Source organism: Eumetopias jubatus, unplaced genomic scaffold (assembly GCF_037043125.1).
Source record: "Eumetopias jubatus isolate StellerSeaLion01/CBP00866 unplaced genomic scaffold, mEumJub1_p1.0 scaffold_1, whole genome shotgun sequence".
In the NCBI taxonomy this organism is placed as follows: domain Eukaryota; kingdom Metazoa; phylum Chordata; class Mammalia; order Carnivora; family Otariidae; genus Eumetopias; species Eumetopias jubatus.
In genome coordinates, this window is record NW_028274807.1 from 57,241,968 (window position 1) to 57,386,146 (window position 144,179).

The 144,179-nt window shown below is 42.2% G+C and overlaps 1 protein-coding gene and 1 long non-coding RNA gene across 2 annotated transcripts; one reads left to right on the top strand and one right to left on the bottom strand.

The window, feature by feature from the left end:
* The first annotated feature begins 392 nt into the window (after positions 1–392).
* Positions 393–43,798, top strand: PLCXD2 (phosphatidylinositol specific phospholipase C X domain containing 2). The gene is made up of 4 exons (XM_028110484.2): positions 393–656; positions 30,191–30,651; positions 35,667–35,908; positions 43,188–43,798. Exons 1-4 carry the CDS (start codon positions 494–496, stop codon positions 43,345–43,347), a joined length of 1,026 nt encoding a protein of 341 aa, XP_027966285.1. The 5' UTR covers positions 393–493; the 3' UTR covers positions 43,348–43,798.
* LOC114214698 (uncharacterized) lies at positions 29,035–61,483 on the bottom strand. The gene is made up of 3 exons (XR_003610474.2): positions 61,192–61,483; positions 56,929–57,052; positions 29,035–30,630 (listed from the first exon to the last, which is right to left on the bottom strand). It is a non-coding gene; the product is annotated as an uncharacterized LOC114214698 (long non-coding RNA).
* Positions 61,484–144,179: the final 82,696 nt, after the last annotated feature.

Genomic DNA, 144,179 nt, shown 5'->3' on the forward strand with positions numbered 1-144,179 from the left:
GGAGTAGTAGGCAGGCCCAGCCTCTGTGCCAGCCCAGTGACACACTTTGAGGCATAAATCTGGCCGGTGATGTTGCGTCCGGGCGCTCACGTGTGTATAGACCCACCGGCTTGTCCGTACGCCGTGTGGGCACCTGTCGTGTGAGTGGCTCCGGGCGTGGCGGCTCGTCGGACGTTCAGTTTCTGTAAGATTTATCTCCAGGGGCCTACCTAACCCCGGCTCCAGAGGAGAACCTAAGAAGTTTAACGGAGCCGGGTCTGAGCAGATTAAGGCAGTGGAAGAGCGGCTGCGCCGGAGAGGGTGGGGACTGCGGGTGCTGGGGGGTGGGGGGGCGGGTGGGTAGGGAACCACCTATTCGCCCGGTCTCCCAGGCAGAAAGGTCTTTTGGCAAGACTGGCTTGACAAAGATGGCCCTGGAATGTCTCGAGTCCGGGCCGTGATGATCAGTGAGTGAGTGGCACCGGGCTGAGCCTGGGCAAACTGTCCAAGAGGAATGCTAGCACTTAGGAAGGTGAGGAGGAAACTCAGGATGGGGACCATCTGCTCCCCCAACCCCAGCGGGACAAAGACATCATCGGAGGTCTGCAATGCCGACTGGATGGCCTCGCTCCCCCCTCACCTCCACAACGTCCCCCTTTCCAATCTGGCAATCCCAGGTACTCTTCCATTCCTCCTTGTGCCCACTGTGTTTGCTTCTGCCATTTTAGTGTTCTTATTATTAATGGATTGGGTTGCTTTTCTGTTGTGCTGAGAAAATAATTGTCAGTGACCTTACTAAACCTTTTTATTTCCAACCAAAAACTTAACACTGAAGCAGCTGCTGTAAACAGATTTAAGTACACTGCCTCATTGGCAAAGGGGACTCGGGAGCATGGAAGCACCATTTTTTGTTTGTTTGCGTCTTTTTGTTTTGTTTTGTTTTGTTTTGTTTTGTTTTTACTTGGTAGCCTCATTCTAAGAATGTTACAGTCTTAATGTTGGAACCAGGCCATGTGAGGGGTGCATGTACCTGAATCGCTGAAAGGAAAAAGGAGAGATCAAGAGTAATGAATAAAAAGTCATTAACAATTTTAGATCTGGGTCAAAATTAAAACTGAAAGTATTTTCTTTCTCATTCATCTGACCTTGCATGTAGGAAAAACAAACAAACAAAGATTATCATTAGAGAACAGGTTCAGAACCAGGACTGAGTATAAAGACACATATTTTCGCTGTTGGAAAAGCCAGAAATGGAGAATGCAAATGCTCATCAGAGGTCACAGGCAGTCATTAGGTGTGATGAGGTGGTGTTTGAAGATTTGTCTATATATACACAGGTGTCTGCCTGACTGATCTAGAACCGAAGCATTGAAAAGCACTTCTGCTCCAGCCATGGTTTCTCTCCTGGGGGTTTTATGCCTTGGTATCACTCGCATTAAATTTGTTAAATGTGTCCTCTTCGTTCCGCTCAAAAGCTGGTTAAAGCATGGTTTCTAGGGAGGGACTTTGGACTACAGTGATCCAAGATCACTTGATCGGCCGTGCTGGGTAAAGTCCCAGATGCCTGTACTTGAAAAGCACCCCTAGGAGCAGGGGATGGACGACTGCTAATGTTTTCTCTCAACTGGAGATAGAACAATTGCTCTTCGCCCCTAGCCTACCAGACAAACTTGCAAGCATCCCTGGGAGCAGTCTGATTTTTTTTGCATGACCTCATGCAACCCAGATCTTTGCTTTCTATGCATGAGGAAGAGCAGCACTGGCTTCAGATGCAGCCTTTTCCTTCCTCACCTCTTCTTTTGGAGGTCATCCAGGTGCATTGTCGTCATGGGCTCTTGCTACTTTTGAGCAAGGAGAGGGCTGCTACATCTCTTGATAGTTACGATCACTTGTGTTTTATCAGCCATTGACTATAGTTCCTTGGGAAATGCCAGATGGTCATGCTTCAGAACAGGTCTTTTCCATGTTTAATCGACGCCTGGGGAGTCATCACTGAAATGATGCACAGGCTTCTTTTAACATTAGTCATTTGTCTTCAGGCTTTCCGGTGGAATTGTTTGGTCAGGTGGTATGGCAGGTAGTGTGTGTTTGCAAACAGCATGGCATCTTAGGCAGGCCCTAAATGACTTTGTCATTCAGGACATGGCCGGGGTAGGTTGGGGCTTCCTCCTTCCTGTTGTACTTTGGATGGACAGATCACACCACAGCCCCAGCTCTGCCAGTGGCTTGGCTGGGTGCTCTGACACCGTGACTCCAGAAAGGAGCTGGGCATTTGTTCTGCAATCTATAGGGTATCTCACAGTTACTAGAATTGCCAGGGGAAGGGGGCAAACAGCCAGAGCCTGCTGCTATGACTGGAAATGCTATGATGAGGCAGTATGGAGGACATAGGAATTTGTTCACCCTGCTTTGTGAGGTTTGGTCCTTCTAGGCAGAAAACAAAAAAAAAAAAAAAAGGAAGGAAGAAAGAAAGAAAAAGAAAAAATGACCTTGACTCCTCAACATGCTGAATTCACTTCTGTGAATGTCCTTTTCCCAGCCGTGGAAGGGGCATGAGCATATGTATATATGAGTTCAACACAGGAAAATCACATGTAAGTGCTAGCCATTTATGGACCCCTCACCAACCCGACCCCCCCCCCCAGTTTCCTTTCCCATCCCTCAAGCTTAATATTCCCTAGCTAATGGCTAGCACTCAAGTTCTGCCAAGCCTTGCGGAGAAATTCTGAAATACAGAAGGCATTCAGGACATGGAATCCATCATCTTCCTCTCCCATTTCCCCTCCACCTCTTCCCCTTCGTGATCACCTTCAGCGTAATAGTTCTTATTTACTAAGTGCTAACCTCACTAGCCACTGGCGAACACTACCTCAAATCTCTACACCTCCAAGACAGCTACTAACATCCTCATTTTGGAAATTAGAAAATTCTTGTCCAGAGAGGTTGAGTAATTTTTTTAAGATCACACAAATAGTAAATAACAGAACTAACATTTAAGCCCCTATCTAGCTGGCTCCAAAACCCATGCACTATCCCTGTGCCCCTCAGGGGGCCTTGGGGAGTGCAGAGCAGCTGTGTGTGTGTGTGTGTGTGTGTGTGTGTGTGTGTCCATCCGTCCTAGGGGAGGGGGTGGTAGTCTCTAACCAAAAAGCAGTTTTTACAGTCTGTCCTCTGTGGCAAATGAAATAATTTTTAAGATTAGGTGGTCTTTATCTGAGTGATTATGTATCACTGTGAAGAGATAGATAGACAGATATATATGTGTACATATTATATATCTGAGTAGTATATATATTTACATGTTTACAATTATATATGTATATATGTGATATATATGTGTATATCTCTGTATATACACATATCCCTGTTTATAACTGGAACGCAGGAAGTTTTAAATTCAGATTTATCGCTTAGACATTTGTGTGATGTTTATGCACATGTATGTGCTCCCGTGTGCCAACCGGTGATGTAGGGTGTCTGTCAGATTGTGTCACATCTGTCAGGGTGAGGATGGGGTGGCACTGACCTGGGAAAGGTCAGAGACAAAGCAGGGGTTCTGGCAAGAATAGTGGACTGGGATGAAGTAAACTACATCAGATTTGAGTGCATCTGCTGCTTTTGCCTAAGTCATGATGGGAGAGAACAGGTGTGGATGTGTACGTCTCAACAAAGCCATGATGTATTATTTTACTTATACAACTGTTAAGAACACCTGTTAATGATCAGCATCGCCCAAACATATTGAAATATCCTGGAGAAGAACCCCAGAACAAATCTCATTGCCAACCGTTTAGAATGATTGGAGACCCCAAGGGTAAAGGGTCTGGAAATTGCAAAAGTCAGGTTTTTAAATTAAAGCTTTAAACTCTACAAACATTTTCACTGACGTTAGTGAAAGCATGATATTCTTTATGGACAAATGGACTGATAGAAAAAATGTTTTCTATAACGTGTATAGTTGCCAATGAATTCTTTTTCTATAGTTTAGTGTATTTCTTTTCTTGTCCTTTTTTTTTAGATTTTTTTAAAATCATGCTTTTTCCCTTTATATTGAAGGTAAGCTGTTTAGTCTGTTGGAGAGAGCCTTGAACTTAAGAAAGTTGATATTGTTGATTCTGGCTGTGTGATATTGAAGAAGCATCTGAATTGCTCAGGACTTAGTTTCCTCATTTGTAATTAAGATGTTGGATTAAATGAAATACAGAGTCTTTTCTAAATTAAAAATTCTTTAATTGGAGGCTTTTTTATAAATGCCCATTCTTTGTCCAAACGTGAAAAGAGATAGAAGAATGAGTCATTTTAGGTCTAAAAGCCCTTTCTTTTATGCCCCTTTAGAACAAGAAATTATTTTTGGCATGTGCAAACAAGTACTCACAACTGCCAGGATGAAGCAGGGTCCTCTCACTTTAGCATCCTAAAAGGAACTGTAGAATAATTAGTCTAAATTAACTGACCCTGAGTACATTTTAAGAAACGTCCATGCTCAGGCCTGGGGGAGACCCAAGGATGAATCAGGCATCAACCTTAGTATAAAGGAGCTTACAATTTAGTTTTATATATACAAATTACCATATATAGTTCAAAATAATTGGGGTAAATATTAAAACAAAGATATAAAGGTGTGATGGAAGCACAGAGAATAGAAAGATTAATTCCCGTTAGTTCCTACTTCTCAGATTAGGAACTACTTTGTTGAAAAAACATGGCATTTGACTCAAGATTTGAAGAATGGTCAAAATTTCAAGGGATGTGACTAGGCAGGTGGTCTGGGTTGGAAGGGGACTTTCCTGATGAAATAAACCAGTTAAGTTCAGGGATGAGGGTAGATGGGAAATGGTTGGAGGACTTTCTCTCCTGCCTCTCAGTAATGCTTTGTTAATACCTTTATCATAGCACTTCTGAACACATTGTTATTTTTGGCTGTCTATCATCCATATTGTCTATGAACAATTTGCATGCAGAGAGTATGTCTTATTTCTCTTTATAATCCTAGGTCCTAGTACACGGTAGCAGCTTGGTCATTGGAGACAAGTGGATGATTGAATGCAAGGGACCCGGAGAGTAAGGATGCTGGAGAGTGGCTCGCTTGCAGCCACCATCGTGTTTGATTGTGGTCAGAGCTAAACTGAATGGATTGATTAGGTTTACCTGGCGAAAAAGCTGTATGAAGCCACCTGAACATTTTCCAGCCATCTCTTATTCCTTCTGCATAGTATTCCCTTTAGATAAGCTTTAGATAAGGCTCATCACTGAGCCCCATTGGAAGTGAAAATTCTGAGGCAGAGCAAAATGGTCAGGAGAGTCAGAAGCAGAATTCTGGTGTAACTTGTGTCCTAGGAACAATTCTTTCACCCTGCATCCTTTCTGCCTTCTCTCTTCCCTTGTCAAATGGGAGCTTCTCATGTTTCCTGCCTGGCCTCAGCCCCAGCCTGCTCTCATTTCTTGTTCCCCTCTTCACCTTCCTTCCACTGACCTGGCCTCTCCCTTTCCAGTGTCAACCCTCGCCCCCATGCTCCTCAGTGCTCTCCAATTCCCAGACCCTTCTCATCTTCCTGAGGATCATCGCCTTCTTTTTTGCCTTTCCGAATTCTATGCCTGTCCCACGCAGTTCCACCTTTGACCACCTGGTGAGTTCTGTAGCTCTTCTCACTTCCCACATGTGCGTCATGCAGACGACCAGATTATTACAGGGGCAAGACGAAGGGTCGTTACTCTAATTATGCTTTTGGAAGTTGGATTAGGTCTGATGCATCCAAAAGAGATTTGGGGATCCAAAGGGGCATAACATACATTGTGGAACAAGAAGTCCAGGTTGGCTCCACTTTGAGGATAGCATGAGCTATGAGTTGGCCCTAGAAAGAAACCCATCCCCCTACAGGATTTGCGGCTGTGGAAAACCAAGGACAAGGCTGAGTCTACCAGGGCTGACCCAATCAAGAAAAACAATCTTATGGAACCAAAATGGACTCTTGGGTGGGAATACGTTTTGTTTTTGTTTTTTGTTTTTTGTTTTTTTGTTTTTTTTTAATCTGGGTGGTCATGGTGAGGAATAAAAAGAGCCTATGACTTTGGTGTTCTTATTAGTAGGTCTTTCTTCTAAGGAGGCTCATCAATTCCTTAGATTTCCCTACCAGTGCCCCCCAATCACACAAAAGCCACAAGGAATTCAGGAATCACTCATGTCTTCAAGAAGCAGAACGAATCATGGATTGGTTTAGAGCGTTAACGCTAGAGCCACTCTGTCTGGATTTGAACTTCACCTCTGTTCCTGATGACTCTGTGACCTTGGGCAGGTTTCTTACTCTCTGTGCTACAGTGTCCTTCTCTGTAAAACAGAGACAATAATGGCACTACATCATTTAGTTAGTGTGACAAATTAATTCATATAGCATGCTTAGAACAGTTTCTATCACAAAATGATGTCATTAAAAATTGATTATGATGGATTTATTAAAAACCTACACCTGGAATGGACAACCAAGAAGAAGTGTAAGATTAGTCCATCCCTTCAGGTAAGGCACAGTCTAGTTAAGGAGCTGACCTTCCAATTAAGCCATGTGGCTCAGTGCTCTCTGTCTGATCAGATCAGGATAACCTGAATGGTCATCCCCTCAGGGGAGCTTAGAGTTAAGGGAAGGATACATGGAGGGTTGCCCGGGGCGTGAGTACCAAGGGAGACTTAAGGGCAGTATGAGGGCAGCTGATCAAGAGAGCCAGAAGAACCTCTTTAGCTACTTACTCTGTCCCCCATCCCAAATTCAGCTGTCAAACTTTGTCATCCTCAGCCATCCAAAGCCTTTGGGGAAAATGCAACTCTGTGACAGGGCCATCCTGTTAACTTTGCTCCTTCTCTCCTCATTTCCCCACCACCTGCCCTCCTAACCCAGTACTTGCGTTCCCAGCTCAAGAGTAGGGATGTTAGGAAATGCTTTCCTTTGAATAGATCTTTATACATACTTTATAACTCTTTCCCCAGCCATTGGAATAGCCTCACAATCCCTCCAAACATACATATCACCCCCTACACACACACTAACACACACGCTACCCATCACGCAACACACACACTGAGCTATGGCCTCAGGAGAGCCTAAATTTTCATGCCTGTTGCTGTTTTCCCTTGATAAAGATCTTCCAAAACATGCCTACGGACATCTCAAATCCTAGGAGCCTGCCACCTTCACCTGCACGCTGCTGTTTCAGATGTGCTTCTGAAGCTGACAGTTGGCTTCTGTCCCATGATTTGAGCTGACTACCCCCTCACCCCCACCCGTACCCCGCCAGGGGACAGGTTGGCTCCAGTCTCCCCCACCCAGCCCCTAAGAGCTTCCAAGTGCAGGCAGCTAGAAGTAACTGTTAGAGAAATGCTTTGCCTTTGTGAAAAGCTTGAACCTCTTCACAAATGCTGAGTAACCCTAATTAGAGTTTCAAACCCGGCCTGCAGAGGAAGGATTATTTATAGACATTGTGGTAGGTGGGTGTGTTTGTGTGTGTGAAAGGATTTGAACACCCATCAAGAACCAAATTAAGGTAGAGGAGCACTGTGACGGCGCTGGTTTGAGTAGTTACACGCCTGGTGGAGCCAGGGCCCTTCACTTCTCACAGCTCTGGGAATTCAGATTATATTGCTGAGCGCCCATAAGGATCAAACAGTCCCTGGGAGGATTACATTAGTAGGGTCTCTAGTAGCTCCAAGGTAACCTGGGTTTGGCCACAGAGGCCAGCATTGCTCCAAGAGGGTGTGTAGGTGGTGCCAGGAAGTGTCCGCGGTCTACCTTGGATTCATGGTCTACGAAGCCGCTGGAATTTTCTAGGAGAATAACAGGTGGGGTTTTTTTGTTTTTTGTTTTTTTAATTTACAATTATTCTAGAACTATTGGCTGTAAGGTTCTTTTTTTTCCCAGAGAATATTCTGTTGCTATTTTTTTTCCTCTGTACAGACCTGACGGTATCAAAGGGAGAACCAGGAAGCATTTGTACCCTGTACTGCTAATGTGTCGGAGTGCACAGCAGTCTGCGTAATGGTGGAACTGAACGATTCCTAGACACTGTCAGACTGAGATGAATATTTTATAAACATATGATTTGAAGGCTTCTGTGCTGAAAGCAATATTCTTATAAAGTATAACTGAAACCAGGTGAAAAAATGTCAAAGAGATAAAGGTGAAGACAGCATCCCTCCTTCCTGAACTTTGAGTTCAGGTCACTGTCCTGGCAGGAGGCGCCCCTATGGATCTTCAAAGCTCTTTAACCTTTTGCTTCTTTTGGTTTTCACTGCCTAGATTAAAAAAAAAAAAAATGTATTCATTTAAAGGAAAATTGGGTATTCAAAGGATATTTTTAGAGCACCTTTTGTGCCAGGTACTGTGTTAGATGAGGTGAACATGGAGAAAAGAGTCTTCTCCCTGCTCTTCATGAAGTTATGATCTTAAAACAGAAGCTAAAATTCAAACACTGTGGAGAAGAATGCATAGGATACTGTAATACTCAGAAAGCCAACTCCCAATTCCATTACTGGAAGGAGGCGGGAAGCCTGGTAGATTGAGCTTTCAAGAGGAGCTTGGGTTGAATCATAAAGAGCAAATAGTAAATAGGTGTTACAGGTAGAGGGAAGGTTATCACAATGCAGAGGTACCAAGGAGGAGCGAGGAGTGAGAGATTAGAGTGACCTTGAGAAAAGCCAAGCAGTCTGGTATGGTCAGAACATAGATTTCATTTAAACAGAGATGAGACTGGCAAAGTAGGCTAATGAGTCTTACGTGCCATGCTAAGATTAAACTTTAAACATTATCCCAGGGCAAACAGCAGCTGTTGAAAGACTTGGTCAGGAATGGGTGAAAAGCCCCCAGATAACTGCATAAGGGTGAAGAGAAGCAAAATGGCACATCAGTTATTAGGAATGCTGAGGGGTAATATGAGAAACTCTTTCTTTCATTTCTATTTAATACATATGTATTGATTTCCTCTTATATGCCAGGCCCTCTCCTAGACACGGTGATGATCATTACACACAGTTCCTGCCTTCAAAGAGCGTACAATCTAGTTGGAGAAATGGACTTTTTTCCTTAAGATTTTATTTATTTGAGAGCGAGAGAGCATGTGAGCACAAGTGGGGGGAGGGGCAGAGGGACAAGCAGACTCTCCACTGAGTGGGGAGCCCAATATGGGGCCGATCTCAGGCCTTCAAGATCATGACCTGAGCCACCCAGGCTTTCCAGAGAAATGGACATTTAATCAAGTAGTTATATTGTATGTGATGAGTAACTGCTCTTTAAAAACAAAACGAAACAAGTAGTTATAACACAATATACTATGTAGAATGATTGGGGAGGCAGAAGCTGCCACTGGAAGAAGTATATGGCATGGGCATCTTTAACAAGACTTGGGAGTCCAGGGAAGCCTCCTGGAGGAAGTGATGAATAGACTGCACTGGGAAGGATACATAGGAATTAGCCCTGAGATTGAGAGTGTTCTAGGGGAGGAAATAACGTGGAGAGAGAGAGAAAGAGAGAAGAGAGAAAATGGCCCACTTAACAAACCAAAATTGTTCACAGTAGTTGTACTGTAGGTTTTCAGGAGGGGAGGGGCAAGGAGTAAGGTGGCAAAGTACAGGGAGGTCTAACAAGCCATGTTAAAGTCATTTAGCTTTACCTCAACGGTGGTGGGAAGGACGTTAAGCAGGTGAATGACAAGGGGTCAGCCCTATGTTTTGGAAAGACGGCTCTGGCTGCAGTCCACAAAGTATATTGGAACTGGCAGTACTGGAGCCAACTGGAGCCGTTAGTTGGTTGATGAGACCATCCCGGTGGGAGGAGATGCTGACCTGAGAAGGAGAGTGACAGTGTGGACGAAGGAAAGGGGAAGACACAGGAGATATATCAGAGGAAGTATCGACAGGACTTGAGGGTGAAAATAGGGATACAGGGGAAGAAGCAGGTTAGGGGGTGGCAGAAGGAAGCAGAAGGGCGGAGTTTGGGGCACGCCAAGTTTGAGGGACCTGTGGGACTTATCAGAATTGGGAGAAGGGCATAGACAGCGCTCAGGGGAAATCATTTCAGAGCTCAGTCTTACTTTTCACAATTTGCCCAACCCCGGACCCTCACCCACATCTACTATTATATCCAATATAAGAAGATTTGAGTTTGAAATCAGTGTCTTTATTCTTTTTATATATATATTTTTTAGGTTTCAGTTAAACTTTTACTTTGTTCAGGAACTCTGCCCAAAACTTCTAGTCCCAGATAAGTGACTCTCAGAAGCTCATCTAGTGTTGGCTTGTTCTGCATGAATTCTCTCATGTCTTGTTTAATGATTTCTTCAACTATATTGGCAGTTTGGGGTGGGAGTTGAGGTTAGCTCTGTGCACTATAGCACAGACCAGCTGTGAAATGGAAACGTTTAGTGACGTTACCACGCCGTCAAATACCACATATTTCGCGCACTCACATCCTGCGGTACACCAAAAGGCTAAATAAAAGCAGGAGAATTTTGTAGTAGAATATTTAATGTAATATAAGTTTTTCTTCTACCCTAAACATTTTCCTGTTTTCCCCTAAACTTTTGTATTATTCTTATTTTTGTGTTAAAAACTGAAAAGTTGTTAAAGAGAACGTGATTATTTTGGAACTGAGAAAGCTTATCAGGGGATGACCAAGTGCCCTTTGTGAGGTGTTACTTTACCAAAAATGATGCCATCTGTTCAGAGACGAAGCAGAGTGATAAGGAGCAAAACAGAGAAAGAATTTCTTATTAATGAATTACCTATACAATCTCTTACTTTGGGATGGGGAGCAGAGTGTCCCGGACATTTGAGGAAGAGAAAGTCTTTCAAAAGAAAATAGATGCCCATCCATCTGTAGAGGGCTTTAAAATGCCTCCCAGACATGGAATTGAAACCCCTCTGACTCACATAAATCCTAGGATGTTGGGGCCGATTCAGAGAATATCTGGGGCAGTGGAATTCTCATGGTGCCCTGCAAGAGCCCGGGTGAGGCTTGGTGCCCCTCAGGATTCCTCCTCCTGGCCAGAAGTGGGGACTGTTGGGGCAGACCTTGAACCAGAGAAGCTCTGCTTGTATTTGTTTTACATATAAATACCTCATCTGACAACATTCCAGGTCTGAAAAGCACCATGAAAAGCTTGGATTTACTCCAGCTGTCTAGCTCATCCAGCCAGCTGGGGAGTAGACCAGGAGTAGCTCTCTGGATTCCCAGGCTAATGTTAGTCCTCAGACAGTGGGATGCCTCTTGGCTTCTCAGCCCATAAAGATAAGTTGATCAGCATCCTCTGCTTTCCAGTGTTCTGCCTCACCCAGTGGCTTTGTTGCATTGTGAAAAATTCCAAATTCAGTAGGCACTTGATTAAAAATTAAATGGACCACGTGGCCCTCTCAGATTTTGTGGGCAGTTTGACCGTTGTTATTAATACTCTCCCACACGCCCTGTGGAAAATAATCCAGTCGGATAGGTGAAGTTTTTCCCTTTGGGCTGACAGGGTTTAAAGACGTTCTTCTTTGGTTTGGGAATCTGCTAAATGGTCTTCAGATCTCGAGCCTGGGACTCGTGTTGGCTAGATTCTGTAGATCCTAAAGATGCCTCAGCCTTTTCTGCATTTGTCGGCATGGAGTCACATTCCCTACAAATGCTGCATTTTTCCCAAGGACCTAGTTCAGGTGTGTGAAATGGGAGACCCCAAGGAGATGTTTTTAGAAAATAATTTACACAGGCATGAATTGCAGGAAATCTACTCTTTAGGACTTAACCTTTTAAATTGTTCGATGCGATGTTTTATTATAGCTGCTCCTTTCATCATTCTTTCTGTCTTATTTTTGTCCTGTGTGTTTCCTGACATATTCCTCTTCGTTGAACCAAATAACTCAAGCTAGAAGGATAGATGGAGATAAATGGAACTGGGGGATACAGGTGCTGGGGGTGAGGAGGTGCAGACTGTGAACTCTGCCTGTTTCAAGAAGATGGATGGACCAAAGAGAAGTTTGGGAAAGGATCAGAGGACCTTGGCTTACCTGCCCTAGAAACTCTCTAAACATCTGTTTATTCAAGCAGTCATGCTTGCATTTATTCTAGATGCGTGTATTCAGTGCCTACGATATGCCAGAAACTTAGGAACTGTAGGGATACTCACAGTCAGGTGTCCGTGACAGATACGGAGATAATTGCCTGAAGGTGTCCCAGGTTCATCAAGTTCAAGAGGCCGGGGATGCACAAAGTGAAAAGTACTTACATCTACTTGGTGGAGTCAGGTGAGCTCACAGGCAGATGATTTGTGACCTGGGTCACATACAGGTAATGAAAACAAAAAGGCAAGGGGCAATGAGTTTGTTCCCAAGGAGTGTGAGGGTTTTCTGTTTCTGTCTTCTTTTAAGCAAATCTTTTGCTATATCCAATAATCATAAGGCCCACTTCTTTTTTTTTAATATTTTATTTATTTGACAGAGAGAAACACAGAGAGAGAGAGGGAACACAAGCAGGGGGAGTGGGAGAGGGAGAAGCAGGCTTCCAGCTGAGCAGGGAGCCCGATGCGGGGCTCGATCCCAGGACCCTGGGATCATGACCTGAGCCGAAGGCAGACGCTTAACATCTGAGCCACCCAGGTGCCCCAAGGCCCACTTCTTATATGTAACTTTGCAAATGAGATTGTTCTCAGTTCAGGCCACAGACCTATTTTAGCATGCAAAATGACAGTCTGCTCAAATCCCATTTATTGTAATATTCATAGAGATGAAATACCTGATCCGTAACACAAGATGTTTTCTACAAAAACTGCCCTAAACATTTCCATCATTTAAAGACGCATGTTAATTTTTATGTCTGTTCTTAAAATGCTTTATTGTGTCTCGATTTTTAATGTTTATATACAGGAGAAACAGTATAGAGAAGTAGTTCAGAGTACAGGTTCTGTTTTAGCATACCGAGGATCAGATCCTAATTACTCATCACGTGACCTTGAATAAACAGTTTAACCTCTCTGTCCCTTAGTTTTCTGCTCTGTAAAGTGGAAATAATGACAGCACCTGCTTCACGAGTACAGGGTTAGAGGAAACACGGTCTATATATGTGCCCTTACTCTTGACACCAACTGCCAGTTTTGGGGTCCTCAAGATCAGCCTTAGTTTTGCTAGATAATTTGCTGGAAGGAGTGACAGAACTCACTGAAAGCTGTTATACTCACAGTTCCTGTTTATTACGGCTAAAGGCTACAGGTTAAAACTGGCCAATGAAGAGGTACACAAGGCAGAGTCCAGGAGAGTTCCAAACGTGAAGCTTCCAGCTGTCCTGTGGCTTGTGGACGGTGCTCATCTCCCGGTACCGAGGGGCGGCAGTACACACAAAATACTGCTAACCAGGGAAGCGCATCTGAGCCTTGGTATCCAGAGTCCTCATTGAGGCTCCACATGGCTGACCTCAGTATCCAGCCCCTCCAAGGTCAAGGGTGTATCCACATGACTCAAAGCCATCACTGTAAATCTCATCCTTAGACGTTCTGATGTGACCCCAAAGTCCCCAGGTGAACAAAGATACTCTTATCAGGCAAGCTATTGCAAGGATTTGAGAGATTACCTCCCAGGGCCAAGGAAAAAGACCAGCCCTCTGGTTGGTCGAGGTTAACCTCTCCTTGGGCAAGGTTAAATTCTTTACTACACAACAAAGTTGTTTAAGAATTGTATAAGATAAAACATGCATTGTGCTTAGAATATTGCTTAGCACGAAACAAGCATAAATTTTCAATATGTAGCTATGGTTATTAACAGTCCTTTTTGATGGCCAAATATATATCTAGCACCATATTAGATACCATAGGATATCTTTAAAAGTTTAACGAGATATAGTTTGTGATCTTGTAGGAGAGATACCGAGATTCAAATAAAGCAAATAAAAGCAGAAGGCGGTGAATGCCACAGTAAAGACTGTGCTTGGGACCTGGGAAGGGAAGCGATTCCTTGCAGATGGGGGTTAAGGAACAGCTGCCCTGGAAGACACCTGGGAGCTGGTCTGAGGATGGATAGGATTTTGATATGGGGTGGAGGGGCATTTCAGACACAGGGAACCAAATGGATGAAATCGGAGATGGGAAAGCAAGGGCCCTCATGGCTCCCTGTACAGGTGACAGGAGAAAGCCATGGAAGAGGACTGGGAGGACGGACGGAGGGCAGATGAGAGAGGTTTTCAGTGTGGTGCGGAGCACTTCCTGCTTTATCTTGTAGGCTGGAGGGAGCCAGTGACAACTTGGGAACCAAAGAAAACCCTGAAAGAAAATCTGCCGTCTCTCTTTACGACTCCAGTCTTTGCACATGCTCTTTCCTCTACTGTCACAGCCTCCCTCCCAACAGTCCCCACTGCACTTGGCCCAAGACAACTCATCCTGTGAGAAACAATTCAGTACCACGCCTGTGCATGCCTCCCTTACGGAACATACTGTATGCCGTTGGGACTGTTTACCTGTCTCCCCACTACACACAGCAGTGTTTGGTCACCTCTGTATAGTCAGTGTCTGGTTCAGAGTAAGAACCTTGTGCAACAAAAGGAGGGAGCCGAAGAGAGAAATGTGGAATCCTGAAATATCTACAGAGAATTTAAGCATAAAGAGCAGATATTTCTAGTTAATTTCAGGAGAAAGTAGGACATAGAGAAAGGAACGATGTAAGACAAAATCTTATAATTGCATTGCAAAGTTCTCAGAAGGTGTCCCAAGGCTTTATAAAATAAGATAATCATAATAATAGAAGAAGAGCTTACTTATATAACACTTATAAAGCACTTACTAGGTGGCTGATACTGCTCTGCCTGATTTATGTAAACCTGCCTGGTTAAGCTTTGCAACCCAGTGATAGAATACTATAACCTCCATTTTACAGACGAAGAAACTGAAGTACAGAGAAGTTAAGCAAATTGCAACAAAAATCCTGGTAACAATACTAGATTGTAAAAACTGATCTTACCAAATTCATTTAAGTGCACTTGAATAAAAGACATCTGTAGAGTTGGAAATTGACCAGTGTTGGGCTGTGCTTCAGTTCCTTTTGTTGGTTGTAATAAAGTACTTTTCTTTTCATCTGAGGCATTTGCTTCCATGCCAGAACTGTAATGCCTGAGCACCCATGAGGATGGTTGTGTTTGAAACACTGCCCGGTAACCTGTTCCAGCTGAACAAGTCACGTTGTTTTTTTTTTTTTTTTCCAAGACCAAACATGTAGGAGGCTTTTTATTGACTCAGAACAGAAGCAGCACAGTGGTTTAAGTGGTCTGTGTAGTAATCGCCCAGCGAGGATCCAGCCGAGAAAAGATCTTTCTGCCTTGATACCAAAAGATCAGAATAGGCTTTTAGCAGGCGTGTAAGCTTGTCAGGACGCTCATCTTTCAGAGTGGGGTGTGTTTTCGTTCACTTTCCCTGCTGTGCGTAATGTACCAATTCCCTTTAAACCTGTCATTTCATGTAATTTAGACTGCTACTTCTTGTCTTTCCCCTCCTACTTTTTCCCTTTCCTCTGTCGGAGTACCTGGCTTCATCCTTCATTTACAGAAAAGAGGGGAAAAAAACCCTTGTTCCTGAAGGGACCTAGCTGAGGAGCTTCCCAGGATCTCGACCATTCTGCAGTTTGTCAAATGAATCTTAAAATAACCCTGCCCTGTGAAAAATGTCAACTGAGCGAGGTGATTACGCCGGTGTTTTTTCAAAGCCCCCCCAATAAATTTCATAAAAATGTCAGACAAAGCAATCAAACACCAGCCTTTGGAGTGAAGGGAGCTGTCACGTAAATGCTAAACAAGAAGTGAGCTACTGGCGAGTGCGTTAAATCAACGTGCAGACCTTCCCCTAGCCAACCATAAGGTGGCCCTCGAGAAAATGAGAACTTGAACCTGTGTGAAGGGCCAAGAATTTCTCCAGCAATTTCACAAAATTCTCAGATGAGCCAAAGATAAATAAAAGACCACCCCTCGGTCTTAGAGTGATTTGCTTTTTGCAAATATGATGAGTTAAATTTATAAGCACATTTTCTGCTTAAGTATGGTAAATATGAAAGAAATGTATCTTATTTCTTTACAATGATGAATAATTATAAAAGGTCATAAACTCCTTTCACGAACTGTTAATAAGTTGGACTCATCCGATTCTTAACATAGAAGAGACCCACCTTCCTAAATTTGCAGATGGAGCAACCGACCTCCAGTGTGAATTTACAATCTAACCAGAGTAGAACCGGCTATGGGATTCAAGGCTCTGAGCTGAGGAACTATAAAGAAAATGTTTCCTCAACTGAGAGAAGGTTAGAGTGCCCTCATGTGTCCCTACATAGAAATTATTCATGTCTTTACAAAATACAAAATCACTTTAATCTCTCCATCAAGTTCCTGCATTGGGATGAGGGCAGGCATTTAGCTCTAAAAACAAACCCTGTGATCACCACATGTTAGGAAGTAAATATACAATGCATTTGACTTGTTTCATTATTAAGCATATAGAAGCAACTGTATCCGTAGAGTGGTTTTGTGTGGATTCTGGTCTGACACACCTGGATTTTTGTCCCAGGCCACTTGAGATCTTTGTAACCCTGAACTAGTTGCAAAACCAGTCTGTACCTCAGTTCCTCATCTGTAAAATGCAGGTAATCACTGCTGCAGGATCATGGCAGAGATCCACCATGATCATGGCAGAGATCCAAAGAGATCTTGTATGCAAAGTGCCCAGCTGGACATTGGGTACATGATAAACACTCAGAAAATTGAAGTTGTTGTTGTTTTCAGACATGAGCCCTCACCAGGGATCACTGGCGAGTTCATGATGAAGGAATGGAATGCAAACGCTGGCAAGGTCAACAGAATGTCTTTGGGATGCTTTTAGCTCTTGGATAAAGAGGTTCCCATGGGGGGGGGGGCAAGCAGAGGGAAAGGAGAGATCATTTTTAAAGAAATATGTACTGAATATATGATTCCTCCAAAATAAATTCTTCCTTCAGATGGAGAAATTTAAATGGAGATAGGCCAAATGGCTTTCCCACAGATGGAATTTATTTCAGCGATAACACCTGGTCCCTGGCACCCAGAGTCCAGTAATCAAAGAAAAAGTCTCTATTCTGAAAAAAAAAAAAAAAAGTTGAAAACCGGATCCTATTTATGTCATTGATCCAGTTCTTTTAGAAGTCTTTATTTTCTGAGAGGGTAATCATATTAAAATCAATAAGAGCAGAGGTGAAAAACGATAGCTGGGTGAATTCATCCTCTGATTTTAATTTGCCTCTTTATTTGATGAAACAAGCTATCTCAGCGTAAGTGTTGAGCAGAATTGCAGTAAATCAAGTCCTTGTGCCCCTAATGAGCAAAGGTTCCCTCCTCCCCTGAGTAATTCTCACAGCCATCCTTTCCATATACGTGGGAGCAAGGTATCATTATGTGCAATACAAGGAACCTTGACCTTTAAATGTTGGTGGAAACGCGGAGTCGGCGATTCTGTCTGTATCTTCCACTAGCTTATTGGAGAATTGAGAGGAACAGTCTAATAGTGTGTGAGCGAGCGGGGAAGGTGGTGGGGTGAAGGAACTCATCACCTGTGCCTCGATCTTTTTGTCCTTACATCACGGGGGAGGGGGGAGGAGAAGAAAGATTAGGTCGGACTTTAAGTACTTTTCCTAGATGCCATTAGCACTGGGAAGTCTGCATAGATTATCGTGGGGCGAGAAACAGATAAAAGGCTGCTTAGAGTTTGCAAGCCTCGCCCCGGGGGTCGCTCATCCTTTCTGAGAATCTGTTGCCTTTAAATAAGGCAAATACGGCATATGAAGCCAAGCCATTTATTATTTATGGAAAGTTCATCAAGCTCACCTATGGCTGTGGAGGAACAGAATGGAAGCCTGTGAGCCTCAGCAGCGCCCCGGCACTCTCAGCAGCACCTGCTCAGCGGGAAACGGCCCACTCCGCCCCAGCGTGCAGCCCTTGGGGCTGCAGAATGCTGCGCTCTACACAATTGAAGTGCTATTCTGGGCAGTGTCAGGCTGGAGCTTGACTCTCTTTGTGATTGTAAATCTTCAGTCAACTCATGAAAAGATATCCCCTGCCTCACACTTGAAAGTCTCCTATTTGTGTGGATTAACTGAACAATATATGGTGTGGTTGCTCCAGTTACCTCCAGTAGCGTTTGTGAAACTCGCTGTTCCTGGTGTTTGTCTCCTTTTCTGTGTTGTGCTTTTCTTTATACGTTGTTTTTCTCCTTAGGGTGGCCCTAAAATCTATATATCTTGCTTAAGGATGGTTATTATTGCTAGCCCTGTGGTAGGGTTTGAATTCCAGCATACTAAGAAAAAGATTTTTCAAGAAATAAAAGATTTATTTAGTTATTTATTTTAGAGAGAGAGCGTGCGCCGGCATGGGGGTGGGCGGGGAGAGGGGCAGAGGGAGAGGGAGACTTAAGCAGACTCTATGCGAGGCCGGACTCAGGGCTCGATTTCACGATCCTAGGATCACGACCCTGAGATCACAACCTGGAGATCACAACCTGAGCTGAAACCGAGTTCAGCGTTTAACCAACTGCACCACCCAGGTGCCCCCATAAAGGGATGTTTTTGAAGTCCATCTCAATCAGAGAGAAGCCTCCCCTCATACTTTTCCACCTTCTCCCCACTTTATGTGGCACCACCCCACTCCCCAGCCCGGTGTGCCCCTGCCCGCAGACTCTGGCCCAGGCACAGGTGAGACACAAGGCCAGGAGCCACAGTCCAGCAGGGACAGCCCTGCTGTGATGGGGCCCGTGAGCCGGGCTGGATGGAGACGCGCTTTGCTTCGGACAGGTTAATAGTGTGGCACCCCTTCACTGTCACTTGAACCATACTGATTTGTGATGTAGAGAGAAATGCAGAAATGAGACCGTACCACACCTTTGAAAACCCCACGCAAGGTTTGTTTCCTCCGCTGGGTCTCTCCTAAGCCCTGCAGCCCCTGTGATTCCCTCTTTCTTTCCCCCTCTGATTCCCAGCCTTCCTCCCAACACCCCCCCCCCCCTTTCCTCAGCAGAGCACTTCAGGTCGCTCCAGCTTCTGCCTACAAGCCTGCACACCTCAGCCTCACTTAATACTGCTTCAAGTGTGTCCAAAGCCATTAATGCCAAAGATGAATATTTCAGCTGTGCTTAGCAAACAAAAGATACCACAGTTACCAGGATTCGCTCTGCTTAGAAGAGAGTGTGTATTAAAAAGGACTTTTTTCTTATCACATGTTCATATTCAAGATAAAGAGTGGCCTATGTGCATTAAAAAGAGCTCTTTTTTCCCCCCCATCTTGCCTATTTTGTAAGAAATCACTGGTGAAAACCTGTGTCAGCTGGCACCAAATATGGGGTTTATCCACTGTCCCTTGTGGACGGGTCCCTTTAGCTCCTGCTCTGCCAGTGCGCCCCTCCATGTGACTATCCCTGAAAGCCCACAGTCCTGGCAGAGCTGGCTGTCATGAGTCAGGAAGATGCCAGAGAAGGAGAGGAAGTGGCCTCCAGGGAAAGTCAGAGCTGAACAATAGGGGATCTGGAGTCCACTTGAGCCAATGATCTCTGAAGGGCCAGAGGTGTCCCTCATATTTCTTGTCACCCTGAGTCTGAGAGTGGACGCCAGTGCTAAGGGAGTGAGTAGTTCCTAAAGAGCCCTTCTTCCTAAACATGGCCTTGCTGATACGTTCCATAGGCATACTGAGGTGTAGGCTTTTAGTCATTTCTGAAATTAAGCAGTGGTCTCCCCAAACCTTAGAAAAATACCCAAAGTCTTTTATCAAATGATCTTGAGTGGGAATGCTTTTGAGTACCTTCAATTTAGTATATTTGAAAATTTTTTGAATTTCTTAAAAAAATCGCAGGTCCACTAAAATGTAAACACTTTTGAGTGAGATAATGTGTTTGAGGACCTAAACCTCATTTTTAGCTCATTTTCTGAGAAATACTGTTGGAAGATTTTTTTTTTAATAGAAATTCTATGAAGACAGAGTTGTCTGGGCTCCAGGTAAATCGAGGCATAAAATCCTTTTATTTTCTCAGAAAAATTCAACCCTTTAAAATGGCTTAACAAGTCACCAGGCTGTCATCTCTAAAACCCAAAGACAGGCGGACAGTTATCAGGAGGTATGGTTCAGCTGGGCCTCTGATCCCAGTTGCTGATCCCAGTTCCATTTAGGATCTGTTCTCTCTTCTTTTCCTTCTAAGGAGATGCTAGAAAATTAGTCTCTTTCATTGGTGTAAACACTTAACACCTTTTCTCTTTATTAAAGTATGGTACTACTTCTCTTCTGCTGTTTGCACTGACCATTTTTGGATCTATCCGAGCCTATATTCCTGCCTAGAAACCTTCTGGTCATATGAATGACCTAGCTCTATTAAGATAGAGTGTAAGCAAGGTGTGGTCCTTTGTGTTTGGGTACCTTTAATATCCTTTTGTTGTTGTTTTTAGATGGGGAAGAGTCTTCATTGCAGCTAAGATCTTCTTAACTTGCCCTGAGCATTTTTTTAGTGTCTGTATTTTACGTTAATTTGGAAAAATAAATTTGACATTCCAGGCCATTTTATGCAGCATCAGCTCCAGTGGGTAACTGGCAAGACGACTGCATCTGTTTTCTTGCAAGCTGCCTGCATTACTCTGGCCTCTTAATAATCAGGGAAAGAATATGTAAATTACAAATCATGTGACCCAAAGTTCAAACTGAGATAAAATAGGCAAGCCCTAATTGAACAGAGTTCAAAACACTCTGACTGTTCCTACTAGGCAATGCACACACGTTCAGTATATGTTTTAAGAGCAAGCTTGCAATGAACCAGACTATCTTAGGTGTTGGTAGAAATAATATGATTAAGTCCTGATAAAAATCTGGAGTTTACATGGAGTTTAGATGGCTCCTTACAAAATGAGCTCAAAATAATAGTTGTCTTTAAAAGAAATTTTGCAGATGGGACGCCTGGGTGGCTCAGTCGTTAAGCGTCTGCCTTCGGCTCAGGTCATGATCCCAGGGTCTTGGGATGGATCCCCGCCTCGAGCCCTGCCTCAGGCTCCCTGCTTGGCGGGAGAGCCTGCTTCTCCCTCTCCCACTCCCCCTGCTTGTGTTCCCTCTCTCGCTGTGTCTCTCTCTGTCAAAAAATAAATAAAATCTTAAAAAAAATAAAGAAATATAAGAAATTTTGCAGAATAATCATTTTATCTATATGAAGCTCTCTGTTGATATTAGTAAACATACTTCCTGTGACATTGTGGCTTTTTTTCAATTCTTTAAAACACACTTTTCCAAGTAAATGCATGCATTTTTTTCCCTCCTGAATAAGAATTTTTCTCTGGATTTCATCTCAGGCGGGCCAGTTTTAATGTCAACATATTCCTACAAACATGCACAAAATGCTTTGGTAACGGAGAGACATTGGTTCCAAACACTCCTGTAATATCCCTACTATGAAGGCTCGCTATCTAAACATTTGCCATAACAACTTGTAAATTTGTTTTACCTGAAATTCACTAGTCAAAAATCTCATCATAGTGAATTCAGCCATGTGGTCTATCAAACACCTTTAAGTAGCAGTACATCCAGAAGAGAAGATGGAGAATATTTTGTATCCACAGCTCAGTGGCTCTCCCAGCAGGCTTGAGTTATGTGTAAGGGCTCTCAACTTCCCATGTTAGTGAGTGAAAACGTCTTCTCAAACAGTGAAAAGCCTGTGAATAAAATAGGTGAACCCAAGAGGCCTGAAAAGTAGGAGGTGATAAAGCGTGTTGAGAGAGGCAAACTAACATCAACTCAGCCGTGCTCATGTCCCTAGGAGCTATGCACCAATATTTTCAAATGTGTAAGAAAATGCAGAAAAGCTTCTGAAAGTGTTGTTGATTCTAGTATTTGGTGTTTAAAATATATTATGGGAAGATTCTTTTGTTGGATGGTTATATAAGTGTTTGAGTGTTTTAGTGATATTTGTGAACACTGGTGGGTTGGGAAAGCATGGCTGTTTTTTCCATTTCAAATAATGGACTATAGGCTTTTGCTCTCCAAAAATGTGGTAACATGTTTTTAGAGAGAGGTTGGATTTGATTTTCTGTAACTGTTTTTGTGTAGAAATCTCTTGAGGATGTGTAATTTGATGATGTTAAAAACAGAAAGTTCAAGAATAGGCTTGGAACTTTCTTCTACTTTCAATTATATAGTCAGTGTATTTATTTACTCCTGACTTATTGACATTCCTGAGTTATTGACTCGAGATAATTCATTATTTTATGTTTAGTGTCAATTTATATTTAAACTGTAAATACTGTGATCTGAACTTGCTCTTTTTGATGTTGGCTTTGATGTTGATAACCTAAGTTGAACTGCTAATTTCATTTTTCCCATTCAGCTGCCGCAGCAGGTCACTGAATATAAATCTTTAATGAGGTTTCGTGACATTGTTTAAAAACCAGATAATATCATCCAAATGGAAGATGACACAAATTCCTTAATAGTGATATAATAAAGTGATGATATGTTTGAACCTCTGTTGGCCAGGGACTCTTCCAAGGGCTTACCGGAGTTAATCATTTCATCTTAATCACAAACAGTTGATGTTGGTATGGTTGTGATCCCCATTTTACAAAGGAGGAAACTGAGGCACATCATTTCAGTCACATAGCTAGTAAGCAGTAGAGCCAGGATCATGAACTTAGGCAGCCTGGCACCAGAGCCCATGCTCTTACCCACTGTGGGAACTCTCCATTTAGCTCATTCGGTGCTCTGGTAATTCATTAAGTTAGGTGTCAGGACTCAACATTCTTCTTGCTAAATTGGCATCTGATAAACATCAAGTCTGGGTCCTTTGCGGCAGAGGAGGCAGACAAATGACTTGTTGGCCCTGGAGATGCCTAGTGGGAATATTTAAAAAATAACTGGAGGGGCACCTGGGTGGCTCAGTTGGTTAAGCGACTGCCTTCGGCTCAGGTCATGATCCTGGAGTCCTGGGATCGAGTCCCACATCGGGCTCCCTGCTTAGCAGGGAGTCTGCTTCTCCCTCTGACCCTCAGCCCTCTCATTATCTCTCTCTCTGTGTCATTCTCTCTCTCTCAAAAATAAATAAAATTAAAAAAAAAATAAAATAACTGGAGGGGCACCTGGGTGGCTCAGTTGGTTAAGCCTCTGCCTTTGGCTCGGGTCACGATCCCAGTCGAGACTTGTCAGGCTCCCTGCTCCATGGGGAGTCTGCTTCTGCCTCCCCCTGCTCTTGCACTCTTGTGCTCACTTTCTCTCTCTCTCTCTCTCTCTCTCTGTCTCTCTCTCTCTCTCTCCCTCTCAAATAAATAAAATCCTTAAAAGATAACTGGAAAAGAGGGAATTGAGTTGGTTCCCAACTCACTGGTGTTCTGGCAGCAGGGAAGAGAACCTTCCAGTACTGGGGCAACTTATGAATGGGTGTCCAGTGAGAAGCAGTTGCTGGAGGCATTGAGAGACACGCTGGTTCAGGATAAAAAAGAGGTGCAGGTGGGTGGGGGAGATGGCTTAACTGGGTGATGGAGATTAAGGAGGGCCTTGTGATGAGCACTGCGTGTTACATGTAAGCGTTGAATCCACTATATTGTACACCTGAAATTAATATTACACTATATATTAACTAAAATTTAAATAAAAACTTGAAACAAACACAAAAGAGGTGTAGGGCCAGAGGTCCAGCCCAGACAAGTCAGATGTCCATTTGGCTACTGGAGAGTTCAGTGTAGAGTGATATTTCTCAGCATTTTGTTTTTTTTATCACTAAGGAGTCTTTTTAGCTGTTTCTACCCTGCCCACCACCGCCCCCCCACGCACAACGATACTGCAATACCACAGATACACTGTGCACCTGTTTATGTACCGTGTATGTGTATCCGTGCTTTATACGTAAAAGGAGAAGGAATTTTTTCATCCCCCAAGAACTGATTTCTGTCCCCCGGGGGGCAGTGTCACCCCACTGAGAAGGCATAGGCTAGGGGGCACAGGAGGCACTGAATGGTGTTCAAGTGAACACGGCGTAGGAGTGTGGGTTTCAGTGAACCAGGATGGAGGGGGCTAGTGGGCTTCAAAGTCAGAAGGGCTCACCAAAGGCAGAGTAGTATCTAAGGAGGGGGTAGGGGGTGGAGAAAAGAGATTTTCTTAAATATGTGAGGTCAGAACTTTTTGACGTGGGCTCACCATCCCCACTTCCCCATTGCCACCCAGAGATGTGAGAAGGAGTTTCTCTTTCTCCTATTATTCACATAACTCCTGTCTTCCCTCCGTGGCTGAAAGTGTGTCACCATGTAATCTGAAATGCCACTGTGTTTTAATGAAATGTTCATTTCAGGGTGTGTGTTTTGAATTTCCTGTTTTATTTAGAGACCACGTTCCCGTTCCCAAGAAGCTTGCTTTAAATTCTTTTTAATTAAGTGAGTTCAGAAAAAAATGGCTCCTACTCCAAATTGCAAGAACTAGGTAGTGAAAATACTGTAACTAAAAACTGCTGTGTGCTCACTTGAGAGCTCCTAGTTCCCATAATAACAAACCTCAGAAGGAATCAAGTAGCAACTGCTGTTCCAGATAAAGAGCAAACTGGTTGTCCCTGGTCCTCAGAAGGCCAGCTCATTTTCTTGTACCTGGTCTCTTCGATAATCTTGGAATCTAATGCTATGTAGGAGGAAAAACATTGAGCACACATCTTGCTGACCTCTTCCCATTCAAATCTCTTTCCTCATGATTTTGCTACCACAATGACTTTATTCTGACCTCTGTAACACAGCCCATATCTCAAGGGCCCTTATTAACCTTAAATAACCTCATTTAATCACTTACTAGAAAGCATGATAAAGAAAGGAAGTTCTCCCAATATTTTTCTTCTTCACAAAGAAGCAATGGTTATTCAGTTGGTCAAAAGGCAGGAAGCATGAATTCCTGGAATGAAAGAAATGGTGAAGATATGGGAAAGGCAGTCCACCAGATTATTATTTGAAGATTTGAAAGTACTAGAAGATCCATCAGAGTAGGTGATCCCAGAAGTCAGAGAGCTTGTTGGGAAAGGATGATCTTCTATTTAGGCAGCAGGTGTCAAGCCTGGGTGCCCAATAGAATCACCTGGGAGCTTTTCAAGTCTTCCAGTCTCAACTCCCACCCCAGAGAGAATCTGACTCTCTGGGCTTGGCTGGGGTCTTGGGCACTGGTGGTTTTAAAAGCTCCCCGAGAGGTTTCTGATGTGCACTCAAGATTGAGAATCACTGCTTCAGATTACAAAGTGCTTTCTCACATATTATCGAGGGTTTTGTACACCTAAAAAGAGGAAAAGGAAACGTTTGCAATGCCTGTTGACTATATAAGGAGGAGGAAGGGAAACAGTAGTAATTGTGAAAATGAAAGGATTGCAGAAAAATAAGCTTCCAGAAATTGGAGGAAAAGCCCTCACCCTTGTAGGGCTAAAATTAGGGATGCTGGCTATCCATTGAGTGTAGAACATGAAAGAGGAGCTTGTGTGGCCATACTTCCTGCTCTGTATGGACTGTTCTTGAGATGACAACAAAATTCCCTTCCCAGAGTCTGAAAACAGTCATCTAATATTTGATGTCTATTAGTCCCTAAAACCTTATTGAGTCCACTCTATAAATGAGAAATATTGGAGAAAACAAGAAAAACATTTGTTGAGAGTCAAAAAGTATGTTAGAAAATATCATGTTAATATTTCCATGTCCATTTTGGAATGTGCACATGATCTGCGTGTATAGACAGAAAATGTGCCTCCACTGTGATCCTAACAGCTTTCAAATTGTTCTAATTAATAATTCTGCAGATGAAAGTGGCAATTAACAACCTTGGTTATAGCTGGAGGAGAAGTAGAGCCAATCCTGGGCTCTCAGGCTGGGGGGAAATAGAAGTCAAGTCACAGTGAGGCAGAAGAAAAGTAAGTTGTGATCAGGATATCAAATTTTAAGATTTTGGAAGTGGATGATGACAAAGCTTAGGCTGCGACCAAGAGAGTGAGTGGCAGCTACTGTCAACAAAGTAAAGGCTAAGCTACCATCTCCCTGTCAACCAGTAGATGAAGAGGGAGAGTACTTGAAGTGCAGAAAAGAAAATCTTCCAGACCCTAAATATTTAAGGTCAGGAGTCCCAATTAATGACCCCTCCTCATTCTAGTTTCCAACTCACAGAGAATGGCTCATAATAACAAAAACCATAGTTCAGCACTTCCTACATGTCGGCATTGTCCTAAGCACCTTGAACACTGGTTTTGTGACAAGAGACACTATTAGGCCCATTTCACAGATGAGGAAATAGATGTAGGGTAAGCAATTTGCCCAATATGGGCTGTAAATGCTGGGGAGAAGTTGTAGACAGGGTTAGGGTGAGAGAATACTTTATGGAAAGTTAAGTTCAGCTGAAGAAGTGAACAAAATCCAGGAGGAGGCCTGCCTACCAGTGTGTCCTGCACACCAACAGATGCCAGGCTTTGTGTGGAGACCTGGTGAGAGATGAGTCTAAAATAACACACTGGGGCCATATTGAAGAGTTCTGAACACCAGTGCTCAGCGTTGGAACCTGATCTGGGAGGGAGGAAGGATGAAAAAAATGACATAATTAGCACTGTATCTTGAAATGATTAACTTTCGAATATGAACAAATTGGAGAGAAGCTGGAGTGAAAGGGATTACAGTAGGGTCCTTTTGGTCCTGATTATATGACAGATAATGAACATATGAACAGGGGGGTGTCGGCTGAAGGTTAGAGGAAGAGACAGGTTTGATAAATGTTGCAAAACTCAAATGCAAAATTTTGGTAACTGGGTGGATGAAGAGTATGGGTGGGGGAAGGGGGGCAGAATGTAAAGAGAATCCAAGCTTTCAAGTTCAAGTCACTGCACGATTGGCAGGAATTCAGAAGAGTCACTTTGTGGGGTAGGTAAGAGGGACAGCATGAGTAGGTGGACTCTGGGAAATCTGTAATCTGCTGTGTGAGCAGGTCATCAAGGTGGGAGACCTCAGCAGGAAGTTGAAAACAAATCTGGAACTTAGAGGAGTCTGAGCTTGAAGTGAAGCTTTTGGTGTCATCCGCATGAAGGTGCTACGGTAAACCTGGGGAGCAGATGAAATCTCTGGAAGGGGGAAAAGGAAGCAAATAGAGAACAGATCCTTGGGAAATATTTAAATTTGGGGGCAAGGAAGAAGAGGAGCCAGCAAAGGAGACAGGGGGAGAGGTTAGCAGAAGGATAGGAATGTCTAGAAGTATGTATCACAGAACACAAGGGGATGGAAGGTTCCAGAAGAAAAAGCTGACTTAGCAAACCCTCAGAGAAACTCAGAAAAATTAAGCCATTAGGAGTTGTCAGTTGAAAGGTTATAAGGATCTGGAGGAGCCATAGGCTAGGAGGCGGCCTCGGGTGGGAAGGAGGGGGTAGAGCATAAGAGGCAAAGCAGGGCTGCGCTACCTTTGAAGAGTTTGAGGGTGAGGAAGAAAGGGAAGACACAGTGGCTGGAAGGGCTAAGACATGTGAGGGAAGGTGTTTTGTCTGGTTCTTCAGTGAAAGGGCACCTGTTAAATCTATTTTAGAGATAAAGGAGCCACAGAGAGGGGTGAGTGAAGACGCATAGATACTGCCAGGTGGTAAAGCAAAAATAAGGAAGCAGCAAAAATATTTCCGTGGCAGAAAGCACAGCAGAATGAGGTCCTAAACTTCTTCAATCCTTATCATAAAACTCATCGGCGGGAGCAGCTCATGGAGCTGTCCTCCCTGACTCCCACGCAGCAATTCTCACAGAAATAGGGCAAGGGCCAGTTAAGAGGTTTTCCCTCCTCCTCTGGTGGAATGCATGAATGTAATGCATGCATCCCAGGGCGGAGGGGAGAGGTAGCTCTCACTATCTACAGTCTTAAAAAGTAAAATAACTTCCATCGACTCTAGGGAGAAGAAGAAATTTTGCTAATGAATTTGGGCTGGAAAATACTAGGATTTTCTTTGTATATGTACTATTAGCAGATTGCATAATTTGTAATTATGTGCAGGAGAAGGGAGGGCATTTTTATCCCACGTTTTGGGAAAAAGAAAGAGTTAAATGCACTCAGGCACTCAGGCCTGAATGTCACTTCACTCACTCTGTATGAGGCAAAAGCTTCCCAGAAAAAGAAAAAAAAAAAAAGGTAGAAAAGCAAAAATACTGATAGTGGTTAACAAGTAACGTTAAGTAGGCTTTGACTGCTGTAGGTAGGCCTGGGTAGGACAATGCTGTAAAACATTCTGCAAACAATCGGCTCCATTGTCCTGTCCTTTCCTGTCAAGGTGGTGGCACTGGACACAGGACATCAGAAAGGAAAAGAGGAAGCAGAGAAGGAAACGGAGAGGCAGAGACTGAGTGTTCCTCGGGAATGGGCACAACCTCCCTCTTCTGGGGGATGGCTGGGCACCACGCCTGCCCCTGTGTATCCAGAAATGGTCCCTGGGGCCCCATCGCTGTCACATTGCTGCACAGCCCTGGGGCATGGAGAAGAGCTTGGGAGGTTGTTAGCACATCTCCCTCCGGAGATGAGACTGGGCTCGGCACCAACAAGAAAATACCAGAGGGGATTGTCTCTTCTCCATGCCTGGATAATGGCTATTCCCTGAGACCCAGGGAAGAATTAAATTCAACGTGGGCCTTGGGTGCACTTTATCACACACTCCATCCTGAACAGCTGGGCTGCTAGGATAATTTAAAAAGAAGAGAGAACTGGCTGTTCATAATAAGTCTCTCAATGAGGAGGTAGAAAGATTTCCCATTTCTGTACAAGCCAAAGGAAGCAGAGCATTAGGCAAGTATCCTCTGAGTCTCATTAACAGAGACAACAAATACGGAAAATCCAGGGGGATTTGCTCCACATTTCTATTAGTAATGGCAATTTTTTTTTTTTACCTGAAATATGCTAGTAATTTTCTCGCGTGCAGAATTGACTTTGCCTAAGGATTAATAAATATGCTTTTTCTTCATAGTTACTAAGTATCCTCCATGTTCTAGAGACTACAAACAAAACATCACTGGTCGCCTTCTTTTTTTCTTCTTTTGCTTTATTTCTGAGAAGATAAGATAGTAAAGCCATCCCAGACGGATTTATTTTAAAGAACATGGAAATAATATGTATTTAAAATTGGGTCAAAAGAATAGATAATAGCCAGCTAGTATGAATTAAAAATTTGGTTCTAAAATGGGCAGTAATGGTTAAGAACGAAGCTGGTAGGGTCAGAAGAAGGGCAGTTTCCTCCTCGATTTATGCGGGATCCCCAGGGTCAGAGTCAGTCCCAGAGCTAAGCACGTGATAATGGGTGCCGCTACATAGAAACCAATGACTGGTGAAAGATACTTGTTAAAGATCATTTTCACCTTGAGTAACTACTGAAGTGTTTTTCTCACCATAGTTAGAACTGTGTCTCTTGTGGTCTCTCAGACTTCGTAACAATAAGATCATCTCAGTGTCTGGGTGGATAACTACCTTCTTTTCTTTCAGGCGGAGGAAAGGAATGTACATTTGCCCATTTAAGAGCAGATTTGGCTTATTAAGATATGTGTCCAGAAAGAAGGCCATCTGTGTAAGCTGTGTTGGGCTTTTAAAAATGATGACCTGACTTGTCAAGAAGTCATTCCAACTGACTCAGGTTTTCACGATAGTAAAATAGTGTTTGTACAATAGCATAAAAAATAGTATACAAAATAGCAGTGTTTGTTTTTTTTTTAAATCTGCCTTTCCTAGAACGTAAATGCCTGTCCCAGAATTCGACTGCACGAATAAAGCGGATATGGTGGCATCAAGTGTTCTCCCGTAAGAGGCACTTAGGCAACCTCCAGGTTGTCTTCTTATGAATATTCTTCAGCAAACATCTTTGTTTTCCCACCATTAATGTATTTCCTCAGAAGAGCTTTCCGTGAAATGAAATCACTAGATCAAGTGGTATGAATATTTTAAAGCTCCTCTTTCCAAACCCGTTTCTAAGGAGCTTTCCAAAAGGGTATTTATTAATTCACCTTACACTAGTCATATGTGAGAATTAGAGCTGTATTCCAGACTTACTGAGCTGCTAATAAGACCACATTACTTTTATTTGCGCTTCTTTCTAGTCTAGCGAGTTTGAAAACTTTTTCAAGAATTCGCTGACATTTTCGTGTGTATATTTGCTAATTGTTTGCTGCTTCCTGATGGGCGGGTTTATCCTTCCCAGCGCCAGTCTCACCTGCTTTCCCCATGTTTGTTGCTCCGCACAGGCTCCCATGATTCGTTCAGCTACTGGGTAGATGAGAAGTCCCCAGTGGGGCCCGACCAAACTGCAGCCATCAAACGCCTGGCCAGGATCTCCTTGGTGAAGAAGCTCATGAAAAAATGGTCTGTGACGCAGAACCTGACGTTCCGGGAGCAACTGGAAGCTGGCATCCGCTACTTCGACCTGCGTGTGTCTTCCAAACCCGGGGATGCCGACCAGGAGATCTACTTCATTCACGGACTTTTTGGCATCAAGGTCTGGGACGGGCTGATGGAGATTGACTCATTTCTCACCCAACACCCCCAAGAGATTGTCTTCCTAGATTTCAACCACTTCTACGCCATGGATGAGGCCCACCACAAACGCCTGGTTCTCCGGATCCAGGAGGCCTTTGGAAACAAGCTGTGCTCCGCCTGCCGTGTGGAGAGCATGACGCTGCGAGCCCTGTGGGAGAAGAAGTGCCAGGTGAGAGGAGACAGACCCGCTTACAAGGGCAAGGGCAAGGGCAAGGGCAAGGGCAACAACGGAACTCTGCCACCTTTTCTGTCTCAGCGGCTGGAAGCTCCTTGCAGCTCACCGCAGGGCTCTTAGGCTAGAAGGCAAAGATTATTTGGAGTGTTAAACAGACACACCTGAGTCCTGGGCTCTTGGATAGCTTCAGACTCTAGGATATGCACACCAGTTCCTGGGCACCGGTGAACTGGGATTAACACCTGCCGAATAGTTACAATTGGTTGGGCAGCCTGTTGGAAGCATCTGAATTGACTTGGAGTGGCCTGGCCAGAACCAGCCCAAGGCAACTTTGTGAAATTGGACCAGTTGGTGATTGCCATTTTTTTCTGATCTCCCATAGAATCCTTTCTCAGGCTCCTACTTCCCCTCAGGGATAGGTGGGCCCATCCTGCCTTGAACTCAATGTCAGATAATCCCTGCAGGGGCTGACAAAAGCATGTAAGTGATTCATCTCAGAGGTGTTAACATTTTAAATCTTAACAGATTTGGGGGCCTGGCCTGAGAGATTGAAGGAGGATCCAGGCCGGAGAGCATTTCCAGGTCCCCTAAGCTTAGAAGAGCCCCCAAACGGAGGCCTTGAGGGATATACTCAAGAAAAGGAACATGGGCCTCAGATACATGCTGCTCTGATCCCACAGGATGAAAGACTGTGGGAGAGGGGAGCTTCAGGAAAGGTCAGCCTCCAATTTAGACTCGCTTTAAAAAAAGAAAGAAAGCAAGTCCCTTTTTTTATTCATAGTTGCTCACTTACTCAAAGATACATTAACCAAAGCATCTTAAAGAGGCATCTATTTTTGAACTTGGGGAAGAGCTTTCAATTAAAAATCAATTAAAGATTATTCACTTGCAAATATTCATTGAGCACCAAGTGTGTGTCAAGCACCGGTCCAAGCACTTGGGATAAATTAGTAAATAAAACAAAGATCCTTGCCTTCATGGAGCTTTCATTCAGGTCTAAGAAATAGATCATAGATAATTGCCATAATAAATACGATACATAAAATGCTAGAAAGTGATATGAGCGATGAAAACAGAAAGGTAAGCGTGGTTAGGAAGAACCAGCGTTCTTTGGGTCGGAGGGTTGGTCTCAGTTTTAAATAGGTTGATGAGGGTAGACGTTCGAAGGAGTTAATGGAGTAAATCGTGTGGCTGTTGGGGAAGAGCTTTCCCAGCTGAGGAACCCGCCAGTGCCTGGTTCTGTTTGAGCCGAAGCAGGGGCCGTGGGGCTGGAGAGCAGAGCGGCGGGAGGAGGTCAGAGGTCATGGGTGATGCGGTGGGAACTCAGGCTTTCACTCTGAGCGAGGAAGGTTCTGGGAGGGTTCTGAGTACGCGGTGCTGTGTCCTGAATTACACGGTCATAGGATATCCTTGGCTGCTAGGAAGAAAGCAGGGGAGGAGGGCAGGGAAAGGAGGGGAGCCAGTGAGGAGTACTAGTGGGAAAAGTGGTCCGATGTGGGATCTATCAGAACTTAGAGCCAACGGGGTTTTCCAATGGATGGGATTCGGGGCATAAAAGAAACCGGCTCCAGGGATGACTCCCAGGTTTGGCCTGAGTAACTGGAAACCCCAGGTGGTTTTGCACACCTCTGAAAGGGCTAATGCCTTTGACACCACAGAGGCTAACGAGTTAGCTGTCGGTATCTGTTAAAATTTAAGCCACTTTTCCTCACTAAAACTTTGTAAATGATGTTTTGCCAAATATTTATCACACCTCTGCCCCTAACCTGGATTGATATCTTTTCAGACTCACAGGTCTAATTTGGAGATTTTTTTTTCTCAGTGGAGTCTCTCTTACAATATGAGATAATAGTAATAACAAGGGCACCTTAACAGCTAACCTTTACTGAGCCTTTACACTGTGTTAGGTACCCGGATTAGCACATTTAATCCTCTCCACAACACTATGAGATAGGTGTTTTGTTATTATCCTCATTTTACCAATGAGTAAACTGAGGCATGGAGAGACGAAGCGACTTACCCGAGAGAACATTCCTAGTGAGTGGCAAGAGCCAAATTGAGTCATAGGCTGTTTGGCTCCGTAGAGCTCCCACAGCTTCTGATGCTACCCCAGGGCTGTCCCCTCATCTTGGTGGTTTTCACAACTAGGAGCAGAGATTATGCTAATAAAAACACCTTCTCCTTGTTCGTGAGCCCTTATTATCAGAGGGTCTCAGAGGTTTCACAGAACGGAATAAAGGGCTGGAGATCTGTAAGAGGGCTTTTGAATGTGCGATTCAGGTAAGGTTAAATCTCAGTACAGCTAAGTTTGACAATCAGATATCTGTTATAAATACAGTTTTATAATTTTGCGCACAGATAGTGTCCTGAATGGACTTGCCACAGTGCATACCAAATTGTTCGGAAGTCTGCAGGAGTAACAGGTGTCTTCAGGAATAATGATGAGGGGGGACAGTGAATTTCTAGCAGCAGAGTGATGAGCTATCCTTGTTTTTAAGTATGGACTGATCTGTGTCTTCCAACTACAGCTACTCTGAAAATTATGAAGGAAAGACACTGTGATGACCTGTCAGAAAAAGGGAGTGTCATCCATTTGCTCTTCTTGCTTTCCCCAAGTTTTCCCTACCATGTCTCTTCTTAAAAGCTAAACAGACCTCACAGTCATCAGTGATCTACCCCCTGCTGGGGGCAGGGCCCTCCTGGTGGTTACACTTTAAATATTCATTATGTAATGAGCTGCCTTGCGTGGAACCCCCTGAGTATTTTATCACTACAGTTTCATAGCAAGAAGTGTACTACCATTCAGTCAAATTTCATTTACTCAACAATTACATCACAGCTCACCGACAGTTGTGCATCGCAGTTATGGGTTTGGAGGTACAATGAATTAGAAGATTTCATCTACGGTTTGGCAGTGTTTTGAATCTTAATGAGAAGGGAGGAGTCCATAACACTCATAAAATACAAAACAACCCCTACACAACTGCAAGATAAAACTGCCTCAAATGTACTATATGAAGGAAGGGGTTTGTAAGCAATCAGTTGAAAAATAGCACATAGCATAAATCTATAGTCCAGGAGCCCCCAGGAAAGGACCCATCAGAATAAGAGGAAGTCAGTCGAGGAATAATTTTCAAAAGAAAGTAGATTTCAAATCTGAGTCTCCAGAGAGAAACTGAACATAAATTGCTGAGCTGGAGGGGAGAGTTGAATTTCAGAGAAAAATATAGCAGAGTGAGGTAGGGCAGGTGCAAAACACAGGCCCTAGGGCAAGAGTGACTGCCCCTAGAATCCCATGGAATAACAGTTGGTTTGCTGGACCAACATCCTCGTGTGACCAGAAATTCTCCTTCTAACCCTTATGGTCAGACTGCGCAGGCGCTTGAGGAAAGGCCTAGAGCCCCTTTTGTACAATGTGTCCTATTTGCACCTTTTCTAGGGCAGAGTAAAGAACAGCACTGCCACTGCTCGGGGCCCCAGCAGCTCTGAAAGCCTGCCCTGACAGGGAAGGATCACACAGCCTCCCGCCTCTGCCACCGTCCATTCCACAAGACAGCTTGCCTCCCTTTCGGAGGCAGGAGACCCCGGGCTCCCAGCTAGCCAATTACCCCGCCGGCAGGGAATCCTCCCAATCTCCCCGACAATCTGCTTACTCTGAGCCTGTGATTAACCTCATTAACACACGTGTTTACCACGGGCATCCTTAGCAGTCAGTCAGACATTACTCAACACCATTAAAAACAACAAGATAACTATTTACCTGTTGGGTGCATCCAGCCTGACGCGCCCAAGCTCCGGGCCCGCAGGAGCAGTTTGTCATGCACCTTAGTCATGAGCGCAACACACTGGAGACCAGACACACATTCAGAGCCCTGCTCCTCAGGTGCCTGGAGCATTATGCTCTCAGGCCAGCTATCTGAGGATTGCAGTCCAGGGAGTGTAAACACGCTGGACATTCCTTCAGGAAGAGATTACTGGTGCTTGGAAGCAGGGAAAGTATACTACTTCTAGAAACCGAAGCAGCAGAGCCCTGAATTGGGACAATCAAAATAGCAACTCCCCATCCCTCGGCTGCCTGTCAGAAACTAATTAATGCTGTGGCTATGGCTTACTAATTATTTTCAAAATCACCACCAGCCCCGAGAGGTCCCACTGGAGACCCATCGCCTTCTGGAAGTCTGCCCTGCCTGGAGTAGCGCCCTCCCACCCCCTCCTAGGAAGGGTTATTCATTCAGTCAGCTTGGCTCGCGTGATTGAAACTCAGGGTACTCCCAGATTAGTGCAAGGTGTTGGTCTCAAACCCAGGAGCGTCAGTCTCCTGAGCGTAGGACTCATACCATGTAGACAACTCTGAGCCCCAGGGAGCCACAGGGCTCTCCCCAAGGGGAGGGGCATGGGTAGGATTGAAGCAGTCTGTGAATTTGGATGGGAAAAATCTACATATTTATTACCTCTCACGTCTAACTGAAAATTCATATATCCACAGTATCGGCCCTACCTGTGATTTCGTCACCATAGAAATTACAGGTATTTCCATATCACATTTCAGTTATTTGAAATACCATTTACTCATCATTAACTCAAAATGATGGAACTTATTAGACTTAAAACAAAATACTTTTATTTAATGTATTTATTATGAAGCATGTACACTCATTTATTACAAATTTAATAATATATTGATAGCTATATTTTGGTCTCATTGATTTCCTTTGTAATCCTATTTTATTTTATACATTCATTTAAAATGCAGTCTGAGAAGGGGTTTGGGATTTTACCATACTTGCAGAGGTGTTCACGATAAAAATAAAGAATTTTCAAGTTCAGACATACACAAGTGCTTAAATCTTTGCTTACTGATTTCTCTAAATATACATATACATAAAATTCTTGAATTTCTACATGCTTATACTTGTTTGCCTTTGATCCTAGCAATCAGGGCAAAGCCAAGGAATTAACATTCAGCTAATTCATCAGTTGTTCTCCTTTTTCTGTTTTGAATGTTTCAGGTTCTTATTTTCTATCACTGTCCCTTCTACAAGCAATACCCCTTCCTGTGGCCTGGAAAGAAGATCCCAGCGCCCTGGGCAAACACCACAAGTGTGAGCAAACTCATCCTCTTCTTGGAGACCACTCTGAGTGAGCGGGCCCCGCGCGGCTCCTTCCATGTCTCTCAAGCGATTCTCACCCCCAGAGTGAAAACCATTGCCCGAGGCCTGGTTGGTGGCCTCAAGAATACTCTGGTTCATAGGTAAGAATTTGCTTCTACCCCACAAGTAAGGTTTATGGTTTGTTTTTTGTTTTTTTTAAAGATTTTATTTATTTATTTGAGGGAGAGAGTGAGAAGAGAGAGAGAGCACATGAGAGGGAAGAGGGTCAGAGGGAGAAGCAGATTCCCGGCTGAGCAGGGAGCCCGATGCGGGACTCGATCCTGGGACTCCAGGATCATGACCTGAGCCGAAGGCAGTCGCTTAACCAACTGAGCCACCCAGGTGCCCTATTTGTTTTTTAAAGAAAACTTATCTTGATTCTCTTCTGAATAAACAGCAGTAAAATCATATAGTTTGAAGATTTTAGGATAACAAAACAAAAAAACCTTATATTTGAAAAAGCTGTGCATTTGAGGCGGTTTGCATTAAACGTGGCCAAAGGGCCTCTAAATACTTTGTTAAAATATCTAGTAGACCGTAAGTATTCTCTGAACTTTGATGCTCAGGCAAAGCGCTTTAAGCCAATGGCAGTGTGTTCACTTCTGGTGTGTGATCACATCCCATACTTGCCCCCGCCTTTCAGCTGGCCCAAGTACTCACTCATTTAAAAAGCATTAAATGAGAAGAGCTGTGCCAGGTGCTAGGGATTCAGAGGTGACCTGCAAAGGTTTGTCCCTTCCATAGCGATGTTGAGTCCTGAGAAGCAGCTTCGGATGGTACCTGCAGCACCATAGTTTAACACACTTCCTCAGAGCAGAATGGATTCTGACTGCACCATTAGGCAGGAGAAGCTCCAGATATTTTATATTCGATGATATTCTTTATCAAGGACACCACAAATGATAGATGTCATCAAGAAAAAGCGTGACTTGCATATCTGTACACATATGTGTGCATGCCTGTCGATGTGGCTAAAGGGAATATTATCAGTACACTTGGAGAACAGGGCATCCTCCCAATCCAAGCTGAGGAAACGAATATGTTCGGATAACAAGGGCTATTTACAGGACTCGCTTCGGTTCCTGAGTTCCAGGTGGTAAGTACCAGTATTTAGGTAGTGAAAGATTCTTCCAAAAATGTGTCTCTGCCTATCTGGTTCTGAGTTTGGATAGCATCACTCCAGATAACAGGAGTGCATCTGGCAAGAGTTCAGATAGCAAGAAGCACCTGAACTTTTATTTCCTGGTGAAAACTCCTGCTTATCTTGGCCATAAACAAAACCAGAAACCCTTACTGTGGGGCTCGACTCAGTTCTGACTGAATTACTTATGTTGAACTTGGAAAAGAGAATGTCATAAAGCAGTGCTGTAGCTCGGAAAGGTCCAGAATGACAAACTTCCTTGTTTTCTATGTTCATGTAACACACCATTTTCCTCATGTGGTTGGCAAACTTGTAGATTATTATTCACTTATTCATTCATTCATTCAACAAAAAAGATTGAGTACTTAGGAGGAGCTAGGTCTAAAGATACAAGGGAAACAATAGAGTCTGTCCTCATGGAACTTAAGTCAGTCAGGAAAAATAAACATGTACATTTCTGTAAAGCAGTATGAAAATAACATAATAAAGTCTGTGCAGAGAGTTGTACTAATAAAGGAGAGAGTATTTAAAAATCAGGATAAGTTATATCTGTATACTGTATTTAGAATATAAATTACCCTCTTGCAGACGATTTCATTTGATTCTTAAATCAAGCCAGCCTCCAGGTCTAGAGCGCATTATTGCCCCCATTTCAGCTGGGACTCAGTAAGGTTAAGCGACCCAGACCCACATAGCTGGTAAGAGTCAATAATATGCTCTAACTCTGGACTTCTGACTGTTGTGCTGTTGCCCTTTTCCATATTCACCACTGACTTGAATATAGCGTATTTCATCGCTCCGCTCCTTTCTGCTCCACTGACCTGTAATTGTCTTACTGGTCCCTGAATCTGGTCAGATCTTCCTGGTTACAGCTGTGAACCCACAAAGTCACAATGCTTTTCATACCTGTAAATTCCTAGAACTTTAATCTGGCTGTAAAGGAAGCACAAAGCTTTCACTTAGTGATAATGATGGCGGCATGTGCCCAAAGCGAAGGGATCCTAGCATGCCAGAGCCCTCGCTGGTGGCAAGCGGATGTCTCAAGGCTGGAGAGATACTTGGGCCTCTCCACTCTGCTGGTCTCAAGAATATTACAGGGATGCAGCATGCATTCCTAGGCCTCCACATCCACTGAAGGGAGAAACAAAGTCAAGAGTTTGTTCCCAAACACCAGCAGGATGAGTGGCTGTCGTTTCCTCTGGGCAATTGAACAAGCGTAGGAGAGAAGCATTTCTAACACCCAAGAGCTCTGTCCTAACTGAAGTACAAGGGGTACTCTCAGACTGGTTCCTGAGCACTGGTTACCAGCTTAACCAAGAGGAAAAAGATCAGATAGGTATATTTTCCCACAGTTGTAGAGGTGATTTTTTTTTTTCAGCAGGAAGTTAACCTAACTCTTAGGTGAAACTTTGGACCTAAGATCTTGTTTGCTTTGGTTCATCACCCTGAAAGGAAGCCATGGAAAAGAGCCATTCTGACTGAATTTCTATGGTAGATTTCCCTAGATTCTTAGAAACCTCCCACTGAAATCAAATGAAAGCAAGATTTGCCTAAGTTCCAGGACAGATTTGCCTAAGTTCAAGGAACAACCATGGAGCCATAGAAGGGGACACAGACTGAAGTCAGAAGCCTGAGACTGAAGCCTGATCTGATCCCTGTTATGGGCTGAATTCTGTTCCCTGGAAATTCGTATGTTGAAGCCCTAGGCCCCAGTATCTCAGGATGTAGCCATTGGAGATTGGGTCTTTAAAGAGGTGACTAAGTTAAAATGAGGCCATTAGGGTTGGCCCTAATCCAGTCAGACTGGTGTCCTTATAAAAGGAGGAAATTTGGACATGCAAAGAGACCCCAGGGTTGTGTGTGCTCAGAGAAAAGGTGACATGAGGACACAGCAAGAAGGCAGCCATCTACCAGCCAAGGAGAGAAACCTCAGAAGAACCCAAACCTGCCAACATCTCGATCTTGGACTCCCAGTCTTAGAACTGTGAGAAAATACATTTTTGTTGTTGAAGTCACCCAGTCTGGCATTTTCTATGGCAGCCCTAGCACACCAATGTAGTCTCTTAACAGGGTGGCCTGGTCAAATTTCCTGAGCTCTCTGAGCTGTCTCTTTCCCGCCTCTTAAAGGATTAATATGACTGCACAAAACTGTAGAGTCTTAGCATGAAAATGCCTACCACAGTGACTGGCACAAAATAGGCACGCCATCTCTGTCTGTAAAGAAACCCAAGAACACAGAGGGTCAGGCTGCTTCTCAGTCGGCTTCAAAGGCAAAGGGAAGTTTCAAACCGACTGCTCTGCTTATGGGACCTGGTGCTTCACAGGCCTGTTGGCAATATCTGGCTCAGCCGTCTGCACTCATCTCTCCTTGCTAAAGGCCAGGAGTTAAGAAAATAAAGCGGCTTCTCCTCACAGGGAGTTCTACATTTTCCTGTCCTTGTACGTAATCCTGGTTATTTGATCCTTGCCTTGAGGAAGGTTGATACGTGCAACCTGAAGCTGACATAGAGCTCTTTGTCACCGGAGACCGCAGGTGGATGCCTTTCCCACATTTCTCTGCTCAGGCTCCAAGGATCCCCTGGAGTTGCTACCAAGCCTTTAGTTCTCATTTCCCCATGATGACCAGAAGATGGCGCCAACATTTCATACCTAAACACTGACTAGGGGATTTTTTTTTTTTTCTTTTAAGAAAGCTCTGCACCCAATGTGGGGCTTGAACTCATGACCCTGAGATCAAGAGTCATCATTGCTCTACTGACTGAACTACCCAGGTGCCCCCTGGCTAGTGGATTTTAAAAAAGAAGTATTGGGGCACCCAGGTGGCAGTCAGTTGAGTGTCTGACTCTTGGTTTTGGCTCACATTGTCGTCTTAGGGTTGTGATCTCAGGTCGTGGGATGGAGCCCCTAGTGGGGCTCTGCGCTCAGCTCAGAGTCTGCTTGAGATTCTCTCTGCCCCCCAGTCTGTGTGTGCGTGCGTGTGTGTGTGTGTGTGTGTGTGTGTCTAAAATAAATAAATCTTTAAAAAATAAAGTAAAAGAAAAAGAAGTCTTGAATGGGTCAGGCTCAGGACTATAGCGGCCTTCTTGTGGGCCACTGTATTCCAGGTCTCTATCGCCAAGGGAAGACTACTTGTGGCACTTCGTTCTTGGCCTTCAGCTATCTCTACCCTACACTCTAGCATGTATGATTTCTTCTCTCGTGCCAAACACTCACATAGTGCTTGCTATATCCCAGGCAAAGCTAAGCACTTCACCTATATTACCTTATTTAATTCCCCCTCCCCAAAATCTACATGAGATAAGTAGTAGTTTTATGCCCATTTTACAGGGGGAGAGACTGAGGCAGGAAGAAATTGAATAAGTTAAGGTCAAATTGAGGTTATTAAATCTTTGGGAGACCCGGTTAAAAATGGACTTACTCCTGTGATGGCAGCTTATTAAATCCTAATTAACCTACTAACATAAAAATGCAAATTGGTTTATGAGATGCGTTTTATAGCCCATGGCCAGTTCTTGAGTCCACTGAGTGAGAGGAGTGCCCCAGGACTGATCATTGTTTTCGTGAGAAGAGGCAAAGAAATGCTAGCAAGGCCTGGACAGGGTCATCTAGGAGATTGAGAGGTCAGGGTGTATGCTCAAAGCGGGGGGCAGCTTGGAAAGAGAAGATGACAACCAAGGAGATCGTCACCAGAGGAAGAGAAAGGGGGCCCTCAAGATAAAAGTGTTTTTATTTTTGACCCCCTGGAGCAAATCCTTCCTAAAAAGTCTCCAGTCCCAGGATGGCTGGGTGATTCGGTTGGTTAAGTGTCTGCCTTTGGCTCAGGTCATGATCCCAGGGTTCTGGGATCGAGCCCTGCATCGGGCTCCCTGCTCGGCGGGGAGCCAGCTTCTCCCTCTGCCTCTGCTCCCCACCTCCCCACCCCTGCTCTTGCTCGCGGTCTCTCAAATAAATAAATAAAATCTTAAAAAAAAATCTCATCCCTTAACCAAATCATAAGCTATGGGTTGTGTCTTCCTTAACGTCTCCCTGGATGCCAGACTGTGCAGTACACTTCACTTCGCCCTCGCCTCTACCCTCCATGGTATTTACATTTCCTGCTAATACAGAAGGTATCACATTAAATTGTTGTCATTTGTTGATGTCACTAAATGATGAGCTGCTTCGGGCAAAACATTTCTGGATATCACATGGAAAATCCTTGAATTGTAAAGTGTGACCAACCGACTGTGTTTGTGAGACCACTGAGTAAGCAGTGGTCCATTAAGAAGCTACTCATACTTCTGGAATGCTATATCCATATGGGAGAAGTGAACCCCACCCCTCCTGCTTCATACCATATATAAAAATTAGCTTGAGATAGATTTTGGATCTAACAGGAAAGCTAAAGCCATATGCTTAAAGAAGAAAACAGGAAGACATTTTTGTGACTTGGGACTAAGCAAAAGTTTCCTAGATAGATCACAGAAATTATAAAAAAAAAAAAAAGAATTTAAGGAATTGAGCTCACCAAAATATGCCATTAATAAAGTTAGTAGACAAGCTATAAGCAAGGTTAAAATATCAAAAAGCATATCCAAGAAAAGACTAGTGTCTAGAATATATAAATAATTTCTACAACTCAACAATTAAAAGAAAGAGAAAAAAAAGAATGGGTAAAAATTGAGCAGGTACTTTCCGAAGCAGACATACAAATGGCCAATAAGTACATTACAAACGGCTCAGCCTTATTAGTCATCAGAAGAATGCAAATTAAAACACTTAGATATCTTTACATACCCACTAGAATGGCTAAAATTAAGAAGACTGTGCCAAATTTTGGAGAGGCTCTGAAGCAACCAGGACTCTTACACTTTGTTGATGGGATTATATAATGGAACAACCTCTTTGGGAAAAGATCTGGAAGTTTCTTATAAAACTAAATGTAAGCCTACCATGTAGTAAAGGAATTTTAGTCCTTGATATTTATCCAAAAGAAATGAAAATAAATGTCCACAAAAAGACTTAGATAAGAATGCCCATAACAGTTTTAGCCATAATATCCAAAAATGAGCAATATCCCATTTATTCATGAGTAAGAAAATGGATAAACAAACTACAGTATATTCATGCAGTGAAACAGTACGGTGATTAAAATGAAGAACAAGCTGCTGATGTATGCAACAACATGGATGGATTCCAAAACCATAATGCTGAGTGAAAGAACCTCACACAAAAGAATACATACTGCATGAACTCACATGAAGTTCTAGAACAGGCAAATGTTTTTTTTAAAGACTTTATTTGACAGAGAGAGACACAGTGAAAGAGGGAACACAAGCAGGGGGAGTGGGAGAGGGAGAAGCAGGCTTCCCGCAGAGCAGAGAGCCCGATGTAGGGCTCGATCCCAGGACCCTGGGATCATGACCTGAGCCAAAGGCAGGTGCTTAACGACTGAACCACCCAGGTGCCCCCTAGAACAGGCAAATTTAATCAGTGGTAGAAAAAAAAATGAGGATAATTGTTGCCCCTGGGAGGATGCAGGCAGGGATTGATGGGGAAGGTACATGCAGGAACCTTCCGGGGTGCTGGTAATGTTCTGTCCCTTGATAATGGGTGTACATTACGTACATACATTTGTCCCAACTCAACTAGTGTACACTTAAGATTTGCCCATTTTATTGGATGCGAGTTTATGTCAAAAGAAAAATTAAAACAAATATTGAGTCCTGGATAATGATATGCATACTAGGGTATTTGGGGCATGTGTATAGCTGTTTGCCATTGGAATTTGTCAAAAATATAAGATATTTTGATAGAAGGATAGCGTGTTGGGTGGATGGACAGCTATGTGGCAAGCACGTACTATAAAATGTTAGTGGTAGAAGCTAGGTGGTGCATGCACTGCCCGTAAATTTCTTTCAGCATTGCAATATGTTTGAAAATTTTCGTGATAAAAAAAATTAGAGAACCTACCAATAATTAAGCTCTCAATCTTAGTGTTTCAAGGTCCTACTGACATGGTTATCTCTTTGGTGCTTGAGGCAGATAATCTCCTCTTCCAGAGCAGAAACCCTGAAAGTGTAGTTCTCTGTTGGAATAGACATCACTTCATCCTTGAAAGAGATCTACAACTCCAACGGACGAACTGTGGGGGACTAGTGCTTTTATTGGCGTACTTTTGTTACACGAATGGAAATGTCTTGTTTCCATTTCTGGAAGAGTCCTTTTCAACTCTGCTCTCTGTCCTGTCTTCTGTGTAGGAATCTTCCTGCCATCCTGGACTGGGTGAAGACTCAGAAGCCCGGAGCCATGGGTGTCAACATCATCACATCTGACTTCGTGGACCTGGTGGACTTCGCCACGACTGTCATTGAATTGAATGACCTCCTCCAGGAGGACAGAGCTTTGGCTAAATGCTGATTTGGTTTTTATTTCAATGTTGACTTTGTTGATCCAGGCCAGAGTTCTGAAGGGTTTCCTGTTAGGACAGCCCCTGGGCAGTGATGGGGAAGGAGGAGGAGGGCAGTTTCCCCTCTTCATAGGGCCATTTGGATAAAATTACAGAGCTTTTAATTGCATTTTTCCCAAATGAGACTTCTAAAAAAACCTGAAGTCCAAGGGAAGAAGCATGTTTCATGTGATCAAAGTTAGGGTCTCCCCAGTGGCTCATGATGTGGAATGTAACGTGGAAAGGGGGTCTCCAGCTTCCTTCGAGTGTCTCCGAATTGGCCCGGTTTCCGGCTGTCTGCCAGGATGTTGTATGCGAGCCAGTGAGAAGACTGAACCAGAAACGCATTCTTAGGCAAAAGAATGGCTCATGGCAGGTGTGGAAGGCCCCGTGGGTGGCTCTAACATCAACCTGGGGCTTTGAGGGAGAAAAGGGCCAGGCACCACTTCTCTCTGGCATGTCGAATGTCACCACTTCTTCCCTGAAAGAGTAAGACTTCTTGATCACCAGACCATTCCAGCCACAAGCTGTTCTTGCATAGCTGCTGCTTGGGAACTGGGCACCTGCGTTCTTTGGATAAACCGTGCATATTGCCTGTGGTATCAGAAATGTGTTTCCCAGTTGTAAAACATTGATTCCTTTCCATTTCTATTGGCCCCTTCTTAAAACTGAAAGGAACAATGGTGGGGGATCTTTTCAGTGTGGGGCCCAACAGGAAATAGATATGCATGTTTGCTGCATGCCGCGCATGCCGCATTTCTTTGGTTTTAATCCTGTAAGCTTTTCCCAAAATGGCTGCCAGGTAACCTCCTGCATCATTTTGGCAAAGTCCTCTTTAGAATGGGATCTTCAAGCCAGATCTTGGAATTGCATTTCATTGCTGCCTGCTGAGGACCCAGGTCTGTGCTGTGTCGCGTAAGGTATAACGCTACCGGAAGGCACCTTATCGTGGCACTGGGGAGGCAGCCGCGGGATGCATGGGCAAGTGCAATGGATTTAAGGAGGAAGCTCCGAGTGGGTTTGGAGCTGTTCTGTAACTTCTTGAAAACCAGACTACCTCGGGAACATTCAGGATGACTTGCGTGTCATCATCAAGTGAATGAGACCCAGTGCTGGAACGTTTCCAGTTTGCATCTCGATTGTTCTACTTTCTGCAGGTTGTTTTGGGCCTGCTAATCACCCCTGCAGGAGGGCTGTGAAACTCAAGAGGGGATTTTGGGTTTTGTTTTGTTTTTTTAATTGGTAAGAGGTACTTATCTAGAAAGAGCCCTCTTGTGTTTTTATTTATTTATTTATCCATTTATTTATTTATAGATTAAGTATCTTCAGTGCGTCTTACCTCAAGAGCACTCACAAAGGCGCTTCCTGAACTTTTCTCACCCAGGCCCAACGCCGCCCTGATCTTCAACAGGCCGGTGCGTTTCAGGACTGTGAATGACCTCTGACTGGGCCAGGAATGTTCCCAGCTCCCCCAGGCCTGTCGGGACAGTGTGCATTGCGTGGGTGTGGTCCAGAGCTGAGAAGCCCCTGGCAGGCCACGCAGAGGGCAAGAGGATGCAATGGGTCATGAAGAACTCTCAGTTCTTGAGGGAGAATCTCTAGTAGAAGGTCAGAAAGGAAGGATCTGGAAAGAAAACGGGGCATGTGAGTGTGTACGCGCCGATGCCCCTCAGAACTGTCTGAGGATCCCTAAGGAAATGTCAGCCTCTGGATTCTTAAGGCAGATAAACATGGACTCCTGGACAGATGTGTGTGTGTGTGTGTGTGTGTGTGTGTGTGTGTGTGTGTGTGTGTGTGTGTGTGGATCATTAGGCCACCTCCCAGCGGCTCGCCATTCCTCCCCTGCCAGTGCTCAGGCTGTGCAGCGGTGGGCACCTGGGGTGAGCTGCCAAAAGCACACGCGCACGCCCAGCTCGTGCTCTTCCAGCCTCTCTGTAAAGTTGGTTCATCCCTGACCTTTAGCTCCCACGGCTGGAGGGGGATCACAAGACAAATGCCTCTGGGAAAATCTGGCTTAACTTTTCCTGTTCTTGCATTTGAAACCCCCCTCCAAGAGGTTTCTGGGATTGTGCTGTCCATTTTTTAGGGCCTTCTCTGGAAAAGAGTAAGAAAGGAAGTGCCCTCGCTTTCTCAGTTGTTCCTCAATTCTGCTATTAAACCCCAGTGACAAGCTCTGAAATCCCTGGCCTACCCTCAGGGTTTTGTGTCATTATTGTTTCATTTTGGTCTTATTTTTAACTCTTGGTCCATTGCTAGGGACTAGATCGGCTCCCCTCTTTTAACCCTTTGTTACTTGGCAAAGAGATCAGGAGGCAAGAGGAGAATTATTCCTGCTCTCTTTTATTTGAGCCTCATCTTTGTCCAGGTGCTCGGTGCTATGAGGCCCGGTGCATTGGCAGGTATCTACACAGGACGCCAGTGACACCCAAGGGCTGCTGACTGTTCCGTGAAATGTTTACTTGACTTTTTCCTTTAGTTTTAAAAGATATAATTGCACTTCACTTGGGTTGTAACATTTAAGTGCATCTCAGTGTTCGCCTGGTAAGAGAAAAGTCATCAAGCATGACCCAGAAGCACAGAAAACGGTCCCAAGGTCATGGGCACGGAGCCTTGCTCTATGTGGCAAGTGCAGGTGCTCACTCCTTCTTACTGCTCTGGGTTGCCAGCCTGGCTTGCCTTCTGAAATTCTGCACAGGCGTTCTGGGAGATGGGAGGAAGATTATTTGCAGTTCGCCCTTGATAAACACCCTTGAATTGGCAGAATCTCTGCTCCAAGAAAAAGTTGTTCAGCATATCGCAAAGGACGGATGCATTCTGCTCTTGGACCTAAGGCCAAGCAGGAGACTCTGTGATGGGACAGAGGGAGAATAAACTTTAGGTCTATGACTCATTCTCCAACTGCCAACAATAAAAATGGTTGACCCAACCGCATCATTTATTCTCACAGGATCAAACAAGGCTATCGTGCTTACTCAGAATTCACTTCAAGATCAACTAAAAAGCTACTTGACTGAGCCAAAGAGGCCTTTAGTTTCATAGGATTTGGGCCATAGTTCTTCTGAAATGTAGGCTGAGTTTTTCATGAATTCTCTGGACCATTCACCACATTTCCATGGCTTTGTGGCAAAGGGGACAATCACAGGTTTCTGTTAGATTAGAGCACTGTTTAAAGGCTTGAACTTGGAGCCTATTAGAGGTACCACTGTGGTTTCATGGGCCCACAAGATACTCTTAGGGTTGGAGAGAGAAGTCAAGATGGAACTGATGGAAGGGATGATAAATGATGGTGGATTAAATTTTAAATTAATGGCAGACCAGAGAGGATCATGCCAAAAACTATTACGTATATGCTGTATGAGACCGCTAATAATTAAGTTTAGTCATTTCCTCAGCACTGAGTCCAGACCCCTGAATTCTTGAGAAGAGTTAAGCCACAGTCCGAACCCAGGATTTTTATATAAACTCAAAGAAAACACAAGATCTGAGCCCAGGTCATGATCAATCTTAAGAGTCCTAGTTCTTCTTTCATGCCCTCACGTTCACATCACAAAGTGGATGTTTCTGGTCAAGAAGATGATATGGTGGAGCATTCTGGAATGAAATGCAGTTTCGTGGTGGGTCAGGATTTTGTTTCTGAATCCTGCCATAAGAAAGTGTCCTCCAAAGAGACATGATTACAACCTGGCAAGAAAGCTTAGTGCTAAGCTAATGGTGGAGAAGCAGAAGTTGTTACAACTGAAATGAAATGGTTTCTTTTCATGGAAGCACTAGGGCTACACAAAATCAGGCCATCTTACCGAATGAGTTCGTGCCCCGGGTGCAGTTTTTGTAATGTTCTCTGTTGGCCGACTGCAGTTTTTTACTGGGAGGTTCTGGGAAATGGAACAGGCTAACGAGTGGGGCACAACCATGAGACTTCTCTCTCGTGGCTTTGCAGCTAAGTGACCCTGTGCTACATCTGCCTTGGTTTCTTAATCTGGAATAAAGATGTTGTCTGCTACTTTAGTGATGTTCTGCACACCTTGGTGGACTAGCTTCCCAAAATATCAGGCTCCTGATGATTAAAGTAAATGCCTCATACTCAGGGGGGTACCCAGTTCCGGTAATTCTTCCTTGTGTGGCATGTGTGAAGAAATGCCATTTGGGTTCATTGCTCAAAAGTGTGGTGTGGGATGAGGGAACTGGCGCCTTTAGTAATCCACAGAACGAGATGCGTGTAGCTGCATGAAATCAGCCGATGCCCACTTGAGTTCCTGGGAGGTGGGCTTTCCCAAGTGCATGCTAAACAGTCATGTTACGCCACAAGGGAATGAATAGAAACTGATAACATCAAATGTCCTGACAGGAAGTTTGTTCTGTATGGCACAGAACGTGGTTGTCCCTCAAAATTCTACCACCTTTCCAGTCTTCCTTGGCCCTCTGCCTCAGATGGCTTCCTAGTATTTGCCATCATCACTTTGTCACTCACAAATGTTACCTTGGATACACAGGAGTGAACTGGTTGGGGGATAAGTGATTTAGCTGGAAATGGACCCTAATTCCAAGTGATCATGAACAGCTCTTTACTACCTACTACCCCAGGAGATGTATGACCGCCTTATCTTCTGGCTTCCCTGGCTTCCTACTAGAAATACTGACAATGGCCATTGATGTTGTTGAAATAGCAGTCTTAAAACACTATAAAAATATTCTAAGAGAACTCTTTCGATCCTGCAGTGGATATAGTGTTCTAGTCTTTTCTCCAATGAAACTTATTCTTAGGGTTTTTCAGACTCCTTTCTAAGCTACATAGTTTGGATACAATATTTTTCTTCTCTTCACTGGGAACTCAATTCCACAGTCTATTGAGATAACCTCATCAGTAGTCAAGAGGCATTTTCCATCTCATTCCTTCTGATCTCCACAGAAGACCACTTTCTTCTCTTGTCTCCTGGCCATCCTTTATCATCTGCCGATTACTATAAATAACAATGCTGGCAAAACTTACACAAAAAGGCACAACGTTTTCAATGATGCCCAAATGCACTCTTACCACCAAGGTTATTGCTCTGTACTGTCCCAAAGGCATAATTCTGCCCCCCCACCCCCCACCGCCACACACAGAATCTGATTGGAACCCAGAACTCGGGGCCAGTGCTTCATTCAAATAGCAGGAGCTTGCTCACAAGCTTGTAGCCCAATGAGAAGCATAGCACTTTGAAGTCAAACAGGCCTTCAGTCGCTTTGTATATTTGCAGTTTTATATTTGCTATTAGTTTATAGCACTAATAACACTGTGGTCATGAATCTATAGTATCAATATGATAAATATTAGAACATATTCTAGACACAGTGGTACCTTGCTGCTATTATACTTCCTAATTTATGCCCCAGTGTTAATAAGTATCACATACAGATTGTGTATGCATTGTTTGTACTGGATATATGCCAACTATAATCAGCACTTAGAAAATACAGAGATTATCATAGTGAAAATACGTCTTGGTCAATTCAGATGATATATTAATCTGATAAATACTCTATTAGATATTGTTTGTCCTCTAGGCTTGTTTTATATTACAATGCATGCTGTTTGCTAAGTTAAGTAAAAACATAATAATAATAAATTGTACCAATTTTAAGGTTAGAGTTAAAATTTTACATATATGCTGCTTGGTACTCTGAAATGTATTTTGTGGCTTAATTATCTTATTCACACACATTTCACTTGGCTTTTCCCCCCTAGGAAGTCATTATTCAAATATTTCTCTCCTTCTTATAAACTGGATCATACTGCTTAATTCAGCCTAAAACATTGTAAAGCCAGATTACCTCATTTTAACTGTGAAAAAAAATTTAATAGATATGACATGATGTCTGTTCTTGTATTTTATTTGAACTACCTAAATAGGCCTAAGCCCAATAATAAATATAAAACTTCAGCAGGCACTTTTCCTTGATTCTATGTGCATTTTATTATCGGCCCACTTCTAATTTTTTTAAAGGCTATAGGCTCAGCGTCAATAAGATGACTTATCATACGATATTGGGTGAGGAATCCATGGGAATTGGCTGACCATGCCCGCAGTCCCCAAGATGAGCATGAAATGTGCGCACAGCCTTGTCACCCATGCCTTTCTGAGCTTCACCCCCCAACACTTCAGCTGTTTCTCGTAGGCTTGGGCCAGGTCCTCCTGGCCTCCATATTCTCACCCAACCACCATCTCCAGCCCATGTTACTCTGAGCGACTGCCAAATGCCCGGAGATAGAACAAGGCAGAGATTATGTGTTTGTCCGCACACAGAGTCAATAATGAGAGGGTGTCCAGGCCCTGTTGGCAACAAAGATTCCAATATTTTCCTCATTCTTAATTCTTTTTAGTAGAATAGCAGAGCCCACTTAATTTCAGTGAATTTCTCTTTTTGCCTTCTGCTTTACAAAAATAATGGGTTGAGGTGAAAGTCCTGTGTATGAATTTAGTAGAGATGAAATTAATTCCATGTTATTCATTTCATATAGTTGAATGTTACAACAGCTAATTAGGGATAATCACATGTAGCAATTGAAGAACAAGGTAAAAGTCAGATTTTTCACCTGTATTTTAGTTAGTGTCTAGTAAATCTACCATACTATCCTCTGGTTGGCTTTCATATGCACCATGTTCAGTTATTCCCATTTGGTTTTAATAAAAAATTACATGATGAAGATAAGGCTGGGTCTAAACATAAGCAAAGAGGGTTTAAAACCTGCATGGGGTAATTGCAAAGACTCCACTGGCCTGCCTCAATTTCTGAACATACACTTGGGTTGAGACATTGCTCTATGAGAATGGAGCTGGTACACCGTGTACAAATGAAGATTTCATTTTGTAGCTGGGTTCTGAACATTCTATTTAGCACAGAAACTATGGCAACAGGCATTTCAGAGATGCACAGCCCTGTGTTTCTATCCCAACTCTAGCACGTCCTGGCTACGTAACTTTAGGCAAACTAACATCTCTAAATATATAGGATATAGGACTAATCATACCTCCTCTGATGGGTTGTTGAGAAGTCCACATAAGAAACTATACAGAAAGCATTTTAGCCCAGAGCTTGGCACCCAGGAAATTCTCAAGAGTAGTTTTATTAGTCTTAGTTTGGGGGTGGAGACTTTACACCCACCCCCTCCCAGTGGGGTTCATGCCCCTGGTGGTATGCCAGATGATGTGAGGTGGAAGGTGGTCACAGCCTTGAATAGCATTCGTGTCATTAATCACTTAATCATTCTGATTAGTAGAGAGGACAGTCTCAGCTTAGTGATGAAACCCCTCTAACCCTTGTTTACCTAGCTTAAATTTTTAAAAAGGCAATAGCCTCCATCTAACATTTAATATCATTTTGTTTGCATTGTATTTATTTTATGGTTACCTTCTCTTTATGGCAAGTGATACTGGGTTTTTCAACAGTGATATAAAATTTCCTTTCAAAGTAAATTAAAAAAAAAATCCACTGTGAAGCTATGGGAATGACCTTTGTTTACGATCCTTTCCAAGTTGAAAAAAAAAACTGCCGCACACTTGAGTCAGCCGCACACTTTGGTTAAGAACTGGGTTTGGCTGTGTTCTTTCCAAACATCCTTAACTAAATAAATAAGTATATAAACAAACTGCTATTTGAGATAGAAAATCCCCTCTTTTTTCGCAAGGATACTCTCCATGTCTCCTGTAGAAGTCTGTGCCCCGACCACCCTCTTTCCCAGCCGTCCTGTGCAGCAGTTTAAATGGGCAGGAGAGAGGTGCCCAGTCACCCAGTCCCACTGACGGCCACGCCTGGGGTTTCACACAATGCAGAGAGCAAACCCTGCTTCTTTGACTTGGGAAGTGAGTCCTCTTCTGTGAATCCCTGAGGTTAGGATGCCTGGATGCTCCAGATTTTTGTTGTGTGTGTGTGTGTGTGTGTGTTTTTTTTTTCCTTCCCCCAAAGGAATTCTTCTTGATCAGCAGTATGTTTCTTTGTTTATCCCTCTGCAGATCTGCTCACTGGGACTGAAGGAGTGTTATTATTTTTGAGACTTGAAACCTTTCATTCTCAGAGAGGGTAGAAGGTTGTAAGGGAGGGACAGTGGCCAAAGCCCATGTGCCTCAAACCTCACCCAGAATGGCCTGGGCAAGTGCCAGTTAAACAAAAGTGCTAGTCAGACTGGGCTGTTTGCACAGCTGGGCAGCGTTTTTGGAGAGCATGGGTGGGGAAGGGGGACACAGGGGTGTCAGCCTCCATCCAGTAGCATCATGCAACTGGGAGAAGCCTGAGGCAAGCAGATGCCTTCAATCTAAGGGGCCTGGTGTCTAAAGAATGGGACTTATCCTGTGGAGAAAGGCCCTGAGAAGCAGAGCTCTCATTGCAAAAGGGGTCACTGAAAGCTATTCTTTGTTTAACCTGAGAACTTCTCTGCCTTGTGGCCTGAAGACTTTCCTGCCTCCATCCTTAATGGGCATTTGCTCAACCTGGGCCCAGCAGTCTCATTTCTAGGCCTCCATGAAGTATCAGTGGACCTGGAGGAAGACATTAGATCGCCTTTTGCAAAAGCTTCCCCCCTCCCCAACAACCTTGCGGGTCTAGAACTAACTTGCCACACATCAGAGGGGTCAGTGGACTAACTCAGTGGGACCAGAATGCCCTGACATCACACAAAAAATTTTGGAAGTATGTGCACTTCTTTCTAGTAGAGGACCCGTAGCTCTCCTCAGATTCTCAGAGGAAACTATGATCCTAAGAAATTTACATACCACTGTCTTTCAGTACCCGTGAGAATGAATGATCATTTAAAGGTTGTTAAGCAAGCAACGATGGCTGACATAGGCCTTGGTCTTTCCTATTTAAAAAAAATGAACTAAACTAAGAATCATATGAATTTGTTGATTATGGATGCTGTCTTTCAAGAGGTAAAGTTGGATAAAAGAAGATAAAAAGGAACAGATTAAGCAAGTCCAAAGGCCCCTAAGGGATAGTTAGGTGGGCTTTAGCATGAGAGGGCAGTGGGAGATGGGAGAAACCAGACACACTGGCAGACATGGAGGGGTGGCTGGGTGCCCTGCACAAGTCTGAACACCACATTTCAGAGGGAGGTGGACAAATTGGAGCCTTTCAAGAGAAAGACAGCTAGGAGGGTGAAGGGTCTAGAAGTAATGTCACCTGAGAAACTAGGGATGTTGAGTTTAGAAAAGACCGAGAAAAGGGTGATGGGGATATCTTCAAGTATTTTCAAATTGTTAGACGACTGAGATATTAGAATCTTATAAATTTAGATGTGGAAGGACCAAAGAGCTTTTGTCCAGGTGCTAATGTTACAGGAAAGAAAACTGAAAGCCAGAGAGAAAAGACTGGCCCAAGGCAGAGCTGGGACTAGAGCCTGGTTTCTGAGTCTCCACCCAGCGTCCTTCCCCAACATTTGCAACTGCCTCCTAGAGTGCCTGATATGCAGAGAAGAACTAGGACCCATGAGCTGCCATTTCAAGAAGGTAGAGCTTGGCTCAGTAAAAAACATTCCTACCGGAGATCATGAGCTCATCATCAGGCAGAGTATTTCTGAGAGAGTGTGCATTAGTGCATTAGTTTCCTATAGCTGCTATAATGAGTCACCACAAGCTTAGTGGCTTACAACAGCACACATTTGTTACCTTTTAAGTCTAGAGTCAGAGGTCTAAAATGGGCCAGCCCAGGGCAGCATTCCTTCTGGAGGTTCTAGAGGAAAATTCATTTCCTTGCCCTTTCAGCTTCTAGAAGCTATTCCTTGGCCAGTGGCCCCTTCCTGCATCTTCAAAGTCGGCAGCATCTTTAATCTCTCTCTGACTCCACTTCTGTCTCCATGTCTCCTTTGATTCTAGCATCTTACAAGGACCCCTATGATATACTGGGCCCACCTGGATATTCCAGGATAATCTCCCATCTCAAAATTCATAACTTGATCCCATCTACGAAATCCCCCTTACCATGTAAGGTGACACATCCACAGGTTCTAAGGATTTGGACATGGACATCTTTGGGTGCTCTTCAGCCTACCACGGAGTACTACAGAAAGTGCATTGACATTGGTACAGTTTTAGAACAGTGAGTTCAAATCCTGATTGAAGCACCTACTCATTGCATGACTATTACCCCTTTGAGCTTCTCTTCCCTCACCGATAAAATAAGTAGGAAATTTCAAGGTTACTATGAGGATTTATGCATATACATCTATATGTCTGTGTCTATAGATGTATATAGAGATATATAAACGCCTGGTATATAGTGCACATTCAGTAAGAGGCAGCCAGATTTGTTCAAGAAATTTCCAGATGATTTCTCACCAGACAGGAATTCAATAGAAGAAATTCTATTACATGAGAGATTGGCTAAAGTGACCTCCAAATTCCCTTCTGGGATTGCTACAAGAAAAAGAAGTGAAATAAAAAGATTTTCCTCCCATATATACTAGTCTGCTTCACGGATCTGGTTGCAAGGTCACTGCTTTTCTGGATAGTCAATAGCTAACAGATCTGCTTTCTGCCCCCGCGGTGCTATCAGGCTTGAACAGGACTGAGAGCCTGGTCTGGTCTACAGTGATTGGCCAGACCAGGCAGCTGAGACCAGCGCAGGCTCCCTCCTTCATATCTGTCAACATACCTGACTGCGAGCAAGTCACAGCCCGTGACCGCTGTCTGCAGGGGCCAGGGAAAGCAAGAAAGCAAATGGAGGGGAACACCTTGATTTGGTGCTTGAGGAAAAGTGAAAGCCTGTGTTGATGCTTCTTACCACCGTCCCAAACTCTTCAGCAAGGATTGGAACAGTCGTGGGCCACCACTGCTGAGTCAAGAAGGAATTCGAGAGAAGAATCCAGATTCTAAAGCAGCAATCAAGGTAGGCAATCTGTCTGGTCATGGGCCTTTCTCTCAAGATCACAATACATTAAGCACTCTACCCAGCCTTGTAGCCAGGGTGTCTCTGATGACGGCCTACGGAAGGAGATGTATGTTAGTTGTGGGCGCGTGTCGAGAGAATTCAATCATTTGTCCACCAACATATTCTGCAAAATGGGCTGTTATTTTTTTTCCGTTCTTGCTCCCCTTTGAAAATCGTCATTGTTCCTCTACATATTTCAAAGGTTTAGAAAGTTTTCTATCTTTCATTATAAAAATCGTATGTGTGATTTCTTGAAGTTCTTCCATTAGTCCTGGCTCTTCAAACATAACTTTGTTCCAGAATTTTGTTTGCATGAATTCTTGATACTTCCAAGATATAGCATGACAGTTGGCATTATAATTCTGAGGAACACACTGTCCAGAAAACTGTCAAATTCAAAATGATAGGCTCTCCTAGGAAGCCATGTGCATTTTTCTGCTCTGGAACCTAAGGAGTTAAAGGTCTTGAAATTGCTGGAGCAGAATCAAGCCTATTTACCTAAGCTTATCACCCAGGGCAGCCAGGTCAATCATTTACTGATGAAAGGCTGTTTCCCAACTTTGACAGAAGACCACTAGAGCCCATGCCTGACTGTCTCTATAGAACGGACACAAGGCGATGTGGAAGGCACTGATCTCTGTGGCAAGAGCCCGTATTCTCTTCTGACCAGACACATTTTTCTCCTACCCAGAGTTGTAAATGCCACAGGGTCCTTCCCTAGCTCAACAACAAATAAACATGAACAAGACTCAGGCACAAACTAAATACCTGATGTCACCTCCCGCATGAGAGCTTGGGGCTTTGAAGAAGCTTCCCCTACTTCTGGAGGTCTATAGGGAAGAAAAAAACTCGAGAACAAGTTATTAAGTGATTCTCTAGGGGGAGTAAGATTATTAAGTAATCACCAAAAAACATGGACTTTTTCCCCTTCAAGTCTACACATTCCAGAAATATGTCCTTTTTAATAAACATGGTCCACTCTGCTTTAGGTCTGAATCCAACTCTTCCAGAAAGGTTGTCATACTGTCATCCTATATACTTGTCAGGTCTATGCAATGGCTTGGAGCTCTTATCATTGTTAGAAGCCCTGGTGATAGAGAAGCCCTATTTTTCTGAACTCCCTTTAGGGAAGGGATTGGGCCATTTATTCAACAAGGTAATGTTGGCACTATTTTGTCAATCATTTATGGAATTGAAGTGTATCCCCTTTAGTGTGGTTTGTGGCCAGAATTTTTATGTGGCTCAGGCAGTTAACTCGATGCAGGAATGGAGGCCATTGAGGAGGGTAGCACAGACACAAATCCCATGTGTGATTTTGGGTGAGTCTGTGGCTAACTCCCAGGAATGTGGGGAAGAATTACAGAAACTGATACATTTCTGAGAAGATATTAACTCTGTAAAATGTTAAGTGTGCGTCTGGCTGGTTTCCAGAGAATGTTCATAGATAATGCATGTGAAGGGGGAGGCTTAGAGGGGGGTGGGGAGTGTGTCAGAACATTCCAATGCATCGGCCAGATTTACCCACAATACCTTAGGCAGCCTTAGGAACAGATAGGTCTTATCTATCCTTTCTGCATAGCATCCGGCTTAAGCCAAAACCCTGGTGGCCCTTGAGAGTATATCCAGCTTTTCTTCCCATTTCAGGCATATTGGATATTAGGTGGGGGGAAGTTACTCTTGAGATTGACTAAACGAGATAATATTATTCCTTTTACAAGTTAGGAAGTTAGAACCCAGAAGTTAATTAATTTGCCCGAGTTTACTCAGAGGCTGGGCCCGGATTCTACCAAATTCTGCCTCATTTCCAATCCAGTGTTTTTCCCAAGTGGTCATGGAGTTAAGCACAAGTGGGAACATAAATTGTGGTGTGTGTGGGCGTTGGGGGGGGTCACTGACGAAAGCAAGGCTGACTACTGGAGTCAGCGGTTCTCCACCTGCCCTTTGATGTGCCATGCCCGAGGCCAGCTGGGTACCACTATAACCAGAACACCAGCGCTGATGAGACAGGACCTTCTTGGAGGGGAAGGAAGGGGGAGGAACAGGCGGAGAGCAAGCGAACTCTTCCCAGTCCTAGTAGTGACGGTGCCTGGAGTCTTCCCAGTCCTGGATATTTCTTAAGTAAACCCAGGGAATTTTCAGGCTAGATCTCCACCCCTTTCTATTCCAGAGAATCAAATTCATGAGCCCCAACTTAATAAGTACGACATTTGAACTATGACACCATTCCAATCCTTCTCCAGGAACTAAGAAAATTAATTACAATTTCACTTCACCGCAGCTCATATCCACTCATCTAAATCCCGGGGATTTGGGCAGAAAGAGCCTTAAAGCAGGAGGAACCTTCAGCAATCTATCATATCAAGGCTCCTGGTAACTGCAACCCAAAGAGACCCATGTGAGCCTGGAATCCAAATGGCTTGTTGGTGTCATTCAAGCAGTAAATGCATAAGGTCTTCCTTTCCTACCAACCTCCATTTCACTTTTGTTCGGATACACCCTAAAAATTCCATTAGCTGTCTGGCAGAAATTCCAAAGCAGCCACAATGCCTGAGCATTTACAAGATCAAGATAAAGAAATGCCACCGTGAGATGTGGTTGGCTAAACATCTTTGAACAGAGAATTTCTTCTTTATACTGACCCACCTCATACATACCTCAGTGTGTGATAGCAAAGGCATTACAAATAGGGATCGCGTTGCCAAGTCCACTGAATAGGTGCCATGTTCTGAGACAGCTGACCCCGCATGAACTGTACTCACATGCTATCATTTTTGTGACCTAAAACATTAGGATAAAGAGAAAAATTTGGAGCTGAAATACATGGACTCATAACAATTCACCTTTATCCAGTGCCTCTGACAACCAGGAAATGAACTACTGCCTTTTTTATCTACATTTTTAAAAAATTTAATCCTTATAATAAACTTACACAATTTGCTCAATTCACACATATTGGATAGCTGGTAAGGTGAAGTGAAATTTAAACTGGGGTCTGTCTGGCCAAAGCCCATGTTCTTTAGCACTCTGTTTTGGGAAAAATACCCAACGGTATCTATGTTATTTGTATTCCAAGTGTAAAAGAGTATGGAGTCCTTTCTAAATTATTAGCTTGGATCCTCAGAATATATATTTATGACTCCCTCCCCCAGGTTTTCTTGATCCTATGCAGGCATAAAACCCAGTATCAGAGTAGTTTTCCTCTCCTCCAGGAAAGTAACAAGAAAACACACACACACACACACACACACACACACACACACACACACACCACACCCCTCACCCTCAGGTCAGCATTTTGATCCCTTTCTGAAATTGCAAAAGAAAATCGTCCTCTTCTTCTGGTCAACAAACATTGTTTTGTTGAGTTATTTGATTTTAATGTAACAGAGAGACAAATTTTTCATTTATTGTACCAGGACCTTTTATTTCCACAGTCCAATCTCTCTCTCTGAGCAAGGGAAATACGTCAAAACTCCCCATATGGTTTTCTTTCATCTTCCTCACAGCCCCGTAAGGGTGGTGTCATGTTCAGACACATCCTTTCACATAAGGAACCCGACACTCAATAAAGGCGAGTGCCCTTCTCAATGTCACTCAGCTCACAAGTCCCATAGGTCTCGCGACTCCAAATTCTTTGCTCTTTTTTCCTAATACACAAGCAGTTTTCTGGATTCTTCGGGCTCACAGATGGTGGGAATGGGACAATAAAAGCCATTTTCAGAAATTAAAAATGCCAACTGACTAGAAAGCCTGTTCTCGGGCTACAGAGACCAACTCAAATGTTGATTGCTTTGCTTTTGGCTGAGATTCTATCAGGTCAGTGTGGTAATGTTGTTACTCTAATTAGATTTTCACTGAGTAGTGGAAATGAAGATACTAATGGATACTTAATAAAATCTGCCCTAAAGGCAAAAGCCAGTTCAACCCATGTGCCCATAAGCAAAGTTAAGAGATCAAAGGAATTCTTGCTATGCAAAAGGTCAGAAACCACTGGTTGCAGGCCTATGGGATGGTATATACCATATGTAAGTAGGGGGTCTCTTGATATAGACCTGTTCCTGTCTTGGTTAACTCTCTGACCAGATGGTGTCTTGTGGTCAAGCAAGAAAACCTAAGGAACTCTTCCTACAGATTGGGTATCTGTCATGAGTGGTGTCCCAATACTTCTAGAAGCCAGCTAAAGTTACAACAGGCATTCTTGTGCCCTATGAATTTCATTTCAGTCCTAAGATGTTCTGAGGAGGCAGGGAGCCCTTCATCAGTTGTGCATCTGTGGGGACCAAATGTTTTTATTCCTAATGCTTCACTAGGAACTTCTCTTGGCTGGCCAGCTAAGTCTCCATCCCATGTGACAGTCTTGTTATATGCGTCCTTGCTTTGGGGTTAATGTGTATTTTCATTGCATTTTTTGGCCCCATCTCCGTGCCCTCAGAGGCTCTAAGGGTCTTGGTGCAGGAGGACCCATCCACTTTGGGCAGTGAGCGAAGAGAATGAAACTTCTGCCTTGCCCCACACCAACTTGTTCCCCTCCTCTCGACAGTTCCAAGGTCAAGTTTCCCTTGGGAGCAGTTAGGGAACTGAAGGTCACAAAGAGCTGGCAATGCACCGTGCCTTGGAGGGTTTCCCAGAAAGCAAAATGAAAATGAGATTGTTTTCACATAAGACTTCTGTATTTGGAGGACAGGATTCAAACCGTTTGAATCTGCAGTTTCACTGTGCACTTAGGTAACCCCCACGAAGTTTAGTTGTTTTTCTTTTCCTAAAGCCAAAACAATATCAAAAATACTTCCTGCAGAGAACTCTAACTAGGCAGAATTTTTTTTTGTCATCGCTGAGCTGATATTTTCGAGGATTCATATCTTAAGATAAGCCTTATATGATGTGTTTAGCTGGGGCTCTTGTGTCTTTCTGTGTAGTGATGGCTGGCCATGGGCCTGCCTTGTTGTAATCTCATTAGATGTCACAGTGCACCCAGCTGAAAACTTGTGGTTAGTAAGTGAGCAGGTTGCAAAAAAAGAAAACCCAGAGGCCAAGCAAAGATGTTGCAGTGAAGGAGCAGATGGTAGGTTCTCTATGACCTGAAGAAAACCAGTACCTCCATCCTCAAAAAATATACCTTCAAGTTCAAATATATGTATTCCACAAAACTGAGCTTTATTTCCTGAGTAGGAATCCTGAATATAGGCAAGAACCAATGGCTAAACCTCCCAATATCTGACTGTTCTCTACCAAAATTCATTTCGTCTGGTTTCTCTTTGCAAGATGGAAAAGCCCTTGGCAAGAGGTATTATTATAGAATATAGTTGTGTTGGTAACTTAGAGTCCCACCAATAAAACATAAAACATAGCCCGACAGAGGCACCCTGGTCCTGACTCCACCATTATCTTGCTCTGTGGGTTGGTGCCAACTTTTAAACTTCTTGGTGGTGACTCAGTTTTGATTCTTTACTCTCTGCATCTTCACTGTGAATAACCACAAACATTCATTGATGGGGTCATCCTCAGTTCTGCTGTTGTCACTTATTTTTTCCGAGAAACATGTTAGACACAGTTTTTCAAAGAAGATTAAATAATCTTGAAGGTTTTTAATTTATCTAGTGAGCCAAACCACAGCTTCCTTAGAGTCCCTTGTTTGGGTCTGTGTCTGTGTATGTGTGCGCACATACTTTTAATTATTTGTACAATACTCTGGGGGCGCCTGGGTGACTCAGTCGGTTAAGCATCCGACGCTTGATTCCAGCTCAAGTCATGATCTCAGGGTCCTGAGATTGAGCCCTGCGTTGGGCTCCGTGCTGGACGTGGAGCCTTCTTAAGGTTCTCTCTCTCCCTCTCCCTCTGACCTTCCCCTTGCTCCTGCCTTTGCACAAGTGCACGCACGCGTGTTTTCTCACTCTAAAAAAAAAACAACAATATTTTGTACAGTACTCTGAAGATTATAAGTTCTCAATAAATATTCACTGATGATAATAAATTAGTAGTTGACTGTAAATTTAGTAGAGAAAGTGATAAAAAAAAAAAGACTTTGTCATTGCCAGGGATGACTAAAGAAAAGAAGGAGAAGTATTAACCTGTGGTGTGGTGGGCATGGTGCTTTGAAAATTACTTACTCTCTGGCGGTCCAGTAACAGAATGGCCCAACAGAGTGAAGACTGGTTTGGTCCAATTGTGCTATTGCTGCATGCTGGCTATGCAACACGGAGCAAATCACTTCAGCTCTCTTGGTCTCAATTGCTTTTTTAAACAATGGAGGCGAGGGGATGGGTGTGTATGATATTTTTATGGTCTCCTCTAGTTTTAATATTCTGTCTTTTATGAAAAACTAGAGAAGATCAACAGTTCTTTTAAAAAGAAAATACACAAATGGTTGTTATCTCTCTTGAGCCACTTTCGCTATCTCTTAGGTAAATGAACTGTGGGAATAAGAAACTACTAAAAAGATCTCAAGAATGAAAGTCCGAGGCTGTTATAAGATTGGAGAAGGTGGGCATCGATCTTTTCTAGAGAAGGAGCCCACGCCGCTGGAAAATGGAAGCAACCGCTTCTGAGTTCTGTCCAGCGCCAACCGTGGCAGTGACACTCAGCTTTGCCACCCCTGTGTATCACTAATGGGAGCTCCAGCAAGCTGGCAGTCAGGACTATTATCCTCCCTTTATAAATAAACAAAAGCCCTTAAAGGTGACGTGACTTGCCCAAGGTTATAGAAACCTGGCAGTGTGTCAGATGGAACTGTATGTGTTGGTGACATTATAAGCAAAAGGCGGAAGAGTGAGGGACAGATCTGCACCTCCTCTTAAGTTCACAAAACAATGGTCAAGGGCTCTGGAAGAGCTGCAAGTTTGCTTTGGATCCTGAGACCATTCGTGTCCTCCTGCCCCTCCCTGAGCTGCCTCCCAGCTACCCTGACCAGGGTTACTCACCTAGGTGGTTGCTCACTGGGTGCTGGTGCTCATGTCCCTTCTTGTAAGCTTCATGAAAGGCTATTTGTAATGAAGAGAAGGCACAACAAGGAAGAAGAACGATGCATCAAAGATCTTCCCTGAGGGCTTGAATTCAAAAGACAGTTTTCTTGGGAGAGACTCTGGTTTCCCTTTTATATTCTGCAGAAATGAATGGTCATCAGGATGACTGACAGAATTATGATGTTCCATTCCAACGTGGATAATTTTTATTTTTCACCTCTGGGGTTATTTCACTCCTCTCTGCTCTACTTCTCCCACAAAAAAGGAAAGTATAATGCTTGCTCACTGTGACAATGAGAAAGCAGCCCAGGGCAGTGCCATTCAAAGGAAACTGCTAATCCCACCAAGCACCCAAGGCAGGACTGGAAGTGCTAGTAAGAAAGTGTGTATCATCACGGCCCACGCGGGTCTACTTATCACTTCGGACCCATGCCCAGGGAGCTCTGAGGCCCTGCAGAACCATATTCACAAGTCATGGCTAGGAACTTCTGGCCCCACAAGAAAAGCATTGAAAGAAATGAAGCAACAATGGTCTCATGTCTTGGCAGCATTCACAGGTTGCATCACTTTGCTATCCATTTTTTTTTTTTTTTTGGTCCCTTTTTAAAGATGAGAGAGGGAAAGACAATATTAGTTACTATCACCCAGGGATCTCTGGTAATTTTTGGAGTGATGGGGAACATCATGAATTCCATAAGAATAGACTGATTTCCTGGCAGGTTCCTCAAGTGACTTTTCACATTTCTCCATTTGTATGTCACTGAGTTTTCATACTTCTCCGTTTTAACTCTATTTCCAATATCTAATTGGCTTCTTCTCAGGTAGTCTCTTGGGGAAAGGGATGGGTAACACAGTAATGCATAGTTGATACTGTCCACAGTCAGTCCAAATCATACTGGCTAGGCTCACTTTTCAGAAGCCACAAAGCAAGCAACCAACCACCAAAATTCACCATTGGGTTGCCCACCAAATACGTACAGTTAAGGCAGGTTAGGAAGAAAATAAGCTTATGATTCAACAGTATACCAACCCTTAATGAGGGCAGAGAACCAAAATGGCCCATGATTCCAAGAAACATTATCAATGTCAAATGTAGCTCAAAAACAGACCTCAGTGTACTCCCATGGTACAATCTCATACATTCTCTAATGCTGATAACCAAGTGACCAAGCACCAGTTAGTCCTGTCACAGCTCCTTCTATAGAGTCCGTGAACACACTGTCACTTCTTGAACTGAACTGAATTCCCAATATTGGACTGGATTCTCCAGCCCTGTCAGTCTTCTAGTAGGAGAAAAAGTGTTTCAGGAGCAATATAAAGCCCTGTTTTCCTACTTTCCAAAAGCCATTTGGCCATTCATACATCTACCCTTATTCCTCACTCAGCACACAGTGAAGGGAGTCAGAGTCCATAAGTATTCTATCTGTGCCCATCACTCTGCCAGACAGTGAAGGCAAGGAGGGGCTTATCCAATAGAGACTTTCCAGAAAATGAAGAGACTCTTCCTAATAATCCCATATTTTTACTGCCCACTAGTCTGAAAGGCAAAGAGGCAGCATTTTCAACAGAGGAGATGAGATTTTCATGCTATAAATCTTCAGGCATTTGGGGGCACCAAGTGTTTTTTTTTTTAAGATTTTATTTATTCATTTGAGACAGAGAGAGAGAGAGAGAAAGAGAATGAGCAGGGGAGAGACAGAGGGAGAAGCAGTTTCCCCGCTGAGCCAGGAACCCGATGTGGGGCTCGATCCCAGGACCCTGGGATCATGACCTGAGCTGAAGGCAGACGCTTAACCATCTGAGCCACCCAGGCGCCCCGGCACCAAGTGTTTTGATGTAATTGCAGTAAACCTAAAATAATTTGCAAGTTGTGTGTGTGTGTGCAATGCATGGAAAGAATTTTAATATGAGAAAGACATCAGATCAGTTTTGCAGAAAGAAAAATCTTTAAACTATTCCTGGATGTAGCTTACACAAAATCTAGGTACTTGTTTAATTTCTGGAATTAATTAGCAAATGTTTGTCCAAAACATGGGCTTAAAAGACTTCTATTGCTAGCATAGCCCTTCTCTAAAATTGCTGCAACGCATTTTGATCATTTTTAGAAAAGGCACACTACAAGAAGCTTTGGCATGTAAAACATTCTTCTGAGATGTCTACATGAATCTCAGGGTCAGTTAATTATATTGAACTTCATATGTCTTCAAGTAACTCGTGGCATGCCAAATTTACATCTCATAACTATCTTATTTTACATGATTTCTTAAGTAAGATTAACCAATGAAATTTGAGTAAACTGATCAACGGATGCAATGGCTGAAGCATTATTTGGTTACACTGTGTGCTTAGCCCAGTCTCCAGACATATTTTTTTCTCCTATTCTGCAGACAGACTCTCTGACCATGTCTAGTTATGCTCAGTCTTTGGCTGTTCTCCTAAAGGGATTATCTGAGGGTCACGATTTTTCCTCTTTGAATGACTATCTGACATAATTCCCACTGGGATACTGCTATTTTTCATATCAGCTTATATCGGAAGTTATTGATTCCCACTTGCCCCAAGCCAAGGTCATAACAGCATGTTGGAATCAAATATTTTCTATTGTTCCAACACAGATACAATAAAAAGACATTTATAGAGTGCCTAATATATGCTTGACACTCTGCTAAGTGCTCAAGATACAGAAATGAGTAGCTCACGGTTTTGCCCAGAGGAAGACCAACATCTTGTAGAGTAGATGAAGCAACAAGGAGCCAACGCATCATCGTGTGAGACTATAAGGGCAGTGACAACGGAACACAGCACAGAAAAGTTCTAGATGGATGCTCAAGAAGACCTCCAGAGAAGCTGAGGTCCAAGTGCTATTTTAAAGAAAGGGAAATTAGAATTTGCACCCTTCCTTTTCAAGAATTCAGACTTTAAAGGGCAAGCTGCTGCCTTTTCGAAATTTGCCTAACTATCCTAAGAAGGAGAAAATACAAGAGTTAAGATAGTTGTGGTGGCCATGACTAAGGAGGATTTGATCCCCTGGAGAAGGAAGGTAGCAGGAGGGTTCAGAGAGATCCTTCTAATTGAAAAGGCAGGAACAGGAAGAATTAAAACCTCACCCTGAAATAGAGCCAGTGCCTCATTCACATTCCTTGAACTTGGAGCTTTAATTTAGAATCGTTCTCTGCAGCCCAGACCTCACATGCTCTCCCAAACCCCGGGGACCTTTGCCTGGTGAACTGTCTTGTTATACATCTGATCTCTAGTCAGTTATGACTTGAATTTTATTTACCCTGGGAGCAACCTTAAACAGAAACAAAGAACAAAACACTGGAGAAATAGCAGAGAAGTCTTCTGATGTCAGCAGCTGGTACCAGTTTGGAAGCTCAAGGTTAAAGGGTAGGGATGACCCACCCACACCCATCCCAACAGCCTCCATCACCATCCGAACTCCAAGTCCAACTTTAGCACCGCTCAGCTGAAGCAGGAGGTAAGCTGGAAGGGTAAGCTTAGTAGCTGGAAATCCTTCTCAGTTTTCTTAAGTTGGCTTAAGTAAATCTTTAGTGTGTCAGTGAAAATTTTCACCATCTTAAACAGTGCACCTGCTTCCCGAAGTTGGGCCAACATGTCGTGGAGCTGTCTGATACTTTTTAGAAACTCAGATTGTAAGTCACACTCCTAATGGATCAACTCACATGTTGGTTTCATTCTTTCACCCACTGAAAGAAAGAATATATGTAAGAGTTAATTAGGATAGATTTGACTACATAAATACTTAAAACTCCTTTTACAAACACCATATGGAAAGGTAACAATAGATATGGTGAACAGGAAAGTATATTTGCAACATAAATAACAGGCAAATTTTGCTATCCCTGAAGAGAACTTGCAAATCCATCCCAACTAGAGGCAATATCCCAGTAGAAAGCTGAGCAGAAAATGAACTGACAGTTCTCAAAAGAAAGATAATTGACCTATAATCACTTAAAGAGCTGTTTAGCCACACTAAAAATGAAATAAAGGCAAATTTGAATGGTGAGATAACATCTCCTTTTTATGAGATTGGCAAAATTTGGGTAACACCAGGCATCGGTGAGCAGGTGGGAAACAGGTGCTTTCACACACAGAGATGATACAAATGCGAAATGCTGCAACCTCCTTTCTTAAGGGCAGCTGTCAAACCACATAAAAATGTCTCACAGTGGGTAATTTCTGACTTAGCAAATTCACTGCTAGGACTTGCTGTTAGACAATAATAGAAGAGGGCATTAAAAATTTCCCATACTACACATATATCTAGGTAAGGCTTGTTTTATACCTGCAAATTTTGCCAAGGGCGGATGGAAGCCACACAGAGGCATGCGCATGCACAAGGCTACTGGGCCGCAATCTCATAGGATGAGCTCCATCTCGCTGCCGGGGTTCAGAGCTTGAACTCTGTCACCAATAGATCCGTGATTACATCTATGTCTACCAGTTACAAGCTGTGTGACCTGGGTGAGTCATTTGACCTCTGTAAGCCTCAGTTATCTCATCTTTAGCAACGAGGACAATACTACCACCTGTGTTTTAGGATCGAGCCGAATTGGGTGAGAGTATGAAAGTGACGCTCTCGGCACACCGCTTGCAGAATAACCACCGCCACCGAGCCTCTTGATCCAATGCGGCCAGCTTCTGTGCAAAATGACAAACTAGACAGACCCAAGGTTTTACTTCTTCATCTTCCCAAGACCTTATCAAAAAAAAAGCATGTTTTGGGGCGCCTGGGTGGCTCAGTCAGTTTAGCATCTGCCTTCGGCTCAGGTCATGATCCCGGGGTCCTGGCATTGAGTCCCGCATGGGGCTCCCTGCTCGGCAGGGAGCCTGCTTCACTCTCTCCCTCCCTCACCCCCTGCTTTCTCTCTATCTCAAGTAAATAAATAAAATCTTTAAAGAAAATAAAAACGTGTTTTAGGGGCTCCTGGGTGGCTCAGTCGTTAAGCGTCTGCCTTCGGCTCAGGTCATAATCCCAGGGTGCTGGGATCGAGCCCCGCATCGGGCTCCCTGATCCGCGGGAAGCCTGCTTCTCCCTCTCCCACTCCCCCTGCTTGTGTTCCCTCTCTCGCTGTGTCTCTCTCTGTCAAATAAATAAATAAAATCTTTTTTAAAAAAAAGCATGTTTAAAAAAAATAAACTCAGAGAAGACATTACCAAAAAAAAAGAACAATCTAAATACATTTTCCTTAGTGATTAAAATTATTACTGTTATAAAAAAATGGATAGTCTGGGGAAAACCATGTTGAAGTTTTTTTCAAAACTTAGAGCAAAATGACATTGGTGGAAATGTAAGGTAAAAGGTAATTAAATAGTAATAACAAAAATTAGATAGCCAACATATACTAAGAACACTTGAATATGTGCCAGGCACTGATTTATACCTTTTCCATGCATTATTTCGATCAGTCCTCCCAGAAAATCTGTGAGGTAGCTAGTAATATCATTCCCTCTCTTTACAATGGGAGAGATGAAGAAGGCCGTAAGCAATTAAGAACTTTCCCCTAGGTCACAGCTAGTATGTAGTGCATTTAGGATTTGCACAGAGCCAGGGTCACTGTGCTGGATTGTCTGTCACTTTGGCATGTCTGCTGCCCCTGCTGAGGACCTCTCTGCATCACAAAGAAGCAGGACCTGCATCTCCCAGACTGTCCTCCCCCCAGGGTTTCAGGTTAGAGCCTGCAGGGGGTATCTGTAATTTGGAAGGCGGGATAGTAGAGGCGTTGTTCCCCAGAGCAGTGGTCATCAGACACACAGGTGGAAGATGCCTACGAGGTCTAAAGCAGCTGCAAGGTGAACATCACTGCTGGGATTGCACACTGAGCTAGTCAGTAACAGTTCAAGAAACTTGCCCTCTTCCGGCCTTTGCAATGTTTGTTCCTTATGTTAAAACATTTCCTACTGAAAACACACAGAAAGACTTTTGTTTTCCTGATCAAACTCTGACTGATTCAGGCTCAAAACACTGAGACCCAATCCAGGAAGTCCCATATCTAACTAATAGGTGTCCCAGAAACAGCACAGAAAATTGAAGGGGAAAAAAATAGCCAAAAGCAGAATCTTAGTGCTCAGACGTCACAATGCTTAGGTTAAAAGAGCTCATGCAGAGCAAAATGAATTTAAAAACAAACAAAAAACCCCCAGTGAAACAAGCAAACAAAAACCCAAAACAACTAAGCAACCTGTCATATTTTAGAATGCCAAAGATTAAAGGAATAAAAGAACTTTCAGAGAGGAAAAAAAGGAACATACAAGACTGTGAATTACACCAGCTTCTGACCTCTCACAACATCGCCGGATGGTGCTCGAAGGTGTTGGGGAAATGCCTTCAAAGATCTGAGAGGACATGATTTCAACCCAAAATTCTGCACCTAGCCCAACTATAAATGCAAGGTTAGAGTAAAATATAGACATTTTTGGTAGGTAAAGTAAGGATTGCAAAATTTTAACTTCCATGCACGACTTTTTTAAACAAGGACGGAATCCTAGTTCACTTAATAAACTTTCTGTAGAATGCAAGATGATGTATAATCACTTTAATTCTATGGATTTATTGCCATGAGTATTAAAAAATATATAGCAGAACAAGCTTGCACATTCACGTATATTGTTTAGAACAAAAGTTTTGGAGGTACTTAGAAAAAAAAGAAATAGGGGCACCTGGGTGGCTCAGCTGGTTTAGCGGCTGCCTTCGGCCCAGGTCATGATCTCAGGGTCCTGGGATCGAGCCCCACGTCGGGCTCCCTGCTCCACAGAGAGCCTGCTTCTCCCTCTCCCTCTGCCTGCCACTCTGCCTATCTGTACTCTCTGTCTCTCTGTCAAATAAATAAAATCTTAAAAAAAGAAAAAGAAAAAAAGAAATAGTATTTGAATATGGCAAGATTGTAAAGAGAGGACATGAATGACTGAAGTTTGGGAAACACTTGGCTAAAGTAAATGACAATATATTACCTCTTCCAAATATATTTCCATTTTAAAAGAAGAGACTTAAAAGACACTGCAGAGGCCAAAGCAGGAACTCATCGGCCACAGCAAGGCCAGGACAGAGGAGCTCCAGAACTGTGGTTTGTCACCCGCCCCGAAGACAGCCCCATTTCCTTTGCTTAGGCTCCATATTCCTCGCCCTCCCCATGGAAGCCTCTGTTTTGGCTTTCCCAGAAAGGGTCTCCGGCAGAGAAGAAAGTGTGAGGACCCAGGTGAACTGAGGGCTCTCAATTGCCTACAAGTTCCATTTCTCATGATAAAGTAGTGCATGAGCAACCTGGCTCATACCAACACCTTTATTTTTCCTTCCTCCTATTTCTATTATTTTTTTATCTTGTTGGTTTATGTCTTTCTGTGTAATTTCAAATCTTATTTGGAATGAGGAAGAGTTTATCTAAATAACATTAATGACATAAGCTCACTAACCTGTGGGCACACGGATACACTGGAATTTCTGGTCCTAAATTGCTGGAATTAACCTCGTAGTCAGGGTTCTTGGTTCCACAGACAGACGCTAACTCTGCTTTAAGGAGGAAAGGAATTTATTGGAAGGCTGTCACATAGTTGACAGAATGGGTAGGAAGTCTGGAGAGCAACACAGGAGGAGACGAGGCCGGTAAGACAGAGCCAAGATGGCATCACAGAACAGTCCAGAGGCTGTCACACCCACCCGCTATGGATCCACTGGCCACAGCTGGACGCCCCCCTCCCTCAGGGGCACTGGCCATCATCTGGGAAGGCCTCCCGCACATCTGCATTCTTCAGCCAAGCTTGAAGTCTCTGGCAGATGCAGCTGGTGGCCTGAACTGCCAGGGAACCAGGGGAGGAAACAGCGGGCCCTCCGGGCTTAGGTCTCTTTATCAGGATTCCCTGCAATAGGAAGACAGGGTAGGCAAGAATAACAAAAGCCCACTTCGCTTGGTGACTTTGTGGGGCCCTAACTGAGCAGCCATGTGTCTCTTTATGCTCACCTCACTTCCCTGGTTACATTGAGCAGTTGACAAAACAGAATGTTGGTGTTAAGAGTAATTACATTAACATAATATCTATTTCCTTTTCTTTCAAAGTCAGGATTCAAACATGAGTTTCTCATTTAAAATTTTGGAGTCTTTTTATTTGTACTTCTAAATAAACTTGGACAAGGCTGAGGAGTATTTCCTGTCAAATTCTATTGAGACATAAGTTTCAGATTACCTGTGAGTCTTTTTCATTTACAAGAAAAATCCCTTTTGAGGATAAGTTCAAAGAGACTAAATTTTCTAATGTAATTAACCACCGACAATGTTAGATGCTTATTTCATGAATTCTTGAGAGAGATTTTAAACTGTGATAGTGCAAAACCACTGACCTGCTTAACTTGAGAACCAAGTAGATGTCTCTAGTAAATTCTGGAAAAAAGAAAAATCAGTGGGGAAACAAAGACATCTATTTTAGTGGTGTATGAAAAATGATGTAGGTGCATATATAAAGTAATTAATATCAACTATGGGTTGATACTCTGCACCCAATTATATTCACAAGCAAGATTTCTGTTTTACTGGATCTGACTCTACACCGAGTGATTACAGGAACATTCCCCAGGTTTGTTTTAATCTCCTTTACATTTTATGTCCTGGAGGGTGGTGGTGTTCAATTTAATTTGTCAACCTATGTTAATTTTACAAGAATCCAGATCAAACTGCTGTGTAAACAAGGAGTGCCTTGCAGAGTTTTCTGGTGATTAAGCTGGAGAAGTCACAGCTGAACCCAAAAATACGCTGCCAGGGGTGATTTTTCATTTTTCTCCCTATAATTTTAATGGCTCCAATGAAAGAGCTGCTTTTCTTTAACAATAGTATCTTTGTTAAAAGTCCTTTAAAGAACTCTTCCACTACACTGAAACAGTCTAATTAAACCACTCATATAACAAAGATACCAGCAGTTGCTAAATCCAAAAACTATAATTCCATCTCACGGCAGAAATTTTTAAAGGTGATTTTTTTTTTTCAACATTTAGCTCGATTCCCAGTTTAGGGGACTCCTGTCCATTCGGCATTTCTTTGCAGAGATACATCATTCATCTATGAGACTTACTACAATGGGATATTATTTTCCTCAACAGAGGTTGTTATTGAAACTGCAGATTATCAAGGCAGCTGTCCGATTAAGTTTTTATAAAAGATTAGGGGCTTATATGAGCACCCAACAGCTGCACCAGTGAGGATAAAACTGGGGTTCCTAAATCGTATGCTTCTTGGTATATGCAATGAAATGATATATTCTTTACCCATGCCGCAAAATACTCATATTTAAAGGAAAAATCAAATTAGGAACAAAACCTCATTCATCTGAGAGCAAAACACTGTGTGAACAAAAATGAAGAATAAACAGAAATATATAAAACGTTGCCCTCCTCTGGAGGAGTCTACCATGGTCTCAGGTGGCATGATGAAAAATTTCAAAGCACTAAATAAAATTAAAGATTTAAGGAAAAGTTTGGGGCATTGAAGAAATTCTGCGAGTTAGTGCATGAGTCAGTACTGAAGAATATGGATATCTGCTATGGAATCTCACAGGCAAGAGCACTTCGGGGCCAGAGGTTAAAGCAGACAGTTGATGTCATTTATCAATGAAGACCTCTGAGAAAAGTCATCAGGATTGTCTGAAGTGTACTGTGTTAAAGTTGAAAGTGACCCAGGAGAACATCTCCTCCTCCAGTGGTCCCTAAACTTAACTGTTGACAAAAATCAGATGAGAAACCTCCTAGAAATAAAAGAAATAAATCAAAATAAAAAAAAAATTTTAAAATAAACAAATTTAAAAATAAAATAAATAAACAAACTATATGGTGCTTTCCTCAGCCCTATTGAACATATATGCCAAGGATTATGTGAACCTTCTTTTATTAAATTTTAAATAATGTTTAACTGACTCAGAAGGCCCAAGAAACTGTATTTTTGCCCCAGGTGATTATTTTCAACCGGAAGTTTGAGAAAAACTCTTCTAAGTTAACTTTGTGAACTCAGAAAAAAAAAACATTACACAAGTACTAAATGTGAAAAACAAAAACAAAACAAACCAGATGGGAACAAAGATGCGTGTGTGTGTGTGTGTGTGTGTGTGTGTATGTGTGTGTGTGTGTGAGTGTGTGTGTGTGTGTGTGTGTGTGTGTGTGTGTGTGATCACCTTCAGGCGGAGCAGGGAGAGGAAATGTGTGTAAGGTCCAGGGCCGAAGAGCTATGGCCCAGTGTCTTTCTTGTAATTGACCCTCAAGAAATACCTGGTACTGGCTGAATTAAAAATTAAGCAAAGAGGGGCATCTGGGTGGCTCAGTAGGTTGAGCGTCTGATTCTTGATTTCGGCTCAGGTTATGATCTCAAGGTTGTGAGATGAAGCCCTGTGTTGGCTCTGCGCTGAGTGTAAAGCCTGTTTGAGTTTCTCTTCCTCCCCTCTCCCTCTCCCTCTGCCTCCCTCTCTCTCCCTTGCCCTCTGCCCTCTCTCTGCCCCCCTCATTCTCCCTCTCTCTAAAAAAAAAAGAAAAGAATAAAAATAAAATAAAGAAAATGAAGCAAAAACAAAACAGGTTGTAACCCTCAGTGATGACCTATTTATTATCACCTTACATTCAATTCATTTGTAAAGTCTCTGTTGGGGACACAGGCATGCACCTTAAAGAGTCTCTTGTGGATTGTGTAGCAAGACTGAGTGAAAACACTCAGTACCTGGGAAAAATGTAAACACCAGGGAGGTAAAGAGATTTGAAGTAGAGAGTTGAAGTTTAAGAAAAGGAGACTCCAGGCTGTGTCACAGAGAACATATCCAGATGCTTATATTAGATTGTGGTAGATTTTGCTAAAGCATGTGATAGAATGAATAGTTCTCAATTTTAAATTATTTTTATTCAATAATTTTAAACTAGCTTCGAAGACCTTGAAGAAAATTACTTAAAAGTAGCCCAAGCCCTCAGCAAACCACAGAAACATAAACTGTCATCTGGGGGATAATCTCACCGTGACAGGATGGAGCAGATGACCTAAGGCTTTCTCCACCAGCTCCCACCACGCATGCTCGGCTTCTCTGCCTTCCTCAGCCAGGGATACTTTCTAAACTTCACTGTGTGTGTGTGTACATTTTTTTGCAAAAGAAATGCCTGTACTTATATCCTAGTACATTCTAAAATTCTCTTTTCATACAGACTCCTGCTTTTTAAAAAGATTTTATTTTATTTTATTTTATTTATTTATTTATTTGAGAAAGAGAGAGAGCGTGCGGGGGAGGGGCAGAGGGAAAGGAGAGAGAGAATCTCAAGCAGACTCCACGCTCAGCATGGAGCCCAACACGGGGCTCAATCCCGAGGTCATGACCTGAGCCGAAATCAAGAGTCAGACCCTTAACCGACTGAGCTACCCAGGTGCCCCTCCCCACTTTTCTAATATTGAATTTGTGAGTCACTTTAATAAAAAGTTGATTTACAAAACAAATAGAAATAATAATGTTTTGACATTAATGGTTTATTTCTTCACTTTTTGAATATACACACACACACGTATATATATATATATATATATATATTTTTTTTTTTTTTTTAATACCAGCATCGGAGTCTACTAGGAACATCAAACTGTCACTAAATTCTTTTCAAACAAAATATTCAAATGTGTTTTTTTGCTGTGGGCATAGCTTGAAAAATGCATGCCTTGACATTTCTCACAGGACCAAATCCATGGGAAGGGTGAGTCAACAACCATGATGAAATCATGACTCTACTAGACTCGGGAGAGACGGATGCAACACGTCATACTTTGCTAACGGGTCCTATCAGGGTGGGGCCCCAGCCACCTGGAGCCTGTACGTATCATTCAGGATGCCAGGATGAATGTAGAGTTCACAGGGCAGTTTAAGGAAAGAAAGGAAAAAGAAAGATTACTGTTTCTCAGAGCTGATTAGAGTGAAAATGTAATTATATGTATTATTATATTATATGTAATATAATATATAAAATTATATATATTTAATTTTTTCAATTGTCTATATTTCCACATCTATATTTCTATATCTCCCACATACATGTACATAGGCAGTAGGGAATTTTTGTTTTAGCGTGTGGATTTACTGTTTGTACCAGTTGAGTTTAAGATGACGAAAAGAAATAATAATAACACCTACTAAATGCCAGCATTGGACGTTATCCAAATCAGTCTTCATAGCAACCCTATGGTTATCATTTTTTCCCCAATCTATAGGAGAGGAACCCAACCCAAGTCTCAGAGAGGTTAAGTAACTTGTGCAAAGGCACACAGCTATTAAGAGATCAGTCAGATTTTGGCCTCGGGCTTATCTTTTTCCAAAATTTTTATTCAAAATTTTATGTTGCGATTAAAATATTTAGTTTTGTTTCATAATAGCAACAACATGCAATCTGTGAGGCAAGGATCTTTGAGGCAGAGAACGTGGTGTACGTGTCAGAAAGGGAAGACCACGTGAAGGCCCAGTATCGTCATTTTCTCACATTGGATTTGGGCTGGAGCCACCACACTTCTGCAAGAGCGTCTCAGGAAAGATTGCTAGGCAGGGGCTCCCCGTCCACCAGGTCAGGGTTTAATACCCATCACACAGCTTGTCTTCATTCGCATGGGGCTAACCCATGCTCGGGGCCTGTGTTCTTCTGTAAGTCTACAGTGAATTAGAGTCAGACTGGCTTAGCAGCACAGAGTACTGAGCAAAACTCTTTTGAAACTCAAAAATAGCTTCTGGCAACAGAAACCAAGTTTTCATGCGTATTTTACCTTATTTAGAGACAGAAGCTGGACCCCAGAGACCCTGTCAAACCAGAACTTCATGTTAGTGAATCTTTGTTGAGATAAAATAACATATCCCACCCCAAAGATGCTAAACACAGGTCATATCCATAACCGTAGTTTCCATTTTCTGGCAGAGTTGAATAAAATTTCCTACTATTTTTCTATTAGGAAAAGCAGCATCTCACATAACAAGAAAGGCTTTTGTAACAAATTCGCAAACTTGGAATAATTTCTATTGAAAGTTAGGCTTACGTGGTTATTAGAAGGCAGATTTGTGTTGGACTGGGGACCCATTTTACACTGGTCTCTGGAGAAGGAACTGGAGGGAAGAAAAGTTTTTCTATTTTCTTGTCTCTGCAACGTGCATTCAGTTTGAGTTTTTCCCACTGAGAGGCAGGCGGGACCAGCGAGCCCAAGACCACGACAAAGCTTGAGTCAGAGCTTACATTTGAAAACTGAAGCCATGAGGTCTCCCATTTTCAGCTTTAGTTGCTTCACCCTGTGTCTTGAATTTTAGGCAGGGCAGGCAGGAGAGAGGCGGACAGGATGCCACTTGCCTCATGGGTAGCACTGTTCAGAGCCTTTAAAACCAAGCATGTTTGGAACACTAACCCTGGTTCTGCCATTCTTTAATTCAGTCTAGAACCACAGATTTAGTCAAACTTATTTTTCTCTTCTGACATGAAGAGTAACTTGAAGCCAATTGCCCAGACTGGAAATTGAGCAAGTGGTTCCAAAAACAGAAGTGGGTGATGCATGCACACGGGAGTGGATAAAGCTCAAAGTCGCCTCATGCATGTCGATTCAGAAAGGAACAGACGCTGTTGATGAAATTTATCACACAAGATGGGATTGCAAGCAAATCCTTCATCCTAAAAAGGACAGAAACCCAGAAGGGAATGACTGGGGAGATGAGTCACTAGCAGCTGTTAAGAATCATAGACCTCTATTCCTGATTTAACTCTCTCCTTTATCTGCCCCAGAAGCCCGAGGTTCTCAAACTCTGGCTGCTCAGAATCAGCTTGAGGGCTTGTTAAAATACGGATTGCTGAGCCTGATCTTCAGAGTTTCTGATTCAGTGGGTCTGGGTGGGGCCAGAGACTCTCATTGCTTGCGTTTCCTGGTGATGTTGCTGCTGGCCAAGGATACCGAACTGTAAGAAGCCGGGGTCTAAGTAATACCCGTTTCAGAATTGAGCCCAAGACCAGTTTATCTACCAGGAAAACCAGAGCAATATTTCTTTAAAAAATGGTACTGTCATGGTAAGCTAAAAGCTGGAAGGAGAAGCCAAAGGACCATATTTTATTGAACAAGTGATGCCCCCTATTCTGGGGGATGATATCCGGAGAATTCTCACAAGATTCAACCCAGGACCGGGAGCAATGTGGGCCAAGGTTGGCCTGTCCTTGGAGAGGCAGGAAGAAGGTGTCAGTTCACTGGTGCCAGACTTGATTTAGATTTGAGACCCCAGTCTACCCCCTAAGGGTATGAACTCGTTCAGTCACTTAGCATTTCTTTTTTTTTAATTAATTAATTATTTTTTTTTTACGTAGTGTTCCATGATTCGTTGTTTGCGTTAACACCCAGTGCTCCATGCAGTACATGCCCTCTTTAATACCCATCACTGGGCTAACCCATCCCCCCACCCCCCTCCCCTCTAGAACCCTCAGTTTGTTTCTCAGAGTCCATAGTCTCTCACGGTTCGTCTCCCCCTCCAAATCTCTCCCCTTCATTAGCGCTCACCATAGCACATACCCTCCCCAATATTATCACCCAGCCACCCCATCCCTCCCACCCCCCACCACTCCAGCAACCCTCAGTTTGTTTCCTGAGATTAAGAATTCCTATCTCACTTAGCATTTCTAAACTGCAGTCTCCTCACATGTAAAAATCAGGAAAATGATACCACCGATATGGAAGGGAGATATTTAGAAATCTTTAGCATAGTGGTTCATGTGTAATAAGGCTTGGGTGAATGCTAGCTAATTAGGTACTGTTTAATAATATAACTAGTCGTATCCCACCATTACTATATAGCCTGTATGTATAACACTTTTACTACATTCTACAAATTTTGAGGAGTCTGTCTCGTCTTCAGGTATGGGAAACTGAGGCACTGAGAGGCTAAGTATCTTGCCCGGGGGCATCCTATGGAGCTCTCTGAAGTTAATGCCCCGCAATGCCGCCATTAGCATCATTCTAATCCCAGATATTTAAGTGTGATCTGATCCAGACCTTCTGGACAACCCTCCCCGAGAACCTGGCCATCCTCTTCGGGATTAAAGGAGGAGGTATTATTACTTCAGCTCCCCCTGGAGTCTCGCTCTGCCTTTTTTGGCGCACAAGCTGCAGTATGTAGTTTGTGTCTGAAATGGAAAATTTCTGTAACACAATACCCAGCTCTGATCCCCACAGACTCTCTCTAGCTTTTTTTTTTTTTTTTTTTTTGGTTTGGGTTAAACTATGACTTCATAAGCAAAAAGAAGCCTCATTTCCCAGTGTTCTTAGCAGATTCATAAACATTACAGATTCAAAACCCTCCGGTTCCTAGGAATTCCGAAGAATTAATTTCCCTTTTCTGAAAAAGCAGAGCAATGACTGAGAAGTGAGAAGAGAAATGGGAAAATTAAAACTATCTGCCCTGGGGCGCCTGGGTGGCTCAGTCCTTAAGCGTCTGCCTTCGGCTCAGGTCTTGGTCCCAGGGTCCTGGGATGGAGCCCCGCATCGGGCTCCCTGCTCAGCAGGAAGCCTGCTTCTCCCTCTCTCCCTCTCCGAGCTTGTGTTCCTTCTCTCGCTGTGTCTCTCTCTGTCAAATAAATAAAATCTTTAAAAAAAAAAACAAAACTACTTGCCCTGCAGGACCCGTGGCTCTGCGGGGGGCCGTCCTCTTCTACCGCTCCCCTCCCCCAGCGTGGTGTGATCCCCCCGCACTCCCATAGGTGCCCCCAAGGAACGACAAGAAAGCATGGTGCCCTTAGCTTGATGACCCTGCCTGAACCTGGGTGTGTTGGACAACCAAGCAACGGAAAGCAAGGGTTAGAGTTTCGATCCGTTTACTCACTAGCATTTTTCCCTCCTAGAGCGTCAACCCTCCACAAACCGTGTCTAATGCGAGCCTGGACAAATCTGAACAGAGCAGTGGGTCTCCACGGACTGATTTGCCCCCCTGACAAGCTGCTCCAGCCGAGCGGCTGACTGCGCAGCTTCTGGAGCCTAGCTGTCTGGCTCTGATTCCCAGCTCCGCCCCCTGACTAACAAGCCCGAGGACTTTGGGCCAGTTGCACAACCTCTCCATGTCTTCCGTTCCTCATCCAGAAATGGGGCTCGATCCCTACCTTGTAGGATTTTACAAAGAATAAGTTATTTAAGACATTAGAGAGTGTTCAGGGACATTCCTGGCACATAATAAGCTCTCCAGGCATTGCTCTTGTTATTATTACTAGTTCTACCCTAGGGCAAGTAACGGAGCATTTCTGGCTACATTTGCTCAAGAAAAACATAATGGCCTCATAGAAAGGAAGGAAGCAGCTTGGTGTCCTGGTAACGGGGCAGCTTTGGAGTCAGGCAGCCCTGTTTGACCCTTAACACAGCGACTTGTGGTGAGTGACCTCGGGCAAGTTATGAGCCTCTTTGAGATCCAGTTTTCTGTTTATAAAAATAGAGACAGTAACACCTACCGCCTAGGGTTCCCGGGAGGCTCCAACGAAATACTGTGTGAGAAGCACTTGACCCTCGGTCAGCAGCCAGGGAATGGGAGTTATTACATGGTAAACTGGTCACATGAATAAAGAAATCCATTAACTGCTGAAACCACTTATGACCACCCTATTCCATACAACTGACTAAACTAATTCCAACACCTAGGATTTTTTTTTAAAGATTTTATTTATGTATTTGACAGAGAGAGACACAGCGAGAGAGGGAACACAAGCAGGGGGAGTGGGAGAGGGAGACGGAGGCTCCCCGCTGAGCAGGGAGCCCGATGCGGGGCTCGATCCCAGGACCCTGGGATCATGACCTGAGCTGAAGGCAGACGCTTAACGACTGAGCCACCCAGGCGCCCAACACCTAAGATTCTTAAAAAAAAAAATACAGTGTTTTGACTTAGGATTTTTCAACTTTATGATGGTTCAAAAGCAATATGCATTCAGTAGAAACCATACCTCAGGGGCGCCTGGGTGGCTCAGTTGTTAAGCGTCTGCCTTCGGCTCAGGTCATGATCCCAGGGTCCTGGGATCGAGCCCCGCATCGGGCTCCCTGCTCAGCGGGGAGCCTGCTTCTCCCTCTGCCTGCCGCTCCCCCTGCTTGTGCTCTCTCTCTCTGTCAAATAAATAAATAAAATCTTAAAAAAAAAGAAACCATACTTCATATTTGGAATACTGGGATCTTTTCTCAGGCTAGCGATATGCAGTACAAGACTCTCTCACAGCTCCCAGGCAGCCCCCGCCCCGCCCCGATTACGAGGGTAAGCAACCCCTCTACTTACAACCATTCTGTTTTTCACTTTTGGTACAATTCAATAAATGACATGAGACATTCAGCATTTTCTTATAAAATAGGCTTGATGTTAGATGATGTTGCCCAGCTGTAGGCTAATGGAAGTGTTCCTAGCATATGTAAGGTAGACTTGGCTGAGCTGTGATGTTCTGTAAGTTAGGTGCATTACATGTATTGTCGACTTAGGATATTTTCAACTTTCAATCAGCTCGCGGATCCCACGTTAGTGGAGGAAGTACTGTATCATCAAAGAGTACAGGATAAAACAGCAGTCTCTGTACATTTTTCTGTCTCGTGTTAAACTTGGTTTGCTGTCTGGATTTATAAATCACTCATCACCCCTACCCCGAATTTAGCCTCTTTTCTTTATCAATCACATTTTTGTTCCAGCATATGCATGGAGATGTGGGATTTTACCAGGTTTCATAAAGGAACTATGATGAAAGTACTCCCCAGACGTCGAGATTTCAACCTCCAGAGGATATGAAATTCTGTGATGAAACGAAGGTCCTTAGGGCATCACAAGCAGGGCAGCGGTGTCGCTCCGTGTCAGGGATCACGGATTCTGTGACACTGTATTAAAACTGTGTTCCAAGGGGAGTCTTTGACAAAGAATGAGCAGCCCCTGGAGTTGTGCAACAGTATAGCTCTGATCCCCAAACACAGGAAATAAGCTCCACTCACTCAGACTTGGACTCTAACCCCCCTTACTTCTCATGAGTCAGACTCCGTCTTCCAAGCCTTCATTTATACTTGCTGAGGGAGAATGTGTTAATCCCTGGGTGATCTAGTCATGAAGAAGAATTGCAGAATCACCCATTCTGAGAGTTGAAAGACCTGCACAGGTCATCGGGCCAACCCTCTGCAGTGCCCCAGGGGAACTTGTCAGCGCAGTTCCGATTTGCCTTTTGTTGGTAGGAAAACCACTTCCCGGGAGTGTGAGCATTCCCCCACCTGACCTGTCATTCTCCCAGCAGGAGGGTGGGGAAAACCAGGAGACATTAAACACCCTTTGCCCTTGGCTGCCTCCACCAGCATCAGTGTTTGAAGTGCCTAGGTGTGACTCGCAGGATTTCCTGAAGATGCGGGGGAAAGTAATGATGTCTCCACTCAAGGTGCGGTGAGAAGGAAAAGAATGAATCCAAACACCAGTGGAGGGAGATAATGGAAAGAAATGATTCCAGGAACCCTAACTAAGCGGATGTTCCTTTGCTTTTATGCTTTCGCTTGCCCACACCCCACTCGCTTCTTCCGCAACAGTATCATTGAAAAAGCACTTTAGAGCTAAAAGTCATCGACAAAATTACCTTGTCCTGCAGCTCTCAGTTTGCAGTTGAGGAAACGAGTCCCAGATGTCAGGTAGTACAAAGCATCCAGGAGAGAGGATCGATCCAGAAGTCACTTAGGTTTTCAGCTGCCTGTAGAAAGAGAGAGAAATGTATTCGGGTCAGAGTAAGTGGTATTTTTTAACTCCATTATATAGATAAAGAAGTTAAGCTCAAAAGTAAATGGTGATGCATTTCTTCTCTGGTTCTTAAACTACTCTGCTGGGTTGGGCATTGCGTCAGGGCTTGAGCTAAAAACCAGAGGCAGCTTCTATCAAGCAGTTCCCTGAAATGGAAACTGATAGTTGGAGGGGCAAGACATGGTCCCATCCTTTGAATCTTGGGGTAGAAGGAAAGCCAGCGTCCAAGCAAATGTGAATCTACATTTCACTGTTGTTTCTTTCTCTGCACGCACACAGGCACACAGGTGCTCACACAGCAAGTGGCAAGAACAGACATCTGCAGTGAGAACACGTTTTTAAAAAATATTTTATTTATTTGACAGAGAGAGAGAGAGAGAGAGAGAGCATGCAAGCACAAGCAGGGGAAGCAGGAGAGGGGAGAAGCGGGCCGGGAGCCCGATGCGGGGCTCGATCCCGGGACCCTGGGATCATGACCTGAGCTGAAGGCAGCCATTTAACGGACTGAGCCACCGAGGCGCCCTGAGGACACTTTTTTTTTATATCATACCTGTGCCCATCTTTCTCAATGTCACCTTTTCTCCCTCTGTAAATTAAGGATTATGATGATGTCCTTCATATAGCATTGCTGTATAGTAAAATAAAATCATGAAGTGTGACTGCTTTTTAAACCATGAAGCAGTAATTCTTCAGTAATTTGGTTCAAGAACGTTCTTAAGAATTTAATGAATGCTAAAGACCCTCACCAAAATTCCCACATGTAGACATGAAGTTTTGCACATAATTTCAGAGGGTTCACAGAGCCTCTGAAGACCTCAGCTTAACACCTCCTCTGAAAGTGCTTACCAAATGTGTAATATTCCAGTCTAAACATTCCAGTCTGAAAGTTCCAGAATTTTTCCAACTTGGCATGAACTAGGTGTGTGACATTCATTTATTTGATAAACCTGGACTTGGCCCTTACTAGGTACTGGGTCTGTAGGGGCACAGACATCCTTATCTTTTAGGAGTTAACAATCCTAAAGGTGTATTAAAGCCAAAGAGTTCCTACACATGCATTGTGTCAACTGAGAAGGTCACTTCACTCTGACATCTGGCTTTATAGCTCCTGTCTGGTTACTCTGGTCAGTTAGAGGGCAGTGTGGTCACAGCTAATTTGAGACAGGAAACCTGTATACAAAATGTCAAGGGATGTTTTCCAGCTTTATGAAGGTGTTCTTTTCCCCAGAAAGATCGGAGTCTGGACAACCAGAGGCAAGCTGTGTTCAGCTTTGGGTGAAATACTATTCCTCACAGTCCTGGGGTCTCCTAATAAGAACCCTTCATGCCAGTAAAAGGACATCTGTAAACATCTGCCATTCTTCCACATTCTACTAAGTAGAATCTCGTAGATTATTGCTGCCAAACTAGAGAATCAAATATTTCTGGTCATATAACCGCAAATCAGAAACAGGCATTTTCACTATGAGCAAAGGTTTTCTTTTTTCTTTAATTTTCTTTCCTTTTAAATTCCTGCCATCTAGGTTTTAAATTACTCCACCATTTTCAAGTTTGAGGAATCAGAAAAAAGCATATTTTCCTTATCTGAAAATAAGGATAATAATTGTGACTTCTGCATTTAGTTGTGAGATTACATGAAATATTGTTTTTGCCATTCTAATTCCTTTAGTTTTTTTAAAATTTTTTATTTAAATTCAATTTAGTTAACATATAGTATATTATTAGTTTCAGGGGTAGAATTTAGGGATTCATCAGTTGCATATAACACCGGTGTTCATTATATCAAATGCCCTCCTTAGTGCCCATCACCCAGTTACCCCATCCCCCCACCTCCACTCCCCAACCCTCATTTTGTTTCCTAGAGTTCAGCATCTCTTATGGTTTGTCTCCCTCTCGCTTTTTATCTTATTTTTCCTTCTCTTCCCCTATGTTCATCTGTTTTGTTTCTTAAATTCCACATATGAGTGAAATAATATGGTATTTGTCTCTCTCTGACTGACTTAGAAATAAGTCAGCACAGCATAATACCCTCTAGTTCTATCCACACTGTTGCAAATGGCAAGATTTCATTCCTTTTGATTGCTGAGTAATATTCCATCTTGTGTGTGTGTGTGTGTGTGTGTGTGTGTGTATGTGTATACATATACCACATCTTCTTTATCCATTCATTTGTTGATGGACATCTAGGCTCTTTCCTTATTTTGGCTATTGTGGACATTGCTGCTATAAACCTGAGATATTTTTAATCAGGTACTCGGAATTATTCCCGGTACTTAGTGATAGCTCAACAAATGGTAACAATTATGATTATCATGACCCCATTCCAGGTGTATCCTTAGCTATTGCCAGAGGCCGTGATTTTAGCAGCGATGAGAAACATGTTTTGTTGTCACTGCTATTCTCCAGAATATTATTTTAAAAATACGGCCACTAAATTTGTCTGCAGAGATGTTAATCTTTGTGATGACTGAGGCTTGATTTTCCAAGCTCCAGATTGAGAGGTATATTAACTGGGTTTTATAGGGGAAGCAGGTGGGATTTGGGGAGAGCTGGCAAGATGTGATAGAGGGTGAGGCTTGGAAGTCAAATTAGAAGTGAAGAAACAGAGAGAGAGAGATGATTGATCCTCACTGGGAGTGCCTAGAAGACAATTAGGAAAAGGCGAGAGTAGAAGGCAGCAAATAGGTGCCCTTTCCCTTATGAGGAGGGAAATAGGACCAATGGTCTCACTTCATTGGGGATGGTTTTGACTAGAAACTGGATTGCAAGAATAAAACAGAATTTCTGCATGGAGGGGGATTGGAAAATGGTGACATATGCCAAGGAGAACTGACGTGTTCTCATAAAATCCTGCCCTATCCACCTAGACTCGATGGCTGCCTTTCCTACGTGCACATAGTTTGTAACAAGTGTTTTCCACTTGGAAGGAAGGTCTAATTCTCTGTAAACAGCAGAGGAAGGTTCTGATGCATCTAAAGAGGAAAGAAATGGAAGAGTACAGTTGGTGAGATCTGTGGTGCTGACAACATGACCTCAAGAGAGCCCTTTTCTGTCTTGGCCCAAGCCCTAACCCATGAATGGAAACACTGGAAATGAGCAGCCACAGGAATTCAGGGACTGCTGGGGAGCTCATTCATCGGTGAAGCCATCCACCCTCACCCCCACCTTCTGGTCTGGCCACAAATACGTGAATCACCGCGGTGGCAATGCTCACAGACGCTTGCTGGCCAAAGATCCATTCAACCGCCAGCGATGGAAACATCCTCCGGCGCACCCTCAGCACCCAAACTCTCCTGCACTCCTCGGGTCTGCTCCGCCTTGCCAGCTGATTTTGCATTTTCTCCCTGGGCCTACGTGCGGAGGTCCTCAGAGACAATACTTAGATTCATGTCTGGAATGCTTCAACATACCATCGAACCAACTCCCACTCTCATTTTTGCCTAAGGGAGAGATTCGCAAATGCCCAAGGAGCCCTCCGGCCACCAGTGAGCCATGTCTTCTGTTTTTAATTACGGGCCCTTGGGTGAACCGCTGCCTTCCATTCACCTCTGACCGGTGGTCAGACACGTGGCCGGGAGTGTTGCCAGATGGAAATTGTTAGTGAAGATCCACATTTAACAGGATGTTTGTGACCTAAGAACAGCTTAGGTCTTGGGCTTGACTTTTGTTTAGTATATGAGATCAACCTTGTGTGTGAAATCTTGTGTTTGGATGTGGCTTGGCCTAGGGAAGAGAAAAGAAACCGTCCCCTCCCGAGTTCCTTTACAAGCTCCTGGGCCAAAAGGAGGATGGGGAAACCAGTCCAAATATTAGGGCCTAAGGGTCTGGGAAGGAGTCCAATGCCCAAATAAACATTTGCACTTGGGTCTGAAGCCTTGCTCAGCTACGCTGTCATACACCTTCCTCTCCCCATATGCTGACATCCCAGAGATTATGAAGACAACCTCTTTTATCTCACAAGACCCCATCAATCAAATATTCATCATCTGCCTGTCCTCAATCTGAACATTTCATTGCTCTAAATCAAGGTCGGTTGGAGTTTCACCAATATATTCCCCAATAACTGAGCTAAAGTGCCCATGGCCTGCATGAGTCTGTACAACCTCAGGGGGCAAGGATGCTGGAGAATTGGATTTCCTCATCCCCAAGATTTCCCAAGCCAAAAACGCACATGCAAAACCGTACATATACTCTTAGCTTTCTGGGCATGCAATTCTGCCCACAGCCTGCTGCTTTGGAAAGTTTTCCCATCAACCCCCTGGGTTTTGTTCCAGCTCTACACTGGTTATCTTTTGCCACTCTGTTCAGCAAGTGTTTGGGCAGATGGATGCAAATCGATGAAACACACATGGTTTATATAAGACGGAGATTAAGGACCCTGCTGCCTGGGGTATGCCTGACCCGAGATCGCCATGAGTGTCCTCGTGGTTTAGAAGAGAAAGATAAATTAACCCATAGAATCTAGTGTTGCGTTTTAGTTCTTTCGTTTTCTTAGCTTCTCATATAATTTCACAAACCTGACTTCACTTGCAAGTATTCCAACATAGCATTGTAGAGAGAGAAGCAGGATCATCAATTCATAACGGGAAGCCTGGGGCGATGAGAAAGACAGGCCAGAGCCTCACAGCCGAGAATCCCCGGCTGCATCCAGAGGCCCCTATCTCCCTCAGCAGAAGGTGCTTCCTCTGGGCAAGGTTCTCATTACATCAACAATGTATTTTTCCAGATACCAGCCTCCCTTGGGATGTAGAAACTGCCTGGGGAAACATTTATCATCCCCAAGCAGGAATTTAGGTCTTTGCCCATTACATTTTCTTCTAATTTCCCCGTGTGTGTGTGTGTGTGTGTGTGTGTGTGTGTGTCCCTTTTTCCTTAGAGATTATCAATTAGTAAGAACTTGTGGATTTAGCTTGACATTTATTTGTTACTATTTTTAATGCAAATGTTAAGTGGCTGTCCTCTGAGAATCTGTGACTTTCCTGTTATATTTTATTTCCAGGAGCAATGATTCTCTTGGCGTGCGCACGTACCCACACACCCATCCCCCCCCCCCCACACACACACCCTGTTATGAGACTATAGAAACACACTTGGGAAAATGCTGGACAGTGTACTAAAACCTTTTATGTTATTATAGGAATACTGTGACAAAGCTTGTGTTCCTGTACCCATTTCACAAATGCAAAACTTGGGGCGCCTGGGTGGCTCAGTCATTAAGCATCTGCCTTCGGCTCAGGTCACGGTCCCGGGGTCCTGGGATCGAGCCCCGCATCAGGCTCCCTGCTCAGCAGGAAGCCTGCTTCTCCCTCTCCCACTCCCCCTGCTTCTGTTCCCTCTCTCGCTGTGTCTCTCTCTGTCAAATAAATAAATAAAACCTTTAAAAAAAATGCAAAACTTATTCAGAGATATGAAGTGACCTGCTAATGTCAACAGAGCTAAAATTAGAAACCAAAAGTAAAAATCTGACTTCTCAACCCAGGAACTTGCCAGTATATGCTGTGAGGCTCCTTATGGAAGATGAGCAGAGAAAGGTAATGTTAAAATCCTAGTCCCAGTGGGCTAATCAAGGATCTGACTGCCCACAGAGAAGAGCCACCTCAGCACAAAACAGTAACTGGTCCAATTCCAGTAAGCCGGAGTCGAGGTTGGGGAGGCCCTATAGCAAAGACATGGAGCCTAACAGCTTTGTGGTACCCTGGACCTCTCCCCAAGGCTCCTCACAAACCAGTGTGCACCTTTTCCCCGTGTTCTGGTATAGCTCAACCCACTCAGGTTGGTCAGTCAGCAATCCTGGACCTTGAGAAGGAAGAGTCTGTGTCTAGGTAAATGTATTTACCTAGAAATCTCATTTCCTAGAGCTGCTGTAAGAGTGACATACACTGGCTGGCTTGAACAACAGAAATTTATTGTCTCATAGTGCTAGAGGGTAGAATTTCAAATCGAGATGTAGACAGTTTGGTTCCCTCTGAGGGCCAGATGAGGGAAATTCTTTTCCATGCTTCACTTCTTGGCTTCTGGTGATTTGCTGGCTGACTGCAGCGTTGCGTGGCCTATGATGCATCACTCCAATCTTGGCCTTCTTTGTCACATGGTGTTCTCCCTCTGTGTGTGTCAGTCTTTGTGCCCAAACTCCCACTTTTTATAAGGACACCCGTCGTTCTGGACTAGGGTCTACCCTAATGACTTCATCTTAATTTGATCATCTGTAAGAATCCACTTACAAAGAAGGTCACATTCCCAGGTATTGGTGGTTAGGATCTCAGCATCTTTTGGGGGACACAATTCAATCCGTAATAATAAAGACCGTGTTTCTTCTTGAAAATCATCTTTTACTCTGAAACCATCATCCCTGACATAGCTACTTTGGTTTCACCTACCTCAAACATAACGATTAACTTCCTTTTATAAAGATCGACTTTATCCCATTAGGTTTTTAAAATTTCTGTATTTTGACAAACGACCCTTTGGATTCAGTACAGAATACCCCATGGCTACCCCCCCTCCACAAAGAGATAAATGCTCCCCTAAAATACAAAGTTGCTATCATTTGGGGATTTTTACTTCTGTCTTACTTGTACTATAAACTCTGTTCACTCACATCGTGGAGAACAAGTAACATACTTAAAATGGATCAAAATCTATATTATTATTAATTATTATTATTATTATTCAGAAAGAGACCTGGTTCAGAGGAAAGTCTTTTCCAACGTGATTCTGGAAAAGTTCTACACTTTGTATTTTCCAAAGGATTTAACGTTATCTTTCTGATTTATGTTTTAAAATAAATTGCTTTTATATTTTCTATAGTAGAAGAAAGATTTTTTTAAAAAAGGGGGCCGGGGGAGGGGGAAGGACTAAGAAGAAGGGAGAGAAGAGGAGGAAAAGGAAGCCCACAAAAGGGTGCGTGTGCAAGTGCCTATGGCTACAGGTGTCTGGGATGGTGTGTTTACCCCAAGCCTGGAAAATGTTTTGAAACTCTGTCAGCCATCTGGTCTCTGGGCTCAGAAGTGCCTACATCATCCCCGTCCTAGCCAGACCCTGGGAATGACTTGCTTCTTACAAAGCAGTCTGTGCCAGGGACCCAGCCAAGTCTAAATTCTCTCTCTCTCTCTCTCTTTTTTTTTTTATTTGCAGTAGCATCTTTCTCACCTCAGATTCACAGGTGAAAGTATAAGAGGACATCCATCCACTGTAGCTTTCCTCATCAAAGGGCTTCCCTATAGCCCGAGAACGTCTCTGTTTGCCTTATACATCTCCAGGCCTCAGGGCAAGACAGTATTTCATTACAGAAACACCTCACAGAGCCTTTCTCCTCACGCTTTCTTCAGAGGCCCTCCACTGCACCACCACGGGAGGGCTGGGGCCCGTGAGGACTGTAGTTTGGGTTTTCTCCACACAGAGAGAGAACGCTTAGCTGGGGCCGGCAACCTCTCCTCTGTCCACACCCATTCGTATGTCGATCAAACACCTCTGATTCCCAGTATATTTTCCCTGGGTTTAAGCATAGAGGCAAACAACCACAGTAAACAGATAAGTACTTACTTTCTTGCTACCGGGATTGAATTGGTGAAAGCCGAAGACCAGTCCTTGGTGGAGACAAGCGGGAAACTCAGGGCTCTGACAGCGTTACTCAAAGTGCAGCCTGAGAACCACTTTCAGCAGAATCAACTGAAAAGCTTGTTAATAAAAATTAACCAGGTTTCCCAGATTCTGCTTCAAACCAACATCATCAGAAATTCTTGGAGTGGGGACTAAGGAATTTCATTTTTATTGCTTCCCGGGTGCTTTCAATGCACAGTAAGGTATGGGAGCCACTGCATGACCCAAATGTATGTAAGCAGCCAAGGCTTGTGCGAATATGGATCCCAACATGTACCTAGGTGTCCCTTGAGGACCCAGAAAATCAGTGACTTGTCACATCAGTTTAGAGAAAGTTGGACTTTGGGTAGGGTCTTCCTTGACTCCTGACTTCTCTGCAAAGTGCCTCTCTGTACCTCAGCGCTTTCTTCAGCACTTTGCATGCCCTCCATGCTATTGGATTGTTGTGATCGATTTACCCGAATTCCTTTTTCAGGCAGAGACAGTGGCTTATTACCTCTGTGGCTTTCTATATCCTTGCCTGGCAGAGCTCCTGCCCAGTAAAACTTTATTGATTAAATAAATAAACATAGCTGCTTTACCCCTCAGAAACTTAGCAAGCAAAGGATTTGTGTTTGATCTCAGTAAACTATTGGGATTCACGATAGCACAGGTTTAAGACGAGGCCAGGTCTGATTGGACCTTTAGCCTTATTCCTAAGATCCCTAAACAGTAGAGTTTCATCACAGATGCTACCACCATCATCTTTCTTTTTTAATTGATGTATAGGTTGCACACGATGTGACATTAGTTTCAAGTGTACAACACAATGATTCAACGTCTCCACAAGTGTAGCTCCCATTGGTCACCATGCAGACGCCATTACAACGCCTTTGGCTGTATGCCTTATGCTGTGCCTTCCATCCGGGTGCCCTAGACATTCCGTCACTGGAAGCCTGTACTTTCTACTCCCTTTCACCCATTTTGTCCACCCCCCACTCCCCTCACCTCTGCAACCACCAGTCTGTTGTCTGTAGTGATAGGTCTGGTTCTGTTTTTACTTTTTCACTTGTTTTGTGTTTTAGATGCCACGTCATCTCTTGAGTTGGAAACTTGTTTCTGCACTCTCTTTTCACCCCAGCTTCGAAAGGATATGTTGCTAGCAGGTAGCAGGAAGGGGCCCAAATGGCTGTTAGAGAGTTGCAGATGCTGTTTAGTTGCCATATAGACTCAGTACTCAAGTGCCCTGTCCACCTAGCCAAGGTCTAGGAAACCTACCAAGGCACTAGGAGGATGCGGCTCTCCGCATCTTGCTGCTCCCTGTTCACAGGGCCCACAGACTCAACAGAGGAAGAAGGCCAGTGCCCGGGAAAGCCCTCAGGCTTGACTGCTCCTCCCTCCCTGTGGAACACTCCTGGGCTCTCAGGTCACCTCTGTGTGGGGCTGGGAGGCGTCTGGCGGCGATAGACGATTGCAGGAATGAGATCCACTGCACGTGTTTCTCCGAACTTGCTCTTGCTGCAGAGTTACACCCTGACTAGTGACCCTTCGGGGATGGTTTAGTGGTTTTGGAAATTAATAAAGTCAGAAAGAAACAAACAAATGTGATCATCAGTCCTGGTACTAGCAAGCGCTCTATCTCCAGGAAACTGAGAGGGGACAGGAAAATGCCGGGCTTGAAAGTGTTGAGTGGTTTGGCACATCTGGCTTGAGATGTGCTGACTGAGGAAGTGCCAGGACCAGAAATTTGAGGAGGAATATGGGGTCCTGGGAAAGGGCACCTCCCCCTGGGGCTTGGGGTGGTTTTCGGGGCTTTTTTTTTGTTTTCATCTTGAAAAAGAAAAAAAAGAAAGCTGAAATAAAGCTGACTTGAAATAATTTCAGTCATGTGCATATCCTAACTCTGGCACATTCTTTGTCCTGTTAACGTCTCCTTATTTCAAAGAACACTGTCAATTTATAAGGCCCAAACTTCATGGTGTTTTTAATTTAAACAGAGGGTTTTGCCAAACCTAGCCCTAAGAAAAATATTTTCATTATCCAGCTCTCTGATCGACTCCACAGCTCGGGTGTGGTTTCACTCTCCAGTTCAGCAAGGTTCTGGCTGCTCAGCAGCAAACCCCGCGGATGGCCTTGAGATGTGAACAACACTGCCAATGCTTGCATCTGATATGAGAGACACGCCATAGGGAGTGGGGTGCAGAAGCGGGAGAACCAAATTAAGATTTATATTTAATAGTGTTATATGTGCTACAAAGCAAAGGAAGGTTTGAATCATAACAATTCCTAATAATTATGAGAATCATAGCTATCAATTATCGAGCACTGACTGTTGCAGCAGCCTACCCTGGTGGCTTTATGGATGCGTCATCCTCCCAACAACCTTAGGAGTAGATACATCATCATCATCATCATTATCACCATTTACAACTATAGCAGAAGAGCAGACAGATCAAAGGAAGGCGGCTTGGCCTCTCATTTTGTCAGCTGCATGGTGGGTCCACACCCTCAAAAAACAAGCTTCAAGAACCGAGGTCTAATCTCCCTGCCACATCCCCCCCCGCCCCCAGAGATTAAAAAGGTGAGTAACAGTGGAAGCAAATCACATGGAAGGGCATGTAAATGACATTCTAGAAAGACTAACAAGTGAAGAAGTAGGGGCTGAAGTTGCAGAGTGTGAGGACTGAAGGTGGGACCTGAATTTCCTCTAGCCCGGAGCACTCTGGTGACAGAAAGGTCTTAGAAAGGGGTGGGGAAACCTAAATGACAGATCTGGCAGATTTTTGGCAGCCTCTCTCAGACTTTCTTCTAACTGTACATTTTTTTAACGTTATGCAATGCATATGCATGCAATCTGGTTTATCCCGAGGATGGAGTAGAATAAGCAAAAAAAAAAAAAAAAAAAGTTCTTATAAAACTGGGTATAATGAAATTTTGACCTGAAATTTGACCCAGAGAATAATTATTGTAGATATGTTTTTCTTTAGCAAAGAAATTAGCAGAGTTCTTGTATTTTTCCACAGTTGCATATTTAGGAACCCATTTATTTCCTATTGCCAAATTAGTGAGAGCCCAGAATTCACACTGGCTTTATGAAAATGGGCACTCAATTCTCAAATAAGGTGTTTAAGTATGCCTCATTGCTATGCTATAAAATTCGCCCTGAAAAATTCTCAGAGCTGTTAGTGCAAACTTTGGAACACAGCTCGTTTGCAGAGATACTGAGCTCCCCAGCATCAATGCCAAAGGCAGGGGATCCTGAAGCATAGTGTAACTGCACAGAAAAAGTTCCTGGGCCAAGGCACATAAGTAACCAGAATGAGAAACCCCAGTGACTGCTACGTGAGCATGCACTCTTGAAGAACAGGCCTTATTTAAATGTGGATGGGTCAAGTTGTCTATACGGTTGGAGTGTAGATGGATCTGGGCAAGAATCCCTGCTGTTATATAAACTTTCCTTGGTTCTAGTCTAAATCTTTCTTTGTCAATCAAGTGGAACTAGGGAGGAAAGGGAGTAGGAAAAGGAAGAAGATAGAAAAGCAAAATCTCTTTCTATAGTATGGTGCATAGGTCAACATTTCATTTTATGGAAAGTCCCTTTCTGCTCTTATACCGTATTTCCAAAGTATTTATGATTTATGGGTTTTTATATCTGTTGTACAAGCCAAATTTTAATTTACTCTCTGAGTTCACATTCATCCAATTATGCCTCACCCTCCAAGTTGATCCAGTTGGGATCTCCCATCAGCATTCTGGAAAGTCCAGCTTCCTGAGGGTAAATCTTCCCCTGCCAAATACTGAAATCAACTGCACCTTATCTTAGAAAATATGAAGGAAGGGATTTGTAATGATTCATAAACCTGGATGTAAAACTCAAAGAATCTAGGCCAACATAACAGTACAAAATAGTCACAGTTCACCCTCGATGTTGCACAGAGCCTTCACCTTTCCTTAATTATGGGCAAGTTTAATGCATTCTGTCCAAAGATGCTTATGCTGAAGACACTTAAGTATATTGCTAAGGAAACCGAAGATAGATTCTTAGCCTTAAGGAGCTTATGGTCAAGCTAAGAAACTCTGGAAAGCGCATATGGTTTAGAAGCCAAAAGAAGGAAAACCTCCAAAAGGCATAAAAAAGAGAAGACAGAAAGGTAAGCCAAGAAGTAGTCTCATGCAATGACAGAGGAAACCTAGACAGAAAGGCTTTGACGGGAGGCAGCGTCGTGTCCCATAGGAAGCTCTGAGAAACGGACTCCTCTATAAACATAGAGGTGCTTGCTAGTGAAAGATACCTCCACCATGCACAGTAATAAGGAACTCATTATTAAAATGGAGCCATTATGCTTTTCTAAATAAGGATTTATGGTTTTTTTCCTTTTCTTTCTTTTCTTTTTTCTTGTAAAATCACCCCAAAGACGGAGAATCTAATTTGAAGTTAATATCTAGCTCTAAAATTTAGGCTCAGAATTTATGGTATTCCTTTTCTCTTGTTTTCTAACAAAGGGACATTTAGTATGGTATCATAAATCAAACCACTCTTCTCTCAACTGCGAATATTTAGAAGAACAGAAAGGCCAAAGGCACTCTGGTTCCAGATTACTAGAAACAACACTTTCCTTCTCTGTTCAGCTTTATGTGATTTCTTTCGATCGTGTTCCACATTTCTTTTTCTTCAAAAGGATGCTGGCTTGTGGTAACCCTGGCATGCATCATATTCTCAATTTGTTGTTTGATGCCATCTGTTTAACACAATAGAAAAGAATTAAGAGTCCTATCGCGTCAGCTGAATTCATCTGATCCCCCTCCAAGGAATATATGGCACTACTCGACAGGACAAAAATCATGGGTGTTAAATCCTTCAAGTAGTTTCAGACGGGAAACATCTGTTTTACCCAGTATAGATGTTAGGTGTTCTACATCATTGCCCTGCCCCCACCCCACTTTTTCTGGTAAATGGACTGGCTTCTGGCAAATCCAGACCACTTGATGAGCCCTAGAAAGGAAATTTAAAAAGCACAGGAGTCAGCAGAATCTTGTGGAGAGCTCTGGACTTGCATGCCATCACGCAACCAAGCTACTTCCTTGAAGGAAGTCATATAACCTCTCATCTTAAAAATAGGGTTCACTTATGTACCCCCCAAATTCATATGCTGAAGTCCTAACTCACAATACCTCCAAATGTGGCCTTATTTGGAAATAGGGTCTTAACAAATGTAATCAAGTTAAAATGAGATCATTAGAATGGGTGGACGCCAATATGACTGATGTCCTTGCAGAATGGGGACATTTTGACAGGGACACACATAGAGAGAAAACACCAAGGGAACATCCTACAAGGTAAGGACAGAAGGATGGAAGGAACAGATCCTTTTCTCACAGCGCTAATAAGGAACCAACTTTGCCGGCATCTGGGTTCCAGACTTCTAGCCTCCACAACTGTGAGGCAATAAATTTCTGTTGGTTAAGCCACCCCGTTTGTGGTACTTGGTTATGGGAGCCCCAGCAAGCTAATACAGATCCTATTATAGATCCACCTCACTGGGCTGTATTAAGGATTACAGAAAACATGTCCAACCTGGTTTTAGGGCTGAAACTGCCCTTCCTATAGAACCCTGCACTTGACCACAGTTTCAATGAAATTGGAAGACCGCTCATGCTCTCACGTGAAGTACACTTTGGCTCTCATTAGGATGTCTTTGGCCTTAGAGTCCCTCATACAGAGTATCTCTACTTAGTACCCAGGACTCAAAACAGGCCAAATTGGTCCTAAGAAACCCAAGATCCATTCTGAATCCCTAAAACAAGCATGACAATTGTTGCATAGCCATAACGGGACAGAGAGGTCTGTAGAGATCAAGGTTTCTCCCCAGTTCTCTTCTGTCCTCCTATCCATTCTTCTCTACCTACAAATTTCCTTCACTCACAGAGTTCCCCACTAACTTCCTTTAGCTTCTGGGCTGCCCATTAGGCCACTCCTACAGCCAATCTTTGGCTACTTTTACAAGATTGGTTCTCATGCTTCAGTGGCATCACAATTACCTGAAGAGCTTGTCAAACTCGGACCGCGGAGCCCTCCTCACAGACCCTCTGATTCAGGAGGTCGGTGGGGAGCACTAGCAAGTTTCTAGGCCATGCTGATACTCTTGGTCTAGGGACCACACTTTGAAAATACCTGATGTATATAATCAGACCTTTCTGCTTCAGTTTTCACTGATTACTCATGGACAAACTTTCAGGTTCCCCAAATTAGTTTTATTTATTTATTTATTTGAGTAGGGTTGACACACAAGGTTACATTAGTTTCAGGTATATAACTTAGTGATTTAATGAGTTTATACATGATGCTACGTTCACCACAAGTGTAGCTACTGTCTGTCCCATTACCTCGCTTTACAATATCATCGACTATATTCATTATGCAGTGCTTTTTATTCCCATGACTTCTTCACTTATTCATTTCATAGCTGGAAGCCTATATACTCCTCTCCCCTTCATCTGTTTTGCTCAGTCCCCCTCCTGCTCCCCTCCCCTGTACAGCCATCAGTTTGTTCTCTGTATTTATAAATCTGATGCTGCTTTCTGTTTGTTTATTCTTTTTTTTTTAGACTCCACTTATGAGTGGAATCACATGGTGTTCATCTTCCTCAGTCTGACTTATTTCACTTAACATAATACCCTCTAGGTCCATCCATTGTTTCAAATGGCACAATTTCATTCTTTTTTGTGGCTGCATAATATTTCATTGACCATATCTATATCTATATATATATATACCACATTTCCCTTATCCATTTGTCTGTCAGTGGACACTTGGCTTACTTCCATATCTTGGCTATTGTAAATAATGCTGCAACAAACATATAGGTGCACATATCTTTTCAAATCAGTGTTTCTGTTTTCTTTGGGTAAATGCCCAATAATAGTGGAATTATTGGATTATATGATATTTCTACCTTTACCAAAATTGATATTTTTAAAAGGGCTCAGACCCAAATCCTCTTTCTGCCTTAGGTACATAGGTCCCTGACCATCATATATACTTAGGGTAATTAATCCAATCAGCTGTGGCCAATGAAAGATTTGGTATGTGTCCCCACCTTTAGCTACTTAGTGTCCCACTCCTTCTGTAGATTTTATAAGTGGAGCCATGGGTCAAGGATTCTGCCATGTGTCTAGTCTACAAAATGTGAGCCCAAACCTTATTTATAAGTCAGATATTTGTCACAGTCAGTTCTCAAATGTTGACTTCCCACTCTACATTATTAAGAAGTACAGCATTTCAGAATCCTACTGAACAACATCATTCAAAGGGGAAAGTACTTCCTAATTCTAACTCAGGATGCCCAGAACTCTCATCTCACAGAGATTCTTCAGGTAAAACTGTGCTAGGTTATGGCAGCCTTGTAGTTTTGATGGCAAAGGGATGGACCTAATTGCAAGAGCAGCATCAGAAGTAGAGACAAAATCTATAGGGGATATTTGTAGGTGTTTCATATGTCAGTACATTAACTGAGTGTGTCTTTACAAGTAGACTATCTGTTCTTTCCTGCATACTGAATCTCGGTTTTCCCTTGGGCCAAGCATAGAGCGGTAGACATAGTAGATGTTTAGTAAGTACTTGATTGATGAATGAATGGTCATTATCCTTTACATTTGTGGAGTAACTTAGAATCTTTCCATTGGCATCATCTCTCTCACCATCATAATGTATGAAATTTGCTCTGAAGACATTTTTCAGCTTTTGTGATTCAAGCTGACATCCTTGTGGCCCAGTACACAATGAAAGAAAAATCTAATTGCTAAAAAGAAGTTCAAAATATAACTTCTTTACTTATTTCTGAAGAACTATGGAGGGAATCTATTGACCATGGTGATCACTTCTTTAAATTTCCTTGTCTCTCGCCACTGCTTTCCTTTTCCCAAACCTATCTGACACTCCCAAGGAAACTTCTTTCTCACAGCTCCAGCCCACATGCCTCTCATCCTTCCCTATCCTTCCCCCTTTCCTCCAATTTTGTAACAAACTCTGTATTATGGGCCTCTCTAAGCAAGGTTGCCAAGAGTGTTTGGAACACTCACACTGTGCCCCAGTACTAAACTTAAGTGACAGTTTTATTAGGATCTCCTCAAACAGTAGCCTCACCTCAAAAGCCCCTTCTCCTAAGATTCTTTACTTCTACTGTCTAAATATATTTAGCAAATGACAATTGAATTTCTTCTCTGTAAACAGTCACAGAAAGTTTGGGCTCATGTGGATGGTAGAAATGATCATTAGTTTTCCAAATATGATTCAACTTAAATCAAGAATTTCCTTCAGCCTTCTGCTATGCAGATACATTCCTTTCTCCCCACACTCTCGAATCTCAAATTCTTAAGCAAAGAAATTTTGGGAACTGTTGTTGTTGTTTTTTTTAATCTAGGAAAGAATCCAGAAAACGTTGCTTTTCTCAGTCTTCATCTTGGTGCAGATGAAATACAGTCTTCTGTATTTGAAGTATGAGGTGGCAGCTGTAGACAGAGACAGTATTGCTTCTAACACCAAATTACCCCAGTCAAGGGCCACAATGCAAGCTGCCTATTCTGAATTTATCAAACAAACAATGACTTAGTTCTGTCTCTCTCAGGCAAAAACTCTGTTTACTCATTTAGTTTCTCAGGAATGGGACAAGATACAAGGCCAGGGCCAAGATAGGGTGAGATTTGAAGAAGAGAGACAAACTATAAAGCTAAAAGTCACTATTAGCATCGAAATGACAGTAATAATAGAAGGTGGAGATATGCAATGACTGCCCTTGCACTAGATCACAAATGTCCAGACTTCTAACTAAAAATGATCTTAGGTAAGTATGAGACCTATTCCAAGCTAAATGGTCAGTCTCAGAAAGGACATCAGGCTCCTGGCAACTATATCAAAACTTGAGCTGGTTTCATAGTTCACATTTCCCAGCTGGAAGATGCAAAGTGAGAGTGGAAAGAAAGAGAGATGCCTGTGCCTGCCTGACCCCCAGAAATGTTGACCACTCTTTGAGTTCCAGAGCTCAAGTTCAACCTTTTAAGTTTCCTCAACCTGGAATGCTCTCCACCCTCCTCTTTACCATGGCTAATCCTTGCTTATCTTTTTGGTTTCATTTTAAACATCATTTTTGCCAGACAGCCTCCCCTGACCCTCGCCACTCCCCCACCCCTCCCACTCCACCCCCACCCCAGTTAAACTAGGTGAATGCCTGCCAGAGCTTTTGGAGTGCCAGGTACAGATCCTGTAGACTATTCATCACACTTCTGTTCCTGCGTAGTGATTACCTTTCTGATCAGTGGTAAACTCTGTGAGGGCAATGACCCTCTCTACTTTCCACATAATTTTGAACAGGTGCTTATCACATACCAGGTGGTGTATAGAGCTCTGGTTTTGTTCTCAGCCTATTCAGAAAGAAGAGAAATTTTGAAATATACCGCCTTCTTTTTAAGGTTTATCTATATATGTATCTCCATATTATTTGCATAGTTTGAATTAGTCTTTACATACTAACCTTATGTCACATATAATTTCATCTTACGAACAGTTTTGGTTTTTATTTTTCTTCTTAGTTCTCTTTCTTTCTTCTCCTCTGACCCAGGACGGTACTTTCTAAAATTCAAAAGCTCTCTGCGCTTCAGCATTCTGAGAATTCTTGCTTTACATGTTTATTTCTAGAAACTGTGCTCGTGTGAGTTCTGAGGTCTGTGGCTTCAGCCTCAAGGTCATGGGAAAACCCTTACTGTACAGAAGGAGGTTTCTGGAGTCCTCCAATGAATATGTGCAATTGGTAAATCACAGAGGAGTCAATTCTTGATTACCTTCACATAAAATACTTCTCTCTCAAATGAGTAGCCTCGACAGCAATTACATCTAAAATGTCCACTTTGCTTTGGAATTTACTTCTATTCTTCTTAGTGACAAGTTATTTAATGAGATAGAATAGAACAAGCATTGCTAGGAAGGAACTAAAGCAGAAGCAAGGTTAGCAGATAAGATGAAATATCTCCTTTAATTGCATTCAAGTATCCAAGTTCAGATCATTCAGAACAAACTTGCAGATCAATCAGAGAACACCCAGGGAGAGAAACATTCATAATGATGAATGTACCTGCACTCCAGAGACAGACAGGTGTCCTTCTGATTTAGAGATTAACAAGCTATTGGCCCTTAGCAAGAGTCTAGAATTGAGCATTAAATAGTGCTTTGTGGACAGTTGGGTCAGAATAACTTACCTCTGTTCCAAAGGATTAAAATCAAGTTTTGTCAAACTTAAGACACTGGGTCAGATGAATACCAAAGAGGATTTCAATTTTTTTTTCGGTAAGGCTCTTAACAAGTTTTGTTATTATATCACTTTAAGAACCCGATGGTAAACTGAGGACTATATGGAAACATAGTTGGGGGGATTGGGAGTTGAATGAACAAACATATTAAACAGAATTGTTTAGTGCATCCATGTCCTTTAGAAGGAGTAGTCTCTCTAACATGTCATAGTGCTCCTCCTGCCCCTTATCATGTTGACAATGAGTTAGATGACATTTTTTTTCAAAACTGCCAAAAGCATGAAACCGGGAGGGAAAATATGTTGGTTAATGGAATCAAGGTCAAGATTGAGAAATATTTTAACAGGCAATAAATATAATCACCAACATTCCACAAACTTATGATTAAGGACACATGTAGGAACAGTAATTTTTATTAATCAAGTAATCTATATTTTGTTTTGGAACAGTAAGAAAATACCAACAAGTAAATAGAAGAAAAAGCTGTCAGGCGGTAGTCATTAGAACTGTCCCAAAAAATTAGTGGTAAGTGCGTGGTAAGATTGCACTTCCTTACTGCCTTTGACATGTGACATGGCCTTATGATTTCCCTTTAACAACAAAATAACAGAAATGTCATGCAGCATGTGCAAGTTGTCCCATCCTTTATTCCTGTCCCAGTGGTAACAGAAGCTTCTGGAGCCTCCATCTGTCTGTGTTTCTCTTTTCTCTGTGTCTCTCGTTTCTCTCTGAAGACAGCCTCTTCAATTGAGTGAGAGTGAAGAGTAGGCCCCCTCTCTCACAGTATGCATTGGGATATAGCATATTCAAGAACTAATCTCTTGTTGTATTAAGTCACTAAGATTTGGGGAGTCTTTGTTACTGCAGCAAAACCTAACCTATTTTGACTGATAAAACTAGTATTTCTGAACACAATGATAAGAAGTGTGTTTGTAGTACTCTATTTTGTAACATCCTGATTCACTTTATTATACTGTAAAGTAAATATATTTCTACAACATCAGTTTTACAACTGCAGGGTAATAATAGTTCACCATTTGGACATTGCATTCATTACTGAGCCAATCCCTTATTTTTAGAACTTATTTTTCCTATTATATTATAATTAATGTTATGATGACACTCTGTTCATAACTTTGATATTTACTTGGGATAAATTTAAAAAAGTGGTATTATAGGAAAAAAGATTATTGCCTTATTGGGCTTTTATCATATATTTTTAAATTATACTAAAATAAGTACTACAAATATACAGTCCCAGCTGTGTGCAAGAAATCCTGTTTTGTCAGATACTTTTCTACACAGGATATTGGCTATTTTCACATTCACTAGTTTAATTTAGCCAGCACATTTAGAAGCTAGTTTGTTTGAACATTTCATCACATGTTTGAAGACCATTTCATTTCTTTGTTATACAATTGTTCATGGCCTTTTTCTTATGTCTATTTTAGCCGACTCATAAGGGCTCTTGAGATATTAAGTCTACTACTCTTTATCATATATTTTGCAAACATATTTTTCAGTTTTCTAGTTTTTTTAATATTATTTATGATTTTTTGCCATATTGAAGTTTTAAATTTTAGATTAAAAAATATAGCAGTCTTTCCTATGTGGCTTATGTCTTTGAAAGTCATACTTAGAATACGTCCTCAAATATCCAAATAAAATAGAATATTTTCCTCTAGTACTTTTATTATTTTTTACACATACTTTTGAATCCATCTAGAACTTATTTATGAATATTGAATATAATAGGAATCTTTTCTCATCCCTTCAAGAAAAAAAGACCGAGGGTTTTTAACTGACCTAAAATACAGTAAGAAGCAGTAGTGAAAAATCTAAGATTTTACAATTCTGGAATATGTTTGACCTGCCTGAGGAAAATGGCTTAATAAATAACCCTTGTTCCCTTCCAAACGTTAGGTCTGAGTTCTTAAAATGGCCTAAACTAAAAATGGCTTAAACAATTAAGGGACACAGCATTAACTTACGGTGTGGTGTTCTAGCCCAGGACCTACCACCCAGTAATAAGCAGTAGAAACTTAGACACATCGCTTATCTTTCTTGGGCTATATATAGTTTGTCATTCTAAAATGAGAGAAGTGAAAAAATAAAATATCATTACTATATGATCTAAGGGCCCTTTCAAAGTCTAAGATACTATAATTCTATGTTTAATAGATAGGTGAAATAAACCATATAATCGGGTTTCTAAATAGAAACCCATATGCTTGATCTAACAAACCCTGGTCATTTTAATACCTTACCTTATTGAGAGCCTCTAGAAGCTAATCCAGAGGTTAAACCCAAGGTTCATATATTCATTATTCATAAAACAAAAATTAAGAACCTGTTTTGTTTCAGGCACTATATTAGGTACCAGAGATTCAGAGATGACTAAAATGAAGTCTGTACTCTCAAAGATACCACAGTTTCATAGTGATGACAGCCTAGTAGACTAACAATTACAATTGTGTTGAGTGTCTAACTGCTGTAGGTCCAGAGACATGCATCTTTTATCCAAGTCTCTAAACGATAGGTCTAGATGATCTAAAGATTCTCCCAGCTTTACATCTTGTGCACGCTTCTAAATCAGAAGGAAGACTAGTCTACCAAATCCACTTCCCCAGGGCTAACCAGTAGTTGTGTAAAGACAAATGCTGAGCAATACCCCCAAGGCTCAAGTCAGAGACTCAATTACAACTGCCTGTTAAGATTAAAGATGCCTCTGGAGTCTCCATCAACCAAACCAAAAATAACCTTCATAAATCCCTCCTGGCAATTACCTTCTGTGGATATTTTCCATGGTGCTGGCTCATCTAAGCTTTCTTAGTATGGTGTAAATAAAACTCAATGTGATAGCCTTTCTGTGCTTTAGTTACCTGCTCACTAAAGGCACATTTTGTTTTACAGAAGGGTTACATTGACAAGTGACCATATTTTAGTATGTAATTGTAATGGCAAACTGCACTGATTTGAGTGATGGCTAGGAAGTGGTTCATGTGGTCTAAAGCTGGCTTTTGCAGAGATAGTTATGAGATCTGCCTCTTAGAGCCTATAAACAGTTGGGGCAGGATTCTAACATTATACTTGTTACAGCACTAAGCCCTCAGACTCCCACATTATGAAATCTCAGCTTTTGTTTCAATAAAAATAACCTGGCAGTTCCTCCTGATCAAGAGTAGAGCAAAAGAAAATTCATGAGCTGACAGAATTCTGGAGGCCTTGTTGAAACATGGAATGCTGACCTATACCCCCAGAGTTTCTGATTCATATAGGTATGGGGTGGTATGTAAGAATTTGTACTTCTAGCAAGTTCCCAGGTGCTGCTGCTGCTGCTGGTAGAGGAACCAAACTTTAAGAACCACTGTCCTAGAAGAGAGTTAGTGGATACTTGACAAATGCCTTCCCATCTCAAAGAACTTCTCAAAAGAAGCCATGCTTCTGTATCCACTAAAGGTCTTCATAAGAGTACTCTCAGAAATGGAACAAAGAAAAGATTAGAAGTAAATACCATTAAGAGTTCTCCTGAGGGTTGCCTGGGTGGCTCAGTGAAGCATCTGACTTTGGCTTAGATCATGATCCTGGGGTCCTGGGATTGAGCCCCACATCGGGCTCCCTGCTCAGTGGGGAACCTGCTTCTCCCTCTCCCTCTGCCTGCAGCAACCCCTGCTTGTGCGCTCTCTCTCGCTCTCTCTCTCAAATAAATTAATGAAATCTTAAATACAAAGAGTTCTCCTAGGGCCAGAGGAAAAGATATATAAATAGAACAGTGACCCTTTTATTGTGTGGGTGGATAATATCCACAATAGGTAGAACCAGTGTCCTGAGGTAAATCAGCATGGGGAAGACCGGACACCATTCATCGGGGTATCATACTTAAGACTACAGCTGTTCCTCCCATTCCTCAGTAATATCCCAGTTGTGCTGTTTTCTTGGTATTTGTGTTGTCTAGTGGAGCTGAGCTATTGGGCCCTTAGGTAGGTACTCCATATGATACCTGAGAAACTCTAGCTTATAATTCTTATCCTCATGATTTCAAGTTACTCAAGGTGTGTGTGTCCTTTATCTGAACAGTTCAATAATTCACCATCTAGGGGTATTTATTGTATTCTCTATAATAGGCTGTGTTCTCAGAATTTCTTTAGAGAACCGTTCATTGCAAAACTCAAATGGTCCTTATAAGTGAAAGATTCCTCTTTCTCTTTGGGTAATTTTTCCATACTTGGGTTTCAAGGCTGGAAGTAAGGATTCTCTCTCCACTGTGTCATCCACAGACTCTCTTCCTGACTCTGCGTGGTGTGTGACTATGGCCCAGCACTGGCCACAGATTAGAGCACCATGTAAGCTGGAACTGTAGTGCTCAGTTTGCTTCTGTAGGTTTCCAAGGATATGGCTAGTGGCCTGAGCTGACTCTAAGCTTCTCTCCCTTGTTCTCTGGGGCTCTGCTCTGACCCTGCCATTTTCTTTCTTGTCCACCTTGTCTCAGAGAAGACATAGTCCCCCGTGGGAGAAAGGAGAGTCATTCCACAGCCAAAAAGAAAGGACCACGCCAGGGTAGAGCCGCTGGGAGCCCACCCAGGCTATTCTCGGCTGGATCTAGCCCTATGGCATTTCTCTAAGATAAAACATCAAGTTGAAGATACACCAAATACTTTTTCTACAGTTTTTAAACAAACAGAGTTTGTAGGCTCCCAAAATAAACCTTTGTGAATAAAGCAATTTGTCAATAAATACATTAAAAATAGATGGTAAGGAATTCTGTAATCTGGCCAAGACTGGAATGGGAGCATGAATGGCAAATGGGCCAAGACTCCTGGTCACAAATGGGTTCCTCACTTTAACCAAAACGATCACCTCATGCATTCTGAACCGAGCAGGTTTCCAGGTAGAGAGTTGGTAGGATATTTCAGCCCTAAATGTGGTTAAAGAACAAGAGAAAGGCACTCAAAGAAACTAGCAAGTGGAGAGAATCATTACCCTTTTTTCTCTTTAATTTCAAAGTGGTAATTGGGATAGGTGTCATTTTGTGTCTTAGGAACGCCATGGGAGTAGATCTGCATGGCTACTCTCCTCCGGCAGAAAACTACGACTGACATAGTGAGAGACTCAGTCCGGGTCAGAAGTGGACCCTGAAACTTGTGGGCATCAGTCCTGCTATTTAATGTCAAGGTCTTTGGCCTCTAAAGGTAGAAAACGACTGGAAGAGAAAAAAATATGTCAATTTTATTTTAAATGACATTAATTTGACACTCCCTAAATGAAAAGCCCCTCTAACACTTCTTTGACTTTTTCTCCAATCGATCTACCTTTTATTCTTTCTCTCTTAAAAGAAACTGAGATGAGGCTACAACATTGAAATGGATAGACCTACCATGTAAGGATGGTTGAAATATTAAAGGATAACTTATGGGAAAGCACACAGTAGACACCTAGTAGATACACATAGTCAGAAGGACTGACTCCTTCTCCTTCCCCTGTTGGCAGAGGGACCGCATTGCAAGATTGTGGGCACAGAAGTGTCATTATAAGAACTCCCTTAAGTTCTGCCCCTCGTTGGAGTCAAATTGTTAAGAAAGGAACACCAAGTGTCACACATCAAATTCTTTTGTAACCCTTTTACAAACTGAGCTTATTCTCTCTAGTTCTCACTGCAGGCTTTAGAACAAAGTGCTGGACAAAGCAATGCTCCCCACAACCAAGAAAGGTACTGCTAAACAAAAAATTATGCCTGTTGTTCAAGGTTCTATCAGATTCCTGGCATCAGATTAAGATTTCCTTTGAAGAAAAGATTGTTGTCTTCGATAGAACTCTTTATTAGCCCTCTTTCTTAGAAGGTATAATAATATACTTCCTATGGGAACCAGGTAGTCATTTGGTCAACCAACAATTAAAGAAACCCCATTCATATTTGGTTATACAATTAGCATATATCTTCCTGTCTCAATGATTTTAGAGACTACAAAAATAAAATAGTTTTGCTGTAAGTACTTATATGTACATTTCCCATTAAAAAGGAGAGAGAACGAAATGCTCTGCCATATATACATCATGAACGAGAGTATGGCTTTGGGTTCAGGCAGTCCTGAGTTCAAATTTCTTTACTAGCTTGTGGACTTGGGAAAGTCACTTGACCTTCATAAGATACAGTTTTCTCCTCTGTAAATGTGGATGGTGACAGCCTACCTTGTAGGGTTATTAAGAATTGAGGTTGTTAAGAATGAGATAATGTGTATTATGCTCTTAGTTCATACAGTGTTTGCCCCTATAGGGAATGGATCAATAAACAGTGGTTAATACAGTGGCAATGACTAACTGCCATTATCAGCCAAGCTATCACTGGGGGTCTGTGTGCCTTGAACATTTGTGTTTGACCCTTATTTTCAGCCAACTGAACAAGGCAAGACTGAGTTCCTAAAAAATCTTGGAAAAAATAACCTCTTTGATTCTCAACCACTGCTATACTTTGAAGTCCATGATGTGTTCAGTCAGAGTCTATCCAGCCAAAAGTCACCTCAGAACTTTGGAATGGAGTTCCATCACCACCATCACTGCTACAGTGTATAGGGAGCTTGAGGAGCTTACTTGGGGAGGGGAGATAGGGGAGCAGGAAGCGTCACATAAAATCCACTTTCCAGATTTTCGGTATTATAAAAATATTTGATGAATAATATTGTAGATAAATGGATCTCACCATCACCTCAGGTGTGTTTCAGCTTAGTCAGCTACCAGGAAGTGGAAGCCTAGCTTCCTAATGTTTGTTTCTACTCAGAAATAGGCCAGACCCTGAGTTTTCATAATTCTGAAGAGTTCACAGCATGGCCCTGAAGATTCAGCCTCCCCTATCAGAAATAAAAGCCATTCTCCACTTAGAGACTGGCCAAGAGAGAGTATCCCACTTATCACAGCACTATGGGGACTCACTCTGTTGCCTTTTGCTCGCAGGCAGGCTTCAAGTGCCTTCCTTCTGACCACTAAAGCAGATGAGTTCAAACTCCTCAGGTAAATGTCTCTCCTGTGATAAGGAACCAAGGTCCAAAGTCCTTGCAAAGTTTTGTATTGACCTTCTAGAAGTTTCTACTTTACATAATTAGTGGTCTGTCTCTTCACACTCTCTTCACAGCACTTGAGGCATCAGGACTGTCTCAGTAGGTTGATAAGGGAATTCAGTTAAGGAGCCAGACAATGAGAGAGAGCTAACTAACTTAGTTTGTGGCCACCTAGGCAGGGTTTTGACCAAGAAAGATAACCTTTCATGGATGAAGTACAAACTTTTGTTTGGCATCGTGTAAGGAAGCCTGCCTACCTAGGACACTCTGGACAGCTTCTAGGCCTGCTCTGGTTATGATAAGATTTGTTTTCCATTTGGTTTGCCTCTTTTTACAGGTACTTTTAAAAAAATGCATGATTAGGGGACGCCTGGGTGGCTCAGTCGGTTAAGCATCTGCCTTTGCCTTGGGTCATGATCCCAGGGTCCTGGGATCGAGCCCCTCTTTGGGCTCCCTGCTCAGCAAGGAGTCTGCTTCTTCCTCTCCCCCTCCCCCTGCTTGTGCTCTCTCTCTCTCTCTCTCTGGCAAAATAAATAAATAAAATCGTTAAAAAAGGCATGATTATTACAGGGAAGCATAAAAATATAGAGAAGAAAATTAAAAATTAAATGTTTTCCAGAGATCCACCAATATCTACTATTAAAGCTATAAAATGCATCCTCTTAGTCTCTTTTTAATGTACATATTCATTTTTAAATAGTGTCATGTTGAGCATACTGATTTGTGATCTGCTTTTCTCTTAATATATTATGAACATTTTTCATAAATATTCCTTTATAATATAGTTTTAACTGACTGCCTAATAATCCATATTATGAATGTACCACAATCATTTAACCAAAACTGAATTGTCACTATTTGAATAGTTTTCAGATTTCCAATATTATAGAAATACTTTGATGAATAATATTATAGATAAATGTTCTTAGTATCATTTCAATACATTTCAATTACAATAAATTCCTAGATATCGCATTTGCTGAGTGAAAGGCTACGCGCAGGATTTTGCACATGTGAAAAAGTGGGCTCTGAGCATTTCTATATAGGACTCCTGCTGAACAGATGCAGTGGTCTATGTCGTGGGAGTAGACTTTTTGGGTTTTAGATAAATGACCATATGTCTCTGTTTCCTCAGGTCAGTCCCAATTAATTCCTGTTGACCCAGGGATTTACCCTATATATGTCCCTTTTTATCCCAAAGGTGTCTTGGATTAGGCAATGTATAGTCGTCCTAGGATAGATGAAGACTCTCCTTTAGGAGATAATACAAAACTGTTTTCCAAAGTCGTCGTACCAACTCAAACTCCCCCAATATCTATGTATCTATGATGTTGGAGCCCTACAGCCCCTCTGATACCTGGTACTGTCAGACTTTTTCAAGGTTGTCAATCAAAGGATTATCAAATGTTATTTATTATAATCACAATTTATATTTCCTGATCTCTTTTGATGTTAAATATCATTTCATAGTTTTATTAGTCATATGTAATTCCTATTCTTGGAAATGTCTGTTTATACGTTCTGGCTATTTTCTATTAGGATGTTTGGGTTAAGCCAGCAAAGTCTGAACAAAGCCCAGTTGCCCATCAAAAGGAGAGGGCATGAATGAGCTGTCCTATAGAAAAAGTAAAATTATTCAACCGCCAAAATGAGTGAATCAAAGTAACATGCAACACTATGGATATCTTAGCAATATATTATTAAATGAAAAAAATAGTTCATACAAACTAAATACACATACCCACAATATATGTGTGTGTGTATAACAAAATAAAATTTTAGAAATACAAATGTTACAAAAAATCTATACAAAAGCGAAGGCGTGGGGTGATGAATATGAATATGAATATTCAGGTTAGCAGAAGGAAGGAAATGCAGAGAACTTATGGTTAGATGTCAGTCATCATCAAGGTCTGAGCATTTGTTTTGAGTGGTACATTCTAAGGATTTATCACAAACGAATAAGCTAGCAAGTAAACAAATAAACAAAGTAAGAGGATGTGTGTGCAATTAACCAAGATTATGATTGATTTATTTCTAAAGAGGAGAAGGGAGGAATGCACATTTTAAAGCTAGTTATAGGGGCGCCTGGGTGGCTCAGTCGTTAAGCATCTGCCTTCGGCTCAGGTCATGGTCCCGGGGTCCTGGGATCAAGCCCCGCATCGAGCTCCCTGCTCGGCGGGAAGCCTGCTTCTCCCTCTCCCCCTCCCCCTGCTTGTGTTCCCTCTCTCGCTGTGTCTGTCTCTGTCAAATAAGTAAAATCTTTAAAATAAATAAATAAAGCTAGTTATAGATATCACCAGATCTACCCTCAAGAAAAATTAAACAATGTAGGGGCACCTGGGTGGCTCAGTCATTAAGCATCTGCCTTCGGCTCAGGGCATGATCCCAGGGTCCTGGGATCGAGCCCGGCACCGGGCTCCCTGCTCAGCGGGAAGCCTGCTTCTCCCTCTCCCCCTCCCCCTGCTTGTGTTCTCTCTCTCTCGCTGTGTCTCTCTCTGTCAAATAAATAAAATCTTAAAAAAAAATTAAACAATGTATATTGCCACCAAAATGTATGAGGCCCTATTTCACTGCATCCTGAATTATTCTATAAAGCAAAAGTGGTTGAACTGGATCCACGTGGGCCATGGTATACAGAATGAAACTGGGACCTCTGTCCCTGATCCATGAATGGCAAGCCATTTGGTCAACCTTTACCATTGTCATTTTTGCTGAAGATTTGCCTGTTTTGGTCTGGTGTTGGAAGATGGGATGCAAAGGAGGGGCTGTGTAGCACTTGACTGAGGAGTGGAACCATATGGAAGGCCTCTCTTACCATTGCTTTCGATGGCTCTCAGATGTGAAGAGAGCCACATGCTCTCCAGCTGTTTCCATTTTTATTTCAGCCATGGCCCTCTTTTCAGTAACATTTTCTCAAAGTTGATTTACCAGTATTATTCTATAAACTGCCTGCTGTCCACCACGATCATCAGTAAGAGTAACAGCTTGTGGCTGGTTTTTGCTGAAGTGCCCTAAGTGTCAGGTATATAAATAAGAATAGCTCCTCTACCCTCAGATACACTTGCATTTACTAATTTATTTTAAAGCAGATAAATATGCTTAGGCCTCTGCCTTCCAGTCATAGGATATTGCATCTCAGTCGTGTTTAAGAGCTCCTTTCCCTTAACAAAGATATGAGAGTAGAAATGGATGAGAAGAAGATGGTGTCCTAACTAGAAAATTTAGCTCATCAACAAAGTGCGTATTGTCCAGGTCCTGTATCCATTTGAACATGGTTACTGCTCTTCTTTCTGTGGAAGCCTGGAAATGGGGACCTTTCGTTAAGACCCTACCCATTAGCCTCCACAATGGCCTCCGTCAAAGATCTATCCATTCTCCATGAGCCAGCCACATGGGAGCAAAATGAGGACCCCCACCATATTTATTTGAAAGTAAAGACACATTTAATAAGACCACCCACCTCCACACATCTTCAAGTCTCAAAAAATCCCTCTCTTTCCCACCCACACTGCCTCCTCCAACCGATGGAGCTCCTCCCCATCTTGGATAATCCTTCGGGGTGTCTCAGTTTGCCTAACTTTCATAAATAAAGGCCTTTTTCCTTGAGGGGGAAATGGAAAAATACTTCTCCCTCTTTATAGAGTCTACTGGAGTAGTGAAAACAAAGTAAACTAATATCTTTAAAAAACATTCCAGAGGTGTTAAAACATTGTCCTGGTGGGTGGTTCTACTTTCAAAATATGTCAAAGACCTATCCACTTCTCTCCAGCTCCTTTGCTGTCATCTAATTGAAGCCACCATCATCCTTATGTGCACTGTTACATCAACTATAAACAAATCTCCCTGAATCTACATTTGCTCACTTCTAAGGGATTCTTTATAGAAAAACCATTGAGAGATTTTAAAAACACAAATCTGATTATGTTATATCCTGAATCGGTATGACGCAAAACAATAAAATATAATAATATAATTACACTAAAATTCTTATCAAGGTCTACAAAGCCTGCAAGCCTTCTAGCCTTATTCCCTGATGCTCTTCTCCAGGTGTTTGACTGGCTTCATTTGCTTGTTTGTTTTTAAATTCTCCCTAGCTCTTCACTACCTCAGGCTTTAGTCTATTCCTCCATCCCAAATCTTTTCCTAACTACCTCTTCCTCAGGCCTCATGGACCTATATACTACTTTCTCAGAGATGTCTCTCGTTGATTCCATAATCTAAATGAGTAACTCCGTTTGAGTTTCTAATTATACCCTTTGTTTATCCTTCTTAGCATTATGACAATTCATCATTACCTATGTGTTGGTGCCATTATTTATTCAATATCTGTTTCCCCTACTGACAACTTATCACGAGTGATGAACAAATAGTAAACACTCAAGAAATTAATGAATAAAAGAGAAAGATAATGGAATTTTGAATGGCTTAAGTTCTTAAGAGGATGGGCGTGCATGCACGCACACAAAAACACACCCCCACACACAGTAATCTTATGGATCATTGAACAGCCCCACCCTTTCTTAATTCTCAGCTCAGACACTGGGTAACTAGAGGCCCAGCCATCGCCGCAGCATTTCTGTTTCTTCTTATTGTTGACTGGCATACTTGAAATCAATTCAGTCCTTGTGTAAGGATCTATGAGACAGTCTGTCATAAGACAAGGGCAAGAATGCCTTGGGTCTATATTTGTTACAGGCTGTGCCTCTTAAAATCCACCCTATATGTGGCATTTTTGATGCTTGGGAGACCTCAGTAAGTCTGCCAAAAATGTTTACCAGCTGAAATAACAGGAAGCTGTATCAAAAATAAATATGGATCCACCTCCAAGCACAAACTGAGAAATATTTGTCCTTGTGGTTAATCAACTTTAAGAATCAGCCTCCTGAGACACATCCCACAATCTTTCCCCTTTCACCTTGTCTCCTCCACCACACCTACGCCCACCCCCACCATGGAGTCATATGATTTTAGAACTCGAGCAGACATTCAAGATCCTCTTAGCTTTACATATGGTGGAAACAAGACTCAGCAATGATTGTGATTGAAAACTGTAGAGGAAAAGAAAATCAGGTAACAAGGTGAGCTTTTAAAAGCAGAGTCCCAATAATTGACTACCAAATTTTCATTTTTAAAAAAGAAGCAAGGAACAGTCTGAGAGCGTTCTAATTTTTCAAAGGACATTTAAAAAGTTAATTGTTATGATTAAGCTAAAGAAACCAAGGAAATAAGACCTAAAAATATTTAAAAATCAAATCATTTTGTGCAGGAATACCTTTACATGCTCTAGGTTTGTTTGCATTTATTTTTTTTTTTTTTTGCATTTACTTTTTGTATTGCTTTCTGTAATCAAGTAAGATTAATTGAAAATTATCTGGACCACAACTCTGCAATGGAATTATTAAAACATTCATTTAAAATGCTATTTTCTCTTTAATCTGAACAATTCTAGGATCTGGCATTTTTTTTAAAGATCTATTTATTTATTTATTTGAAAGAGAGAGAAGAGAGAAAGAGAGCACATGAGAGGGGGGAGGGTCAGAGGGAGAAGCAGACTCCCTGCTGAGCAGGGAGCCCGATGTGGACTCGATCCCTGGACTCCAGGATCATGACCTGAGACGAAGGCAGTCGCTTAACCAACTGAGCCACCCAGGCGCCCCGGATCTGGCATTTTTTATGTTCCCAATATAAATGATCAATTATAAAACATTTACTGGATTCATGTCATGCAAAAGAGAGTTTACTGAACCCTACAAAGGGTGAGCTAGAGCCAGGGGTGGGGGGGGTGGGAGGGTGGAGGAACTCACACTTTGTTGTGGGGAGAGATAACCTCCCCGCAAAAATTCTCCCCCAAATTGGCCATGGTGTCAGCACAGTTTGAAAAAAACTTGTATAAATATAATAGCCATACCAGTCTCCAAACTGAACTTTAGGGGAAAAAAAAAAGTATTAGAAAGGAAAAAAAATCTTACTTCGACTCTTCAGATAAATGAAGCAGAATGTTTCAGTTGGTTTTTAAAGGTATACGCTGATGGTTTAGATATTATTTTTTGGAACGCTAGGAATTGCTCTGAAAAAAAAAGTCATACCAACTGGAAAATATTTCTGAAAGCAGTTGGAGGACAAGAATAAACAAGTATATTTGATGTTGTCTTTAAGTCATTGAGTACTGAATTAGTTTCTCCTTCATATCAAATGATAGAGGTTTCAAGCAGTTTCACTGCTGGGAATGTATCCTGTGGATACATTCCTATGTGAAGATCTTCATTGTGCTTTGATGTAACTTCCAAAAATTGAAAACAACATAAATGCTCATCAGAAGGTATTGATTTAATTAACGGTATTCAACCTATGTGGTAGAATACTATACACTCCCAAAAAAGAATAAGGGGGATCTACAGGTACTAATGTGGGAGAAGGTCTAAGAAATATTACTACATGAAAAGACAAAGAATAAACTATGTGTAAATAGGATCCTATTTGTGTAAAAACAACATTGTATAAATATACTATTCATAAAGCTTTTCCAGAAGGATACACATACAAGGGTATATCTTTAGGAAATGAAAGTATGGGTTGGGGTGAAAAAAACTTTGACTTTCTAATTCTATGCCTTTCTGTACCTTCTGATTATTTTTAATCATGGCTAGGTATTACCTTTTGTTTATCAGATTCTTCTACTATTATATGTATATCATTTTATTTTTTATTTTTTTTTTAAAGATTTTATTTATTTATTTGACAGAGAGAGACACAGCGAGAGCAGGAACACAAGCAGGGGGAGCGGGAGAGGGAGAAGCAGGCTTCCCACCGAGCGGGGAGCCCGACGTGGGGCTTGATCCCAGGACCCTGGGATCACGACCCGAGCCGAAGGCAGACGCTTAACGACTGAGCCACCCAGGCGCCCTATACGTATATCATTTTAAAGCTATAGTGCTTTTAAATTGCAGTTACTTAGGAAGCTGTCCTAACTGCTCTTCTTGTATGCCTTCAGTTTCCATAGCTCGGTGACCCTGTTGTAGCCCAAACATTTGCCTTAGCTTTTCCCATCTCCAATATCAGCGAGCACTGACAAATGTAAATTTTCATTTCTCCTACTGAACTCTCTCATCTTGCTTTTTTTAAGAAGTACTCTCCAGTCTCTTCACAGAAATCTGTTAACAGAGTGCATTTTAAAGTCCCTGCTAGGGACACTTGAGTGGCTCAGTTGGTTAAACATCTGCCTTCAGCTCAGGTCATGATCCCAGGGGCCTGAGATCAAGTCCCACATGGGACTCCTTGCTCAGTGGGGAGCCTGCTTCTCCCTCTACCTGCCACTCCCCCTGCTTGTGTTCTCTCACTCTCTCTCTCTCTGACAGATAAATAAATAAAATCTTTAAAAAAGAAATAAAGTCCCTGCTATAATTAAGTTCAAAAATAAAAATCATATGGGCTTCTTAGTCTTTCAACTAAACATTCACCCAACCTACTCTATGGAGTTTTGAGTATGTAGCATTTTGCCAGCTACATCTTGGTGAAGACAAAGTACCTGATTTTAAGGAGCATACAATGCAGTGGGAGAGAGAGAAATTAATTTTACTCTATATAATCCAGTTCAAAAAAGGTTCTTACAACACCAAGGGGGCATGGGGACTTACAGATGGAAGGTTACAAAATTACACTGGATCCAAGACATAACAATTAAGATGCATCTTGAAAAAGAAGAGACAGTTTGTATAACCACACTGCCTTCACTAAGACATTGTCCAGGACCTCAGTTAGAGAGTTTGGGGCCTAAAAGCGACCTTAGGGAAGAAGTCTAATCCTCCTGTTCTGAAATAAAGGAACATTACTTTTTTAAAACAACAAGGGCTGTGGGGTTAGATTAAGTGGCCAGTTCAGAGTAGACTTAACACTTCACAATTGTTCATTTCCTCCCGAACCAGCTACATCATTCACAGGGCCTCTTATTTGAAAATTATTAAGAATTTCCAGACAGCTACAGTGAAGCATTACACCAAGCCTGGGCCTTTGTGAGCACGGAGCCCTGTGCACCTGCCCATAGAGGACTCAGGCCTGTGAAGCAGGCCTCCCTCCCTCCACTTACTCAGCTTACCAGAGGCCCCTCGAGGCAGAATCTAAACAAGAGCCCAGGGTTCTCAGGCTCTGTTTCATGCCCTGTGCTATTCAGATTTAGAACAAAAAGCCAATAATAATTGGCAATGCCAAATATAAAGGCTAATGTTTTTAAAATTTTCCTGCACACAGTTGTACAATTGTGTTAAGAAACATGTACAAAATCACATTGTGCCAGTCGCTCAAATAGCTAAATAACCCAGGCCTTGAAGCAGTGGGGTGGATCATAAATTCTGCCTTTCTTTTTTTCATCTTTGCATATTATAAAAAACAGATGAATTTTTAATGCCATTTTAAAACATGATTACAACAAGAAAAATCCCTACTAAATACAGAAAAGCGTGCTTCCAACAAGGCTGATACTGTACTCGGCTCTCTTATCTAGATGGACAAAGACTTCTCAAAATATAAAAATTCATAAATAATCCACTAACCTAAACTTGGCTTTTTTTTTTTTTATCTGAGGGGAGATGAAGGTCTCATAATTATTTGTATATACTAAGTAACAAATGTGGACCTCCATTTATTCATGTAACAAATACGAAGCCATGTGTCCAGAGAGCCATGGGTGTTCAGTGAAAGATGAGTGACAAGAATAGATGACTGAATGAATAACTAAAGAACCACAATGGGGTTTTATTGGCCACAAAAAGGAATGAAATATTGATACATGTTGCAACATACATGAACCTTGAGAACAGTATGCAAAGTGAAAGAAACCAAATATAAAAGGCTATATATATGATTCCGTTTTTATGAAATGTCCAGAACAGGCAAGTCCATCAAGGCAGAAAGCAGATCAGTGGTTGCCAGGGTCTGAGAAGACGGAGGAATGAGAAGTTACTGCAAATGGGTATGAGTATTTAGGGTTTTTTTGGAGTGATTAAAAGGTTTTGGAATTAAGAAAGCATTGATGTTTGCACAGCTTGTAAATATATTAAAAACTATTCAATTGCACACTTTATTATTTTTTTTAGATTTATTTATTTTAGAGGGAGAGAGTGAGTGTGTGGGGGCGGGGGAGGGGCAGAGGGAGGGAGAGAGAATCTCAAGCAGACTCCCTGCTGAACAGGGAGACTGCTGATGCAGAGCTCAATCCCACAACCCTGAGATCATGGCCTGAGCTGAAATCAAGAGTCCCACACTCAACTGACTGAGCCACCCAGGCGCCCCTGAATTGTACACTTTAAAAAGTGTGGATATTACAGGACACGAATGCTACTTCAATTTTGAAAGCTTTTTAAAATAAATAAGCCAAGATTAGCGATTTCAATTCCTTTCTAATGTAACACTGAGACTTTTGGCTTCCAGCTAGGGCTTTCCCACTCTCCCAAGCTCCCACTCCGAAGTCTGCCGAGCGCCACCAGCTCTCTCTAAAGCTCTGTGGAGTGCTGTGCTTCCATACAGGAAACCCCCTGGAGCAGAGTGTTAACCTAGCAGTCACCACACTCCGCCTCCTGGGGCTCCAGCCGGCCAAGGTCATCCTATAAAGCGGAGGAAAGAAAGAGCAATGGGAAGAGCAATTCTTCCAAGAGGTTCCTCATTTTCTCTGTTTTCCTAGATGCCACTCAAGGAGACCTTGTACCTCAGGTTTTCCTTGAGAATCCAAAATAGCTAGCAATAGCCGTCTGGTGCCTCTGGTGTATTCCATGATGCCTTAGAATATTTATTTCCTGTTTTTCAAGTGTGATTTATTTCCAGGCTAGCATAGAGTAAGATGACCCATAACCTCTTGTGAAGTGAGGCTCCGTATTTGTCCTTCAGGACAGATGGTAAGCCTATTAATTTGGTTAATAATAAAATAACAACAATCCTAACTTCTCATGGCTTGTGATATGAAAGTCTCCTAAGGTTTCTTTTATTTTGTACATATGTTCATTTGTCACAGCAGAATGAGGCAATCATCATGCATTGCGTCTCTTTTAAAGAGAAGGAAATGAACATAGTGCTAAAACCTCCATCTTCTGCCTCTGAGTTTATTAGCCTCTCTTCTTCCCTACAAAGGAAATCAAGCAGTCTTTCCTGCACTTAATTTTTATTTTGCCCAGATGGTTGGGGTGAAGTATAAGGGAGGTGGGTGACGGGGACATGTGGTTTTTGTCCTCCCAAGAAAAGTTAAAGGTTAAGGTACTATTCCCGAAGGATAGAATTAATCATAGTTAAAATGGCAACCTGTCACTGGAAAAGGAAAGGAAAGCAGAAATATAAAATAAAGTAGATATATAAGATCAAGCAGCACCAAAGAGATTAAGGATTTCACTCTAAACGTGCGTAGGAGATTTTATACAAAAAGTTCATAGTAATTAGGAGGCACAAGAGGAAAAGCAGAAATGCTGTCTACATGCTCATTGTGGTTATAGGGCCATTGCCCTAATTTTGAAATCAGGGATTATTCCTTGTTGCATGTGTTCCTTGGGAGGCCAGTATGGGAGAACACGGACAACAAAAGGTCCACTTTTTGCTGTGAAGCAGAGAGAATAGGCAACTCGTCAAAACTCATATGGTTCTTCAGCTTTTGGTCTGGATGAGAATGTGTTTCCCTCACCGACCAATAAGGAATGGAATGTAAGATTGTGACGAGCGGGCCCTCCACAACCCTGAGATTGGTTCTGCTCTACCTATCCAAGCCTCTTGGATTCCTGTTAGCCCCAGTCTGTCAGAGCCTCCCTGAGGACTGTCCCCTCCCTCACGTATCACCTCCCCCACCCACACCCACCCAGAACTCCTGACACACCTCAGTGACAGGTTCCACCCCACCTGTTAGTCATCCCTGGAATCCAAACTGTAAGAACCCATCACTTCCTGACTCAGGCACTAACAACTCAATTTTCAGTGAATTCAGGATAATCCCCACCAACCAGCAAGCAGTAGCCATCATATAAGGCAGAGGAAATCCTGGGCTTTGAAATCAAACAAACTCAGAATTTTATTTCTACTCTGCCATGTATTCTTTGTAGGACTTGAAAGTGTCCATCTCACTGAACTGTCACGTCCTCATCTATTTAAAAAAAAAATGGAGATGTCAGTATTTTTCTGGCAAGTGTCACTTTAAAAGAAAATGAGATAAAGAATGAAAATTTTGAATTTATAAGTATTTCTTAACAAATCCTAGGTTTCTTCCTTCCTGTTTCAAAGCTAATGACAGGCTAAGCAGTACCTTGAGAGAGGTAGGTTCTAAGGGATCAATCCCAGGCCAAATGCACGTAGGCATAAGACAACTGACTTCATCAGCCCTCTGAAACTCTTTACCTGTCCTTTTGTGTCCTCTCTCTACTCCAGTGTCTCTAAACCTTTTGTTCATTATCACAGCCCTATAGAGCCTTTTGGACATTTTTCCTAATCACCCTCTCCCTCATGAAATTCAATACCACAGATATACTATCATGTCTGATTATGTACTGTTATGTATATATGTACTTTACACATAAAAAGAGTAAAATTCTTTTACCCCCTACCCCCCACCAAGAACCAATTTTCACCCCCTTGGGGATGAGTTTGCCTCCATTGAAAATGCAAGATCTCTCTGTTGCTCGATCTATCTGTAAAAGCTTAGAAGAATTTGCAAGAAGAGATTTTTTTTTAAAGCCTGTGAGGAAGACCTTACCGGATTCCACTTCAGAACACTCTTCCTATCGTCATCTCATTACGTTTCGAGGTAGAAAAAAGTTAGGCTAGTTTTAACACATTTTTTATTTCCTATGATTAGCCACCAAGGTCTAGCAGAAGATGTCAAAAATAAAGGAAGAAGCCTGGGTACCAGAATTAAGTGATGTGTGTCCCTTACCATCTGATGTGTCTGTCTTTCCCGATTCAAAGGACATCATGACACACCATCTGCAGCACGAATGCGCAGATAATGGGGCCAAACTTCCAAAACCCAGTCCCATGTCAATTGACTAAGTGGTTCCTACTCTGCTTTATGAGGATATCCCCATTTTGCTCAATTAAACTTTTATTCCTAAAAAAACAAAACAAAACAAAACAAAAACCCTTTTATTTCTGACTTAATATAACAGCTGGTGCCGCTTTCATCTTAGTGCATACAATTGAAGATTTTATAAAAGAACATTGCTAAACTGCAGTATTTATTTAAATTTTTAAATAATTCTGATGACAACCAGTAAGACTTAATTTGCACACTCAGCTTCTGAAAAGTAGGGTCATATTTCCTACTGTTTTCAGAAAAACTCAAAAAAAAATTTTTTATGAAGATTTTATTTATTTGAGAGAGAGGGAACGAGAGAGAAAGCACAAGCTGGGGGGCAGGGGGAACAGAGTGGGGGGAGGGCAGAGGCAGAGGAAGAAGCAGACTCCCTGCTGAGCAGGGAGACCGACATGGGGTCTCCATCCCAGGACCCTGGGATCATGACCTAAGCCGAAGGTATATGCTTAACTGACTGAGCCACCCAGGCGCCCCAAGAAAAACTCAAAATTTTGTAATAATAAATTTCATTGAAAAAAAAACTGTTGTTATAAATTATAAAACAAAGCCAACTTTGGGTCAAATCAAAGTCAATAATATAAAAAATAACAGTAATAAAACAATACTTAAGTGTCAGGAAGTTTGTGAAACAACTGAAGATCTCATGCACTGCTCGTAGAAACCAAGATGAGAGCCACTCTAGAAAACAGGTATTTTTCATAGCAATTAAATATGTAGTTGCTGTGTTATCCAATAAATCCATTCCTAGGGATAAGCATTTGCCCAAGAGAAATGAAAATAGGAGTCCATAAAATGTTTGTACACAAATGTTTATAATGGCTTTATTCATAAGAGCCAAGAACAAATTGCAATACATCCACTCAATGTAATACTAGTCAGCAATAAAAAGAACCAATTACTGATAAATGGAACAACCTAGATGAATCTGGGAAACAATATGCTTAGTGAAAGAAGCCAGACACAAAAGAGTACATACTGTCTGATTCCGTTTTTATGGAACTCTCATGAAGATGAATCTAATCCATAATGACAGAAAGCAGTTCTCCATGCCTGGGGCCAGAGGCGCTGGGAAAGGGGTTGACCGGGAAGGGCACAAGGGAACGTTTGGGGGTGATGGAAATGTTCTATATCTTGATTGCAATGATGGTTCCATAGATGTTTACATTTGTAGAGAATTACCAACTTAAAATGTGTGCATTAAAAAAGCAGGCCAAACCAACCAAGAAACAGACTCTTAACTGTAGAGGATAAACTGATGGTTCCCAGCGGGGAGGTGGCGGGGGGGGGGATGGGCGAGATGGGTGATGGGGATTAAGGAGTGCAGTTGTGGTGATGATGAGCACCCGGTGATGTATGGAGGTGCTGAATCACTATATTGTACAACTGAAATTGTGTGTTAGCTAACTGGCATTTAAATAAAAACTTAAAAAAAAAAGTAGGCCAAAATGTTGGTAAAGATGCAGCGATGACAGTTACCTGTCGTGGAACCACCACAAATAGTATTTGTAGAATCGTTCCAACAGTCGTCTTGCGGTACATGCCTCGGTACCATTCTTACAGCTGTATTGAGATGTAATTCACACACCATGAAATTCCCCTGTTGCAAGCTTTCAGTAAATAGCTACTGTTACGCAGCCATCAACAACCCAGTTGAGAACACCCTCGTCATTGCCCCCAAAATTTCCCCGGTGCCTCCTTCCCTGTCAGTCCCCTCCCCAACCTCCAGCAACCAACAGACTACTCTCTGCATACTTTTGCCTTTTCTAGAAATTTCATATAAATGAAATTTTATATAACACAGAATGTCGTCTTCTGGGACTGGCTGCTTTTTCGTGTTCTCTCATTCCTTTTTTCCTCCCTTTTTTTCTTAAGATGACGAAAGTCAAGTCTGGTTGAGTGCAGGACTTGTCTGAGATCACGTGTTAGTAGCAGATCCAGGACAAGAGCACACATTTGCTAATCGTCCGTCTGGGACTTTTCCAGGACGGCATGCTATCGCCGGCATGCGGGATGCCACAATAGAGAAGCACAGCCTTCAGGGGTCCCGGTCTGCTGTCACTTTCAGCCATGTAGGCTAGGCAACCATCCCAACTTTCTGCAGCCAGGGTCTCCCTTACACAAAATGAGGATGATGATATCTAATGTGTAGCTCTGTTTGAGGAATAAACTAAGTGTACAAGATGTGTAAGACAGGGCTGGACAAACATGAGGGACTTAATAAATGACAGTTATTGTTGCCTGGAAAATCACTTAGAGCACATTCCCTCTTGAGACAGAGGACATAGGGAGGGAAAGTAATACACATTAGTAATTGAAGAGTAGGGCTTACACATTGGCATATTTAAATTTTGAAAGAGAAATGAATCCCACAGACCAAAGACAGTGCCAGCAAAATTGGGGATAATTTGCTAAATGCAGTTAACTGAAACACTGCTTTATTTCCTTCATAGGAAGAACATTTTATGATTCATCTTTTTTTTTGGCCTGGTTTTATGCCTAACTCGATAGTTCTCAGTCCTGGCTGCACATTCGAGTCACCTGGGGAGTGTTAAAAATTACCAGTGCTTGGCCCCCAGCCCAGAAATCCTGATTTCATTGCTCTGAGGTGCTGTCTGGGCATTGGCAATGATAATGTATAGCCATAGTGGAAAAGCCATGGTCAAACTATATTTGATTTGTTTCCTGGGTTTGGGGGAATGGGTTCAAAATGGTGGATCAAACTATTTTTAGAGCATAGCACTTCTGACACCTTTGGATGAGGAAAACCGCAGAGCCTGCCTGTCCCACCCCGATATTCCATCCATAGATGATCTTTTCTCACTTTCTCAATAGCACTGGATATTTGTGCAATCAGGCGTGAGGGCTCTGTGTGAAAGACATCAGCTATTTCTGCTTGGAAAGAAGAGGCCATCCTCCCCCTCCACATCCTACGCTGCTACCTACTTTCACTCCTCAGAACTGGGTATTTAAAGACATGTGTAAGCAATAAGTGCGTCTCACATGAGTAACAATATCAAGGAGACAAAACCTGTGTGGACGGTTGCTCTAATTTAAAAGCTCTTAAAGACCCAGGAGGCTTGGACAAGTCTTCTACCGTCTCTGGTCCTTAAATACTTAATTTATAAAATTAATGGGGTTCATTCTATGAACGCTAAGGTTTTTTCCAGTTACTATGATTTGTTGGTTGTAATTCTCATGACTAATATAATAATTGAGCACATTCTTTATTTAGGGTCCCATTTACAATTCTATTACCAACGCTAAACAACTTGGCAATGAGGGTTTAGATCTCTGTTGAAGCCACTCGCTCATACAAATCAATGATATATTTGATCTTTGAGCAGTATATTTAAATTACATTTCCCAAGAAAGGCAATCGTTTGGCCTGTAATTTCCAGGAGGAACTGCCAGCTGTAATCCAGGAGAAGCTACATGAATAAATTACTATTCTTTACAGATAAGGTAACGACAGAACCCTGAGTGAACTGCTCACTGGTCGACTATGACATTGCAGAGGTGACGATCATCACCTGGTAAATGGTTAGGAGCCTTTGAGCGATTGCCGCAGCTTCCTGAGAAAATCACTAATAGGGCTCCTGGGTGGCTCAGCTGGTTAAGCATCTGCCTTCAGCTCAGGTCATGATCCCCAGGTCCTGGGATCGAGCCCCACATCCGGCTCCCTGCTCCGCAGGCACCTGCTTCTCCCTGCTCCGCAGGCAGCCTGCTTCTCCCTGCTCCGCAGGCAGCCTGCTTCTCCCTCTCCCACTCCCCCTGCTTGTGTTCTCTCTCTCTCTCTCTCTTTCTCTCTCTCTTTGTGTCAAATAAATAAATAAAATCTTAAAAAAAAGAACAAAAAAAGAAAATCACTAATAAATCCACATAAATCAGAAGTGCCAGAAGAAATCTTCTACTACGGAATTGAAGGAATCTTTGCTTAAAGAAAAGAAAACAACTCTAAATAGTAAAATAAATATTTTCCCCTGCCTTTGGTGACCTTATGCTCAGCCTCTTCCCTCAGGAGAATGCCGTCTCCAAGCCTGTGGGTTTTGTGGCTTGTCAATAATTCCTGAGAGCCTTCCTGTAGTCTGGCAGTGGGCCACTTCCTACCCTCATAAACCTGATTTCCTCCTCTTTCCTCCACGGAAACCTATGTGCTCACCAGCTCCCTCGTTTCCTAAGACAGATTCTCCTTCTTTAATGCCAATTTATAACTCTATGTCAGGTCTTGGTCCCAGAAAGAAGGCTCCCCAACCTCATCTCTAAGGCATGGTCTGGCAGGCCTACCCAGTCATATAGAATGTCTGCTTTCCGGTGGTGCTGAGGTTGGAAGAAAACTTATCTGAAGTAAGAGTCAACTTAAATTAAGCTCATTGGCTTTGTAACTTGTAGAGGTTTAAGGACAGTAGTCATGACATAATCCCAGAGAGTGTACCAACCCGAGAGGTTGGATACTACATTAAGAGTGCAAGAATAAGGTATGAAGGTTTAGTTATGCCAGACAAGTAAGTTCTAGAGACCTGTTGTACAACACGGTGCTTGCAGTTAACAATAGTTCTTGTACACTTAAAAAATTTGTTAAGAAGCCTTAAAAAAAAAATAAAGGATGTATAAGACAGGACTGATGACAGCGTGTCTTTGCGGACCATCCCAGGGGGTTGTCATGGTCCAGATGCCCTGCAGCTATCCGCCAGAAGCTAGAAGCCAACAAACCAAATGGAAACATATTCAAACAGAGGGCAAACACACCAAGCAAAGAGAGAATCTGAGACTGGAAATATGTATCCCAGGAGGTGTCTGTCTGGTCCAGACTACCACGTGTTCTTGTGCTTCCTGAACCTTCTCTTCAATGCCTGGACCCTCTCTTCGTGACTCTCTTAGTCTGTGGGGGCTGCCATAACACAACACCACAGATGAGGCAGCTTACACAACAGAAATGCATTCTTCATGGTTCTGGAGGCCGGGAAGTCTGATATCAGGGCACCATCATGGCTAGTTTCTCACGAGAGCCCTCTTCCTGCCTTGCAGACACCCCACCTTCTGGCTGGGTGTTCATGTTGCCTGTCCTCGGTGTGTGTGCATGGGAGGGGTGGGGAATCCTCCTCTTCTTATAAGGCCACCCATCCTATCAGATTAGGACTCCTCCAGTATGACCTCAATGACCTTTAAAAGGCCCATCTCCAAATATAGTCAGATTGGAGGTTAAAGCTTCAACATAGGCATTTGGGGGGTGGGGGTGGGGGTGGGGACACAATTCACTCCATAGCAATGACCCAGCAACACACCCAGAAAATCCCCAAATGCAGAAGTCCGTTTTAACTCTTTTATTTGTGACAATAGGCCTCTTTGTCCAAAATAAAGTTTGCTAAGACGGCCAGTATATAGTATAAAAATAAATGAGAAACTAAATAAATAACTGGAAGATGAGGTGGGAAAATGCATTCAATCTGTGTAGGAGCGGATAGCTGCTTCTACATCAAACTGGTTCTATGAGAAAACACACAGGAGATTTCAAGGAGCTGCCAGCCTGGGCAAAAGGCTCAAGTACATGCCCCATGAAACCCCCAGGAAAAACATCTTTGCTATCACACAGGAGAATCTGTAGGAGCGGTTGCACCTGGTGGTTACCATGGAACAGAATGGAGCCAAACATGACCCCGGCTGCATGAAGAGACTCAACCAGAGGGTGTCTCATCTTGAGTCATCTGGATCTTTCTCAGGGGGATTGGAGCAACTGGTCTTGCAAGTTAAAGCCTCTTGAAAGAATGTATACCCTTTAGCACCTTGCTGATAAAATCAAAGTGTCTGCAAAACTGGAAACTTTGCAAACAGGATGTAGTCATTGCTGTAGGAAAGTTCACATTTCCTCATCAAATCACAAAGAAAATGTACTGGACTGGGGTCAGGAGCACTCTGCTCTCACCTGCATTTGGCCACCAGCTAGCCTTGTTGGAGAAGTGACCCAGTTTCGTCATCAGTAAATGAAGGGTGAGCTAGGCCAGCGAGTCTCAAAATTTAATGTATGTAAGAATTCACTGGGTAGCTTACTTAAAATGTAGGTTTTCTGGGGACGCCTGGGTGGCTCAGTCCATTAAGCCTCTCACTCTTGATTTGGGCTCAGGTCATGATCTCAGGGTCATTAGATCAATCCCCACCTTCACCCCTGCGGTTAGGCTCTGCCCTGAATGTGGCATCTGCTTGAGATTCTCTCCTTTTGCTCCTCCCCCAACTCACACTCTCTAAATAAATAAATAAATAAATAAATAAATAAATAAATAAAATCTTTAAAATGTAGGTTTTCTGACTTGTGGCTCCTCCCAAAATCTGATTCGGTTGTTCTATGGCAAGACACAGGAATTTTCTTCCTTTACTGACAGCCTGCTGATTGTGATACAGGAGATCCCTGCACACTCAGACACGCATGCACACGTGCACACACACACACACACACACACACACTGAGAAACACTGACAATCTTTAAAGTCCTTCTGCCTTTCAGACTCTATAATTCTATTTCTCAGTTTCCTCCCAGTAGTGTGTTATTAGGCCTACATTCTGGACCTTCAATATGCAAAGGAATTACTTTTTAAAAAAGTATCTTTTGGGCACCTGGGTGGCTCAGTCGTTAAGCGTCTGCCTTCGGCTCAGGTCACGATCCCAGGGTCCTGGGATGGAGCCCCGCATCGGGCTCCCTGCTCAGCGGGAAGCCTGCTTCTCCCTCTCCCACTCCCCCTGCTTGTGTTCCCTCTCTCACTGTGTCTCTCTCTGTCAAATAAATAAATAAAATCTTAAAAAAAAAAAAGTATCTTTTGCTCCCCTTAAGCACATTGGACCATGCCGTTGGAATCAAGTCTGTGCGAGGGAGAAAATAACGATGCCTGACTAGTGTTTATCTTTGAGACCTTCATCCTAAGTAGGTTAGTGATTTTCCGTTATCAGTTTTTATGTTCAGAACAATGCCCCAAGGTGAAGGACTTGAAATATTCCTTCAGCACTCTCCACTCTTCCTTCTCCCCTGTTACCTACAGTGTCCCTGTGAAGTCTCAGGACCTGAATTCCAGTACTCAAATAAGAAACAAGACCTCCTAGCTGTCTTTTATGTCCAAGTCCATTTCCAAGATTACTAATGTGTTTAAGGCCAGATAGATTTATTGTAAACACTACATTCTCTTCAAGAATATTCCCAGTCATTTAGAATCTGATCTGTACATACTGGGCATCTCTCTGTGATCATTATTTGTTTTCAGTTGGTATGAATGGAACTTGAGTTGGTTTCCTTATAGGAAGGGATAATATACATGGATTGTGTCTTTATATGAAAAATTATAGCAAACACAAAAAAATAGTACTTTGTAAGAACAGTGCTCTGGAGGGAAGTGGGGGAGGACAGCATAAACACATGGCGTCTGAGTGGTCTAATGAAACCCAAATTTATTCAGTGATCCAGTGGAAGGACCAGAGAACTAATTTTTTCAGAATCCAAGGTTTACTAGCATAGCTGCTTGCAATGTCCACAATAGCCAAACTATGGACAGATAGATGTCCATCGACAGATGAATGGATAAAGAAGATGTGGTGTATATATGCAATAGAATATTACTCAGCCATTAAAAAAATGAAATCTTGCCACTTGCAACCACGTGAATGGAACTAGAGGGTATTATGCTAAGAGAAATAAGTCAATTCAAGAAAGACAATTATCATATGATCTCACTCATATGTGGAATTTAAGAAACAAAACAGAGGAGCATAGGGGAAGGGAGGGAGAAATGAAACAAGATGAAACCAGAGAGGGTGACAAACCATAAGAGACTCAACCATAGAAAACAAACTGCAGGTTGCTGGAGGGGAGGGGGGTTGAAGGGACAGCAAGGGGCAGTAAGGAGGGCACGTGATGCAATGAGCACTGGGTGTTACATAAGATTGATGAATCACTGACCTCTACCTCTGAAACTAACAATACACTATATGTTAATTAATTGGATTTAAATTTTAAAAAAGTATTGGGGAAAAAAATAATGTAGCTGCTCAACGTTGGAAAGGACCAGTGAAGGAGGGAGGAATAATGACATCATTAGGACATTCTCAGTTGGCCTCTTTGACTCTATGCGGCCATCTCCAGGCTTACAATATGAGTTCACTTGGTGTGGGTCATCCTGGGACAGTTGCTTCCTGCCTGGTTTCACCCGCACTGTTTTCAAGCAACTTTATGAAGATAGGCCCCTATGGGAATGATTCAGATTGGGGCTCTGTCAATTACCACTTGCTTTTGACTTTCTAGAGAGAAAATCAAAGAATATAGCTTGGAGTCAGACAAATTAATTTTTTTACACTTTGTTTATTTTTAAATCTTGTTCCAAAAGCTTAGAGAGAGGAACAGTTTGGCAGGCTTCACAGCCATAGTCCAGGATGAAGTAATGGAACACTAAAAAAGAGATTTTGCCCGGAAGATATTACAAAGACTGACAGGATGCTTCTCCAATAGCCTTATCACATTGCTCGTGCTGCTTATATACGAAACTACCACCCATCGGACTGAGAGCTTCTCGAAAGGAGACACCAAGTCTTCAATCCCTTTAAACCTAGCAAAGTGCTTTAGCATGTAACAGTGGATTCTAGCAGATTTGAGGGAAAGAACTCCTGCTGAATGGAAACTTTCCATTCAAGTATTTTAAAAGTGTACAATACTTTCTTTAGTGTTTGGGCAGCTCAGAAATTTTTGAAAGGAAGAAAAGGAAGTGGCATTTTCAATATGTTTGGGTTTCCTTTCCTTTTGGTCTTTAGTTAATCTTTAACCAATGTAAAGTAATGAAGTGAGAGGGAAAAAATTAATGATGTAAGGCTCAGGCCAACCTATCAGGCTTTGTGTTTTTATGTTTTGCCTTCTACCAGACTGTAAATATTTTGATTGAAAGTCTGAAGCATTGAATGGTACACAAAATTGGAAATTATACAAAGATGTGGAAAGAATAACTAAAGGAAAAGAAGGTGGAAAAGGGCCAGAAATTGCTAATAACTATAAAGCAATTGAAAAAACTATAAAGCATATTTGAGGCCCCAACCTGGTTTAGACTTTCTCTTCTTTGCCATCAGCTTTTGAGCCGAATAAAGAAGTAATGTATTCTGAAGCCATGATTCATTACATGAGTGTGATATTTAAGCTACTTAATTAGGGTGAATATATAATTTATCATCCAAACTGGGACACAGTTGCAAGTAAAAGGGGGCACTAAACCAAGTCTGTCTCTGGCAACCCAACACACATGCGTGTTCTACTCTCCATCCACTGAAGGGGCTGCTTTTTATTCTGTGTATTTTGTTCAAAATGTTCCATGTTTTAAACAGAAACAGACTCATAAAGGCAGAGAACAAACTGGTGGTTGCCAGAGGGAAGAGGGTGGGGGGATGGGCAAAATAGGTGAAGGGGATTAAGAGGTACCAAATTCCAGTTATAAAATAAATAAGTCACAGAGATGAAAAGTACATCATAGGAAATCTAGACAAGAGTATGGTGATGACATTGTATGGTGACAGATGGTGACCACACTCATCACGGTGATCATAATGTAATGTAGAATTGTCAAATCAGCGTCGTGCACCTGAAACTAATATAACATTGTATGGCAACTCGATTTCTATAGTTGACATTCATAACATTGTTTTGCTTTCCCTGTATTTATTTTTATCTATTTATAAAACTACAAAAAATTTTTTTAATTGTCCCATATTTTTCTCAAAGGGAGATCTTAATTAGGCTCCTACCATGTGGCAGCCTGAAGTGAACAGAAGTTTGCTTCAAACACACCCTACTGCAGCTCAGCTGTGAGGACATGGCCCAGACCAGTGCTTCCAAAAGGGTGGAATGCACAACCAAATGAGAATCTGGTTTGGGGTCACAAAGGACAAAGAACGCTGCACAAAATAACATCTCATCACAGCAAGCAGGAGGTTGGATTTACATGCTAAATTATCTTTCTTGCTTCTCTAACAGTTAAAATCTCCCATTGTGACACATAACAGAACTGTGGCTCACAGTTCTTAATGTAGCTGACCTTAATAACATTGCCTTGCTTTCACTGTATTTATTTTTAAATGATCTATTTAATGCAAATGATACTAGTTTTTCATTATAATAATGCCATTTTCTTTAAAAATAAAGAACCACTGCCAGAATGATAAAAGAATTAGGAGTTCTGACCCAACACATGTTCATTTCTGATCCACGGCCTCGAGCGAGGCAATGGCAGTTAACACAAGACTTCACCAATACCTAGGTTTTCTCTAAAAGCCAAAACATATTAGGAATAGATAGCGTCATTCTTCCCTAAATGAAATAGGAAGAGCCTGAAAACTTGCCAAAATAAGGAAGGTCTGAACATACCAAGATCAGGAGACAAGATGAAAACTTAGTGAAAATTAAGCAGAGGTTGAAAACCAAGGGAAATTGACCCGCTTATATGTATGGGATCATATATGAAGCAGAAGGGGAAGAAAAGAACATAAACAGAAATACTCCAAAGTCTATGAGAAATCATAAATTCTATGATTTCAGGAGGTATTTTAGGGTGAAAATGGATGGGCCAGGAAATGAAATCTGTCATGGTACATACACCTGCTGTGAAATCCCATTCAACAATGTTGGCTGGGACAAAATGGGATAAAAGCCTTTGCCACTTACCTTTGTATCCAGATGTTCCCCCACCCAACTCACTCTACAACCACCTAGTATTCCAATCTTACTCCTATTTTAGAGAAAAAGTCATGTATAAGCAAAGCTTCCTATGGAATCTTTCAACATTTAAGTATGATGAGAGACATAGGAGCTGGAAATGGGCTTTTGGAACTTGTCAGCATATTGGGGGTGCTGGAAATCATGATAGTGGCTAAAATTGCACATTATGCATTCCCTCACAGACACCTTACCCATGCCATTGTTGTCTGCAAGGAACATTCTCCTCCTACACACCTTCCCCTGGTCTGGCTGTTACCATTCATAGTTCAGGTCCCAGCTTCAACTCCCTTCCAACTCCACCTGTCCCCTTGGTGTATGTTCTCAGAGCCTACTCTTTCCCAGTTCCTACAGCAACACTGTTATTACTTATTTAATATCCTTGTTAGGCTCTAAACTCCCGAAAGGCAGGAATGGGCTTCGCTGCAATACCCCCACCATCTGATCTCATCTGGCACATAGGTGAATGAAAATGTGAGTGAGTGAATGACGATAAGCACATTGACCTGACCTTTGGACAGGCCAGGAGGAGAGGTGAGAACTGGCCAGAAGAGAGAGGAGGTCAAAGCAGCTGGGACTCAGACCAGAACAGCACACCAGAGTGCTCAGAGAATGTGTGCGAGGGGGAGGGGCTCTTCATACGGGTCGGGCTGGGGGGTAACTGGCTTTGGAAGTGGGTGAGACTAGCCCAAAGTTTAGAGACACTGTTGCTGAACGGGACATTACCGCACTGGGATGTCTGCTCATTCTGTTTGTAAAAGTTAACCTATACCCTTTTTTATCCCCTCCAGGGTGAATAAGCATCCACCCAATGGAGAGCATTGTACAACCACACCCCCTTGTTCCATATAACTGAGATGGGGGGAAGCAGAGCTAAGCCTGCTTTCCCTGCCCACTGATATTTCTTTGATCAAAACTAGAACTAGTTATTCAAACAGCTACCTAAATACAAATTAATCACTAGGAAAACATTTTCTAAAATAATCATAAAGAGAGGCAGCCAGGTAACTTTGGACAAGTTACTTAACCTCTCTGAATCTGTTTCCTTCTCTGTAAAAGTTGAATTGCACCACCTGCCTCTCAGGAATGATGTGAGGCTCAAATACATAAAGTACCAAACACAGAATTGTCATTATTCATTGAAATTTATGGTAAACTTCAAGGAAGTACAAATACTTCAGCATAATGTGATAACCCTCTCACTAAACAGCAATGCTTTTATTCCAACATAAATCTGTGTTTCCCTTTAGAGCTCAGTAGAATATCAACTATTACTTTGTCCTGAACATTTTGAGTTCGAGAAGCTTTACAGCTTGGTGTACATTAGTACACAAGTCTGTGGAGACATTTCTTTGGGGCCTTACTTCTCACTCCAGCAGGAGAAAGCTTTAAGAGCTCACTTATTTGTGTAGGAAGAGGAAGCCTCTGAGTTGCTATTTCTTCCCCTGAAGCATCCCCTTGTCCTACACTCAGAACACCTGCTCCATCCCCACCATCTGACCCCCTCCTGCCACCAACTCCCAAATTGGAAATTTCTTTTCCCTTCTCATGGGTTTTTCAGGGTGTAATCTTTACCTCCCACATCAGATTCATCAGATGTCTCACTCCAGACCTTCCCAAGCCGACTCTGTGGGGGTGAAGTTGGGAATTCATATTGTAGCAAACTCCTCAGAGGATTCTTTGGCCCATAAAGCTCAAGAACCCTGGCCTTAAACCAGGAGCAGCATTTATGTGGGCAGAAAAGAGTGCCTGGGGCTTTAGGAGCAGGTCTCTGCTTCCCCACCTTTCAAATTAGAGTGCATGTGCCTCTTTTACCATTGCCTGAAAATGCCCCAACTGGCTCATCTGTAAACCTGTTTTGCCATTTGAAAAACCTAATGCAAGAATTGGTACCTAGCCAAGTCTAACTGCAGTAATTTGTGATGAGTTTATAGCCGAAATCACTGAGTCTCCAAGTTAATAAGTAAGAGGCTCACATCAGTGATTCCCAACAGGTGAAGGATTAGCTCTGGACAGTGGGAGAAAGGACTTTGAATGGGACATTCATGTGACACAAGATAACCATCAGTCGCAAAGTGAGGTCCTTTTCAATTCCCTTTCTATCTTTCTGATTCCATCAAGGGTAAGTCTCAGGGGCACTGTGCCTTCCCCCGCCTCACTGATACTTCCCAAGCTGCCTTTTTTAATAAAGAGAGAGTAGGTTTCACGCCACAGCTTTCTTAAGAAGCAATATTTAACTAGAATGGAGTAGGTCGTAGAATTTTCTGTGTATTTCTTTTTATGGCTTCCTTCTATTCATTTTATAGTAGTGATATAAAATTTGCTTTTGTGAATTTAAATATTAAACAGTGAGTTGATTCAAGGAAAAAAATAATGGTCCTGTTAATATATAGTACGGCAAAAATCATGAAGAGTGCAAATGAATGACTAAAAGTTTTGGAAAAGAACTTTAAGCAGGTGAGAGCGGTCCTTAGAATAAGATTAGAAAACAGATTTTCATATTGGAAGCCACGACATTATGTATTATACAGTTATGTCTCATGTCATTTTATGCAAAAGAGGAGCAATTCATTTAACATTTCTTACACACAATATAAGATAGACCACATATCTCATAGGTATAAGGGGCGGGGTGTCGGAGACAAAACCCACCTTTTCTTCCTGGGACCATATGCAAAATGGCAAAGCCCAACAGTTGTTTATTGGTTGAGGGCATGGCTGGTTTTACCACTTATACGGGGACTACCAGTATGAACCACCTGTATGTAATATAAGTACATATATGCATAGACACGTTTTTATATTTAAGTATAGGTATATTTATAAATTAAACACAATGCCCAACACATAGGAAGTGCTAAATACAGACTTATTATTCTATTGTTATTTAAAATTGGCATCGTTTCTGCTCTTCCTCAGTTTTTAGTCATAGAAGTAATCATTAGAAATGTCACTTTCTGAGGAGGCCACATTTACACCCTTTACAATGCCCACCTTCTAATTATTTACTCTTCAAATTAGGCTAAAGAGCAATTTAGATCTCTTGACCACAATTCTTTTCCCAGATTTTCTGGCATTTACATTGTACCTTTCCAAGCTTTTATCTCATAGCCAGTTATATTTAGGACCATGGTTACCCCAGGTGGAGGTAGCCCAACATATATAAATAAGCTCAGAATATCGCTGGGGACCTTGGCTTCTCAGATTTCTAGAAACACTAATAATAACAGTGCTTAGCTGACTTGAGTTGTAAGAATGAATTCAGAATGAGTAGAAAGGGCAGTGAATTTTGTACACTTTACCAGTACTGTGTCTCTGGAGGGGAGAAGATAGGCTGGTGATAGATTATTTAAGTTAATAAGTACATGACAAACTAAATTCTGTAGACTGTTAGGCCTTTATTTCTTCTCTGATGCACTATAGCACCTTATTTTTATCAGTAATGCTTTTTTCATTTTTAAACTAGAGTTATGTCCGAGATTGATCTCTTGCATGAAAGTCTTTGGTAAGATGTTGTGGTTTCTGTTAAATATAAGCTGAGTCAGAAATGGGTTTTGGGAAGGCAGTCTTGCTTGAAAAGAAATAAAAAATTAACTGTATGTGTGTTTGTGTTTTTATTCAGTAAAGTACCAGAGAGAAATTTAGCGATCTTGCAAATGGAGCTAGGCTGGCCTTTGAGACCAGGAGAGTGAGATCCTCTGGGAGGCTATATGTTGAATAAATGATGCAATCTACTTCTTAAACTTAATTCAAGTACTGGTGTACAGTGGAGATACTGTTCCAGTTTCAGACCACTGCAATAAAGCAAATATTGCAACAAAGAGAGTCAAATGACTTTTTTAGTTTCCCAGTACATATAAAAGTTTTGTTTGCACTACAGTGTGGTCTATTAAGTGTGCAATAGCATTATGTGTAAAAAAAAATGTACAAACGTTAACTTAAGAATATCAGATTGCTAAAAAATTTGAACCATCAACTGAGCTATCAGTGAGCTGTAATGACTGCTCACAGATCACCATAACAAATATGTAATAATGAAAAAGTTTGAAACATTGTAAAAAGTACCAAAACGTGACAGAGACACAAAGTGAGCAAATGCTGTGAGGAAAAATGGCACCAATAGACTTGCTTGATGCAGGGTCGCCACAAACCTTCAAGTTGTATAAAATGTAATATCTACAAAGCACAATAAAGCAAAGCACAATAAAATGAGGCATGCCTGTATGTTCATGAAATATGATTACATAGATTTTTGTTGTTGTTGTTGTTGTTGCTGCTGCTTAATTTGCCCCCACATGGGCTAGTAGTACTGAGTCCAGTTTCTCCCACTGAGATTTACTCTCATGTCTCCTACTTAACCCCATTATCCAAGAACTCTTGGAAGTGACTTTACCCCAAGTGGACTAGTCCTGCTTCCACTCTCTGAGTCTGGTTAGATCATGGTTGCCATGTTTTCTCAATATCAGACACTGTCACTGTTGAAGATGGGTCTTACAAGATCAAATCTCTCTTAGTAGTAATATACTTGCTCGCTGGAGTCTTGCTAGTGCTACCAGGGACCCAGTAGTGAGGCTCCAAAGTGCACCTCTCTTATATCATTCTCCACAGTCAGTGGAGACCAGTCCAGACTGGCTGAATCCTGAGGAAATTCTGGCATTTGCTACATGCTGTGCCATAATCATTCCTATACATCTTGAATTCTGGTTACCATACTAGCTGCTTCCTTTCTCCAAAGTTAGCTTTAGTTCACCGATCTTGTTGCTTTTCCCTCTCAATGTCTCTTCCCAATGTCTATGTCTACCCTAATTCACAATGATAAATCTTCTTAATTTCAGAGATACAGAATTCTAACAAATTTTTCTGTATGAGAATCTGTAAAAAAACAAAAAGAAAGACAAGAGCAAAAACAAAAACAAAACAGGGTAGGTAACCCATCTGAATTCAAGGTCGCTTAATCTCATTCATGTATAATCACTTGATCTGGGAGGCTGTCTACATCTTTAATGCATGACATAGTCTGAGATATCCCATTAAACTACTTTCCACCTGGGGTCACTGAGTACAGGAGAGCTTCATTTCAAAATCTAGTTTGTTTGTTTGTTTGGTTTTTTCTAGAAAATTTATGTAATAGGGAATTTTGAGAAGCTGCCTAGAATGTCCAAAAAACAAAAGTGGGTGTCCTAGAAGTACAATTAGTACATTCTCTACAGATATACTATACTTCCTTTCAGGAAACAAACCCCTTATTTTCTCAACCCTGATGTTGTTTCTCCATATCATATCATGGCTTACTCTGGTTTTCTTTTATATGTGTACCCCAAAGATAAATAAACCTCAGTGGGGTCTGTGAATTTAAATCTCAAGATATGTCCATGTTTATCAAATAAATCATTGGGCTGGAAACCAAGCAAGGTTGGTGAGAGCTGTGAGACCTCATTTACAAATGACATCTGGCATGGTATGAAATGGCTCTCAGGCTTTAGTGGTCATAAGCTTTGAAGAAAAGCAGTGTCCAATAGAAGTTTCAACCAAAGGAAACTTGGACTTAGGTCAAACCATCCTTGCCCTAGCGGCTTGAGGTTGTTCCTCTTTGTTTTTCTTGAGCTCTTTAGAGAGAGTCTGACCACATTCTTCTGCCTCTAACTACTACATGTAGAATCAGAGTTGGCAGGGAACTTGGTGGTCAGCTAGTCTGAAATCTTATTTGAGTCACAAATTCCTTCACTACTGTAACAATTGACATAGATGGTCAAGAGTACAAATGAATACTCCATGTCAAATATTTAAAAGTTAAAAACAAAGCTAAAAATGGTTAAATAAATACGTTTTATCTTCCAATCTTAATAAAAAAATACTTTCATAACTACCTGGAAAACAAGGTGCAAAGTTAGGATTCTAGAATTCGCTTAGAATTCCACTCTAAAACATAGTGATTCAGGGAAAGCTAACACTGGCCCAGTCTTTGAGACGCTTCTCTTTTCAATCCATCCAGATCCATTTAACCCTGTGTTGTGTTTCACACTAGCCTACACCTACAAATTCAACCCACATTACCCATAAATAGTTGCCCCATGGCCACCTCTCAGACTTAGATAGCATGTACTTTTGAGAGGCAGGTCTACACAGGCTATAGGCAGAGACCTTGGACATGGGATTCCCAGATCTGGAGTACCCACTTTGTGTTTAAGAAGAGGAGAGAAGAAGAAGAAATCCAGAAAAGTAGGGCCAGAGGAGCATGGCCAGAATGGGGCTCTCCAAAGTATGGGACCCAGGGCAGCGGTCTCTTTGCTCAAGTACAAGGGTGGTGGCCTAGCCAAGTTGACACAAGATTAAACATCATAGGCTTCATGACCATGAATCTGTTCTTAGGTACAACAGCAGTAGTGATATTAAAAATAAGACCTTGTTTGCCAAGTGCTATTACAATTTTTAAAAGTTGTATTTAAACATATCATCTACTGCTCTATGTAGGAAAATATCAGTAACCTAGGCGAGGCCCAGGAGGCTGTCTGATGGTCAGAAACTGTAGGTTTCATTTCCATCCCAGATTGCTGGCAGACAAAAATGTCAGTGCTGAAAAGACATATAACGTCCATGGGGTAACAGCTTTACTGGGCATGATCACATTCCATAAAAAGAGTTTGAGTTTCGGTTGTCAGGAAATCCTGTGTTGGGCAAATAGGAGTGCTATGTCAAGCCCCATAAATAAAATCAGGCCAGGTTACTTATAACTGTACTGATTACCTTTCCAGTCCATTTTTTGAAACCAGAATCTTAGGTTGTAAAGTTAGGTATTAGTGTCTCATGGTATTTTTCTCTATTTCTTTTGTACTTTGTGTCCAGGCAGGTAGGCAGGGGAGGAAATCACCCCCATTTCATATACAAATGGTTTAAATGGTTTAAATTTAAAGTTTTAAATATAAAACTTCTTTATATATACATATATATATAATGAAAGAGATACTTGTTTTCTATCTATAAAATTAATAGGAATCACTAAGGATTCTAAAAATCCAAATAAAATTTACTGTACTTTATTGAGACTCAAATTAGAAGTCACAGGGGCTCTGTCATCTGTTCAATATAAACTAACCAAAGAGGAAAAGAGATAAGAAATTTGCAGGATGCAAATAGGAATATTAAATATGATAGTAATAATCATATGGATTAAACACCAATTATATATGCCAAACACTGCCAGGCACTTTATACATATGTTATTTCTAGTTCTAAATACAAGAGAGTAAGTGTCATTTCTCCCACTTTAAAGGTAAGATAAAACTCAGAAAGCTGAGCGACCTGCCTAAGGTGCACTGAAAACAACTTGCTCTGCTGGGACACAAACAGCTGTTTTCTTTGTGAAAAAATGAAAGGCACACGTAGGAGAGACGCCTCTCAGACTCCTCTCAACTCCAGGAGTGTCCACAAAACTCTTGAGCTGTCAGTGGACATATAAAGTAGCCCCCCCAAAATATAAATAAATAAATAAATAAATAAATAAATAAATAAATAAATAAATAAATAAAGTAGCCCCAAATCCCAGAACTAAAATCCCTTTGTGTGGTCTCCAGACCACCTCAAATTTCTGAAATTTTCTCACTCCCTCTTAAAGAAGGGCAATTTATTCCACCACAGTGAAAATTCAATGAAAAGGACCCAAAAGTCAAGGCACAGAACCTTTTCCTGTGACCTCCAGGCAGACGGGCAAGTTGCCGAAGGGAAAGCCTGAGGATTTACATTGAAGATTTGAGCTCTTCTCTCGCTCCTCTCTCCCCTCCTTGGCCTAAGTGAGTTACAGGGACCAGTACCAAAGGTCACCAAAACTCTTCTTCCTTCATTTATTCGTTCCTTTCCTTACTGACCACATAGTACGTACCAGACATAGCAGTACAAATAAGGAGATGAAAGGCACAATCCCTATCCTTGAGGAACTGACTCTCTAGCCCTCGAGGAAAACAAATACACACATAATTATAATATATCTGGTTAAGTAAAGTAACAGATTATGTAATGGATAGTCTGGGAGGGAAGAACAGGCTCTAAGGCACCAAGCATTTGCTTTCCTGGAGGAGCCTCAGAGCTGATGACTGGGCAGGTCACTGAGGAAGCAGCCGCAGCATTGTTAGGGGCACATGGGATCACCCGGGATGTTGGGGTGCTCAAGCAGCATGACTTCCAGAGTCACCTACAGCCAGGTGGCCTCAGGATCCAGGAGGAAGACAAAGTATCTGGATCATCCCAGACCAGAATTCTTGATTCAAATTGAGCTGCAATTCTAGCAGTTGCCACAGATGAGAGCTGAGATATGGAATACATGTTCTTCAATGTGTACCCCATTTGTACCCTGGGCTACTCTGCCTGAGCAAATGCTTGTTATTATGCTTCCAGAGACTTCCCAATAATATGTCATTTGAATCAACTCAACTCAGAAATTTCAAATACAGCCTCGTCACATCACGACAGTTACAGAAAAGGTGGTTCTTGTTGAAGAAGTAGTGGGATCATATGTCTGTGGATAACAAGAAATTAAGGCAAATAATCACAGATCTCATGAGTCCTCTGTGGAGTAGCCACTCGCTCTGCCTTCTAGAGCTGTGGAGTAGAGTCTGCATAAAATGCTTTCACTAGCCCTTGGGCACACACGGACCCAAGTCCACCAGGCTTTCATAAACCTAACAAAGGCCTGTTTATTTATACCTGCATGGAGAGAGATGCATTCACAGCAAACTTAAATTGGAGACAAATTTAAAAACACCATCAGTATGCATTAACATCTTTTGGATCTTTAGAATGACCTGGTCATTACATAATGGAGAACATACGCTGGGTTCACTTATCATTAAGGGATATAGAGAAAATGTGTCTTCTTGATTTCTTTGTAACTGGCCTGATGTTCCTCACCAGCCCCCTTTCTTCTGGGTAGCAGTGTGTGCGTGTGTGTGTGTGTGTGTGTGCGCACGCGCGTGCGCATGTATGGGAGGAAGGGGTGGAGAGGGATGTATGGACATTCACTTCAACCCAGTGGTCTTATCTGTCTCTTGAGGTAACTTCGTTTCAGTTTGGCTGACTCACAAAAATGGTGAGTCTTTTAGAGCCCCATTTCCTCCCCCTATTAACCTCCAAGATAGCATCTGAGTGAGGACATGTAGCTCTAGGTAGTTGAGAGACACGATTCTAGGACCTGTTCTGTGCTGCCCGGATCTTTGCTGGTCCCTTCTGGAGTGGTTGATCTCAGCTGTTCCCTAGACTGACGATTCTGTTGGCATCTGCTGCTGAAAGCCACAGCTGGTGTACTTCATAATTTATGGTCTGTCGTCTCAGCTCATCTGGACCCAGGAATTTCTCTTGGTGACTCAGCCCTGCCTCAGGGGTGCTATGCATCCCACCTCAGGTCTGACTGTTCTTCCCTAGTGGGTCCCACCTCAGATGTTTGGTTCTGCAACTCCCAACTCCAGACACACTTTGCCCTCACTTAGTGACTTTCAGTGAACTTTCACCACCCCTTCTGGCGTGAGTGGGAATTTTTGAGTCTGTCTATGCCATATGGGAACAAAGCTAAATTTCAGGACTCTAATCTGTACCACTTTTACTTTCATGTGACAATCTGTTAAGGGTTAAAAATTGTGTCCCCCCAAAAGATATTTGACGTTCTAACCCCCAGTACCTCAGATTGTGATCTTGTCTGGAAATAGAGCTGTTTCTGGTCTAGTCAGACACAGAATCCTCGCTCTGTTAACTTCCCCGTGTGCAGACAACTTGTAACCATGCTCTCTCCTCTCTGGGAGAAGTGAAGAGGTCCTAGCCACACGCTCTCATCTGCTGATCTGCACATTTCTCTCCAGCCTCCTGGACCAGAAACAGCCTGCCAGGCATGCTGTCAGCCACACGGTCCCTGGGAACCAGGGGCAGGACTTCTTATAAATAGGTCTTTTATCTGACCCATTTGGTAGCTTCTTACTGTGTATTAATGGTCATGACGGTTTTTCTACTTCCTGTATAGCCATGTCCTCTCAGGAGCTCTGGAGTGGACCTTACAGGTGGCCTTCAGCATTCACTGTCCTTTCTTCCTTTCCAATAGAACTGTGATGTGGTTTAGGTGTCCATCCCTTTCTGACACAGCCCATGTCCCTCAGTGGCCTGAGAGGTCAAAAGTTTATCCTATAACTTCCTCCTGTGATTGGTTCTGGAATGGGCATATGACCCAAATCTGACTGATGGGGCTCTCAAAGAGCTTCTGCTGGAGGCTTCAGGGAAAAAAGCTTCCTTGTCCTCAGGGGCCTTTCAGAATGCCAGGCTCCTTTACACCGGAAGTTGAGGGAAGAGCATGTGACCCTGATTGCCGCTAGCCGCTGGCTTGCAATTATGAGGAAAACTGTCTTCAGGTTGAAACCTGTGTTCGGCAGAGCCCAGCAATGAGGCACCACCGGCTCCTCCAACTGAAGCCCAGTGAGTCCTTGACGTCCAGTTACATGAGTCAGTGACTTTCCATGCTGTTTAAACCAATTTGATGGGCATGTGATTGACAGTATCCTAATACATACAAACTATACTGGACATTTTAGAATAGTTACCATGTGGGGAAAAAGCCACAGATCCATTTAGCTTTTTCAGTCGGAGATACACGAATAATTCTGCTTGGGTGTTCTTGAAACCATGGAAGATTTGTTCCTTATATTTCTACTTATAGGCACTTTACCTTTCTATACCATTTCTTGATAGCCTCAGCTTACTTAACATTTAATTATAAATTCAAAGAAAGTCTGGTCCATGGTGTACTCCTGAGAAGAAGTTTTTTTTTTAAGCTTTAACATTATCATTAATACATAGGTGAGAAAACAAAAATACTAAAAAGGAAAAGACTTGCTTAAGCCCACAAATTTTCATGATCTAGGTAATTGTCACAAATACAAATAAATCAGTGTAGAACAATTCAACAAACACAAAAGGTTGAGATTTTCTCTAAAGAGCTGGATCCAGCTTCCTAACTTTGTGTCAGTATACTTCTGCTTTGGGGATCTATGAAGATCCTTATACCACCAAAAGGAGAGATCTGTAGGGAGACATTAAGTTATTAGTTTCAAAAGATTCTCATGTTTTTGAACACTTAATAAAGCCAAGTGGACTGGGAAATGTTTGGAATAGAGTAGGATAAATAGACATCTTCCATTGGAAGGACACACTAAACCACACTTCCTTTTAAACAAACCCTTAAGCACTACATTATTATAACGGTTTTTCACTTGAATGTTCTCAATTTTGGGGTCACTTAAATCATTAGACTATAAGGGAGCTGAAAAAAGGAAGGGGAGATTGGAAGACAATTAATTAGCTTCTCTTTGGTTGTTTTAAGAAGCATAATTTAGGAAAGAATTCTCTGGAATAAAATCTGGATTATCTTTAAATTAATTTTTGTCATTTCTTTTTAGTGTATTATAATTAATATTAATATAATGTAAAACTAAATATTGGATAGTCTTGTCAAATAGCCTTTTATTTTTTTAAGGTTTATTTATTTTAGAGCGAGAGAGAGAGTGATAGAGTGGGGGTAGGGGCACAGGGAAAGAGAGAACCCTGAAGCCATCTCCCCAGTGAGCGAAGAGCCTGACTTAGGGCTAGATCCCAGGACCCTGAGATCATGACCTGAGCTGAAATCAAGAGTCGGCCGCTTAATGAATTGAGCTACCCAGGCACCCTTTGGATAGTCTTTTAAATAAAACCTTAAAAATATACCAGTCAGGTAAAACTGTTTCAATATGATATTTGCTGGAATTATCCAGTTATTCAAAGGGACAAACCTGGCACATTGGGGATAAATTTACCCACGTGCTCCTTACTCATGTCTAGAAAGTGTAGTTTTCTGAAGTCTATGGGTCATCTTAAGCACTTGTGCCATTTTTCCTTTCTTTCCCTAAGCACGGGGAAATCTTGGCACCTTAAACAAGAATTGGATCCTACGTTTTCTCTCAAATAGGTAGAGTCAGGGCACAAGAAAACATGATAACATTAGAACAAGGGGGAAATCCTTAAAGCCCAACAGTGATGCCATAATTTGGGCCCTTTAGCCAAGGAAGGAACTCTGCCATCCCACATTCCTTTGGCAATTCTGCCCAGGGAGGTTTGGTCATGTGGTGAGGGGGTGAGGGAGGGGGCAGGGAGTGAAACTTGATGAACCAGAACCCTCTGGTAGAGACAACCTATGTCTGGGAGCAAACCAGGGCTATATATCTATAATTTCTCAGTGTAGGACTGATTTCAGTCAGGACTTGCTGGGTGGTTTGGAATCACGCTTCATCAGTAGTTTCTTCACTTGTTCACTTCCCGCACGAGTCCATTCACTGAGAATGACAAGTTGTTCATTAGGGCACTTTGGGGTTTCTATTTAAACCTAGAATGTTTGGAATAAGTAACGTTAACACAAACGGTGAAGCACTCACAACCCTGGATAAATAAATAAATATCTTATTTATGTAAGCTAACGCTAAATGAGTATAAAGCAACTCAATCATCTCTACCTTATTAATATGGTTGGGAATAAAAATCTAATCTAAAGATTTCCAAGGAATAAAACTAGTAAATTTAAGGTAGTATGATGATTTAATTAAATTAATTTAATCTATTGGATGGTTTGACCTGTACAGTGCACTCCTTTGCTTTCTTTGTTCTGAAAGCAGATATCGAGGACCTCTATATAATGATGCTAAGTTAGGCTGTACATGCTCTAACAAACCTAATGAAGATACTGGCTATTATCTTCCATATGCTTAAAAGAAATAGTGCATAACACACACCAGGTGCTTAGTTAGTAGTTGCTGAATGCTGAATGAATAATCTATGGCAAACAAACAAACCAAAATCACTTCTCCTGTTATATTTTTAATTATATTTTATAGAATATTTATTTAAAGTCAACAGTAAAATCCATTCAGTATGTATCTGTTTGATGGTAAGATGAAGACATTTGACTATTAAAATTTGGCCAAGAAGGCACTGAATTGATTATCTATGTACAAATAATGAGCAACATATTTTGTGATTTCAAAATATATCACAAACATTTTTTCATGAGCATATGATTCTATTAAATGAAAATAAACCAATCTCTTTAGAGTGAATTTAAAGTTGAGTTGACCCAAGGATCTGGGTAAAGTGCTTGGTAAAGTGCCGTGAAGCTTTTTGTAAAGCATTGAGTTTTCAGAACGGAAGCTGAACTCAGGTTGGAGTTTAGGTCCCGGGTTGGCTGCTTACTGGCTGTGTACCCTTGGGAAAGTTATTTTAACCTTGTAAACTTTAGTTTTCTCACAGGCAAAATGGAAAAGAATAATACTATCTATATCATACATTTTTAGGGACTATGAAGTGAGCTAATGCACAAAAGCATTTTAGCCTTGTGGTTCTTTATAGCAAGAACTCAGCATCTGCTTTTTCTTTGTCATCATCATCATCCTCATCACCAGAGGTGGGAATGTTTTCCTTACCTCTTATCCTACAAAATGTCAAGATTGCCGAGAAAAAAAAAGAAAAGAAAAGAAAAACAAAACTAAGTAGAGGTGTTACTAAATCATACTCTATAATTTCTCACCAACAACAATCTGCAAACTGGTCTCCTCAAGCTTGTCTTCCTCCGGTCGATCCTCCATGCTATCAAAGTGACTTGTTCAGAGCAGAAACCTGACCATATCACCCCTCTGATCTCTAACACAGTGGTTTGGTAGCTACTAGGCAGAGTCCAGGGCCTCTACTATAGTGGCTGAGAAGGATGTTTCAGAACTGAGCCCCTGCTCGCCCCTTCAACTCCAGTTGTGGTCAGGTAGACCAGACCTGGCTACCTCCTAGCCAAATCCTACTTCATTATGACTCAGTTAAGAAAATACAAAAAATGAGCAACTCAGCTGAGACTCTGTTACCTCTTGGGAAGCTCTGTGCTCACCCACATGTCAAATTGCTTTATAAGAACACTGCACTGTGAGCTCCTTCTGGGTAGGGTGTCAGGGCTTGCCATACATAATGCTTGGCATATTTTAGGGGCTCAATAACTATTTGCAAAGGAATGGTTGAATGAACGCATGCATGAATATGCATCTGATAACCAGATGCAAAGTATACAGATTTGTAGACTTGCTGGAGCCAAGTACCCTCGTAGGGCTAGAAGGGGACCTGAATATAACATTCTTTTCTGAGTCATGTTTGAAAACAATGGAAAGGTAGACATGGAAGTCTAGCAGGAGATAAAATGTCATCTTCATAACTGATAAAGCTGTTAAGGGAGGGTGTGGCTCAGGGACATGACAACAGCAGACTTCAAAACTGCACTCCATAGTTGGATAGACTTACCCACCAGTGGCCACACAGCTCCCTGCTAGAGGAGTTGCATCTCCACAATGGAGAGTGTGAAGAGGCAGACCAGGCATGTGTAATTCTTAAGGTCAGCTGGCTTCCAAACTGCTATGCAGAGCCAGTTTATTTCCCAAACACAGCAGTGGGAGGGTTGCCCCTTCTCTGGGTCAGTGAGTCAAGTGGGAAAGGGAGGCCCAGAGGGTGACAGCAGCTGATGTCACTTGGACTGGTAAACATGGGGCCAGGGGATGTTGCTCTCTGCTCCCTTCCCAGACAGCCTCATGGGCACCGATTGATTTATACGCTGGCGATATTTCCCGCAAGTGACAGGAAGAGTGGATTGCAAAGATACCTCCAAATTACGTATCGGTAAGTGGATTATCTTTTGACTTCCTGCTCTAATTCCTCCTTTTCAGTTGACCTGTGAACACAGATGGAATGACGTATGTTGATATACTTCTTATCAAGATTGGAAATTGTTTTGGCTCCTCAAAGAGTATACCTCCTCTTTTACTCAATTGATTCAATGAAACCTAGCAAATATTCGCTGACACCCCACCAAGTGCCAAGCACGGTAAAATGTAAAGATGAATACACTGCAGTGATCCTATGGGGATTATGATCCTGTCAGCATCCGGTGGGTCAGTTCTCTTAGGTAGAGAAAAGGGAACTCAGTTATGAGAGCAAAATAAACAGACAAATATTTACAATCTTTTTTCTAGTTTTTAAATGGTTTTGAGTAGTTAAATGACTGTTCATTCAGAATTTAAGACATTTCTCTTCTAACACCAGCATTAATTAAAGCCAAGGTACTAATAATAAAGGTCATGGAAACCACTGGAGAGTCATTTATCTTCTCTCCTACTGTCCACGTTGCACCATCTTGCAAAGGCCTGCCATTGGCAAAGAGAGGGACAGCGTGAAAGCGTGCACATAAGTTGTTGACATCCAGAGCCATAGCTGAAAAACAACTCAGATTAGTGGATGGACGGTTCCACCTCCCTGAAGGAAGGCATTGCACTTACTTCTGTCCTATCCTGGATTCCAGCAGCTTCCATTATTCTCTTGTTTGAAGTCAAAAAAATTCTTGACATCTCACCTTTCTAAGAATTCTATTTGTTTTTTCTTTAACCGGATTCTCAAAGGCTACTCACAATATTTCACTAGATCTTAAATTCACAATTCTGTGTTGTGTCGTTTTTATCTCATTTTGTCTTACATCCTCTCATCACCAAACTGACTGAATGTGTCAAAAGAAACAGGGATTAGGTATGATTCCAATTCCTAACAGATTCAGGTTCAGAGGCTCTTCCCAACCTCAGCTTTTTAAAAACCATTACGGAGCCAAACGATCATGGAGAAATTTGTAATTTTGTTCCCCCGAAGATGCTCAATGATGCACAGAAAGCTACTAGAATGTGGAGGCACATAAAGCCTCCACATCCTCAGCACCGGTCCTGGTTTCCGAAAAGCAGCTTCTCTTCTTCCTCTCATTCCTGTGCATCTACTAGATCAATAGCAGGAGCAGGAAGTCATGATTTTCACTCTGGAATAGCTTGGCAGCGTATACTGCCTGAGGACAAGTAGGGAAACTAAGTCTGGCATTTCTGTTTGGGAAAGAAAGAAACTGACAAAGTTAAAGCAATTTGAAGTCTTTACTTGAAATGCTGTATTTTTTTTCTATTAACTTATGAGATAGCATATAAATTCATAACAGTGATTTAAAATATATGTATATGTTATATATACATACACACACTTCTTGGGTATGTATAAATTGCTTGTTTTTAAATATCATGAATAAAGAAAATAGCAAACAGAGTCAACACATCTCAGGGTCTAAGAATATCATTGTCAGCATGAAGGGCTGTGAGATCTTAGGCAATTAACATACTCGCATGACTTTCCTCTTGCTTTGTAAAGAAAAAAGGAAAAGAGAAGGAAGGCATCATGACACGGTTTTTGTTATCCCTGTGTCTGTTCAGAATCTACCGGGGACGGGATACATAAAAGGAAACTGATGACGGTAAAATTACAAATATTGTGGGGACTTCTGTAGATAACTTTGCATATGCATGTTTAAAATTTCAAATGTATTATTTAATACTTATCCAAGGCAATGTGTATTAAATATTGAACAGATTTTAAAAGAGG

What these genes read in the sequence shown, in the direction of transcription:
- PLCXD2 (XM_028110484.2), top strand. Translation starts at nt 494, where the DNA reads ATGCTAGCACTTAGGAAGGTGAGGAGGAAACTCAGGATGGGGACCATC. An exon ending in TGTGGGAGAAGAAGTGCCAG is followed by an intron (nt 30,652 to 35,666) that starts GTGAGAGGAGAC and finishes TGAATGTTTCAG; the next exon opens with GTTCTTATTTTCTATCACTG. An exon ending in AAGAATACTCTGGTTCATAG is followed by an intron (nt 35,909 to 43,187) that starts GTAAGAATTTGC and finishes TCTTCTGTGTAG; the next exon opens with GAATCTTCCTGCCATCCTGG.